Below are 144,179 nucleotides of genomic sequence, written 5' to 3'. Positions count from 1 at the left end.
GTTAAGAGCACATGTTGCTCTTTCAGAAGACCTGGGTTCAATTTCCAGCAATCATGGTGGCTCACAACTGTCGGTAACTCCAGTTTTAGGGGATCTGATGCCCTCATCTGGTCTGTCTGGGCACTGCATATACATGGTGCATAAATAGATATACATGCAAGCAAAGCATCCATACACATGCAATTAAAAATTAAATAGATTCCAAAACATTTCCAGGAAGATGCTGGTTGCCAAGTGACTATTTCGTGGCAGAATGTGATGCTTCATATGGTCTTCACAGTGTATGTTACCTGTTCCCACATTGCTCAGCCCTGTCTGCCATGATGCAGCTAGCTTCACCTTACCACCATGAGGAAAGTAGATGCACAGCACTGGATTTCCTGAGGAAAGAGTCAGGAGAAACATCAGGACTTGCAGTGACCTGTTTGCTAAGATAGTAAGGACACCAAGGTAACTTGTGCAGGACACAAGTTGTGACTCCTTGCTAACTTCCTCTGGATTCTAGAATCTCGAGGAAGAGAGGATTGGATGCAAAGGACATAACCTCTTCAATCAAGCCCACAGGGATTAAATTCCAAATTCATAGTTTAACTGGGAAAGTGACTAAGTGTCTCTAAGCCCCTACTTCTCTCATATAGATAGATAAAGAAGTAGCTTTGCAGAGGCTGGCAAGAACACTTGCTGCTCTGACAGAGGCCCCAGTTTTGTTCCCAGAATGCACATGGTGGCTCACACCTGCCTGCAACCCGCACGATGGCTCGCACCCACCTGTAACCCGCACAATGGCTCACACCTCCAGTTCCAGGAGATCCAACGTCTTCTTCTGGCCCCTGGGGGCACCTGCAGGCATGTAGTGCACATATGTACATTCAGGCCCATATACATAAAATAAAATAATAGAAAAATTATATTTAAGAAGGAGCGATGCAATGACCAATGGGCATCAATAATCTCTTTCTCTCCATCCGTTTCCCTTTACGTTTTGTGACTAGTGAGATTAATTCCCTTCATCACTGATGGAGTTTGAATCGTCAGTGTTCCCACCCAAAACCCAGTGCTACAATCTGAGTCCCCGGGATGGCACGATTGGAAGATTTTTATGAGGTGAAGCCTAATAGAGGCTTTTTGGTTATTGGGATCACGCCACTCCCTCAACGGTAATTGTGGAGCCCTGGCCCCTTCCTTGCTCTCTTTAACTCCCACCATTACATTCTGCCTCACCACAAGCTCAAAGCAATAAGGCCAGCCCGTCATGGACTTCGACGTTCAGTGCTGTAAACCCAATTAACCTTTCTCTTTGCAAATTAGTCCTCTCAGGTACTTATTACTATAATGTTGGAAAGCTGACCAATGTAACCTCCAATAGGAAATCTGTTTCCAGTCAGTGTTTTACAGAGCAAACAGAAGAGTTGCCTGCAGTAAACTAAATCTAAGCTTGTAAAGAAAATAAGGCTTACTGTACATATTTTAAACAAATAGGAAATAGGTCAGGGGTATGCCTATAGTTTCCAATAAAGCATTCTATTTTTAAAATATACCCTGCAGCCTGATGTAGCTGAGGACAATGGCCCTCTGATGGCCCAAAATTTGGCTATTAAACTATATAGAGTCTTCATTTTATTGGTTGGGTTATTACTACACCCAGTTTGCTTCTAAAATAAATATCGCACACTCTCTTCCAGCGCATCCTATGCAAAATTACCTGCAGCAGCCACTGAGGACTGACTTTTATCTCTGTGCTGTGGTGAGGTAAAATAATATAAGCCACTAGGCCTTTGGCAGAAATAAAACAAATCCCAGGCGGATGAGGCTTGAATGGCTTGCCTTCATTCTTAGAGTCCCTTGACACCAAGGCCTGGGGGAGGAATTTGCTTTTTAATTATCTCCGCCCATATACATAGGAGTTATCATGGAACAACTCTGCTTGTAAAACAAATATTTCCCACAGATTTGGTTGTTTTTTAAATTTTATGTTTTCCTTAGAGAAACCCTTGAAAAGAAGATATTTCAAAAGTCAGTCGGGTACCTAATATATATGGAAATTAAACGGCTTGCCTGCAGTGATGGGTCCTGGTTTCCTGACTGCCTAGGTTTCCGGTCTGAATCAATCTGTTGGCAAGGACCATGTTTTATTCAATTTTGTGATCCCTGTGTCAGGTCCACTAGCCCTCCCTACCAATATGAGACCATCAAGTTTCTTGGTTAGTGCGAAACACTCACTAACTGTATTCAGTAAGCATTTATAGAGAGGCAAGCTACAAGGGACTCTTTATATCACCATGCCAAGGGCACTATTGCTTTCTATTGTCCTTAGGACCCCTGCATCACAGAAAAGAAACCCTAAACATGTAATGAAGCGATTACAAGCCCAAAGGGGGCAGGGATAGGGCGAAGAGCAGCGCATTGCCGGCGCAGCATCACACCACCCTTTGCTCCCAGTGAAGCACCCCTGTCCCTGACCACCGCAGAGCTTCTCCGCTGGCACCGGAGCTTAGGGCGCTAGGTCTCTTTTGTTCAAACATTGAGGAAAATGCCTTCCCACTATTCACACCACCTAGCATGTACTGGGGGAGAGGTACGCATAGCTCTAGAGCAATGAAAGACATTAGGAAACACAGACACAGCTTCCGTTGGACACAGTGTGGCGGGAGCCTCCAAGCAGAGTCTGGCTTTCCCTCTGACAGCTACGAGGCCATGTTCATCAGCCCCTCTGGCCAAGAGTGGTCCTGCAGTATCCATAGTAGCAGGCTTTACCAGAGAGACCCGGGATTCTCCAGTTTTCAAAGCAATGTAAAAGGCTCGACAATGCTGAACTCGTCCTTCGCTTTCATTCTTCTCTAGATGGTGAGAAAACATCTTGTGTTGTGACATTGCTTAGACAAATTCAAGCTAATTAGCTCCAGTGCTATTCTTAGTTATATTTGATGTTTTTGACGGGCCTGGCCTCTAATGTCAGATGATACAGGGAGGCTTTCGTGTGGCTCCTGTTTTCTGTGGCATGTGTGGTTCTGATGGAAAACTGTCTGCTGACTTACCAACATCGCTCTAACAGTTCTCGAGGTAAAACTGATTTGAAACAAGGTCTCACTGTGTAGCCCTGGTTGGTCCAGAACTCTCTGCATAGTGAGATCTTGTCGCAAATCAGTTTTATAGCGAGAAATAGGAGAGATGAAAGAATGTTCTTGATCTGCAAATGGGTGCGCTTTTCTTTCAGGCAGGCTTGAACTCACTGTGTAGAGCCGGCTATCTGCTTCTAGCTTCACCGTGCTAGGATTTAAAGATGTGCACCACCACTCCCTGATGAGGCTGGCAAAATATTTCCTAGTCGTCCTCATTCCCAAGTAAGGATCCAGCTGAGGAGCCTTACGAATTCTTCCCACTCCTCTCTAGTCACATTACTGAAAAGGACAGTTATATACAGACACGCTTAGATTCAAAAGAGCTTCCACCCATCCGTCCGTCGCTCATCTGTTCAGCTATCTGTCGACCAAAATACAGAAATCACAGTTTTTAACACTTTTTTTTTGAGGAACCATCTTTGTGTCAATAACAGCTGCTGGGATTTTAGTGATCAATCCTTGTTAGGCTAAATATAGCTACAGTTAATGATCTATTGACAACTGCAGAGAAGCCGCTCAGAATGCATTTTTGCATTTCCACTCAGTTACTTGTGGAAGCCGGAAGAGGTCAAGGAGAACCAGACTGGGGAAACTGTCAATACTTCTCCCCATCTTTCCGAAATTCCAAACTTTTTTTTTTTTTTTTTTTTTTTTTTTTTTTTTTTTTTTTTTTTTTTTTTTTTTTGGTTTTTCGAGACAGGGTTTCTCTGTGGTTTTGGAGCCTGTCCCAGAACTAGCTCTTGTAGACCAGGCTGGTCTCGAACTCACAGAGATCCGCCTGCCTCTGCCTCCCAAGTGCTGGGATTAAAGGCGTGCGCCACCACCGCCCGGCCAATTCCAAACTTTCCAAAGACAGACTTGATGCATCTAATCCTCAGGTCTTTGACATGTCAAAAAGCAAGCTGTACGTTGTCCCATCTTTCCATTTTGTCCACTCTTCGTCCCCCTCGAATTCAGGGTTGGAATTTCATAGACCATTACTGCTATGCTCCATAATTCATTTCTGCATGCAACCCAGCAATAGCTTTTCTCATCAGACCATCAGACCACTCAAAGGGAAGTGATTTTCCTTTTGAAATCATCCCTATTTCATTTTAGCAATTATCATGGAGACTAAAAGCCTTTTATAATCAACAAATCATACATTTTTCACTCCTCAAAACTCTGCCCACTTAAACACTCAAAAATTTCCAGTGAGGGGTCTGTTTTTAAACTTAGCAGATAGCCAGAAACCTGGACTTGACTCACCCCAGATGTGCAGGGCAAACTCCAAGGGTCAAGCAGATCAAGAGCAACGCTTCAGGATAAACAAAGGCCCTGGGGTCAGAATCAGGGAGGATACACCCCTGTTTCCTTTCTGTCACAAATCAGAGTGTTTTGAGGTACATGAAAAATCACCAGGACACAAGGTCTCCAAACCCTACCCCAGAAGCCATATTTTAATATTCTCTTATCCCCTTTGTAATTTAGGCCATGTGCCAATGTTTGCTCCATTAGCACTGTGGGCCCCTTGTGTGCAGACATGATTTCTACATGCTCCACTGGGATGCCTTCTAAAAACCTCAAGATTTTTAGAATCTCAATCAAACATCTATTCCAAGCCAGGCAATCATACTTTTTGGCAAATTTAGAGTAGGCTTCAGTGGAGAAGTCGTACAGAATACTGTTAGATAGAGACAAAATATTAAGTGTGTGACACTGAGCCTTCATTTTCAGATAATGTCACTTCAGTACACAAGGCTTGCATGAGTAGGTGCTTGGCACTCTAACCGGGGCTGAGCATCAGATACAACACAGTGGTTACGAGTCTGTGGCTCTCTGACGAATGAGAGACAACATCTGAACAGGAAGTGTGGTCTAGATGGAGACCAACAAACAGTATACATTTTATTTGCCAAGACATGTAGGAGGTAAATAGAAAAGCACACGCTAGCAAATTTAGCAGTTTGCGTCTCTAAATATAAAGCTGCTGACTGCAGGCCACGAGCAAGCTTTGCACAACTCCCGCAACTAAAGCTGGCCAAGAATGAGATGCACAGTTATTAGCTCCAAGACCCCATCAGACAGACGCCTGTGAGTACGTGGTCGGATAGAGTTCGATTCTGATGGCAAATTAATAAGGTGAGCCAGGCGGTACTGCAGCCTTTTCACAGAATAAAGATCACAGTATTAAGTGCAAGGTTAACCTCCCCGTAGCTGTGAGGCAGGGAGGTGACTATTCTAACAAGGCAGTCAGACGGGTTCACATGCTGCAGGTTCCCCACGTGAAAATGAAAACTCGCATTGACAGTTCTTCCTTACTTCCTTTCATCCTCTCTCTCTCTCTCTCTCTCTCTCTCTCTCTCTCTCTCTCTCTCTGTGTGTGTGTGTGTGTGTGTGTGTGTGTGTGTTGTGAAAGGGTTTCTCTGTATAGCCTTAGATGTCCTGAAACTTACTCTGTAGATCAGACAGACTGATCTAGGACTCAGAGATCCACCTGGCTCTGACTCCCCAGTGCTGGGATTAAACGAGAGTGACATCACCTCCTGACCTTAACTGACACTTTTTTAAAAAGACAAGTCAATCATCTCAAGAACGTGGAATTTAGTCCGCAAAATTAGTGTGCCTTCTAGCATGTGACAGGTCATACAGTTTCTGCTGCAAACGGATTCAAAGAGGGGAGGAAGCAAGTGCAGAAATCCATAGCAGAGATGTCTGGATGTGGTGGAGAGGGTTTATGCAGTGGGCAATGATGGGACTTCTAATGACTGGAGGCTCAGAAAAGACAGGCTTCAGTGAAGGCTGTGACTTGAGGAATGTGTGGACTTTGGAGACAAAGAAAGAGGCATCCAAAGGAAAGGGGCTTAGACTATGAGTGCTGATGGGCCAGAAGGGTTCTACCAGACTTCCCTACCTTTTCCTACAGCCAGAACTACTACTGCTTGAGTGTATACTATGTACCAGGTTCTCCTCGAGGTGTTTATTTCATAAAAGGATTGGTCCTCAAAATACTCCTAGGAGATCTTGCATAAACAAGCCTATCCTATTCTTCAAGTCAAAGCCTCAAGACACAGACTAAGGAACTTGCTGAAAGTTTGCACAGCTCACAAGTGGGACACTGGAATACACTTCTTACAATCAGCATCTGCGAATCTTCTCTTACCTTAAGTAGCAGGAGCCCAACACACTGGGACTCAGCTGCCCACTCTGGCACTGATGCTCAGACAGATCTCTGCCGTCTTTGCATGGACCAGGACCCACGGGGCTATTGTACTTCATATGTTTGTAAAACCAACAATGCATTTCCATTGTTTTCCTCTATTAAAATGAATGCTGAGGGGTTGAGAGATGGCTCAGTGGTTAAGATCACTCACTGCTCTTGCAGAGGAGCTGAGTTCAGTTCCCAGCACCCACGTGGCAACTCACAACATCTACAACTCCAGTTCCAAAAGATCCAACATGCTCTTCTAACCTCTTCAGGCAATGCACAAACATCCATGTAGGCAAAACACCCACCAACATAAAATAAAAATAAAATGGAAAAAAATAAAATAAATACTGGCTCTAGAATAGCAGGATGATAGAGACAAATTTTAGAAAGAGAAAAATATGAAGGTTTGTATGATTCTACTCCCCAGTAAGAACCCTCCCCCCACACAACATGCTGCTGTGTCCTCCCAAGCTGTCTTTGTACATGTAAGACTTGTTTGGCTACAACAGGCCAAGATGATGGAACATTACGATCAGAGAAAGAACAGTGGCAGGGCAGCTGAGAATCCCTGCAGGTTATTAATAGTTTCTGAGGACAGGATGTGCAATTTGCAAGAAGAAAACTCTTGACCAGTTGCATGCCTTTCTCTGGAGGAGGACTGTTGTTTAGAGGAGACTTTTAATGCATAACTCGAGAGGAGGATCCAATCCAGCCCATGTGTTCAGTCAGTGCAGCCTTCACGAGAACAAGATAACTGGAAGAGATCAGTGAGGCTGCAGGGGACCAGGACAAAGGTGTGTGCAGGAAGGAGTGGGGATATGTGTTGTGGTTTCGCTTAAACCATAATTCGAGGCAAATGAGCCTCTGTCATCCATTAGGCCTCCCCTTTCCTGGAAAACTAGGTGGTAGCAGCGTGAGATGCATGCACGCTTTATAACTCCCGTGTATGCTTTCTGGCTAAGTGACCTTCCTTAGGAAATGGCCACAGATGGCAAGGACATTCAGGGGTGATGGTAATAAAAACAATATTGTGCTGGCACAAAATAGATGTGCTGACCAATGGGATAGAATTAAGAATCCAGATAGAAGTCCACGCAACTACAGTTAACTGATATTTTTACAAAGATGCCAAAAATATATACAGAAGAGAAGGCAGAAAGAATCTTCGAGTAGTGCTGGGAAAAGGGTCAACATGTAAGAGGATGAAACTAGCCCCTTATCCCCCAGCCTGCACAAAACTCAAGTCCAGTGGATCAAGGAGCCCAGCAGAGGCCTGATGCCTGGGCCGTGCTAGAGGAAGAGGCAGAGGCTGTGCTTCAGCTTCCAGGCATGAGTGAGGACTCTCTGAGTAAGACTGATAGCACGGGAAAGACCAACAAGTGACATATATGATCTCATAAGACCAAACAGCTTCTGAAGAACTGTGAAACGAGGGATAGCAGCCCACACAGCAGGAGAAAACCTTCAGCAGCAGCTATCAGTCAAGAGAAGATAAGAGTCCATACTGTACCAGAAATTCAATAAACTAAACATTAAGAAAACAAACGACATCTAGAACGTGGGCTGTGGGACAGAACAGAAAATTCTTGAAAGGAAGAATGCAAATGTCTAGGGAATATTTTTAAAATGTGACTGGCAAGCTAGGGGCGGTGGTGCACCCCTCTAATCCCAGAGCTCAGGAGGCAGAGGCAGGTGGATCTCTGTGAGTTCGAAGCCAGCCTGGTCTACAGAGTGACACAGAGAAACCCTACCTCGAAAAATCAAAAGAGAAAAAATAAAAACATTGAGGGAGGGTGGGGGAAGAAATGAAGATCTAGAACGGTGGGGACAGGACTGTGCTGTCGTCGTGGTCCCCTGGGGTGCTCCAGGGCTGTAAGCAGCATGGCTACATGCTCAGAGACTTCAAATGAAAAATGGGAAATGTAGCGTTCATATCCAAGTACACTTTCAAACTTTCACTTTGGCCTAATTTTTAGGATATGGATGCTTTCATTTACAGCTAGCACTTCAAACACATTTGCACCAAGGTGTTAATGGTTCTCAAGTCTCTTCTTTGTGTTAACATCACATCTTGGTGGGGAAGGGAAAAGAGGAGGAACAGAGACAGCGGGACAGAGAGAGAGATTTTGTACTCGTGTTTATAGTAATATCATTCTTGATAACTGAAATGCCAAAGCAAGCCAGTGTATGCAATGAATGGAAACCCATTCACACAATGTGGGCGCTATATACACAATGGAATTTTGATCAGTTCATTCACAAATTTAGACTATACACAACCTGAATCCATCAACAGAAAAATACATTTCAAATCATTTGTAAGGCCGTCTCTATAAAAGTGACATTCTCAGGATGGCCTATCAGATGTGATCCACTTATATCCTCTTTAGCCTGATAGAGATCCAACAGGCTGGAGAGCAATGGAATATTATTCAGCCTTAAAAAGTTGAGCATTCTGATATATGCCATAACATTGGTGACTCCTGTGGATACTAAGTACAGGAAACAAATCAGCCACAGAAAGACAAATATCTCATTGATTCCACTAACAAAGACAGAGTGATACTTGCCAGTACATGGGGGAGAGAGGAAGGAGCCTGTGGTTCTAGTGTTACTGTCTAAATTGGATCCGGGCGGTGATGGCGCACACCTTTAATCCCAGCACTCGGGAGGCAGAGGCAGGCGGATCTCTGTGAGTTCGAGACCAGGCTGGTCTACGAGAGCTAGTTACAGGACAGGCTCCAAAACCACAGAGAAACCCTGTCTCAAAAAACTAAAAAAAATAAAAAATAAAAATAAAAAAATAAATTGGAAACATTCCCTCCAAGGCTCATGAATTTGACCACGTGGTCCCTAAAAGCCGGTGGCACTGTTTTTGAAAGTGGTGGGGTTCAGGAACGCACAGCCTAGTGGGCAGACATGGTCTCTGCTTCAGTTCCTGCCTCCCAGTTCCCCCATTTGAGCTCCTTGCCCTGGCTTCCCTAAATAAGCCCTTTGCCCCCTCAAGTTGCTGTTAGTCATGTTGTTCCTCACAACAACAGAAAAGTAGGCTACAGTGAGGTGCTAAGGACTCTGCCCAGAAAGCACACTGACCCGAGTTTTCTCTGGGCATAGTGGCCAATGAGAATACTTCTGGAAGCCACACAGTTCTTCTCTGCATGAGAGTCCCACACAACCTATTACCATTTCAGAACAGTCACCTGACACAGTGGTTAAGTTCTAGTAGCCCTGTGTCTGCACAGGAACATGAAGGAGAGAATAACACAGAGGCCTGACAGGTTATGTGTACAATCAGAAGCACTTCTCTTTTGTGAAAATGTTCAGACGGAATGTTTGTGAGATTTTGTGAACTTTTCCAACCGTCTACCTCCTAATTGACTGTTAATAGGCCACACATGAGACACAGTTTCTTAGATACAGTCACATCACCATGATTACCATACCCGACAGGTACAATACAGACAAGGAAGGATGGATTTTGGCTCCGTTTCCTTGGGTTCGTGGAAGCAGGAGGGTGTAACTGAGGCTGTTCACATCACAGTTGACCAGGAGGCCAAGCAACAAGCAGGAACAGGTTATAACCTCCAATGGCCTGCTACCAGATTTTACAGGTTCCACAGGCCCCCTCCAAATAGTGGCAGCAGTTGGGGGGCAGCAGTTCAAAGCATGAGCCCACTGAGGACAGTTTAGATTCTAATCCTAATAGTAATCCTTCCTTTAATCTCTCAGAAGCCTTCAATCTCAATGTGGAGACAAGATTTGGAAGACAAGAAGACTTTGGACATGACCTGACTGGGGCCATGAGGAATGAAGAAATGACAGACACACATACAGAAAAGCTGGGATGGGGTGGGCTGTGCACTTGGATGGAGCCATGTGCCTGGGAACACACTTATTATAAACAGCACGGATGGGAGGTGGGTGAACTAATGTTGGTTCAGGTCTCTGTCGAGGAGCAGTTCCAGGCTGCAGTTATCAAGAAGGAGGAAGCTTTTGTGGGTGATGCTCTCAGCATCCGTGCTTGGACCAGAGGAATATGCACTCACTCTGGACTTCCTCCGCTTCCCACACCAAAAACAGCAGTCAGGGAAAAGTGAGTCATCGTTATCAGCAGATGTTTGTGCTTCATGTGGATATGTAGTCTAGCTTGCCTTGTGCTCATCCAGCCTCAGGGCCCCACCCCAGTGCTGGATTACAAGTGGACATTACCATGCATGAATCAATCTTTTCTTCCCACCCCTTCTGTCTTGAGATTATTGTGATAATCTTACAACTCTCAGGTCATACTCTGTCATTGAGAGAAGTCAGGGCAGGAACCCAAGGTAGGAACTGAAGTAGAGGCCATGGAGAAACGCTGCTCACTGACTTGCTCCTTGTGGCTCACTTAGCCAGCATTTTAAATAACTTAGGTCCACCTGCTCAGGTGTGGCACCGCCCAACGATGTAATGGACCCTTCCACATCCCAGTCATTAATCAATCAAATGTCGGGAAGACAGGACTACAGGGCAGTCTCGTGGAGGCTTTCTCAATTGAGGTTTTTTCTTCCCAAATGACTCTAGCTTATGTCAAGCTCACAACAAATGACCAGGACACTCTCCTCTACTTTTCTCCCTTCCTTCCTCCCTCACTCCCTTCGTTCTTCCCTCCCCTTCCCTTTGAATAGCCGACAAATTGCTCATGTAGACCCAAACCTTTCTCTGTTTTTCTCCTGTTGTAAAATCCTGTATTCCTTGTCTAAAACACCCTTGCAGACATCCTCAGAGCAATATTCAGGCAAATCCCTGGTCTTCCTGTGGTGCAGCAAGTGACACCCACATCAGTCCACATGGGAACTGGGAGCTCTTCCTCCTTATTGTGGTGCAGTGATGCATTTTCTGATCCTTGCTGCTTGCTGTCCATGATGTGTGTGACCATGCTGCACAAGCTGGTTGCTTTCCTGGCTTGGCCAGTTTGATAGATCTGCCTTAAGTTCTGGGCACTCACTACCTCCTACTCGTGATTTCTGCTGCAGCCTTCTGGATGCTGCCTTATCTAGGGAAATGCATCTAGTATCTCACAAATTACGAACACCCTGGGAACCTAAATAGCCCTGTGTTAACCTTTTGGTCTCCAGTTCTGTAAAGGTTCCATCCATGGATTAAGAATGATTTTATCTTCCTATATTTTATCCCAGTCCTTGGAGCTGCATGAGCCCCAGGCTCTGTGTTGGCTTGGGAATTCAACTCTTAGCATGTTTGCCCCGACTACTGGAAGGTTTCTCTTTGCAAAGTCCTCAAACTTGAGCTTCAGAAGGAAGAAATGCAGATGATCGCTGGTCCCGTATGCAAATAGTTCTAGCTTCAAATATGTGTATGAGTATAAATATATCCAGGTGTATTCGAAAGAGCTCCTTCCAAATATGTGAACCTCCCACTTGAGTATACACACACACACACACAGAGTTTCTCATATGACCATAAGGGCACCTAGATAATAATTTTTACCATTTGTTCCTTTTAGAGTTTTACTTTTGTTATGATCCAACATATACTTACTAGCATATATAAACCATAGTTTATAATGAATTCTAGGTGGAATATGGTCTTTTAATGTATTTAATGGGCAAAATTTTTCTTGTGTCTTTAACATGACTATTTTTGAAGAAACCTTTCAGTAATCATGTTGGAGTAAAAGGATATCCAAATCCCATGTGATTTTGTGAGCTACACGGAAGGGTTATGTTGAGAATAATAAGGAAGGAGATTTCAAAACTTGATAACTAGCAATGATTGACAGAAAGATGTAGCAGGCATGCTTGGCTTAAATATTTTCACATATCCTGTGTCAACCACATCTTTTTTTAAGTGATGCTAGGGTCAGAGAGATAGCTCAGTGGATTAAGCCACTTGATGTCAAATGACTACCTGAAATTGACTCCCAGAACCCAAATGGTAGGAGGAGAGGACCCACTCCCTTGAATTTTCCTCTGACCTCCAAGTGCATGCGGTGATGTGTACAATCCATTCAATAAATAAATAAGCGGTTTAAATAATAAAGATAGAAATGAGACTCTTGCTTATGCTCCCACTTTTACAGTAATTTTTTTGTCCTTTGATGTGCTATGTGAAATAATGCCTTCTTGGGAACAAATGGAAGGAGTGACAAAAATTCCTACAAACAAAGGCATTTATGTGGCTTCATAGAAAGCCCATTAAATTAATCTCGGTCCTTGGGGTGATGACCTTTGGAAAGTCAGCCCCAAGAACATATGTCGCAAGAAGAATCTGCAATTCAAGACAAAAGAATAAAAGCATAGAACACATTACTTAGTCCGATAAAATGTGAGGGATTCTTCAGGTGTGTGGTGGAGACGTTTGAGCAAATCTGTCCACACCTGCAAATCACATGTCCACATCCCATATGATTTTGTGAGTTACACAGTAGGGTTATGTTGAGAATGATAAGGAAAGATATTTCAAAACTTGATAACTAGCAATGGTTGACAGAAAGATGTAGGAGGGGTGTAGCTACCTACAGCTGGCGCTGACTTGGTTTGTTTAATAATTCTCACACTTGGCAGTGAGAGAGAGGATGCTTAATTACTTTAAAGACCTGGGGAATAGCAGTAAGATCTTTATTAACACAGGCATTTCTGGCTTCCTGTGTTCCTTCCTTTGATAAGCTCATTATTGTTTTATTGGGCGAGCATCCTTTTCAGAACCGTGGACAGCTCTGTCTCAGCAGGTGCGTTATTCCTGTCCTCATTCTTCTGCTTGCAGAATTTTAGAGGAAAATAGACCTGAAAACTTAACTCTTTCACCTCCATTTGCCAGAATTGTTGGCATACACGAACCACACGTTGACATGATAAAAACACAAGTTTTTGTGATGATGTAGTGTAGTCTCAGGAAATAACTATGTAAAACACGTGGGTTTAAAGTCCCTCTCTCTTAATATCTGTGTGGATTAGACTTAACTTTCTTGTTCTGTAAAATGGGTATAAAGGTGACTTCTAGGCACAGTTGTGAGGTCATAGATAAGACAGGTAAAGTGCATAGGTCAACTTAAATAAGCAACTCATGGAGGCTGGGGAGATGCCTATGAGTTTAAGAGCACTGGCTGCTTGCTCTTGCAGAGGACCTGGGTTCCGTTCCCAGACCCATATGGTGGCTCACAACCATCATAACTCTAGTTCCAAGGGATCTGATGTCCTCTTTTGGCTTCATAGACACTGGGCATACCCGTGGTGCACACACACATACATGCAGGCAAAACATCCAAACACGTAAAAGAAAAACAAATAAATTTGTTGTACATTAGCAAAATAAGGGTTTCATAAATGATAGTGCCTGGGTTCATGTTTGATTTTCATGCACCTTGCAGAGAGGCAGCTACTTAGAAGCTGAGTGTGATCTGAACACAAACAAGTTGTGAATTCCACAAGCTCTAGCCCTAACAACAAAGGTATCTCACACACTTACCCTTTGAACAAAAGTAACAAACACAGTAGGAATGCCCTTGGTTTCTCTCTCAGCTCATATGATTTAAATATTAACAAAACTGTTTTTACATAGCTGTGCCGTTTGAACCAAGAGTTGACCACCTTGGTAAGCTAAAGCCTGTGTTCAAACTTTTCTAGGCTCTCTATCAGCTTCTTTCTTTTTATACCCATCTCCCACCTGTATATAACATTAATATCACAGGTGTCCACTTTCCTCCACTCTGGATAGGATGCTGTGTGTCCAGTTCTACATGAGAAAGCAGGCACTTACCTGACTTTTTGAAGCTCCAACCTGAAAGAGAAGATAGGCACGGAACAAGCAGCTGTCGTGAAGTGGGAGTATCAGTTATAACAACTTTCCTGTTTAGAGAAGTGAAAAATGACACTCATAAGTGGAAAGAAGTGGAATCAGAGATCTTGAGTCAGACACGGTGGCACAAATCCTCAACCATAGGTAGGTGAATCTCCGTGAGCTCAAGGCAAACTTGGTCTATGTAGCAAGTTCCAAGTCAGCCAGGGCTACAAAGTGAGACCCTGTCTAAAAAAATTCATCTCCATTATAAAAGCCAGTGGTTACCCCTACACTGGATGCAGAATGACCAAACCATTCCTTCATAAAACGAATTGCTATAATTTTCCTAGTGCTCAGCTATTCATGATTGCTCTGTGTATTAGTGTTCTCTAGAGTAACAGGACTTATAAAATGAATCTCTCTCCATATACATATATACATACACATGTATGTAGGATTTATTAGGATGACTTACGGGCTGTGGTTCAGCTAATCCAATGAAGGTGGTCTGTGAAGGAAGGTCCAAGAATGCGGTAGTTGTTCCATCCACAAGGCTGGATGTCTCAGCTGGACTTCAGTATCGACCGGAATTCTGAAGACGTATTCTCTAATGCAAGCAAAGGAATGGACTTGCTAGTGAGGCAAGAGCAAGCTGGCAGTGAGCAAAAGCTCCTTCTTCCATGCCCTTATATAGGCTGCTAGCAAAAGACATGACCCAGATTAAAGGAGAGTCTTTCCCACCTCAAAAACCCAGATTAGAAGTGGATCTTCCCACTTCAGCTTAAACAAAAATCCATCACAGGTGTGCCTCTCCATTTTGGAATATTAATTAATGCCAAAAGTAGTTAGGTTGACAAGCAAGAAGAACTATCATAGTACATCAGGAATGGACACATGAGAACTCGTCTTCTTTTTTGTTGTTGTTGTTGTTACTAACATTTTCTATTTATTCATTAATAAAAAGTGCATAGTACAGCCCTTTACCCCAATCCAAGTACTCAGTAAAAGATTAACAGCAAATGCTACATGGCACAAACTGATTTGTTTGGCATGATTTAAACATTTAGAAACAGCAAACTACATTTAGTACATCACATGACTACTTTTGCTTTTAACAAATAATCTTTGGACATGTAACGAATACTCAGGATTCTTCACTGAGAAATAGAAGACTGACCCTATTTTCTATTGCAACCACAAAATTTAATCATTTGCTATTAAGTCTCCTCATTTTTCCTTCTTCAAGTTGCTGTTCTGTGATTTAAACTGAGTTGGTCAAATTTGAGCATAAAATCACCGAAAGCAACAAACTTTCAGTTAGAGTGACAGACTGGCACAATCTAAGATATCAGTGAATTTATAAACACTATCACAGATACTAAATGGAGCCACGGGACAGCAATACTCATGGACACTCTGGAGAACCACTGCGCATTGTAAAACATGCCTTCCCAAGCATGGGATAGTGTTTAGATACATGATAGAATCTTTCGCTGGAAACAGTCCTGGTGTTAACCTGTTCCATGTGGAAAAGAGAAATCAAAACTACTAGATTTCGTATAACACAGTATGAAACGACTCAAGCTCTGGACAGCACACGGCCCAGACTGACGGGAATGTAAGATTTCCCCTTTACTTTCTCTGTTTTAAGAGAACTGCAGCTACAGAGCATGCGAAGGTTTGCAAGCCAAATAAATAATGGTATTAGGAGTGTGCTCAATTAAGACATGTAGCCGCTTCAAGAAGAGAGTAATTTAAATTATTAGTGAGGTTCTTAATGACAATATTCTATACAGGATACCACCATTTTAGGAATACAGAAAAATTTCCACAGCAAATAAAATAACAAAGAATAAAAAATAAAAACCCAAGATGAAGTACTTCTCAAAGAAACTCAACTGTTAACAGGCATTGAAATGTCTGGATTGGATTTTTCTATACAATTGTGCTCATATATCCTTCTGGTGAACATGTAACTAAGCCTTTTCTGTGTTGGAAAGCAAAAACTCTGAAGGGCTAAAAAACCAGAGTACACTGTACACTGATGAATATCTTGCATATCACCATAGAACCTTCATCTGGAGATGGATGGAGATAGAGACAGAGACCCACATTGGAGCACTGGACTGAGTTCCCAAGGTCCAAATGAAGAGCAGAAGGAGGGAGAACATGAGCAAGGAAGTCAGGACCGCGAGGGGTGCGTCCACCCATGGAGATGGTGGGGCTGATCTAATGGGACCTCACCAAGGCCAGCTGGACTGGGACTGAAGGAGCATGTGATCAAACCGAACTCTCTGAATGTGGCTGACAATGAGGGCTGACTGAGAAGCCAAGGACAATGGCACTGGGTTTTGATTCTATTGCATGGACTGGCCTTGTGGGAGACTAGTCTGTTTTGGATGCTCACTTTCCTAGACCTGGATGGAGGGGGGAGGACCTTGGACTTCTCACAGGGCAGGAACCCTGACTGCTCTTAGGACTGGAGAGGGAGGGGAAGGGAAAGGGAAATGGGAGGAGGGGAGGAGGTGGAAATTTTTAAGAAAGGGAGAAACCAGGGTTGTGTCTCCAACTCAACAGAGGGGCTCATGTAGGAAAGGTTCAGCTATTTACACAGAGTGTGCACGTGATGGAAATGAACATCTAGAATAAGAACCCACACTTCTAACACTTGTGTTCTCTATCTACATTTTGACCATTTTTTTTAAACCAAGGTCAAGTCTCAACTATTCGTGAGGCAGACTGAGTGAACACATCAGCTCTCCACTGGGTCTTGCTTCAGTGCGTTAGAAAACGGACTGTTGGAACACATGTGCAGGTCTCCAAAGGGTGAGGACAGGAAAGGAAGTTCTACAGAGATTTAGTTCCCTTTGATGTCATTCCAATCTTGTCTAGTCCCTCGCCCCATTTTCCCTTCTGAGGTAAGGTATTCCTACACAGCCCAACCTGACCTGAAATTTACATCTTAGTCCACTTTGACCTCAAGACTGTCGCCATGTCTGGCTTTTGGGTTAAACTGAAATGAAGCAGGGGAAACTAACAGTTGGTCACAGCAAGAGAGAAACCCTTCTTTCACCCTGTGGTCTTCCTTTGTTCAGGATTTAACTTACCTGGGTTAAGTCACCCTTTATAAGCACAAATATTTAAAAGATGGTTCTATTATTTCAAGTGTTGAGCATTGAGTCAGGAGGAATGCCAGCAGCCAGTACCACAGCACAGGCCACAGTGATGCCCTGAACCATGCTTCTGGGCCAGAGCGAACCCACCACACGGGGGAATGAGCAGTGACATGGAGCCGGGCCAGAGATCTGTCAATGGCACAATGACAGACAAGTTTGTTTAGTTTACACAAACAGTTTCTCAGATCTGTACAGTGACAGCCTAGACTGACCTAGGGGAGGAAGTCTTTACATTGATAGCAAAGTATGTTCTGGCCCCAAGAGATCATCTGCAGCTACTTCCTACACAAAACCCCAGGCCGTCCACGTATGCCATTTGAATTCACTGCTTTTTGAGCTGAGGAGAATAAATGCAACCTCTTACTTTTAAATACATTCTAAAATTTCAGTTTCTGATACTCCTTTCCACTCCAATACATCCACTTCCCACTACTAAACAGAATCCATCGAGCCGAGAGGTTCGATGTTTGGGTTTCTTGTTTGGAAATGAAAAACATTGTTCTCCTTTCCCTGGGAATAAACCAATTTTTCTTCAGGTCAGAAGGGCAATAAAAGACTAAAAAATTTTTCAAATAAAAAGATGTGAAAAGAAATGGGCATTAAAATGTCAACCCCACACACAGATGTAGGATGATTCCATTCTAACAGGTAAGTGTTGGAATGGGAGAGAGGCTTGCTGAGAGGCATTCGCTTCAAGAGACAGACAAACAGAGCCCATATGAGCCCGGGGTAGAGTGTATCTGGCAAAGGCAGAACCAACTCCACCTTTCATGAGCCGTATAAGGCTAGTGTACAGTGGCTTCCAACGACACGGAACGGATTCTAAACCAACCGCTGTATTAATCAATCATGTTTATTTAAAGTATTTTTAACATCAGATATTTTTAATGTGAATTTAAAAAAAAATCATTAATCAACCAGTTCACTTTTCCTATTCTAGCCACATGAGCCATCTGTAGCCACCCGGATCGCAGCTGGAGGCTCTAAGGAAAATAGACTAAAAGCTTCCCTGTCCCAAGAACAGCAGAAAACTGCCAAGGTAAAGTAAATACAGTGTGGCTCCGTCATTCACACCAGATAACCCCAAATAAATACCTTATGGAAAAAATTAAAATCTATTAAAACCACTTAAAATACTTAAAGGCAGAAATCTCAATTTTCTTTCAGTTGGGCCAGAAACTACCAAAGATATTATGATCACGGTTCCAGGGACAACGAGTGCAATGTTTAAGCTTAGGTCAACCAACAAAGTCCTGTGAACGTTCTGATAGATCCATTTACTCAAGTATACCGTAAATAAGAACTGAGCAACACAAGAAGCAAAAGTCAGTTTGCATGTGAAATTCCTATAAGCTCATGAAAACAATACCATCCCAAACCACAGATGGAAAAGGAAAAACCGCTAAGAGTACTCTGGTCATCTTCAGTCATTTGGGCATGAGCAGCGTTAACAATCTCTGCTTCCCACATCAACGTTAGTCCACAGGCAGAGCGGGCGGGTCCTGTCCACTTTGAGGACTGGAGGGCTTTTCCGGGGAGGCTGGAGCCTCTCAAATGAGGAGGCCTCAGTAAGAACAGGAGCACTGCAATCACCATCCAGGCCATCAGGATCACAGTAATGCTGACACTGTTGTCACTGGAGGGTCCTGGCAATTCGCGGCGTCACTCTGTGCCTGTGCAGTAGGACGCCGAAGCACGTTGATCAGTCTTCTCATCACATGTTCATGAGAGCGAACACATTCACGGGGATCAAATCCACCTTCAGCCATGGTTACCCAGCTTGATCTTACTCAACTATTTAAACCTTATATTCTTACTTTCTGTTTTATTTTTCAAGACAGGGTTTCTCTGCGTAGTCTTGGTTATCCTAGAACTCACACTGGTGACCAGGCAGGCCTCAAACTCAAAAGTGAGAATTCTTTTTAAAATACTGACATAGAAAAAGGAAATCTTCTAGGAGGGAGATAAAATATACATCATAAAACCCTACGTGATCATGCTGGAATGCATACAATGTTTAAATGCAGAGTTTTTTGGTTTGGTTTTGATATTTGAACTATAAAGGGTGAATAAAGCGTGTTGAGCAGCAAGCAGGCAAACAAAGATGCATGCACTTGTCCCCCTGCCCTGGACTGTGGCCATGATGCTTTCATCCCCCGGGTTAATGAACTGTCCCCTGGAACCTAAAGCCAAGGGAACCTTTCTTTTTGTCAGAGTAATTTTATCACATCAACAAAAATTAATCTAGAGCACAAAGTCATCATATATTAACAGAAGGAAGAATTCATCAAGAAGATCTAATGATTGTACATTGGGGCTTCAAGTTTCATAAAAAACAAACACTAATAGACATGATGGGTTGGATAGATCCGTATACAATAATAATTCCATACCCTGCTCTCATCTCCAGATAGGTCTTTCAAACCAAACACTAACAAAGAAAACATAGAAGTGAACAGAGTATCCACCAGACACGGAAAACACCTTCTCAGAAAGCCAAGGAACCTTCTTAAAATAGATTATACCATAGGCCACAAATGAAGTATTACCAAATGCAAAAGAACCAAAGCAATTTCACATAGTGTGTCAGACCTTAGAGAAATGAAACTAGAAATAAAAACAAACTACAAAAAAATAGAGAGAGACTCAGCACTACACTCATGACTGACCGGTAGACAGTCATTGGGGAAATAAGGAGGGATGGTTCAAAGTTCCTAGAATTAAATAAAAGTTCTTCAGGATAGAGTTAAAGCAGTTCCAAGCAAACCAGATTATAAATTTGAATGCTTACTTTAAAAAATAGTGAAACTTAGATTATCAGCCCAATGAAGCACCTCATGTCTGAGAAAAACAAGAACAATCCAAACCCTAGACATTAGATGCAAGAAATGTTAACAATCATGACAGAAATTAATGAAATTGATACTAAAACAAAAATACACAGAATAAATCAAATAATCGGACATGGAAAAACTAACCAAGCTTGACAAATATGTCTCTAATTAGCTAAGAGGAAAAGGAGACCTAAATTAATAAAATTAAAGATGAAAATGAAGATTTATCACAGGTTCCATTGAAACTCAATAATTGGGGAGTACTTTGAAAATATACTTTAAAAAACTAGAAGACAGACAGAGAGATGATTCAGTGCTAAAAGTACCAGCTGCTAATTCATCAGGTCCTGAATTCAGTTCCCAGCCCCCACGTGGTGGTTCACAGCCATCTATAGTTGAATCTAGTGCCCTCTTGTGGCGTGCAGGCATGCATGCAGATAGAGCACTCATATACATAAATAAATCTTTTTAAAAAACTGTAAAACTCTAGGAAAACTGTCTGAATTCATAGACATGGCCTACTAAAAGTAAGCAAAGGTAATAAGGCAACATAAACAGATCCATGACCGTCACTGAGTTTGAAGCTGTAATAAATCCAAAGAAAAACCCAGGAACAAATAGATTCTCTGATGATCTCTGCCCAATTTTTAAAGAAGAGTTAACAATGCTCCTCAAAATGTCCCATAAAATTGAAAGGTGTTCCAAGCTTTTTCCATGAATGTAGCATTATTCTGATATGGATAGGGACATGACTAAGAAGGAAAACTATAGATCAAATTTCCTGGTGAACACAGAAACAAAAACTTCCCAGTAAAACTCAGATAAATAACACATTTAGAAAATCATACAGGTTGGACGGTGGTGGCACACACCTTTAATCCCAGCACTTAGGAGGCAGAGGCAGATGGATCTCTGTGAGTTTGAGGTCAGCCTATAAAATGAGTGCCAGAACAGACAGGTATGTTACACAGAGAAACCCTGTCTTGGAAAACCAATATATATATATATATATTGATGAAAATTAGTTTCCTTTCAGGAATGCAGATTTGATTGAATATATGCAAGTCAAGAAGGGTAGTACAATCATATTGATCAATGTAGAAAAAGATTTTGACATAATTCTTCATCCATTCATGATAAAAAAAAAGATCTGAGGGAATTAGGAATGAACATAGCTCAACATAATTAGAGCTGCATAGGACAACGTTATGATCAACATGATGCTGAACGGGAAAACTAAACACATGGCCTCTGAAAGACAGAAGGATGAGCCCTCTTCCCACTCTTACTCAGGGTAGTACTTGAAGTCAGATAAAAGAATAATGTAAGAGAAGAAGGGGGAAGGATAGAAATAGAACAAGGAAGAAGTCAAATTTGACATTTTGCAGACATGACCCTCTACTGAAAAGACTACAAATACTCTAAAGACTCCATCGGAATACCCATAGACCTGATAAACACATTCACAAATTATCAATTCCAAGGATGCAAAACCAATAATACATTTTCTGAAAAAGAAATCGGGGGAAAACTCCACTCGCAATAGTTCAAGAACAAAACACAACACACACATACATACACACACACCAAAACCCACCTGGAAATAAATAACCAAAGATGTGAAAGATCTTTAAAATGAAAAATTTTTAAACATTCAGGAAAGGTTTGTTTAAAAGGTGCTAGGTAATAAAAACATTTCCCATGTTCCTGGAGGGGATTAACATTGTGAGAATGGTATAGGACCCAAAGCGACCTACAGATTCAATGCAATCATTATCAAAATTCCAATGAAATGACAACCCTGAAACTCATAGGAAAGTATCACTGGTGAGGAGATGTAGACCCATTGTATACTACCACCTTCAGGGCCTGGAGTGTTCTCCTAAGAACCTAAGTCAAGCTGGCATTCATGGCTCCAAGACTGGAAAGAACTTCAGGACTAGCAGGTATAGTGAAATAAGGTTGGAAATTATGCCCAAGCAGGGGCATTAGAATAAAGAGAGACATTCAGAAGAAAGTACATATCCAAGCAGAGGTCTGGACTCAGTAAAGGAAAGGTAAGAGGTCCCCAAATGTGAGTACAGGCTCCTGATGTGACTGCAAGAAGTTAATTGTCTTAGTATTACCCACAGACACCCTGCTGGTGACTGTCAAATTTCATCTCAAAATGTTGCTAAGACATTTTTTTCTTCTCTCTTTTGACAAGAGAAGCCTGTACAATGGCTCCAGAGATGCCTTTGGTGGAATTATGATCTGATAGACTAAATCCAGAAGCCCCTAGAATTGTGCACGGACTTTTCCCGTAAATGGGGTTTCTGATGAGATTCCTAGAAAACTGCAGTTTTATGGTTGACACAGGAGCAGTTGTCAGTTATACTGGACTCTTGCTCTACTACTGGCAAAGTAGAGCAAGGTAGATTCACGAGTCAGTCATGCAGAATCTTTAACACTGGCAGATTTTGTTTGTTTCTGGAAAGTTCAGCTCACATGTCTTTAATTGACATATTAGAAATTAGGAGTCCTCACCTACTGGGCTGCCCAATAAGTACCTATTGTTCTAAAAGCTTGGGTTTCCCTCTCCAAAATGCATACATTTCCTGACCCAGGAACGTGTCATTATGTCATAGCAGAAAAATACATGTTTTCCTCTGAAATGGCGTTTCATGGTGGGAGAGAAGGACTTTCCCTCACGGGGAGGAAGCAGCATTGCTAAAATGCGTAGAATAGTCCCTCTTTTCTTTGCTTGCTGTGCTCTCATTTTCTGTTTGGAGCTTCCAGAAAGAGGGTCTCATACTGTAGCCCAGGCCAAATTCCATGTCACTGTGACATCTGGGCAATTCTCCTGCCTCAGCCTCACCAGTACTGGGGTTACAGGTTTGAGCCACCATCCCCATTTTCTCTTTCCTTGCAGAAATCCTTTTCTGCCAATAGTGACCAGTACTGGGGTTACAGGTTTGAGCCACCATCCCCATTTTCTCTTTCCTTGCAGAAATCCTTTTCTGCCAATAGTGAGATTTGTTTGAACAGATGTGGGATTTGCAGAAAGACGTGATCAGCTGAGGTCTACTCAGCCACTTTAATACACATCTGTGCTACCCTGGGGCTGCCCAAGAACAGAGAACAAGGGAGTAACAATTGTCGCAAGGGAGACAATTGCTCCTTTGCTGTGTTCACAGGGCCTGAAGCTACCAAATGCAGCTCTGGATGGTGATCAGAGCTCATTGCCAAGGTCAACATCAAATATGACTGGATTTCTATTTTATTTGCTTGAAATTTGGTAGGAACTACTATGTTCCTTGCCATCCAGAGTCACCCCAAACTGGTTCAGGCTCCTGGGAGAGAAAACATTGTCTCTCCATTGGCTTAGGGCAGAGGAGACGATGTGCTGGAGTGAGCGATCCGTGGCCAGGGACTAAGGATCTGGAAGGCAGAAAGGTTGAATCAACCACTTTCTAATTCTACTGCATGAAGGTAACTCAGAAAACAGATCGCAGAGTCTGTCTCAAGAACTGGTTACAGCTGCATGCTTACCAACCCTGGAAGACAGCACGGACGAAACTAGAGGGTTGTGTCCAGATTCTCAGCATCAGAGACTCCAAGGGCCGTGTCTCCCCTAGCCCTTACCATGGAGAGTACAGATGACAACGATACGCAACACTGTTATCGTTCCATCAACTCACTGGCCTCCTGGTACCCATCACCTCACTTCAAGGTAAGTGATCATGCCTATTTTGGAGAGAAAAAGTCAAAGCATAGAACGTTTAAACAGTTTCTCGTGCTCTCACAACAGTAAATCTGGAGTTTAAATTATTTGAAATAAAAAATTCCATAACCTGCATTCTTTCCTAGCCCAAGTTTTCATACTAAATTAAACCAAGAAAAATCAATATGAGGAAAAGGAAATGACCTTTAACAACTGTCAAGTCATAAAGTGGAATCGTGTACTTAGCCTGTCAAGAGCAGAATTTTCAAAGTAAGGCCATGCACTTCACAATCTTTGTTTATACTACTTTATTATTTGACAAGCTCAAGGTTGCCTGGAAACAACTAGGAGGAGAAAAATGAAAAATGAATATCACATCTTTTTAAAAATACAGAACCTTAATTGAATGTATTACTTGGATAGGAATTCTAGTGTCAAAAATTCTAGTTTTATGTGACCCTAAGAAAGTTAGCTTATCTTTGTACTGACCAATTGTATTTGAAATGACTTTGTAGGAAGCAAGAAAGATGGCTCAGTAGTTAAGAGTACTGGCTACTCTTCCTGAAGATCTGGGTTCAATTCCCAATACCCACATGGTGGTTTACAACCATCTGTAACTCTAGTTCCAGGAAGTTCAATGCTGTTTTCTGGCATCCTTGGATATTAAGAATACAAGTGGTGCACACAGACACACAAGAAGGCAACAGACACACAAGAAGACAACACACACACACACATAAAACAAAATAAAGTTTTTGAATTGGCACTGAAATTGGACAAAGTACCCCCAAGGTTTCAATAATGCTGATAAACCTTTCTGTTAGATAGCATAGGCGTGTTGCTATCTAACCTCCTACCCTATGTGCTCACTACCTGGTTAGCTAAAGGTGTGCATGCTGCTTGGTTTAGGGTTGGGCACATCCCAACAAGACCCATCATGAATTGAATGTACTGTGATTTGAAAATGGAGTTAAGGCCCCTAGCATACTGAAAGTTCTAATAGGGCAACACTGTAGGCTTGTTAGCATGGCTTTCTTCTACTCTGCTCATCTGGATAGCTGGGATCCTCCTAGCATCAAGGGAAAGGGCCAGCATGCACACTTTTAGCCAGTTGCTTGACCCTATTGTTTGAGCCTTGGCTAGCATGACTGAAGTCCCAAATGAAACTGTGTGCTTCATAAGGTCAGAAAGTGAAAGGGGAGGTCCCCCAATGGCCTAACGTATCTCCATTAGGTCCCACCTCCTAAAGGTCCCAGACATTCCTAGTGGCACCAACAGCTGATGACCAAGCCTTTCATACATGGTCTTTTGAAGGAATGCTTAAATTTCAAACTACTGCAACAGCCAATATGTACTGCTCTTACATATGTACACATTATATATACATATCTTTTAATATGGAATGCTTTATGAATTTGCGAGTCATCCTTGTGCAGGGGCCATGCTAATCTCTGTATCATTCCAATTTTAGTATATGTGCTGCTGAAGCGAGCACTATACATTATATATTTATACATCAGTATAAAACCAAAAAAAATCATGTCACACCACAATAAGCCAGAGGCCAGCCATCTAACGGTCGAAAGACCGTTAATTAATTAAATCCACAGAAGACATGAGGAGAAATTTAAGGTGAAAGCTTAAAGCACTTGAAGGCTAGTGGGAAACTTAAGGTGGATGAATAGACCAAGAACATTGCAAACAAAGGAAACGCACAGGCATGGGTGAGCTGCAGAGAACCGAGGGCTTAGGATCAGCCATGTCAATGGAGAGCAGAGGACATGCCTGGAAAGTTGCACGAGAGCAAACCATGGTATACCAGACAGAGCATCTGAGATCCTGACTCCTACACAAGACAACTCTGGAAAGCTTTGGAAATGAGTGCTCATGGGACTTGTGATGCTACATAAGGACTTGCAGAAAGACTCAGTAGGACGCTGTTGTGTCAGGGGGTAGAGAATGCAACTTGACTAAGGAAGAGGCCATGCGAACACAAAGAGAAAGAGAGATTGAACAAGACATAGTGACTACGGTGATGACGTAGCAAAGGCTCCTGGGTGGAGCCAGTGAAGAAATGTCTGGGCCTTACTTGCATTTGGGGACACCTGAGACAGACAGTATAAGAGGTGAGGAATTAAAAGTTAACCAGAGGGGGCTGGGAAGACGACTCAATGAATGTCATAGTTTGCTTCAGTTGTAAACTTGACATACCTGGGAAGAGGGAAGCTCCACTGGGGATTTGCCTCTCTCTGATTGGACCTTAGGCATGTCTGTGGGGGTATTTTCTTGATTGTTAGCAGTTGTAGCAGGGCTCTGTCCACTGAGGGTGGCACTATACAGAGGCAACTTGGCCTAGGCTTTATAGAAGAGGTAAGTAAACCTGAGCAGTAAAACAAACTATAGGCTATGCTCCTCCACAGTCCCTGCTTGAGTTCCTGCCTCCAGGTTCCTGCCTTGAGTTCCTGCCCAAGCTTCCCTGGGTGATGGACTATAATCTGTGAGCTAAACAAAACTCAGTCTTCTCCAAGCTGATTCCAGTCGGCGTTGTACCAAAACAATAGAAAGCATATCAGAACAGTAGGTGAAGCATGTGTCATCACGAGCTCCTGAGTTTGGTTCCCAGAACCCACATGAAGATGAATCTACATTCATCATGCATGTTAATCCCAGCACTCCTACAGAGAGCTGGTGGCAGAGACAGACACACTCACCTGAGCTCTCCCAATACCCAAAGGGAAATTGTCCCAGGAAGAAAAAATTTTACTTTTGTAAGAAACATTTTATCTGTGTGTCCTCTGAAAAATACTGAAACATAAAAATAAAAATTGAAGTTGTCATGAGCTGACCTGAGGAGGACTGAAGATGCTATTCTCGCCCCAGCCTGTGGGATAATGTAACCCAGAAAGTCATTGGGAGAGCACCGATTTTCAAGCAGCACTCTGGCGTCTTTCTCTCACACTCCAATATTAACACCTCCCACTTGATTGTGGTAGTGGAGGAAGTCATTTCCTGAGAGCAGAAGCTGCCACCTAACAGTACAGGCTGATGCAGATGAGCGTGGGTCCCCAGAAACCCATGCTCACGACCTATCAGTCTAGCACTGAGGTAAGTGGGCCAGGGCCAGGGACACCTCCAGTCTGCCCCTACGGACAGACACTTAACATCTTATTCATCTCAACTTCTTAACCTCTGCAAGGAAGTGGATATAGTACTGGCCAATAGCTTCTGTAAGAGTGCCAAATAAATCAGCCCAGGTCAGTAACGTTAACTCCTCCTGGACCACGGGAGTAGAAGCATCCAGACAGCAAAGATGTTGTTTTGCGTTCTAACCTAGTGGGACAGATGCGCTGTCACTGGGCTGGGTGGGAAACTGTGCTACCCCATGTGTGCTGACAGCAGATGGTGACTGAGAAGTCACACTTTCCTTCGTGCCGCCTAGAGTTCGGTGTTAGGGTGAGCTCAACAGTTCATCCTGCATCACTCTTGAGTAGCTCACACTGAGCTCACCAACCCGCCATCACCTTCCTCCAACCTATCGTATAGCATCTGTGGAATTATTTTACATCTGTATGTGTATTTTCCACTATAAAAATGTACCTGGGCCTCTGTGTGAGATGGGAGATAGGAATATCTTCTCTGAGGTCCTTGAACATATTTGTAAGAGATGTTTTGAGTTGATTTTCTTGGATGTCATCTCACTTGTCTTCCTAGGGACATCATTACTGAAGGAGTGCTAACTTTTGGAGGAGACACACTGTTTTGGTTTTTTTTTTTCATTTTTTTTATTCTTTTTTAATTAATATTTCCACCTGCTCCCCGTTTCCCATTTCTCTCCCCTCCTCCCAAATATTGCCCTCCCCCCACTCCCCTCCCCCTATCCCCACTCCTCTTCTCCACCCCCCACACCATTCCCCCTCCCTTTCGATACTGAAGAGCAGTCCAAATTCTCTGCCCTGTGGGAAGACAAAGGTCTTCTATCTACGTCCAGGAAGGTGAGCGTCTAAACAGGCTAAGCTCCCACAAAGCCAGTTCATGTATTGGGATAGAAACCTAGTGCCATTGTCCTTGGCTTCTCATCAGCCTTCATTGTCCGCCATGCTCAGAGAGTCCAGTTTCAACCCATGCTTATTCAGTCCCAGACGAGCTGGCCTTGGTGGGCTCCCAATAAATCAGATCCACTGTCACAGTGGGTGGGTGCATAACCTCGTGGTCCTACGGTTTAAGTTTTTTGTGTCACTTGTGTTTCTGCTATGGGACTTGGGTGCCTAGAGTTGGTGTGTTGGTTGGTGTCAGGTCCAAAGGAAACTCCAGTTCCCCAAACTCCAAAAGGCAGTCTGTGTACCCAGAAATGAGCTCAACCTGGATTAAAGGAGGATTTTGGGGGGTTAAGCAAAAGCCAGCATTCCTCAGGAACTTGTGACACCAGTTTCCATCTGTGTAATTTCCTACACCTCTGGCAGGAGCGACAAATGGCTCCATTGACATATACCTATGGCTGCAGATCAAAACCCATGCCGGCCTCCAGGCTCCCTCAGTTCCTACATACAAGTACTTGTTATGTGTTTCAAAGCCTGACATCCTTGGCTCTGATCACTTCTCTAGACTTCTCTTCTCCCGGGTACCCACTGGTTCTCTTTGTAGCAACTAGATTTTCCTGTAACCCAGCTCTCCTCATTATTCACTCTGTCACTTACTCTCTCTTATTCTCTTACTCTCTCCTGATGAGTCAGGGTGCTCTAGAGAAACAGAACTTAGAGGGGATTTATTGGAATGACTTACAGGCTGTAGTCCAGTGTAATCCAATGACAGCTGCCTATAAATGGGAGGTCCAAGAGTCCAGCAGTTGTTCAGTCCACATGAATGAATGTCTCAGCTAGTCTTCAGTATATACCGAAATTGGGAAGAAATAGGTTTTAATGCCAGCAAAGGAAAGGACTTACTACAAGAGTGAAAGCAAGCTGGTGAAGAGCAAAAGTTTCCTTCTTCCATGTCCTTATATTGGAATCCAGAAAAAAGTGTGGTAAAAATTAAAGGTTGATTTTTCCACCTCAAAGATGCAGATTAGAAGTGGGTCTTCCCACTTCAAATGATTTAATTAAGAAAATAAATCCCATGCAGGTATGCCCAATCATTTGGGGTTTAGTTAATCCCAGATATAGTTAAGGTGACAACCAAGACTAGCCATCACAAGTCCACCCCGTGTCAACTTGACATATAATCATATCTCCTTATGTCATGATTAATTTCCAAGTAAAGCTGGGTAGTAGTGGTACATACCTTTAATCCCAGCACTCAGGAGGAAGAGGCAGGAAGATCTCTGTGAGGCCAACCTGGTCTACAGAGAAAGGTCCAGGACAGGCTTCAAACTACACAGAGAAACCTATCTCAAAAAAAATTCCTAATGAAAACAATAACATGTCATAATTTTGATTCACACAATATAACTGTTTTCATAGAGAGATCCTTTACTAATCAGGGAAGAAAAGTTAAAGTGGCTGCTTTCTGACTCATGATGTGGGATGTCCTTCTGTATATGTGTTTTTATTGGTTGATGAATAAAGTTTTTTCAGCCAATGGCTTAGCAGAGTAAAGCCAAGTGGGAAATTTGAACAGAGATATAGAGAGAGAGTAGAAGGAATCAGGGAGACACCATGTAGCTGCCGAAGGAGAAGGACATGCCAGAACCTTACCAGCAGGCCACAGCTACATGGCAATACACAGATTAATAGAAATGGGTTAATTCAAGATGCAAGGGCTAACATAATAATCAAAACACTAAACATACACAAAAAAGAAAGAATACTAAGAGCCACAAAGGAAAAAGGCCAAGTAACATATAAAGGTAGACCTATCAGAATTACACCTGACTTCTCATTGGAGACAATGAAAGCCAGAAGGTCATGCTTAAGTGTTATGCAGACATTAAGAGACCACAGATGCCAGTCCAGACTACTGTACCCAGCAAAACTGTCAATCACCATAAAAGGACAAAACAAGATATTCCATGACAAATCTAGACTTCACCAATACCTATCCACAAACCGAGCCCTATACAAAATACTAGAAGGAAAACTCCAACCCAAGGAAGATGGCTACACCAACAAAAACACTGACAATTGATGATCTCATAACAGCAAATCCCAAAGAAGAAAAAAACGCACAAATTAACATCACCAACAATGAAAACTAAATTAACAGGAGATAGCAATCACTGGTCATTAATATCGCTTAATGTAAATGGACTCAACTCACCTATTAAAAGGCACAAGCTAACAGATTCACTATGAAAACAGAATCCATCCTTCTACTGCATACAAGAAACACATCTCAACCTCAAAGACAGACATTACCTCAGAGTAAAGGGTTGGGAAAAAATATACCAATCAAATGGACCTAAGAAACAAGCGGGTGTAGCTATCCTAATATCTAACAAAATAGACTTCAAGCTAAAATCAGTCAAAAGAGACAAAGAAGGTCATTTCATATTAGTCACAGGAAAACTCCATCAAGAGGAAATCTCAATATGAACATCTACGCCCCAAATACAAGGGCACCCTCATATGTGAAAAAAAAAACACTTCTAAAGCTTAAATCATACATTAAACCCCACACACTAATAGTGGGAGACTTCAACACTCCTCTCTCACCACTGGACAGGTCAATCAGACAAAAAATGAACAGAGAAATAAGAGAACTAACATGTTATGACTCAAATGGACTTAATAGACATCTATAGAATATTCCATCCAAACAAAAAAGAATATACCTTATTCTCAGCACCTCATGGAACCTTCTCAAAAATTGACCACATACTCGGTAACAAAACAAACCTCAACAAATACACAAAAAAAATTGGAATAACCCAATGTACCTTATCAGATCACCATGGTATAAAACTAGAAGTCAACAGCAATACAAATTCCAGAAAACCCACAAACATATGGAAATTAAACAATGCTCACCTAGATTATCACTGGGTCAAGGGATAAATTAAAGACTTCCTAAAATTCAATGAATGACCACACAATGTACCCAAATTTATAGGACACAATGAAAGCAGTGTTAAGAGGAAAGTTCATAGCACTAAACACCTACACAAAGAAGCTGGAAAAAATCCCACACTAGTGAGTTAACAGAACATTTGAAAACTTTAGAACAAAAATAAAAAAGCAAACTCACTGAAGAGAACTAGATGGCAGGAAATAATCAAAGTGAGAGCTGAAATCAACAAAATAGAAACAAAAAAAATAATACAAAGAATCAATGAGACAAAGAGCTGGTTCTTCGAGAAAATCAACAAAATAGACAAACCGTATCCAAACTAACCAAAAGGCAGAGAGAGAATATCCAAATTAACAAAATCAGAAATGAAAAGGGGACATAACAACAGACATGGAGGAAATACAGAGAATAATCAGGTCATATTTTGAAAACCTCTACTCCACAAAATTGGAAAACTTAAAGGAAATGGACAACTTTTTGGATAAATATCACTTACCAAAATTACATCAAGACCAGACAAGCAAATTAAACAGACCTATAACTGCTGAAAAAATAGAATCAGGGGCTGGAGGAATGGCTCAGAGGTTAAGAGCACTGACTGCTTTTCCAGAGGTCCTGAGTTCAATTCCCAGCAACCACATGGTGGCTCATAACCATCTGTAATGAGATCTGATGCCCTCTTCTGGTGTATAGGAAAACATGTTATATATAACCAATAAATAAATCTATTAAAGAAACAGAATCTGTCATCAAAAATCTCCCAAACAAAAAAAAAGCCCAGGACCAAATGGTTTAAGCTCAGAATTCTACAAGACTTTCAAAGAGGAACTAATACCAATACTCCTCAAATTATTCCACACAATAGAAACAGAAGGAACATTGCCAAACTCTTTTTATAAGACTACAATTACCCTGATACCCAAACCACAGAAAGACATTACTAAGAAAGAGAATTACAGCCCAGTCTCACTCATGAACATTGATGCAAAAATACTAAATAAAATACTAGCAAATCGAATCCAAGAACACATCAGAACCATCATCCACCATGATCAAGTTGGCGTCATCCCAGAGATGCAGTAATGGTTCAACATATGAAAATCTGTCAACATAATCCACCATATAAACAAGCTGAAAAATAAAAACCACATGATCATCTCATTAGATGCCAAAAAAGCTTCTGACAAAATACAACATCTCTTCATGATAAAGGTCTTGGAAAGAGCAGGGTTACAAGGAACATACCTAAACATAATTAAGGCAATATATAGCAAGCCAACAGCCAACATCAAATAAATGGAGAAAAACTCCCAGTGATCCCACTGAAATCAGGAACAAGACAAGGTTGTCCACTCCTTCCATAGCTATTCAATATAGTTCTTGAGGTCCTAGCTAGAGCAATAAGATACCAGAAGGAGATCGAGGGGATACAAATTAGAAAAAAAGAAGTCATACTCAAAGTGTTGGCTGATGATATGATAGTTTACATGAGTGATCTCAAAAATTCTACCAAGGAACTTCTACAACTCATAACACTTTCAATAATGTAGCAGGAGACAAGATTAACTAAAAAAAAATCAGTAGCCCTCCTGTACACAGATGATAAAAGGGCTGGGGAAGAAATCAGAGAATCAGCATCCTTCACAATAGCCACAAATAGCATAAAATATCTCAGAGTAACTCTAACCAAACAAGTGGAAGACTTGTATGACAAGAACTTTAAATCTTTGAAGAAAGAAATTGAAGAAGACACCAGAAAGTGGAAAGATCTCCCATGCTCTTGTATAGGCAGAATTAACATAGTAAAAATGACAATCTTACCAAAAGCAATCTACAGATTCAACGTGATGGCCAGCAAAATTCTTCAAAGACCTCAAAAAAACGGTACTCAACTTCATATGAAAAAGCAAACCCAGGATAGACAAAATAATCCTGTACAATAAAAGAACTTCTGGAGGCATCATAATCCCTGACTTCAAACTCTTCTACAGAGCTACAGTACCATAAACAGCCTGGTATTGGCATAAAAACAGACAGGAATACCAATAGAACCAAATAGAATACCTGGATATCAATCCACACATCTTTGAACACCTGATTTTTGATAAAGAAGCAAAAAATATCAAATGGAAAAAAGAAACAATATTTAAGAAGTAGTGCCATCATAACTGGATATCAACATGTAGAAAAATGAAAATAGATCCATATTTATCACCATGCACAAAACTCAAATCCAAATGGATCAAAGACCTCAACATAAAGCCAGCCACACTGAACCTTATAGAAGAGAAAGTGGGAAGTACCCTTGAACACATTGGCACATGGAACCACTTCCAAAATAGATCCCCAGCAGCACAGACACTGAGAGAAACAACTAATAAATGGGACCTCCTGAAAGTGAAAAGCTTCTGTAAAGCAACGGACATGGTCAACAAGACAACCACAGCCTACAGAATGGGAAAAGATCTTCACTAACCCCCCATCAGACAGACATTTGATCTCCAAAATATGCAAAGAAATCAAGAAATTGGGCACCAAAAGAACACATATAAAAAAATTTAAAAAGATGGAGTACAAACCTAAACAGAGAACTCTCAACAGAGGAATCTAAAATGGCAGAAAGACACTTAAGGAAATGTTCAACATTTGTAGTCATCAGAGAAATGCAAATCAAAACAACTCTCAGATTCCGTCTTACACCTGTAAGAATGACCAAGATCAAAAACACTGATGACAACTTATGCTGGAGAGCTTGTGGGGAAAAGGGAACACTTCTGCATTGCTGGTGGGAATGCAAGCTGGCACAGTCCCTTTGGATGTCAGTGTGGCAATTTCTCAGAAAATTAGGAAACAACTTTCCTCAAGACCCAGTAATACCACTTTTGGGTATATATCTAAAGGATGCTCAATCATACCACAAGGACATGTGCTCAGCTATGTTTATAACAGCTTTGTTTGTCATAGCCAGAATCTGGAAACAACCTAAATGCCCCGCGACCGAAGAATAGATAAGGAAAATATGGTACATTTACACAATGGAGTACTACACAGCAGAAAAAAATAATGACATCTTGAATTTTGCAGGCAAATGGATGGAGCTAGAAAACACTATTTTGAATGAGGTAACCCAGACACAGAAAGACAATTATCACATGTACTCACTCATAGGTGCTTTGTAAACATAAAGCAAAGAAAGGCAGCTTACAAACCACAATCCCAGAGAATTTAGGCAACAATGAGGACACTAAGAGAGACTTACATAGATCTAATCTACATGGGAAGTAGAAAAAGACAAGATATCCTGAGTAAATTGGGAGCATGGGGACCTTGGGGAAGGGCTGAAGGAGGAGGGGAGAGGCAGGGAGGGGAGCAGAAAAAAATGTAGAGCTCAATCAATATCAATAAAAAAACTGAAAAAAAGAAAATCCAAAAAATAATTAATTAATTAATTAAAAATAAATTTAAAAATATGTAAGGGCTAGCTAGGAATACACCTAAGCAATTGAACAAACAATGTTATAATTCATATAGTTTCTATGTGATTATTTGGGTCTGAGCAGCCGAGAAATGAAAAAGTAGTCTCCTTCTACAGCCTCAGGCAGAAAAAGATCAATAAATGACCTTGCAGGTATAATTTGTAAGAAGAGAAAATGGGGAGGTCTTTGTTAGAATGGGCTAAGATACAGTGGTATATTTTGATTGGGCATGTTAGTTAGGTGACCCAAAGGGGGCTTTTGATTGCAGGACCTCAATACTTTGATAGTTGGACCTTGGTAGTCAGCCTAAGGAGGAAGAAGTGGCCAAATAAGGGAACAGACTTTGATGGCTAGCTTTAGGAATGTAATCTAATGGGTTTTTGCAAAGCAGAGGGAATGGGGAAAAAGACAAGGCCTCCCTGAGCCATGTTTGCCACGTTCAAGCTGGCCAGAGTCCCTTCACAAATACTCAAAACTATGAGGGTCATTCTCATTCAAACCACCACACCCATATTCCTGTAAGTAACCCTGATAAAACTAATTGGACTTTGGAACCTATACTTTGGTCTATCATAGTCCCAATCTGGGGTGAGTAGTCATATGTATTGGGTCTTCCCAGGAAAAGTTTGGTCACACAACATGCTGCTAGGATGTGCATGGATGTAGGACCATCTACTTGATCATGGGTAGCCTCCTGGGGTAGGATTCTTGACAGAAGCTGACCATCCTCTCCTAGCAGCCACCAGTCACTCGTCAGCTAGTGGTGGAGCTTGGTGACTACCTCCTACCTCCATGTTGGAATTTTGTGTAGCTTGAACTGCCCAGGTCTTACAACTTGCTGTCCCAACTGCTGTGAATTCAAATGTGCACCTGTCCTGTTGTGTCTTAAAAACAGCTTCACTACAGTCACCACCACCTCTGGCTCTTAGTCTTTCATCCCTCTCTTCTGAGATGATGCCCAACCTTTGCAAGGGGTTATGTGCACTCCAGATGTCCCATTTATGACTGAGCACTCCTCAGTCTCCTATCCCATGCTTGTTGACCAGTTGTGGTCTCCATGTCAATCACCGTCTACTGCAAAGAGAAGCTTCTCTGACAAGGTTCGAGAGGTGCACATATCTGTAGTATTAGAAAGCAGCTTGGCATAGCTTGACATACTCCACCAGGTCACTATGCAAAGCCTTTCCCTTTGTTTCTCGGGGTCCCACTAATACATAGTCCATCCATTCAGGAAGATTCTGTAACTGAATTTGCAAAGCACAACTTGAGCTTGTTAGCTTTGAACTTGGCCCTTCTTCTCTTGACTTGGATTCCTCCCAGAAGGCACTCTTAGAGGACTACATTCACAATAATGGTGTTTTTGTCTTCCTTCTACATGTCACATAATGAAGATAGTTAACTTTGAATATGAATGAGACGGTAACAGCAGGCCCACCAGGATCTCAATATGAGAACTAATACCGTGAGCCTGTTAGAGAATAAAGGAATGAGCATCAACTTACAGGCACAGGCAAGGACTTCCTGAGAAGAAACGCCGTAGAACAGACATTAAGGCCAACAACTAACTCACCAATGGGACCTCACAAGACTAAAAGGCTCTGTGCAGCCAGGGACACCGTGGTTTGAGTGAAGAAACCGCTTACAGAATGGGAGAAATCTTGACCATCTACATCTGAAAGAGCATTAGTCTCTGGAACATGGGAAGAACTCAAAAGCTAAATATCAATAGAACAACCCAATTAAAAATGGGAGCATGGAATAAAACATAAATTCTCAAAAGAAGACATACAAATGGTTCTCAACATCCCTAGCCATCAGAGAACTGCAAATTAAAACTAATTCATCTTGCCCTAGTCAGAATGGCTAAGATTAAAAATAGGATGAAATAAAATCAAATAAAAAGACAACTGGTCTAGATGTGGGGAAAAGGAGCCACTACTCACTGTTGGTGGGAGTGCAGCCACTATGGGAATTGATGTGGAGATCCATCAAAAAAGCTGAAAATCGATTTACTACACAACCCAGTTACAAAACCCCAATACAAAGATTCCTACTTGACTATGCTCATTGCTGCCCTATTTACACTAGCCAGGAAATGGAAACAGCCTAGATGTCCATCAACTTATGAATGAATAATGAATATGTAGTGCATTACACAATGGAATATTATCTAACTGTAAAGAAAAATTGAATTATGACATCTGTAGGTAAGTGGATGAAACTGGAAACTGTTATCCTATACCCAGAAAGACAAACATCACATGCTCTTTCTCATCTATGACGTAGCTTTGAATCTTTATATCTGTATGTTTAAATTGGAGTGCCCCCAGAAGTCAGGAGAGCAACAAGGCCCCAAGGGGGAATTTTGGGGCAAGGGGAGGTAGGACAGGAGGTCTGAAAGGGGATAGGAAATAATAGAGCAAGAAAGATTAAGGGGGTGGGGCATGAGCGCACAGAGGAGAGAAGTCAGCATGGAAAGAAATAAAGACCTTTGTATGCTGAGCAGTGGTGGCACACACATTTAATTCCAGCACTTGAGAGATAAAGACAGGCAGATCCCTGTGAGTTCGAGGCCAGCCTGATCTACAGAGTGAGTTCCGGGACAGCCAGGGCTACACAGAGAAATCCTGTCTCAAAAAAAAAAACAAAAACAAACAAACAAACAAACAAACAAACAAAAACAGCAGAAGACCTCTGTAAACCCATATGGAGAGCTACTTCCGCAGAAGCATCTTAAAGTATATTACACAGTTTAAGTGGAATTAACCTGTAATGGGAATGGGGGAACAATACTGCAGGCTATCAAATAAGAGGCCTAAGGCTAGGTGTGGGTTACCTCTTTTGGATTTGTTGTTTGGTGGGGTCTCAGAGACCCTAAACATTACAGGTTTTTCTTAGTTTTTCTCTTAGTTACCCACTAGAAGGTAAGGCTATTGCTGAAAACACTGCACACTTGAGTCATGGAGTACTGAGAAATCAAGCTGGTACCAACCAGGAATGTTGTCCCTCCTGGCAAGCTTCTTTCATAGTGCTGGGAAGATCTATGTACACTGCCACCTAGGTGTGAGCCCTGCAGGTTACAATAACAACTGGTCCAGAAAGATATACCCATCACGCAGTGACCGCATGAATGTTATGGGAACAATTAACCCCTTTCTGATTGAATGTAAGGCCCTCTCCAGAGAATAGGGCTTATGCTTGGCACAAGCCAAGAATCCATGGCTTGGCAGACACGGGCCCTAGGGAAGAGCCTATACTGTTATTCTGCTAAATGGACATGGTGTATCTATTCACAGATTCACTTACCCCTTGCCGTGCTTACTGAGTATTTAGTATGTGTCAGATGGTGAATCTCATGAGACCACCGAGTTCTCAGCCTGCTGCAGGTCATGTGAGTGTCCGGCATTTGTGTTTTGACAACAGCTGCAGACGGTCGGATGGGCCCTCCAAAGAAGTATTAGAAGTCAATGGAAGAGGGGAGCCGTGTCACTTTGACTAGACTCTGAGGTACAATCAAATCATCCCCAAGGACGGTGATTGAGGCCCATCCAGAGGCTAAACTCATTTGTCCCCTGGCTTCTCCGTGCATTCCTGGCCCGGCAAACGCAGTGAGCTAGGCATGATGTCACCATGGTCTGCCCATCAAGGAGCACACAGCTTAGCCGCAAGCCAACCCCACACTTCAGTTAGTGACTGGATTCCCACGTCAAACATTTAGGAGAAAATCAAGTATAACCAAAGTCGCCCTTGAGGGACAGGGGAATCCCTTGGGGAGGTGGGGAGTTGAGCTGAAAAGCAGCGCGCCTGTAAATATCACACAGCCAGCCTCCCTCCGTGTAAGAACAGATGGCAGTGTGTGGCAGAGCACCCACGGAAACACTCGACTTGGCTTGTGTTTTGAGGTCAGGTCCTCCCAGAAAGACAGATTGTGGCTTTAAACACTAGTGTGCAGGATGCTCACAGTATGGCGGCTCGGGAGAGACTGCTGCAAGACTCTGTTGCCGGCAGATGCTCACTGTGGGGCAATGCCTGGCACTTGCTGTGTTTACATTGTTCTTAATCTTGATTTTCTTTGAATTCTTAACAGCTGAATTCATTGAAGTTGCTGAGTCTCTATAGAAGATTTGACTGAATAAAAAAAAAAGGACCACCATGACACCAGCTGGAAGCGTGATGCTCCTCTGAGGATTGAGTTGCTGTGTGAACACCTCAAGGCACCCAATTTTCCAAAGAATCCGGGAGAAGGGTTCAGGTTTAGTCTGTGCCAATGAGACGGCAAAGGGTGAGTCCCAATTTGTTTCTCCCTGGACCTCATCAGAAGACCCTGCAAAAAGATGGACCTCCTTACCTGCCTTGCAAAGAAGAGAGAATCCTAACCATCGCAGGGCACTGCATCTTTCCTCTTCCCTCTTCCCATAAGGACCTCTAGGAAGACTAAGCCTCAGATTCCTCCTCAAGCCAGGTCTGGTGCAAGGGCTCCCCATTACCCCAGTTTTGTTGTAAACCCTGAGAAGGGTTGGGTCACCCTCTGTTGTTTAGTGCCCCTCCCCAAACTTGTATGTGCTGGGTGATTCCAATTTTGGCCCCCACTGGTCTGCCTTTCCTCCTCCTGGGCCCTCTCTGACATGTGCACACACACACACACACACACTCCAGCCCCATCCATTCACCTGCTATTATTTCAGGTGCCATGCTTTGCCCATGGGAGCACCAAACATGCCACTTCTCACTCCCATTTTCAGCAGAAATAACTGGGCAGCCAGTCTCAGCTTTACCAAAAAAGACACTTCGAGATCCCAGGGACCAATCAGCTCTCACTCTGATGACTTCACCCACGGAGGTGACCGGATAGCCATTCTGTTGGGGACCAGGGATCTGGAGACACTCTGTAGCTGTTTGCTGATCAACAGGGGACATCAGTACATGCAAGAAAGCTGGGGTGGCCTGCATGGGAGGCGAGCTACAGGACAAACAGGTGTGCCCACTGTTCCAAGGAGTTTGCTGCCTAGTGGAGACGCTGGTATTCACTTCCAGGACGATTCTGCTACCACTCCAGAGAGGAATGGCTTGAGTTTTTATACTGTTTCCTGCCCAGGCAGATTTCCTGTCCTTCCCCATAGGAGAGGCCAATAGAGAATGCCCCTTGGCCCTCCCCCATGAACAACCTGCCCCAAGGCCCACTGGCTACAGGAGGCTAAGACCATTTCTCTTGTTATTTGTATGCAACTTTGATTTATCAATGTCTCATGAGACGACGTGGTTATCATTTAAGGGGCACTTCAACACCAGTCTGGTAATGCTTTCTGAGCTGAATTCTCCAATCATTCTCTTTCTGGAAACCCCAATAGTCAAAACAAAAACAAAACTCAGAACAAGAACACATATGTATGCAAGACACGAGCATGTGCATGCGCACACACACACATACAACCACAGGTACATACAAAGACAACGCAGAGAGGAGAGAAAGATACCTACACATATACAGACATACACATATAAAGACAGACACTCACATGTACACAGACACACATTAGTCATACACAGAAAACAAACATGAGTGGAGGAGATTTAAGGGTGCATCAGGGTATTCAAAGCTCTTGGAAAAGTTCTGGAGGCTCCCTGCCCCTCAATTCACCCAGCTGACCAGAGGAGACTCAACCTTTTCTTTGATTTTTCGAGACAGGGTTTCTCCGTAGCTTTTGGTTCCTGTCCTGGAACTAGTTCTTGTAGACCAGGCTGGCCTCGAACTCACAGAGATCCGCCTGCCTCTGCCTCCCGAGTGCTGGGATTAAAGGCATGCGCCACCACCACCCGGCTAACCTTTTCTTAAGAAACAAGAAAGATCCAGGGTTTGTAGCCTCTAATTAAGTTCCCAGCCTCCTCTTCTGCTTCACTGAACCCACACCTTCAGCCTTTGTTAAGCTTCCTTTGTGGTTTCTATGACCACCAGCAGCTTCCTTTTGTCTGCTGGACAGGTAGGAATCATGTCACCACAGCAGGTGACCCTGGAAGCAGATGGTACTTAAGAGATACACGGTCCACGAATGCATCAATGTTCTACTTGTCCTGGGTATGACAAGTATGTGAGAGTCTGCCAGGGGCCTTCCTGTAAACACTTGGTCTCCAGGGACATAAGGGGGTGCTGGGCACTTTAAGTGGTGAGTGTGCCCTAAAATGACGTAATGCAGCCTCAGTCCATTTGTTCTGTCTTTTGGCATCCTGGCCATGAGACGAGGGATTTTCCCTCACAGGAGGAAGCATGGGCTGGAGAAAGCAGTATCAAGATGGAAGTGAAAGAAGCCAAGTGACATAAAATGACTAAAACCGTTCTCTCCTGTAGCTACATAGGAAAGACCTCGATACACAAGGACACAGAGCTCTGGAACCCTTAGCAGATGCCCCCAGGACTTGAAAGCAATGGAGCCAAATGATCACGGACTGAGAATTCCCAAACAAACTGATCCCAAACACTCCTTCTCTCTCTGGAAGTCGGTTATCTCAGGCATTTGCAACAGCGGCAGAAAGCTGATTGTATTGTATTAGTTATTTTTCTCATTGCTACAACAAAATACCAGAAAGAAAGATTTATTTAGACTCAGAGTTTGGGGCATAAAATCCATCACAGCAGGGAAGGCATGGTGGTGACAGTGTCTCTAACTGAAGAAGGAGAGAAACATTTTGCTCACAGTCTGTACGAAGAACGCTGGTTCTCTGTTCGCTTTTCCTTTCCACTCAGTCCTGAACCCCAGTTCATGGGATGGAGCCATCCACATTCAGGGTGAGTCTTTCCGCATCAGTTAAATCTCTGGAAACGTCCTCACAGCACACCTCACGGCTCATCCCAAAACTGATTCTGCATCCTCTCAAGCTGACAGTCATGATACACACACTGTGCACTCCACTTGAGAAGGAATCCAAGTGCAGGTGCTTCAGGCAGAGTGGGTGGAGACTGGCCAAGTTAACTCTAAAGGGTAGAAGATGCTTTCTTCAGGCGGTTAGATTCAACCCGAGATGACGTTCCTTCCAGCGCCTCTCTCCCAGCATGCATTGTCTCCACAGCTCCTTCCCCGCAAATACATCCAGCTCATCGTGCCCATCACATACAAGCCGGAGCTAGAAAATAAAGCAGCTCTTCCCTACAGGTAAGAAGTGAATGGAACAGCAATGAGAGTGGGAGGGAGGGAGAGAGGAAGGGAGAGAGGAAGTAAGAGAGAAAAATTATGAATGAAATTTAAAAGCCTGTATGTTAGCCAGGCAGTGATGGCACACACCTTTAATCCCAGTACAAGGCAGGCAGAGGCGGTGGATCTCTGTGAGTTTGAGGCAGACCGTGTGGTCTACAGAGCTGGTTCCAGGACAGCTAGGACTGTTACACAGAGAAACCCTGTCCCAAAAATATAAAAAAATAAAAATTAAAAAACCTGATATGTTGGGATGAAAATGAGCTAAGATAGGGAAAACTTTAAGGTGGATAATAAAAGGGCATACGCTTTGAGAAGCTGAAGCGATTTGCAGGTCCTACTAAATGGAATGAAAAAAGGAAAGGATGACAGTAAAGATAAAAACTTCCAAGAGAGCCAGGGAGATGGTACACGCTGCTGCACACGCCTGGTGATCTGAGCCGGGTCCCTGGAACACACTTTAACAGCTGGATGCATCAGTCTCCATCTGTGACCCCAGGTGCTCCTGCAGGAGGATGGGAGACAGAGGAGTGCGCCAAAAGCTCAAAGGCCAGCAGGCCTTGAACATGATGCCAAATAGCAGAGACAACAGAGACCCTGCTGCAGCATGCAGGATGGACGGCAAGACTTGGTTCCTGACTACCACACGTGCACACACAGACTCACATGTTCACATAAACACACACGGACAGACACATTCTCATACACACACGTGCACACAGACTCACATGTTCACATAAACACACACACAGAGACACACATTCTCATACACACTAGTGTACACACATACATACAGCGATTAAGTATAATTCTTTTTTAGTGTGTGTGTGTGTGTGTGTGTGTGTGTGTGTTCATATTCATGGGCATGTCCCCATGAGGACAGTGGCCAAGAGGGCAGAGAGGGTGTGGGATCTCATGGAGCTGAATTACAGGGAGTTAGGAGCTGCCTGACCTGGGCTCTGGGAACTGAACTGGGGTCCTCTGGAAGAGTGGTATGCTCTTAACTGCTGAGCCTCCTCTCTACCCTCCACATAATTTTTTTAAATGTTTTATTTTATTTTTTTATTAAAAATTTCCACCCCCTCCCCGCCTCCCTTTTCCCTCCCCCTCTCCCCACTCCCCAAGCCTCACTCCCCACTCCCCTCCCCCTCCCACTTCAGTCTGAAGAGCAGTCAGGGTTCCCTGCCCTGTGGGCAGTTCAAGGTCCTCCCCCCTCCATCCAGGTCTAGGAAGGTGAGCATCCAAACAGCCTAGGCTCCCACAAAGCCAGTACGTGCAGTAGGATCAAAACCCAGTGCCATTGTCCTTGGCTTCTCAGCACCCCTCATTGTCCACATATTCAGAGAGTCCGGTTGTAGCCCATGCTTTTTCAGTCTCAGTCCAGCTGGCCTTGGTGAGCTCCCAATAGATCAGCCTCAGCATCTCAGTGGGTGGGTGCCCCCCTTCCGCTCTTGACTTCCTTGCTCATGTTCTCCCTCCTTCTGTTCCTCATTTGGACCTTGGGAGCTCAGTCCAGTGCTCCAATGTGGGTCTCTGTCTCTATCTCCATCCATCGCCAGATGAAGGTTCTGTGGTGATATGCAAGATATTCATCAGTGTGGCTATAGGATCGGGCCATTTCAGGTTCCTTCTCATCAGTTGCCCAAGGACCTAGTTGGGGACATCTCTCTGAACCCCTGGGAACCCCTCTAGAGTCAAGGCTCTTGCCAACACTAAAATGGCTCCCTTAATTAAGATATCTTCTTCCCTGCTCCCATATCCAACCTTCCATTATCCCAACCATCCCATTCCCCCAAGCTCTCCCCATCCTCCCCTTCTCACTTGTCTCTCCCCATCTCCCTTTCCCCCATCCCACCCCACCCCCCAGTTCCCAATTTTTGCCCAGCAATCTTGTCTACTTCCAATATCCAGGAGGATAACTATATGTTTTTCTTTGGGTTCACCTTCTTATTTAGCTTCTCTAGGATCGTGAATTATAGGCTCACTGTCCTATACTTATGGCTAAAAACCAATTATGAGTGAGTACATCCCATGTTCATCTTTTTGGGTCTGGGTTACCTCACTCGGGATAGTGTTTTCTATTTCCATCCATTTGCATGCAAAATTCAAGAAGTCATTGTTTTTTACTGCTGAGTAGTACTCTAATATGTATATATTCCACACTTTCTTCATCGATTCTTCCATGGAAGGGCATCTAGGTTGTTTCCAGGTTCTGGCTATTACAAATAATGCTGCTATGAACATAGTTGAACAAATACTTTTGTAGTATGATAGGGCATCTCTTGGGTATATTCCCAAGGGTGGAATTGCTGGGTCCTGGGGTAGGTTGATCCCAAATTTCCTGAGAAACCGCCACACTGCTTTCCATAGTGGTTGCACAAGTTTGCATTCCCACCAGCAATGGATGAGTGTACCCCTTTCTCCACAACCTCTCCAGCAAAGGCTATAATTGGTGTTTTTGATCCATATCTATCACCATGCACAAAACTCAAGTCCAAATGGATTAAAGACCTCAATATCAGTCCGAACACACTGAACCTGATAGAAGAGAAAGTGGGAAGTACTCTACAACACATGGGCACAGGAGAACACTTCCTACGTATAACCCCAGCAGCACAGACATTAAGGGCAACATTGAATAAATGGGACCTCCATATAATTTTTAATAATTTTTTTAAATAGAAGAGAATTTGCATTTTTGAACAACAGCAGGAGGGAAGTTTAAGCAGTTCAGATGAATGCAGTTATGAAACAATGACCAGAAGCTTTACAGAACTAGGAAACTTTAAGGAATTTAAAGACGACAGGCAAACTAACAACAGTTTCTATATAAACTGATGTGCTAACTAGTTCAAACAGTACAGTAAAAATGAAGTTTCTCAGGCTTCAGTGATTGACTATAAAGAGGCCAGTCAATTAAAAGCTGGGAGGTAGGATTCCTGCTAAGGGTAACTGAGGTCATCCTGCGCTGAAGGGTCCCTGGCAAGCATTAATGGGGACCTTGCCTTGGGTGGCTTGCCCAGCTCTTTCCACTCCTTTGAGGTGCTGGTGTTGGTGGGGTCTGGGGGAGGGGAAAGCCAGTTGTCATCAAGTGTCAGCTCCCCTCATTTTGGTTCATGCCACAGAGCTGGAGAGAACCCGTACTGGGAGCGAGAGTCTCCTGGTAATGCCTGTGGCCCCAAATGTAGTTAGAAGATCCTCCTTTGCTCAAGGAAGGAGAAAAAAAGGCAAGCACTACGATAATGGACTCATCAGTCTTATGTGCTGTCCACACAGGCTGGTTCCCACAGACACGCCACAGTCGCCCTGCTAGGTGCCGAGTTAGAGTGTGTCCCCATACACTTGGAAACTGGAGGCCTGTAAGCTGTTTTTATCTCCTTTTAGGTTCCATTACACAGATGCATCTTGCTGGCCTGGGAGTGACCACCTCTGATGCTCAGCACTCCTGTTTCCATGGAAACCACATTGGGTTTCTTCTGATTTCTGGCCTATTGTCAATTCTGAAACGGCACTCAGCTTTCCTTGGCGCATCCTATGTACCCTGTATGTCAAATAAGGAAAAGATGAACTCACCGGCAAAGGGTTTTAAATGAGGCACCTATACCACCTCTTGAACAAGAACCCTCTGCAGTACCTGTGCAGGTAAAGATTTCTCTGTGGAGCAAACACAATGACTACCCCACTTACTAATGTTTTCCAGAAGATGTACAGCCCTGCTAAGAGGAGAGAAGATGCTGCCTCTGCCTGGTGGAGTCTGCCAGTGAGTTAGGGAAATGTACAAAGCAGTCAATTAGGGGAGATGTACTTATAATGTAGAGAGATGACACTGTGGGTTAAGGGTGGCTCAGGACCACCTGTCACCTTGCCAAAGATTTCTGAAGTCCATGTTCCTCGTTCATATATCGGAGTCCACTATGACTAACCAGCAATGTTTGCTGTGCTGTCTTCTATCACACAGAAATGACACACAAGGTCACTCAGGAAGGGCAGCTGTGGAAGTCTGAGGGAGAATGGCCCATAGGCTAGTCTATTTGAATACTTTGTCCCCAGTTGGTAGAACTGTTTGGGAAGGATTGGGAGGTATGGTCTTGTTGGAGGAGGTGTGTCACTGGAGATGGGCTCTGGGGATTCAAAAGCCCCCATCGTTCCCAGTTAGCTCTCTCTGTCTTGTGTTTGTGCTCAGATGTGAGCTCCTAGCTACTGCCCCAGAACCACCATGTCTGCCTGTCTGCTATCACCCCCCCCACCATGACAGTTATGGGCTCACTGTAAGCACCCGGAAACGTTTACTTCTATAAGTTGCCTTGATCATGGTGTTTTGTCACGGCAATAGAAAAGTAAGACAGCAGCTTTTGACCCACGTGAGTTGAAAGGGGACTGGACAGTGTAGACCAGTGGGAATGACTAGAGGGAAGGCATTGGGCCCAGGAGAAAGGGGTAGGACTAGGATCGTGGCTCTCCTGGAGGACAGCCCAGTGACAGGTTTCATCAGCTCAGGAGTCCTCAGTCAGGAAAGAGGGAGATGCTGTCCCCCACTGGACAGCTGATACTGTCTGGAGACATTTTTGTTGCTGTGACAGGGGGAAAGAGTACATTGTGAGCATTTAACAGGGCCCTCAAGAAAAGGGATGAAGCATAATTAATAAAAACTCAGAAACAGAAATTGAGATTCAACCTGAAGACAAGAAAAGCAAAGCAGCCAGTCACTGGCTACTACCTCGGCCTCAGTTCGAAATGGTGATCCTGCTTCCAGGAATCTCAGAATGAGACTGTGTCTGAGAGCTGTCTCCTCCCATTTTATAATCCTCTCTAGGGCTGGGATTAAGGTGTGTGTTACCACTGCCTGTTCTATAAGATTGACCAGTGAGGCTGTTTTACTCTCTGATCTTCTGGCAAGCTTTATTTATTAAAATACAAATGAAATGCCACTCCATTTCCCCTTTTTATCTAAAATTAAAAGGCAGCTATAACTAATATAAGAAAAACTCTATACAATAAGTACAATAACTATATGCACTATATACAGGCAATAAATACATCAACAATGTCTATTCCATTTGCATTTGGCATGTTCAGAGAAAATACTCCATAAGAGGTGGAAGCAGGAGGATCAAGAGTTTGAGGATATAAATATGATAAGATAAAAAGCTAGATTATTGAAGGGGAGTCTCTTAACATCTCATAATGCACAGGGAAGCCCCCCCTTTTTTGAGAGTTCTAGTTTTTCTTTAATAACCAAATCTGTGTTTACAAACAACCATGGGAGAATTTAGGTGACAAAGGGTTTTTCGGGACAGTTCTTGCACATGAAAGACAATTACGTGCTCCATTTTTTCCCGTGTAACTATTAAGAGACATTGCCACAGAAACAAAAACTGAAACGTCAAAGCAATAGCTTGCTGCACTTATATTTACAAAAAGTCACGAGCAGACATGCATTTCTTCTTCAGTCGGAGCGCTTAATAGATGCTTGAACATTAAGGCAGTGATGATTCCAAAACACAACAGAAAATCTAAGTTAAGGTTTTAATGTCTTTTCTGAACTCACATTCACAGGCAACTGTGACCCAAACCACTGTTTAGATCCTGGGGTGCACGGACTGAAATCTCAAGGTTCAAATCAGGAGCAAAAGGAGAGAGAGCATGAACAAGGAACTCAGGACCACGAGGGGTGCACCCACACACTGAGGCAATGGGGATGTTCTATCAGGAACTCACCAAGGCCAGCTGGCCTGGGTCTGAAAAAGCATGGGATAAAACCGGACTCGCTGAACATAGCGGACAATGAGGACTACTGAGAACTCAAGAACAATGGCAATGGGTTTTTGATCCTACTGCACGTACTGGCTTTGTGGGAGCCTAGGCAGTTTGGATGCTCACCTTACTAGACCGGAATGGAGGTGGGTGGTCCTTGGACTTCCCACAGGGCAGGGAACCCTGATTGCTCTTCGGGCTGACGATGGAGGGGGACTTGATTGGGGGAGGGAAATGGGAGGTGGTGGCGGGGAGGAGGCAGAAATCTTTAATAAATAAATTAATTAATTAAAAAAAAGATACTGGGGTGCACGCATCTGCCAGGTCTGTTATTAGCCCATTACCAAGGCCTTCCATCAGGCGGGCGGGACACAACAGCAGCAACGCCACCGATTTACTTAAGGAATCGTCGGTCCCCTTAGGTTTTAAGGGTTCCACTTTTGACAGCACAAGTATATGCTACAGAAAGAACAGGGCTTCCCAGGGTGGACTGGATGGTTCCCCAGGCTGTATGTACTTGGATTTGCCTAAGAATCCATGATCTACTCAGCACAGAGAGTCCACAAGGCATGTTTGACCACATTCACCCCTTAAAACGCAGAAATTACTCTTGATTATTGAAGCAAATGGTCTCCAACCTTTCCTCTTTAAAGAATGTCTCAGCAGAATCTAGACTAGCATACCTTCGATGGATCTGTTTTACAATTGCTAGGGAAGCCCCTTTTTAAGGGAACTCAAATGTCAGCAGTGCACTACATGAAGCACATGCCTTAGCTGGTGGATATTTTACAGGCGTTTTCCAGGATGAAAACATTTTAATCCAATACTGAAAATGATTTCCCTAGGACCTTGAACCCACAAAGAAAATGACCAGTTCTTATATGAATGGATAATAAGCATGCCAATAAACATCACAGGTGCCATTTCTAACGGTTTTTTTTTATTAGAACGAAATAGTAAAGATTGAGGTTTGCATAAACAGTCCTCCTGAGCTCAAAGATTTCACGGAAGCACTTTAGACGACTGCCCTCTGGTGGACAGAGGGAGAAATGCAAACAATATCAGAATACCAGATGATGTAAGGCAGAAAGCCTAATAAGAAGCATTCCTCACTCCAAAAACAAGAAAGCCACTATTATGAGTGGATTTGCTTTCTTCTAAAGTGCACATGTTGAAGCCCTAGCACCCTATATTCAGTTACATAGCCTTTGATAAGGGATCAAGGTAGACGGGGCCCCAATACGATCTGACTGTACTCTCTTTCTAAAGCTATCTGGACACTAAGAAGTATGCTAAGGGCGTGCCTACAGAGGATGCAGCAAGGAGACCACCTGTAGTGGGTGAGGCCCACCACAGAACATTTCATTAAAAATATGCATTTCAATCCAGCCCCCCATGAATCAGCGTTACTTGCTTAAATTATAAAGTACTCCTTCAACAGTTAAGTGGAGACAGAACATGAAAGATACACACATATAATGGAGTATTATTCAGCCCTAATGATGAAGAGAATTTTCATATATACCGTGCTTACATGGAAGTCCAGGGGAATCATCCTAACTGGAAAAAAGCAAGATGCACAGTAGCAAAAATGTATGACTTCACTTATGAGCTGGTTCACAGGAGCAGAACGAAGGATGGTGGGGGCTGTATACTGGGTATGGGGTTTCTGTTTAGAAAAGTGAGAGTAGCCAGACAGTGCTGACTCATGCCTTTAATCCCAGTACTGGGGAGGCAGAGGTGGGTGGATCTCTGTGAGTTCGAAGCCAGCCTGGTCTACAGAGCTAGTTCCAGGACAGCCAGAGCTACACAGAGAGACCTTGGTCTTGTAACACCAAGATGAAGAAGAAAGCAGAAAGAAAACAAAGTGAAAGTGTTGAATGATGGCTGGGGAGATGGTTGCAGAATGGAACTGATACCATTGGATCGTCACTGGATTTCACAGTGAATTGTATTCTCTGCTGGATTTATACATCGCACTACAGTAAATACAACACAGTGTGCTTGTGAGTCTCTCAGCAGACCCTGACAATCTCCACCCCTGAAGTGAGTGAGGCTGATGCAGGTGGTCCCTAAGTCCAGAATCATCGCCACCCCCCACCCTGAGACATCTGGCTCCATCGTCCAGCCGCAGCCATGCACTGTGTTGGCAGCTCCCGGAAGACAGCCTCTCAGCTAGCTCTATCTGGACAACAAATGCCTCTGCAGCCCCTCTGTGTTTGAGGAATGACCTCTCTTCTTTAAAGGTCCTGTCATTAGCCCCACCTCCATCACTTCATTTACTGGGTGTTTCTCTAAAACAGCCTGAGAAATACTCCCTGGGTGCAGGTTAATGTCTGAGCTTTTCATAGACAGGAAGTTTAAATAACTCAATATACAATAAGAAACACCCTATCAGGAAAATGACCCAGAGCAATAACAAAAAAAAATCAGTTAATAAAATAAGAAATACAGGGGCTAGAGAGATGGCCTGACAGTTTGGAGCACTGGCTGCTCTTGGAGAGGACGAGGGTTTGATTTCCAGAAGTCACACAGTGGCTCACAATCACCTGTTACTCCAGTTCCTGGGGATCTGATGCCTTCTTCTGGACTCCTTAGGTACCAGGCACACATGTGGTACACAGACACATATACAGGCAAAACACCCACCCACATAAAAATAAATAATTTTTTTTTAAAAACCACCCATTTAGAAAATTTAAAAAGACACCGCCCAAGTTAGTGTTGACTTGAGTATAAGGAGAATGTCCCTTATTTTTTTTTCAGGTTAGAGAGATTATAGATTAATAGCTTTTTTGAGGACATGGGCAATGTGTATCAGAAGTCATACAGATACATACCATTCGTGTAATTCTCTCCAGCAGGTGGTTCTCAGGAAACACCAAGTAAGTTTACCAGGCACTCCTGCCACAACCCTAACAGCAGCAAGGATGCCCCACACGTCCTAAGGAACGGCTACACAGATTATGTGCTTGCGCTCTGGAGAGCCACTGTGCAGAACGCTGTAGATCAGAACTCTTCGTACTTATTCAGATAGATGTTTGGCATGAAGGAACACAAAAGCAGTGTAATAGGAATCACCTGTTTCAAATGCACAGGTGTGCATATGCAGAAAGACGAGGGGGCGTCTAGTGCGTTGTTTTTGTGGTTATACCTGGGTGGAACTGTTTGCGGTTTTTCTTAAGTATAATCATTGCTTATTGCTTATCTGTATTACTTTCTTTCTACAGTCATTCCTAGAGGATTTGGTATTAGATTTCTGTGTTGCTTTCTGAAGAAGAATGCTTTAAAGGGACCACAGTGATAACAATTGCTATGTCTGCCAGCCTGACCACGGGCGCAGTATGGGATTGCTGGTGTGGCTGGGGTGGGAAGTAAGCTCCAAAGGCAGAAAATGGGTTCAATGTCAAGGCATAAACCCTTCAGAGAAGCAGAGATCCACGGAGAAGAAATGGGGGATTCATGTGTATCAAGTTTTCAGGCACCAAATTCAAATGAATTCACAAGTGGCAAGATGCTATCGCAGAAACAGCTTCCCTGATGTTTCTTGTTGTCTGCCATTGAATGGGCAGCAGTGGTGTGTTAGATACACCCTCGACTGTATGTATCTGCTCATCAGGGATAACTCTATGAGATGGGGTCATGTGACGACAAGATGATGACCACAAGGTGCAGAAACCAGAATTTCTTGGGTTTTTAAATTGTATTTTCGTAACAGCATTTTCATTATTGCAAAGATATATATAATGTATAATATAAACACATATAACTGCATTTCCAGAATTGTGCAAAGATATATAATATTTAATATAAACACATTATATAATATATATACCATAAACGCATTGTTTTGAAATACATATTTGTCTGGAATGGCTAAATTGACCTAATTACCTCACGCCTACCTCATTTTTTGTGATTGAAAGCCTTTATAAACCTGTTCCTATTCTTTTCAGGAAAACACTAGATTGTTCTTAATTCCAGCCACTGTGTTACATGACAACTCCTTGAATTTCTTGATCCTAGCCAAGATGTGACATTGTTACTGATATCTGACTTTCTTCCTTCCTCCCCAGGCCCTGGCAACCATCCTCCTCTCCGCTTCAGAGTGTAAACGTTCCGGTTTCCGTGTGTTGATGCGGCCATGCAGCATCTGCCTTCCAGGTGTGGCTCTTGTTTGCACTGCTGCATTGCCCCCTCCTAGGTTCATCCATGCTGTCTCAAATGACAGGATGCCCTTGGTTTCAACGACAAAGGCAGGGAGGGTCACAAACAATCTGGCAACAGCAAAGGTTCTGAACACCCAGTTGTCAAAACTGAATTCAAGGGGCTGAAGAAATGTTTAGTGGGTTAAGTGCGCTGGCTGCTCCTTGCTGAGAACTCAGGTTTTATTGCCAACACCTAAATGTTAGCTTACAACCCTATAAAATTCCACTTCCTGGAGATCCAATATCCTCTTGTGGCTTCTTCAGGTACCAGACACACACATGGTACACAAAGATACATGTAGGCAAAACACTCAGACATGTAAAAATAAAATCCAAAAGAAAAAGAATTTAAAATCAGACCACATAGCACATCTGAGGTGTTTCTCACCACATTCATTCCTGTTGCATCACGGGACTTGGTCCTGAACATGCAGCACTGAGCGGCCCTGGCTCCATGACTCACCGACAGACACTAGCCTGGAGCCGTTGGCTCTGGCTTGAGACTACTGCACGTCATGAGTTGCAGTGCTTCCTGCTCTTATAGACACATGATGACTTAATGACAGAAGGAACAAACAACTTCTGACATTTTCTTATCATCATTGCAGAGCAGGTATCAAATTGGTATACCTTTAGGCTGTATCACACTAGAATGTTTGGTTTTTAAATTGCTGACATCAAGAGACTTGGGAGGTGGCTGAGTACTTAAAAGTTGAGCCTGAGTGTGGATCCTTGGAACCCACTAAGGGCTGAGTGGCTGTGGTCATTCACATGAAATTCTAGCACTCAGAGGTGGAAATGGGGTTCTCTGAATAATCTGGCCAACCAGAACATCCATTGGACAAGGTCTAGGTTCAACTGAGAGACCCTGCCTCAGTGAATCATCAGAGGTTGGCAAGATGGCTCAGTGGTTAAGAGCTCACACTGCTCTTCCAGAGGATCCAAGTTCACCTCCCGGCACCCATATCAGGTGGTTCACCTGTTACTCCAGCTCCAGAGTATCTAGACGCCCTCTTTCAAGCTCTACAGATAAATAAATGCACTCATGCACACATACCCATCACACACTCCGTATCACTCATACCCAGAGGGCTTTGATCTGCTGTTAGAAATAAATCAGGGCAAGGTGAGTAAGCATTTCTCTGTGGCCATTTTCGGCCTGGTTAGACAGATGCAGTCTCTTTGGTTTAGGAATATTACAAACAGGCTTACTATGTTCATTGGGGCTAGGCCAGTGTCCCCAATTTTGCCTGTACATCAGCTTGTTTCAATGCAGATTTCAGGGTCCACCTCTGACAATTTAGAGTCAAAGATAGGACTCTGAACTCTTAGGCAGTTGACAAACTTGTTCGGTGTGGCTGTCCAGAACCTGGGCCCTGAGAAGTACTGGGTTAAATGATTTTGTCTCCCAAGGGAAAACCCATCCATGCTTTCATAATGGATCTTCTGATAAGACGATGCAGCTTTTTCAAAGTGTTGTGGAGTTTATAAGGCCAAACTTCAGAATTCCTCATTCTTCAGTCCAAAGCCAAGACTGTTCCTTTGATTTGAGGATGCTCATCTCTGGGGGTTACTTCCTGTTCCTGAAGCAGCTGGAAGGTCAAATGCACCAGCCAGGCTTTTCAAAGGCTGCATTCTTGGCATGTTTTGGGATGAACTCCCTGGGACATGACTTTGCCTCGTGAGCATAACCTTGGTCCAGCCTGTCTCTGCAGATGCCTGGAAACAGCTGTGAACATCTGCTTGCCTCTACGACCTGGGGAAACCTAAGATGAATCCATTGTGACAGGCCAGAAGCCAGCACATGACTCAAGAGCTATTGTGTCTGTCCGTGCAAGGGATCTCCTTGGGGAGGTCAGGCTGTTCTTTGTCTGGCTTGATATCTGGCCTTGGTTTCCTTCTTAGAGAAAACAATTTGAACTCTTTGGCTAAGTAATCAAGGTAAGCACTGCTCTACATTTACACATGTACTATGCAAGCATATTCCATATATAAAATTATACATAATATATATGTCTATCTGCTTCCGGTGTCTCTGTGTGTAGTCCCTGGCATTTACTCATAATTCTAGTTTCCATTGGGATCATGGCCCTCTTTTTCAGTACATGATCTGGATATAATTGAACTACTTCCCACACTCAGACAGAGGCCTGTGGCAATCAGCATTAGAAGTCATGGTAAGACTATTTCACTTAGTGGAAATTTCGTCTCATGACACATTTATGAGATACGGAGAAATATATTTGACTGACCAGAATGCATCCCATTTACGTGGAGTTCAAAGGGATAGCCTTTTTCAGGTTGAGCCCAGGACAGTTGAAGCAATGTTTGTGACAACCTAGATGGAGCAGAAAGAAGGCAGGGGACGAACTTAAATGCCCTTGGAGCCCTTCGTGGGAACTAACATGTAGTCAGAATTCAGAAATCCTTCAACAGCTGCTGCGACTCCCCTGCCCCAGAAATCCACTCCCTCGTACAGCTGAGCCTTTGCTGAGTTTCATGCATGAATCTAGAAGCAAAGGCAAGGATTTCCTGTGCACACAGATGGAGCCAGAGACTCTCTGTTGTTTTATAAGGGCAAAACACATGCAAGGGCCTGTGAGAATGTGGACCCCAAGGAACACAGAGCTCTGCTGGGCCTTGCAGGGGCCTCACTGTCATTATTGTCATTGTCATTGTACATGTCAGTACACAATATTGACATGGCCCTAGCTTCTGAAAAAATGTGGCAGTCAAGAGAGACAGAACATTCTGGCATCCCATCAAAGGTGTCTCAACCAGAAGAGGAATATCATTGTCCCAGCTTGTCTCAGGCCCCTGATGTGGAGGACAGTCTCTCCCTTAGCCAGAGCACTCCTCAGCCTGGGAAGCATGTCACCCTTTGGGAGAACCATGCACATAATTGGTATCAATTTCATCAGTCCTATCTATGAGTCGTGTTGTGCATCAGAGTTATTGGTATCTGCAAATTAAGTGTGGAGTGTTGGTGTGTGTGGGTGTGCGTGTGTAAAAAATTCTGTGCCATCTGTGACCACGTGGTGGTTTCTCCAGTTCCAGGGAATTCAGTGCTCTCTTTTAGCCTCTGGATATCAGGCACATATGATATATATATGCAAAAGATTCATACACATAAAATTAAAGTAAATCTTCAAGAAAAAAGGCATAAGAAAGATCTACATATACCCTGTTGGAATTCACAAGCTCCCCATGCTTTCTATGAAAACCATGTTTGTTTGAGAATCTGATTAGGGGTGTGTATGTGTGCCTAGAATGGGCCAATCATACAGGTCAGTGGCTTAGGCCACCCACATCAAATGTTTCCTCCTTAAATAACTCTCAATGGGACACAATGGTACCCGAGTTCCCTCTACTGTGGTTGTGTGTGTGTGTGTGTGTGTGTTTTTTCCCAATTAATTTACTCCTACATCTACTGCTCACCTGCAAGTAACAAAGGACGAGCACAAGAAAGCTGGCAGTTTGGAAGCCCTGGTGACTATGTTAGATTTATTAGCTGCCTCCAGTACAAGACCTACAACATGGCTTGCAGGGAGGCTGATGAAAAATGAAAGTCCTGCACAGTTGCTTTTCAGAGCAGGTGCTGGTGAGGTTTCCATAACATGCCGAGCTACTGAAACAAAGTGAATGCAGATGCAATTGGTCTAAAAAGCAGTCAAACCTGTTCTGGGACACAATTTGTTTTTGCCACCACAAATCATTTGTGGATTTTCTGTTTAAGATCTAGACAAAAGAAGGGTGTACATTCAATCTCTGCTCACTCCATAACTTGTCAAGAGAGGCAGAAGTAGGACACAGAGAACAGGAAAAAAACACAGAAATACAAATCAGTGAGATATTTATAGTACAGTTGGGGACCAACAATGGCCTATTAGTCAGTCACTCACTGCAGCTGACAATACCCCAATTGTCAGCTGTGTGGGAGTTTCAAAGGGTCTCAAGATGAGAAATGAGTTCCTTACTCCCAAAGAGACCTCTGCCCCACCTAGAGCGAGTTAAGACATAATCAGACAGATTGTCATCAGAATCAGCTTCATGGCCCTCTCTGAGATGCTGTTCTTTCTTCTGTGTTAAGGAGAGACCTCGTTCACCATTCAGAGAAACACCTAAGACTAATTAAGGCCCTAGATTACCAAGAGGAAAAGGAGACAATGGTGTGCCATGGGAAAACGTTCTGAGTTTACAGTTCATAAAAGAATCTGTGGGAGAGATGGATCTGACCTTAGCTTTGGAGAAGGGCTGATTGAAACAGGCAGAAAGGAGGAGACAAGACAACTCAAGCCAAGTAACAAGGATACATTAAAGGTAGAAGGGATAGGCAAAGCTGGAAGTGGTAAGAATCAAGTCATCGAGAGCCCTAAGCTAGAAAAAAGATAAGCTTCAGTTGTAACCAAAGGTGAGATGGGTCAAGCTACATCCATACATAGGAACCTTCTTGCTTGGTTTCTGATCAATTGGGGGAGATTCTGAGCAATTCTGGAGACCAGAAAGCATGACAATGGCTAATGATACTCTAAACTAAGGGAAGGTAGTGACAATGGAATAAAAGGGAGCCAGGAGTTGCAGTCAAGTAGAATGTGTGGATCCTGAGCTCAGAGGAAGCCGTGTCCACATTACTGGTGGCGGCTCCTATAACATTACAGGAAAGAAAAAGGCAAATGAGAGCAGGTGACAGTGGCGCTGGTGAGGTCTCTTCTGTGTTGACAGGAAAGAATACCAAAGACAATTAACTCATAACAAACAGAGATGCATTTGGCTCCCAGTTCCAGTAAGTTCAAGGTTGCAGGACATATGTGGTGCACACACAAGATACAGGCCCAATACCTGATCACATGGAACTGTAAGCTAGGAAGGGTGGCACATGTCTTTAATCACAGCACTGAAGAGGCAGAGGCAGGCAGATCTCTGTGTATTCAGGGCCAGCCTGGTCTATGTAACAAATTATGGACCAGCTGGTGCTACACAGTGAGATCCTCTCAAAAGAAAACGAAATCTTAAAAACAAGATTTGGCTTTCCATCTGTCTTAGGGCTTCTATTGCTGTAAAGAGACATTGTGAGATATCGTAACCACAGTAATTCTTTTTTTATTTTATTTTATTTATTTATTTTTTTTTTTTTTTTTTGGTTTTTCAAGACAGGGTTTCTCTGTAGCTTTGGTGCCTGTCCCGGAACTAGCTCTTGTAGACCAGGCTGGCCTCGAACTCCTAGAGATCCGCCTGCCTCTGCCTCCCGAGTGCTGGGATTAAAGGCGTGCGCCACCACTGCCCGGCAACCACAGTAATTCTTATAAAAGAAAATATTTAATTGGTGTGACTTACAGTTCAGAGGTTTAGACCATTACCATCTTGGTGGGACATGGTGGCATGCAGGCAAACATGGTATTGGAGGAGTTGAGAGTGGAGAAAGACCTTCATATTGATCTGCAGACAACAGGAAGTGAACTGTCTACTGGGTATTTAGCTTGAGCATAGGAGACCTCAAAGTTCACCACCACAATGATACACTTCTTCCAATAAAGTCACACCTCCTAATAGTGCCACTTCCTTTGGGGGGCCATTTTCTTTCAAACCACCATACTATCCTAGGATTTTTTTTTTTCAGCCTTCATCCAGCTCCATCCAGTCTGGTGATAACTGCCTTTCTGGGTAAACACCCACTGACCTTTCTCTGCAGAACCCAGTCAATGCAAATGACACACTTCTTCCTGTAAAGTTGGACTGCTTTGTCCATTGACAGCTAGTGACCTCCGACAATGTGAACCTCATCACGCTTTCAGGTGAGCATCGACCTAACACTGTATCTGTCTCATCTCTTTGGACAAAAGAGAAGACAACACCTGTGATACTTCCTGCTTCCCGGTGACCAGGGCCACAGAGTACTTTATCATTTATCAGTTGGTACCTTCTTCATAGAACGGTCTTCATAGAATGGTCTTCATAGAACGGCCTCTCTGGTCCTTTGCTAGATCTGGATATTTGTTTTGCAGTTTTAATTCCTGCTGCATTCTGTGTGGTCACCCCACATCAGCTATTGGCAGAAAGTATTCCCACTTTTCCAAAAGTTGCCTTCTAATTTTGTTAGGTTCTTTCTCTTACCGTGCAGAAGCCTTTCAGCTTGGATAAAACCTCACCTGTCCGGGTCGGGCGGTGGTGGCGCACGCCTTTAATCCCAACACTCAGGAGGCAGAGGCAGGTGGATCTCTGTGAGTTTGAGTCCAGCCTGGTCTACAAGAGCTAGTTCCAGGACAGGAACCAAAAGCTACGGAGAAACCCTGTCTCGAAAAATCAAAAAAAAAAAAAAAAAACTCACCTGTCTGTGGCCCCGAATACAACATGGTATCTTTTCTTACATAGGAGAAAATTAATTATCCAGCGAGACATGGTCACAATCATCAGATATGAAATTTGGTTCAAGGGAGAGCATGACCCTAAAACATATTAACTTTTCTTTTCTCAGAGATGTTCAAGATGTGCTCTTTCCTAATTCCTGATATAGTCCCTGCCTTTCAAGATGATGATTTAGTATTAGAAGCCTTCACAATAAAACCGCAAGAACAATAAAACATCACCATGTTATTAATGTGTCCTGCGTAGGTTCACAGACACACAAGAAAGTACAAAGGTTGACAAAAGAAGAAGGGCAGGCACATCGACGGAAGACTAGAGAAACAGGATGTTCAACCAATTCCAGGCCCAAGAGTTTGATTGCAGAGCATTCCATAATGACCTGCTCACATCTCTAAGGGGCCGGGCTGTTGAAAGCAAGGAATTTCATAGCATTTAGGGATGAGGAGGAGACAGCCACCAGCTAACTGGTCCTAGACCTCAGACTCAAACCCTTTGCAAATGTCATGAATGTAAAAATCTACTGCCAGATAGATATGTCAGCAAAGATAGTCAAAGGGCAGCTGGTGATGCTTGGTCCGGCCTCTGGGCCTCAGTAGAGTTGACTAACATACTTGGACCTCTGTTGCTGAGATTCAGGGTGAATTCTCTGAAACTCTCCTTAAGACATCATCTGCAAAACCCATATTAAAAACCCGTTTTCCTTTCTTTTGAGCATAGTGTTGTCAGTGGTTATAATGGTCCCCAAAGGCAGACAGAAACCAGTTATCTTGGCCTCAAAGGTCAGCGAAGGGTTACTCTGACTAAAGACTTGTGTGAGGACTATTTTCACTACCATAGATCAGTGTAAGTTAGCACGAAACTTTAACAGACTTAGATGATATTTCAAATAAGTCACAGGAGAATCTAAAAATTGTGATGGGAATAATGACAATTTCTCAGTATGCCCCTCATTCCCAGGGAGAAGGTAGGGGAGGTCATACGGTATCTGGTGGCACTGGCTATCTTGTTGGGAACTATTAATTTGGTGTTCCTATTTCTAAGGCTCTGTGATTTGAAGAGATGTAGGTTGTGAGAGAGCCTGTCTCTGAATCTCTTGGGAGAAAAACAGCAACAAATGTCATGGTTAATATATGCTGAAGTGGGTCGGGTGGTGGTGGCGCACCCCTTTAATCCCAGCACTCTGGAGGCAGAGGCAGGCAGATCTCTGTGAGTTCGAGGCCAGCCTGGTCTACAGAGTGAGTCCAGGAGAGCCAGGACTATTAAATAGAGAAACCTTGTCTTAGGAGGGAGGGAAGGGAGGGAGGGAGGGAGGGAGGGAAGAAGGGAGGGAAGGAGGGAGGGGAAGGGAGAGAGAGAGAGACAGAGACAGAGAGAGAGAGAGAGAGAGAGAGAGAGAGAGAGAGAGAGAAAGACATGTGCCAGGCATTGCACAAAGAACCTTAGAGACCCACTCTCATTATTCACTGAACAGAACTTTTATTTGAACAATCATCTCTAGCATCTAGCCTGGGTTGGTGAAATGGCTGAGTGGGTAAAGGCATTCGTTGCCAGGCCTGACGATCTTGAGTTTAATACCCAGGACCAACCCACAAGGAGGAAAGTGGACTCCTGAAAGTTGTCCCTTGTCTCTTCAAGGTCCCTGTTAGCGACCATCAAAGTGATTACAAATGTTCACTTGTAAAAATCTTCAGGTCCTGTGAAAGCAGGCAGTGGTTGAGCGTGGCCCTAGGAGCAGCTCACAATCGCTTGACCCAGGTGCTCAGGCAGGAACTATTGAGTAAGTGAGCTGAAATCCAAGCACTGCCTTCTTTAACACACTTGATCCTCTTGGATTCTTGGTGACAACTTCAGCTTCTCAGAAATCAGATTTAGATAGAAAAGGACCCGTGATTGAGTAAAAGATTACCAGGTTCTGCAGAACCTTTGCCTCCCTCTGTCTCTGACGAGCCACGAGAAGAAGAGGTGGAGTGGGAAGATTCTGAAACCACTGGCTATGGCTTCCACTTTCTTCACACAGCCTCTGTCACTGCACCAGCGGGTGCTCACCTTACCACCACTCAGAGCACCAAGAGCTGTGCTAAAGAGGACACCCAACCCACGGGGAGGTGAAACAGCGGTACGTTCTCAACAAGCTTAGGCTTCTGTGGGCTTGTTTGTGCCCATCTTGCATTTTCTACAGTGCTACATCTTGAACTCTCAAAGTTGAAAGGTCAACTGTCATACACCAGGGCTTGTGTACCTTGAACAAAAAGGTAGGAGATGTGGCTGCACTTATCGCCCCTACTTTGAGAAGATCCTTCCAGGCAACTTGACAGTCAGGCTGAGCAGGCCCTCTCTGAGGCACCGTTCTTTGGTTTTAATCATCCAATATATTAAAAAGTGAAGATCTTCCAAAAACCAATTAAGAAAAACAATGGTATAGTTAAATGTACAATTTTGCAAGCCGACATACCATACCTTGACAGACACCATGCAGAATAATTATGCCCCTCACAAAATATCACTACATTTGGGAAAACAACTGCATTTCTAGAGGATGGTTGGGGTGTGTCCTGAGTCTGGCACACAGTGGCTTTAGGTGAATTGGCCTTCCTGAAGAGTGGTCACTCCTAAAGTGACTGACAGGCCCAGTTACATTAACTCCTTTTTAAAAAAAATTATTTTTAATTATGTATATGGGGCGTACCTGTGGGAGTGACCAGAAGAGGATATCAGATTCCTTGGATCTTGAGTTACAGGTGATTGTGCGCTACCTGATGTGGGTACTGGGAACTCAACCTGGGTCCTCTGCAGGAGCAAGCCCTCTTAACCCCTAAACCATGTCTGCAGCCCCTGGGTTCACTCTTAAGAGAGGCAATGAACTGTCCACCCAGGGCCAGAAGCAGATTCTGGTTAGATTTCAAGGAGGAAATGGCTTACTTTTCATGGGCTTTAAGAGAGCCCTGATATACCCCAAGGCTACTTTAATATTCCTCCCTCAGGAGTGGAGACTGGGGGCAAGGCCAGTCCCCTTAGATACAAATCTCTCCGCCGGTCCTGGGTTGCGTTGAGTCTCAGTTGGCTCTGGCGTGGAGGTGTCAATGTCCCCTTAGTCCAGAGAGCTTCCCATCCCTGCTGACCAGGGCTGTCTCCCTTCTTGGGAGAGACTCAGGCTTTCTTTAAAACACCTGCTGTTCTCACCTTATTTATTGGCTGTTCTTGACCCACAACGAACCAAAGCCATTAAGAATGGAAAGCAATCTTCTGTGGACCCTAGAGGCCTGGTTTCTGCCTCTGAGCTCGGAGAGCCAGGGATGTAAATGCTGGCGTTTGCTAGACTGCCTCCTCTTTAGACCCCACACACCCTGAGCATTGCATTCCCCATTTCCCAGGAAAGCTGAGCAGGGAAAAGGTTGGCTCAGCACCAAATCTTCTGAGCATTTAAAACCATTTTGCTCTCAAGTCACTGCTCAATGAAGGTCACCTGGCTGCGTAATTAGCCTTTAGATTCCTGCTTCCTCCAGTCCCTGGGGCTGGTGGCTCGATCAAGGGCTTCCAGGTGGAGGGAGACAGTGGTTTCTGTTTAAGAATAAGAGTGTCATTGAGACTTCAGCCAGGACTGAAACAAGACATTTCTAAGTGGGTCAGTGCCAAGTGAACACGGTAGGCTCTTTTCCCAACAGAGAGACAAGGCTGGGATTGTGCAGCTCCTAAATAAATAAATGAGCTGAGAAATGAGTGCTGAGAGGGCTCGGAACTGGAGAGTAAGTCTGTAACGCGTCGCCAGGAAATAAATGTCACCTTTGTTTCCATGTGAGTGAGACTTTCATAAACTCTCAGAGGCAAAGAATAAACGCAGAAGCCCAAAGAGGAAGCAAAGTCCATGAAAGCTAAAGCAACAAGATACATTTTTAAGCATCAGAAAGTCCATTTAGGGGCATGGCTTAATTTTCAACTGGTATATAATACCAACTGAACCTGCATTAAAGGACGAACAAAACACATTTGTAGGGAGTGAGCCAAAGAGGTACCCATAGTAAAACCTCGTCAGCCCCGGTCTGCCTGCTGCTTTCTTTTGAAAATGGCAGAAGTTGGTTAAAACACCTCAGAAAGTAGAACATTTACTTGCTTATGGAACTTGAAAATCCAGTTTCTAGGATGTAGGATGTGGGTCCATATCGACGCCCCTGGGATTTTAGGGTCTGTCTGCTCAGCTCTCTGGCCTACAGTATTAGCTTTATTTATCCCAAGATAAGCAGGGGAGACAGCGAGAGGAAGACAATGCCTCCAGCATTGCTCAAAGTCTGTGCGATTTTCATTATAAAACATCAGTTTGGCCTTCAGCTTCATTTGCTTTGAAACCAAGCACCACGGATGTATAAGAGGATATTGTATCTACACATGTGGCACACAGCTATGGAAGGGACAGGAACAGAAAATGTCATCTTCCTATTTCTCTCTGGCTGCCATTAAGGCAGACAGCTCAGTGTGCTTACTAGAAATGCTCAATGTTTGGAATTGAGGTCAGAATCGAAACAGCCACAAGCTTTCCTCTAGGGAGAGAAAAAAAAAGAACCATGAAAATATACTTAAAATCATCACAAGCTTCAAATATTCTCCTTCCTGCCTGTCATTTTTCCTCTTCACTTCAGTTCACTCTTTGGGGAAACACCTCTTTAAAACCGCTAGCTTTACACATTATCTTCCTCGATCAATTTATTTCACTGGTTTTGTTTAATGATCAAGCTACCCCTTCGTTCCTGTGGGCCATGCCTGGTGCCACTGGAGATGTGTGTAAAGCTGAGGCAAGTCCCAGAGTGGCAGGGGATGCCATGGGTGTCACCCCAGGTCCGCTTAAAAGGTCTGTTCACCCATGCAGATAAATCCAGGGCTCTGTAGAGACAGAAACTCCCCCTGTGCAAGTGCAGCTCAGCCCCTGCACCTTGCATTCCCCACCCACCCACTTCGGCAAGGCAAAAATCTGAGAACAGGGCTAAACTGCAGAAACTGCATCAGGTGAGAAAAATACAAGCTTGCTCCCCAGGGTTTTTTCTGCCTGCTCAGAGAGCTAAAAGCCCGGGGACCATCTTAGTCAAACTGCGGTCTAAAATCCTCGGAAAGGCGGCAAGCATCTTTCCCAAGCTGGTTTGGCAGCCCAAGGAGAGAGGATGCTGTAAACAGCTTGGTTCCAGAAGCATCTGCCTCTGGAAACAGAAAGCAAGCAAGCAAAAGAGTCCCAAGGAAGTTTCCTTTATGAGATTCAGCTTTTAAAACTCCTTGGCTCAACACGCAGTAAATGTCCTTGCCTATGAAGATGAATGCCTGATGTGGGAGGGCAGGTCACAGGAGTCCATGACGTTCTGGTTCCTGTCAGTGCTGGGCCATCTGTTCTTGAAGGCCCCACTGGAGAGGAAAGCTGGGGTGTTCTTCAGGGATGGGAATGCGATGGAGGAAATCCTCTTAAGCCAGGGTATGCATGAAGCTGCAGGCCCTCGCCACTGCATGAGCCAAGAGTTCCATGTTCCTTGTAACCAACGGGGTCAGCAGCCCAGAAAAGCAGCTGTTTTTCTGACAAATAAAAATTTCATGGGCTGGAGAGACGACTCAGGGCTAAAGAACACACACTGCTCTTGTAGAGGACCTGAGTTTGGTTCCCAGGACACACATGGGGAGGGAGGCTCCCCACCACCTGTAACTCCCCCTGCAGAGGATCGGATACCCTCCGCTGGTCTCCAGACACACACATTACGACAAATATTTTAAAAATATAAAAGCAGAAAATAAAGCCCTCTGAATTAAAGAAGAGACTGGGAATTTTTACTACATGTAAAGGCCCTTTCAACCCATCTGGGCAGATGAATGTGCCAACTCCTTGACCTGGTTATACTCTCGTGGGTCCCTGGAGGTTTTCTGGCATTACTTCCACTCTACTCCTTAGGGGTAGAACAAAGACATCTGTGGGCCGTGGGAAGTGATTCAGGCTGAGTGCGACCTGATATTAACTGAGGACTCCTCCTTTGAGCCACTGAGGAATTTAAGACTTGAAGTGGCAAATGGTTCCGATCTGAAAGGCTGCGGTGCGCACGGATCCTGTGTGGTCCCACCACACCATCTCTGCTGACTTCAAATACCAAGAACAATGTAAACATTATGTAAATGCTTATATTTCTCAGAAAATAAGGACAAGAAAAGTCTGTACACATTCAGTCCAGACACAATAAATACACAGCCAGTACAGCAAGACAAATGTTCAATCCCCAGGACCCACATAAAGTGTGAAAGAGAAAGCTGACTCCCACCAATGTCCTCTGAAGACCTCCCCGCATGAAGGAAAATGAAAAGAATTTTCATCTGGAATGTTTTCTTTTATTCCTTTGTTCCATTAATCTGATGCAATAACATTAATTGGTTTGGAATCCACAGCCATACTAACTCAGACTAGACAGACTTTAAATGCAAAGCATTATAAACAGTATTTTAACAAAAGGTTCAAGGCAGCAAGAGGATCTAAGTTATTAACGTGTACACTAAACAACAGACCCTGAAGTAGTATGTGCCTTGCCTATGCACCCTTTCGAATCCATTGAAGTGGTTCAGTTTAAGAAACCAATCATTGGTATTGCAAATCAGTGGATACTCAAGTTCCTTATCTGCAAATCAACATAAACCTTTTCTGTGCAAGGTGCCTACTGTGTTACAGCCAGAGAAAATGAGCAAAGCCAAAGTCTAGGTTACTAGAAACCAGAGAAAATAGCTGCTTGTCTCCTTTTAGCACATTTATGCCAATGAAGAAACTGGATTGGGAGAATTATTGGACATTAATCAAACTGATTTTAGAGCCTATTCAGCTAGTGCATTTTTGTTTTTTGTTTTTGAAGACAGGGTGTCTCTGTATAACAGCCCTGAATGCCCTGGAACTCACTTTGTAGACCAGGCTGGCCTCGAACTCACAGAAATCTGCTTCCCAACTGCTGGGATTAAAAGCATGCAATGCAGCTAGCACACCTTTAAATCCATAGAGTTAAATGGTATTTTGGACAGGTATATATAGCAACCAGCGAAATACAAATGCATTTTGTACTCTGGCAATAACAGGTCAACATTCCTAACAAACTTTGTAAATAAAACAGTCCTCATTGGCCCCCATGCTCATCATTTTTTTATCTACGGCAATTAGTGCCCAGGCTACATGTTGCCCTCTACTGAGTGGTCACTTGCCGGAGTATGACCACCCAGGCTCAGGACATCCTCTGGGGCTGGGCAGCTGGATCAGGGCTCAAACTGGGGCTAAATTCATATTTATGCATGCACAACTTCTCTGAAGACCATATTCCTCATCTACAAAAAAAAACACTTTCATCATAAGTTATGAGAGAATCGTGTGGGCACTGCTCTGCATAGCGCCTAGTTAGCAATTAGAGTTAGTTTATGAAACTGTGTCCAGTGACCCCAAATGCATGAGTTCTCAGAATTCTGTACAGCTCAGCCAGGGCCTTATTTACAGTCACTGGCATGGCCAGTGCTGCTGGCACTGCTGAACTCAAGGCCCACGCCAATTTTAACCTGTCCCCAGAAACATTCTGGACATGCTTAGGAGGGAACGCCCCTATCAAGGAGGTGACAGCACAAACCTAAGTGAACAGAAAGTCAAAGTCAGGGCACAGGAACTCCAGGAAGGCTGCACAAATGAGCGCCCGGAGACAGGAATGTGCTAGATCAACATTTACTAGGAGTCTGAAGTACTTGGACTGGAGGAAGGAAACAAACTGGGCTGTTCTAGAAAGCATCAGGTAATGCTGACTTTATTTTCAGTGTGATTAAAGACCACTGAATGATTAAAAACATAAAGTGACATTCTTCCAGACCTCTGTGTCTGTTAGGGTTGGGGCCTTGCTATGGCCCTGGTTAGCCTGGAACCTTCTCTGCACAACAAGCAGACTAACTTGCTGTGCTGCCTGTCTCAAGCACTGGGATCACAGGGGTACATCACAGCTCTTCTCATTTACTCTCAGGAACCATCACTAGATGGTGAAATGGCGAGGGAAGGAGTCAGAAAGCTACACGCTATAGAGATGTCAATGGGCAGGGAGGACAGATTTTTGTTGTTGTTTTGTTTTTGTGACAGCGTTTCTTTACGCAACAACAGCCCTTGCTGTTCTGGAATTTGCTTTTTAGACCATGCTAGTCTTGAACTTACAGAAATCTGCCTGCCTCTGCCTCCCAAGTACTGGGATTCAAGGCATGTGCCATCATGCCTGGCTTGGGAAGGCAGATTTTTAAAAGTTACTTTATTTGGGAAGTTTGGAGACAGCTAATGAAGAATTTCATAGCTGAAGATATTCGTCCTCTGGCCTCGACCATCTTGTCACCTACATCTGAGTCAGATGTCCTGTGTCACTGGTGTGGCCACCTCTCCAACCTACCAGCATATATTCTTAATGATGCCTTTTCCCCCAAGATAGTCAGGATGTACACAATGTAGGATAATTTCCTATTCTTTTCATTCTTTGGTAAGTGAAATTGTTTTATATTCCTTTTCTTTAATGGCACCTCCACCACACTACACAGACTTAGTCCTTTCAGAAATTGACAATAGGGTGGTCTGTGTGCAGCAATCTTAAAGGAGTATCTAAGTTTTATATGACCTCACTTTGCTGTTGCAAAGTCCAAACATTCAATACTTCAGTCCCTAAATGCACAACCACCTTTATGTTTTCCATAGTTAATAAGAATGAGGGATTTCAAAATAAATTTGGCTAAACACCATGATTTTCAAGAAATCCACTTGTGGAGTTCAAAGAGGCAGGGACACTGAATTTAGGCCTTACAGTTGAACAGTTTAAACTGAATTAAAAAAAAAAAAAAAAAAAAAAAAAAAACAGTTCAGAAACACAAAAGTGGTACCAGTGATGAGTGTCTCAGGAAATGGGGACATGACTTACTTATGTATTTGAGAAAGTATTCTATCCCCATTCCATAAAAACAAACTAAAATGTCCATGGTCAATAAAGTTATTTGAATAGCTTCAGTTGTTAGGTTAACTGTTTAAAGGTACATTCTATCAGTGGGAAGGCATAATGGTAGGAGAAGCTCCTGGCTGTGTCCTCGGAGTAAGAGGTGGCCCATTATATTCTGTCGGTAGCTGACAGCTCAGGCCTGAAACAGAGCCAACTACCCTCAATGCTTGCCTCCCAGAGACCCATGCCCTCCATGTAGCCCCCACATCCTCAAGGTTCCGACCACCACCAAGGCAGTACCACCTAGAAATCAAGTGGGACTCCAACTCTTGGGACGTTTCACTTATACTCTGGCATCGTCTTTTAGCTGCTAGTATTAAGAATATCCTCCGAAACTTCTCTTCTGTTGCAGAAGAGAAAGAACTACAGGGTGTGCCTGTTATTGCGATACAGAGCAGGCACAGGGAAGAGGATGCTGGTGTGCAGAGGTAGGACGCCGGTGCCCATGTGATCGAAACAGAAAGGAATACTTTCACTGAGGGCAGTAGAGAAGAAGCAACAAGGAAATGCCTGGCGGTCCTAAGAATTGCACGGTGCAGTGGGACTGGAGGATCAGAAGACAAATTTCACAAGAAGGCACCCAGATATGTAGGTACTTGTTGGGTACAGCAAGGTCTTTGCTTTTACCGACATGTGTTGGAGGGATATGAGCAGAGGACAGACATGACCTCAGCATTAAAATGCTCATGTGGTCCATTGTGTTGAGAAGACTGTGGGAGATGAGGAAAGTAACGTGTAGGTTAATGAAGTAACTGTCAAGCAGCTACATGGTCACAAGAGACACAAAAACCTTCAGTGTGGTCCTCGCTAAGCTAGACTGGTCAGTAACTATAGTGTATTGAATGTAATTTCCATGTGTGTACTACTCAGGATAGCTTTATCAGCATGAATTCGATCTGAGGTCTAGAGGAATCTTTGTTCACACATGTACCTTTACCACTTTACTGTGCCAAGCTACAATCACTGCGTTTCTAGATTATTCCCACTGTGCTGCCCAGTGCCCCAGGAGAGGGCTGTACTGTGAAGCCTTGGAGAAGATCCAAACTTGAAATTCAGAGCTTTATTGAATGGTATCATAAAGTTAAACTACAGGTCATATTTACATTTTAAAGAGAGCCAACAAGACACATATCCGAAAAAGACATATGAGCATGTGAGAAAGGATAACACTGGATTTTGCCTGGCCCTCTGATGGGGTAGGCAGCTACCCTGGGACATGGTTGGGTCTGAAGGAGGCAGAGAGTAGACATTGGTCTGAGATAGCTGCACTCAATATCACCAATAGCAACAGGTCAGTCAGGACAGGTGGATCTGGACTGGAAATGTGGGGATCACCAGCCTAACAGAGTCACGTGCCTGCATGACATTATCCAGGAGCAATATGGATACAGATGGGACAGGTCCTGCTCTCAAGAAGCTTCCATACTATGGGAAACAGACATGTGATAAATGCTACACAGCAAAATAAAACTGAGGTATGGGATAGAGAGCTGTCAGGTATGATCATATGAGTCCTCTGTAAGAGACGCAATAAATGGAAGCTCTGGAAGCAAGCAGACTAGGTATGTCATCTGTTAGACATCACATTTTAACACAAGATTGGACAGGCTCACTGAGGGAGTGAAATTCAGGAAACATGAGAACATAGCTCCTAGGCATTTCTGACAGCAGTGTGGAGCTTGTTATAATGGGTTTTGGTTCTGGAACTCCAAGGAGGAAAAGGAGATGGGCTGTCAGTATATCAAGGCCCTCCCTCAAGTCACTTAAGTGCTGCTGTGGCTCAATTTCTTGCTCACTGTCAACCTGAGTAACTTTGGAATAGTCATTTGTTTTATTTTGTTATTTTTTTAAGACAGGGTTTCTCTGTAGCTTTGGAGCCTATCCTGGAACTATCTCTTGTAGACCAGGCTGGCCTCCAACTCACAGAGATCCGCCTGCCTCTGCCTCCCGAGTGCTGGGATTAAAGAGGTGCGCCACCACCACCAGGTGGAATAGTCTTTTTTTTTTTTTAATATTTATTTATTATGTATACAATGTTCTGTCTGTATGCCTGCAGGCCAGAAGAGGGCACCTCACTGCAGATGGTTGTGAGCCACCATGTGGTTGCTGGGAATTGAACTCAGGACCTTTGGAAGAGCAGGCAATGCTCTTAACCACTGAGCCATCTCTCCAGCTCCTGGAATAGTCTTTTGTAAAGTTTTCTTTCCTCAGTGCTTTGCCTCAGTGTACACATCTATCACATGTGTGCAGTACCCATAGAGGCCAAAAGGGGGCATCTGGGACTGCAGTTAGAAATGGCTGTGATCTGACATATGGGTGCTTGGCACTGAACCTGGGTCCTCTATCATCTCTTCGGGCCCTGAGAATGGTCTTTCTTAAAACATTTCTCAGACCAATGTCTCAGAACTAGAAGAGTTTGTTAAAAGGGGAGCCACATTTCCAATCCACCCAAGTTCTACTGAATCAAACTCTGGAACTAGATCCTGAGGGGGAATGTACAGAGAGCCTTCACAGTCACTGAGCTTCTAGGCCACTTAGCAAAGGATAGAGAAACACTAGAAGACCAAGAGGAAGGGACATAAGAAGCACGGTGAGAGGTAAGGTTGACAGAGCCAAGCCACAACCACAGGAGGCTTTAACTCCACTGTGCACTCGCGGTGGCACAGGGGGGTTTGGGAGGGGAGCTAAGTAATCAAAGGCATGCAGTGTAGGAGTGACCTAGGGTAAGAAAACTCAAATGTCACTCCTAAAAATTACCCTACTGTTAGGGTCAAACCCATCAATGTAGTGATTCCTCAGTTCCTGAATTGTTCTAGAATGTTTTTACAGGAATGGGCAGGAACAAAGGGTAACTGACTGGAGCAGGATCTCCCCACACTACAGGCCTCAGCAGCCGCCCAGAATCCATACCTTTGCCTAAGTCTCACTAGTCCACAGCACAGCTGGAAGACATCACCAATAAATGACAGGGAAGAGCTATACAAAGGCACATTTTTAAATCACGAAAGGCCCTTTGTGAGTGCGAAAAATATAGCTGACTCCATACATTGATTTATGAAAAATAAATTTATTACATAACACCTTGTTTTTAACAATGTTCAATTTTTTATTCAGAATACTTGTGTCATTCATGTAAAATAGTTTGATACAGTACGTTGTATGTTATAGCTTTTTATTTTCCCCTCAAAAATTCTAAGGCTCTCCTACTCCTTCTCCTTTGTTGAAGTAAGGGCACCCTAAAAAAATGTGCGAACAACTTTTTAAAAAGAAAGTCAACTGAATAAAATCTTAATAGCACTACACTAACCAGCTTTAAAATCAGGACAAAGAATGTGAATTGGATGCCGTGCCTTTTTAAGGAGGTTACCGTCATTCATGCTTTTTTCATTTGAAAGCATGCTCACAAATCAGCAACACCAACGAGAAAAATAAAACACTGTCTGTGACAATCATTTTAGTTTGTTTGCTGAACCAAACAGGTTTATATCAATGACAACATATTTAATTACTATCAAATAGCAGCTTTAAGACCAGTCAAGTCATAGGTTGAAAATAAAAACAAACCTCTAAGTTGGAAATTAATCTTTGGGAGTTCTGAAACCTGTCAGTAGAAACTATGTCGTTCTTTTGTACTTTCAAAACAATCCAAGCAATATTCTTGGTCATAAAACACTGATTTCTGTAGAAGATGAATCAACCCATTGATAAGACACTGAAAAGAAAGGTGTACCAAAATAATCTTTTAAGTCTCAGTTATTTTTTTAACATAATCTGTGTTTCAAGTACCAGTTAAACCTTACATCTCTGTGTACTATTGGTCAGATAACGCTGTTACACTGAAAGTCACCACACACGAGGACAAATGCTTGCCCTAGCACATTTCACAGCTTCAACTGCTACAGACTGTCACTGAAAACTATGCTTGGTCAGTCTGAACCCTGTCAAGTAAACTATGGAAGTAGCAAACCCACGACACAACTGTGCTAGCACTTTTCTTTTCAAGTCTAACTCCAAACTTAGGTACAACCTGGAAGCTACCACCCCAATCTGTGACAACTGGTGGAACTTGGCTACTGGACATTGTGAAGATGTGGTTGTACAGTACATTCTCATGACCCACACCAGGTTCCCGCAGAGGGCTGCAGCCAGCCCTGCAGCATGAGCAACAGTGCACTGACAGACTCCAGCACGGCTCAGTACCGATGTGTCTGATGTGAGTACTGTGGAGGCTGCTGGGAGGTAGCTGAGTATCCCATGCTGCTCTGGGGCTGTGATGTGCTTGGTCCAGGGTTGGGATAAGCAGCATGTGGATTGGAACGCTGGAAAGAAGACGAGGGAAAAACGTGATTCAGGAACTTCTCGAAGTAGCTTGGCCCCATGCCAGCATGGCCAACAGGGGATTGAAGTGTTGTTCCAAAAAAGCAAAGATGTAAAAGTTTCTGCAAGGTACTAGCTTTAGAATTAAAACAATAAAAACAAATAAACAACAACAAAAACCTTACAACTGGCCCATATAAAACAAAACAGAACAAAAGCAAATAAAACTCCAAGGTTTCCATTATTAGCTTCTCTTTAGGAATGTCAAATATGGGATATAAAAGACACCAATTTACATGCTGGAGAGATTTTATCATATTTTGATACATGGGCATTAGGACCTTAGTCTGGATATCCAGAACCCATGTAAAAGCCATCAGTCATGGCACCTATCTGTAATTCCAGCACTTCGGAGACAGAAACAGATCTCCAGGGGAAGCAGCTAGCTAGACTAGTCAACATGTGTAAGCTCCTAGTTCAGTGTGAGACACTGCCTCAGTAAATAAAGGAAATAAAGAAAAAAAAAAAATCAAGGAAGACACCTGATGTCAATTTAGGGCCTCCACACGTCCATACACATGCATACTCATGCCCTCACGTCCACACATGTGTCCAAGTATATAAACACATATATAAACACATAAAGTACAAAGCCAAAACACAGTTAAATATTTAATGAGCTGTACCCAACCGTGTAAGGCCACTTACTACTCTGTGAATGACACTAAGATTGTCAATGATAATAACAAAATAAAAATAACTGGCACTGTCTACACCGTGTTTCTTTCTTATATATAAGCAGGCCAACACATTCAGCACTCACAGCCAGTTCAATCTTCCCAAACTTCACATTCTAAGCATTGTACCTACTCTGCAACTGAGGATGCTGTCTAGAGGGAATATTCATCTTACCTTCCTTCTCAATTTATCTAGATCCCTTCTGATTCAAGGCTAAAAGAAGTGATAAGGTTGGGGGTGAAAAGCAGCCACCCGAGTTCAGATGACTTGCTAAATGCTAGACACACCATGTCTAAGAGAATTTTCCAATTTCATTTTACAGGCAAAAAAAAAAAAAAACAAAACAAAAAAAACAAAACAAAACAAAAAAACACTGAAGCCAAGTATTTTCAGTGTGTGTGTGTAGGCCAGGTTGATACTGATTGCTTTGCACTTTTTTATACTAAAGCAAGGTCTCTCATTTGAACCCAGAGCTCACTGACTTGACTAGAATCCTGCCTTTGCCTTTGAAATGATGGAACAAAAGGGTACAGATGGGCCACCAAGCTATCCAGCACTTACATGGGTGCTGGGGTGGGAATGTTTTCCTGGCTGCATTGTCTCCCAGCCACCGCAGATGTTCTGTAATGTGCACAGAGGTCTCAAGTTACTGGATTGCCGACCTTAGACTTTCTACTCAAAGTCTATTCACAAGTCTGATCCCTTTCTACTTTCCATGTCTGTGATCTTCCATACCTGTAACATTCTATGCTGACATATCTTTCCAGGTACACCAAGGCTACTTTGGACCACACTTTGCAACAGAAACCCCAGAAGAACAGATCACTATCATTTGTAGTACCTGATAGTCGGAGGTCATGATGAGTCCACCTGAGGTAGTGGTAGGAGGGACAACTCTCACTTTTTTCAAGGGTGGCCCCTGTGTGTGGCCGCTGTCCTGGTTCCCTGGATGGCCAGTTCCATTAGTGTGGTTATTGCCCTGCTGCTGCTGCTGGTTCTTCTCAATTGGTTAAACAGAAAACATAGTTCAACTCAGAAGGAGAACTAAAGATGGCGACAATCCAAAGGCCAAAGAAGAAGTCATAAGTAAGGCACTACCAACTGTAATTTAATACTTACTTTGTCTCCTTTGTCATCAGGTTCTTCTTCTGTTAAAAATTCTCGTTTGGGGTAAGGGATCTGACAACCGGCAAAAACACTATTCACAAGAGAAAAGAAAGAGCTGACTCACACACTGCCTAGTATTTCCAGTGCTTCACTTACGTAATTCACTGTCACATACTAAGGAGAAGACTTTGTCTCCACAGTTACAGATATAAGCATCTTTCATGCAAACCTGATACAAATAAACATTTAACCAATGACACTGCAGCAGGTGGTCAGAAGGTCCTTCCCTGTGTAACCATAATTAATAATCATCCAATAGGACAGCTCTCATTAGTGCAAACAAAGCATCTACCTCTGCTCATTGTTTTATCTGCCCTTCTTTCAGTTGAAACAAAGACAGTAAAGAGAATGTAAGTTTATTTAGGAACACCAGAGCCCCAATCCTACACAATACCAGTGAGCAGAAGGAGCCACAGAAGAGTCAATCCATCACTAGTAAATGGATGACTATTGAAAGGAATTCATTTCAGTATTGCTTCTTAACCACAAAGACCCAAACCGACATACTAGGGTAGCAAAGCTCAATTTCTTCAGGTTCTTCAGAGGCATGGCAACTTTGTGTGACAACTAAGAGGAAGAGTGCTCAGGGATGCCAACCAACATTCAGGGAGTCAGCACACCCACCACTTACTCTGACGTGGGAAGTGGGTCTTCTAGGAAGTAGGGGTCCTGCATGGCCTGCTCTGAGGTAATTCGCTTTATTGGGTCCATAGTGAGCAACTTCTGAAGCTGAAATCACAAGTCACAGGGTTATCAGCACATGCCCCCACATTAGTATACTGTCCCTAAAGTTTTATGTCAGTACTTATGGGGGTAACATGCTTCTGAAAACCAATACAATATCATTTATTCTCCCAAATTATCAGTAACAATGCACAATTATTAATGTAGCAGCACACACAATCATCTTGTGTTGACTACATTCACACCGCCTAACCTTCCCCAGTGCTTTTCCCTTCATCAGCCACACAATTTAGAATGACTAAACTTGCATTTCCTACTCCTTTTAAGAGGAGAAAATGTTGTAATGTAAACAACACACAAGCCACATGCAGTTAGATTTGTACCTAATTCAGCATAGCTGCATTATAATTTAAAAAATAATTCTCGCAGCCATACCAGGTAATCAAGTGCTCAAGAGGCTGCCCTACTTCACTGCTCAGTCCAAACCCTGACTCAGAATTTATTGGCTGAAGGCACCGGGAAGGTCAGTTCACCTCTCTGTAACCATATCTGTCCAGATGGAAAATAAAAATAGTACCATGGTAATTGGTTTCATTAATTAGTTCCCAGTATTCCTAGACCCGAGAGATAAAAGAGCTGAGCCCTTGCTCCTAGAGCCTGAGAGATAAGAGAGCTTAATGCTGTGCCCAGAGCACACCACACATCCAGGAAGTGTTGCTTTTTAATTGGGGGCTTTTGGTTTTTCCTTTTTGACAGTGTCTCCTATAGGCTGATCTTAAACTTTCTAGTCTGGCTGTGAGCCCCTGCTCTTCCTGCTCTGGTAGACAAATGTGAACAGGAACCTAATGACCTGCATTTCTAACAAATTCCCAGCTGTTCCCACCTGGACCTGGTTTGAAAAGTAATGAATTGCTGGGCAGTGGTAGCACACACTTTTAATCCCAGCACTCGGGAGGCAGAGGCAGGCAGATCTCTATGAGTTTGAGGCCAGTCTGATCTACAGAGTGAGTTCCAGGACAGGAAAAGCAAACCCTGTCTCGAAAAACAAAAAAAGAAAAAGAAAAGTAATAAACTAATAGATACATTGAGACTTAGGAGTGATGATTCATAAAGAATAAAAGGCCACAAAAATATCTTTAAAATGCAGGGACAGGAAGCCTCAATTATTTAATGACCTTTTATAATTTTCATGGAAGTATCTTACAGGGGGAAAAAATTTGGGTTTGTTCTTTAAGATACCAACACCTGGCCAAACAGGAGTGGCACATACCTTTAATCCCAGCACCTGGGAGGTAGAGGCAGGCAGATCTCTGTGAGTTTGAGGCCAGCCTGGTCTATAGCATGAGTTCCAGGACAGCCAGGCTACACAGAGAAACCCTGTCTTGAAAGACAAAAACAAACAAACAAACAAAAAACCAACACTTTTGGTGGAATTAAAGCTTTCTGGATGAAACTGAGATTATCTATAATTAAGACAGCTCACCCCAATAAAATCAGACAGAGCTGGGGTGCAGCCTGGAAGTAAAGCACACACAGGCACAAATGAAGTGCTGGGGTTAAAATCGAGAATTACAACAAACGAATTTTTAAAACATTAAACATTAAGCTAAAAGGATAGTCTCTCAGATTCCACAAGTCTTAGACTGCAAGCAAGGCATGGGACTTGGGGATAGACATGGCATGTCTTTGTACCTGCCAATATTTTGTTAGGATCAATAAGTCTTGGATCTTGAAGGATTTGACCTAATTTCCCAATTTGGGTTCTGTGACAAATACATTTGAATAAATCATTATCATACATTTTGGATGTAGTAACATGGCAAAGTTAAGCACTACCTTGTAAAATACAATATAACAGCCAGGATGACAGAGAAGCAGAGACAGTTGAGGGAAAAGGAAACACACAGGCAGATCAGAAAGAGTTGCTTGCCCAGTGGTTTAGCTGCTGTGAAGCAAAGTCAAGGGATTCCCATCTAAGACTACATTGGAACACATTGTAAAAGAATCTTAGGCCAAGTGAAAAAATGCATGCTTCCCTAAACCTTTTATATATCATAAACCTTTTGTGGAAAACCCAAAACTGAAAAACATTTTCAGTTATAGCATCATAATGGACATTCTATTACAAACAAAGTCAACAACAGCTGAATCTGACCACCCTGCAGGTGCACTGGCTCTTTTAGAGTCTAGCCTATGTTCGTTTATACAACATGCATGCCCTCTCTCCAGAAAATGGAGCACGACTATCACCAAAGGGATTTCAAGACATAATCTGATGAGGTTAACTTAGAAGTTAAAATTTTGTAAACCATCTTTAAGTAGTTGTCAGTACAAAACTGTAAGTATTGCTCAAGGTGAGTATCTAAGGACAAGGACGTGGCTTTCATTTCCAGAAATGAAACGACAAGAGCTCAAGTGCAGGAAATGAGTCAGTGTGACCTCTGAGTGGCAGGAGGCTTCTCTTGGTACTTTTTGGAAATCACTCTGAGAGCGCTAAGTGACCACACGGATTCATTTGTGCTGCTGTCCCAGGCTTACCAAGTGGAATGCTTTACTATCAGGTTTAACTTTATGCTTTTCCATATACTTGATAAGGCTGCAGTTGGTGTACCTGAAAGAGAAACACCGTGAAACATCCACATTAGATCAGAGGTGAATTCTACATTGGCCGATAGCTTTCCACACACAACTATTTTGATCATAACCAACAGGGAATACACATCAAAGATGCTTTGAGCAGCATAAAATAGCAGCATTAAGCCAATTTTATACTTTCTTTAAAGTCCACACTAGTCTTTGAGTGTTTTTGTTTTTTGAGATAGGGTCTCATGTAGCTCAAGCTGGCCTCCAGCACTATGTAGTATGACCTTGAACTTTTGACCCTCCTGCCTCCATTTCAAGTGCTGAAACTATAGGTATGTATGCACCACCACACCCAGCCTTAATAATGACTTGTTTTTTCTTTCTTTTTCTCTTGAGACAGGGTGTATTGTATCCCAGGCTGGTTTCAAACTCACTACAATGCTGAGCATTACCTTGAACATCTGATGCTACTGTTGGGATTGCAGGCATGCGCCACCAAGCCCAGTGCTGGAATCAAACCCAGGGCTTCATGCATGCTAGGCAAGCACTGTAATACCAATTGAGCCACACTAATCGCTTCATAGTGGGTACTGATGGTGGAATTCAAGACAATTTCATGAATACATCCTGGATAGTATTTTCCTCACATGAATTATATCTTAAAAATTATTTTATTTGTGCTAAAGGTTAACTCAGGCTTACCAGTATAAGATTAAAATTTACTTGTTATGTGTAAGTACTGGATTTTGCCTACCCCTGGTCTTTAAACACTTGCTTTTCCCTAATTAATACTTGCTTTCAATTTTATACACTTTAAATGGGTAGACAAGTGGCCACCAGCAAGGCTTGCATAATTGTACTGTTTTGGTTACAGTACTTCCCACTATTGTCTGTCTGGCTTCCAGAAAGTAGTAAATATGAAAAGAAATGAGTTGATTTTCCCTCATCTCCAAATCAGATGCTGATTAGAGTCACCTCTGTCAATTTATTATCTCACAAAATGAGAACTAAGATCATAACAGTATTTATGAGCAAGTAAAATTCTTCGGTAAACTTAGGTGAGTGCTGTGGCATGCTGACCATTTAATTTTATCATGACTATTCTGGAAAAGTTAAAATCAACAAAGGGTCCATTTTCTTTCCAACTTACGTATTTCTTCTGAAATCTTTCATTAATGTTGAATGTTCGGGCATCTTTTTTATATCTTCCCAATCTTTATCTGTGAAATACATTGATAAATGTTTATGTTGCCTAGGCTCCTAGTCTCAAGAATGCTAACAAAGGTTACCTTACTTTGAGAGCTTTCTAAGAGCCTGGCTCTCACAGAAGTGCTCAGCTGCAACTACATCCTGAGCTGTAAGGAAAACCCATGGCTGCAGCTCCGCCTCTGCTCAAGTGTCAGTCTACACTTGCTCTGTTCCACTAGAGCCTGCCAGTATCACGCTATTGCTAAAAGGAAATTAATCACAGAAATATTTGTTACTATACAGTCCTATTTCTCTATTAGTAAACCTACTTATTTTTCCTCGTGCAGTAAATTTTTTGGTTCCATCTGCAAGCAGTATCTTTAACTGAGAAATCTAAGATCTTTTCTCTGACTGGCTCACCACACTTTTCTAAACCACAACCCTCCTTTCACACCTTTAAAGCTGCTCCTCACATCAAGCCAAACGGTGAGATACCGGTACCTTGGCTACTCTTACTATCATTGTTCTATACAGTGTGAGCTCTGGAGACAATGCTGCGGTTAGTCTGGGGCAGCAGAAGTGCTGTGGATATATGCTAGCTGCGCTGCCCTTTCTGAAGCTGTCAGTGGCTGTTATCAAGGATCTGTTAGGTACACAGACTGTGCACTAGGCAGCTGGGAACACTGGCTATGTATCTCCCACAGTCATCATCCAGTGTAAACTAAAGATATACTTGAACTTTAAAATGGAAGTTTCTTCTCAACTACTTATTTGTTCCAATTTCTCTACTTTGCCAACTTCTCAAGCTAAAAATTTTAGGGCAACCATTTAGTTTTCCCTCAATTATATATTTCTTTTAAAAAGTTATCTATTTGTCCTTACTATGTCTTTACAGCTGTGGTACGTATCGCTGGTTTCCTGACCTCAGCTCACTATCACTGAAAATTTTAGTGTTCCACAGTCACACTGACCTTTCTGAAACTCTGTCTACGATTCAAGTGTCTATATGGATCCTAGCTCGCTGCTGCTTGCTTTTCCTGGCTTCTCATTAACTGAGTCATCCTAACTATTAAACCCATAGCAAGAGTCATCTCTGAGTATGGTCCTCATTATTCCCAATCAGTTCCATATCTCCTTCCCATGGGCCTCAGAAACAGTGAACTAACCTGGATATAAGAAGGAAGAAGCAATTCTTCTCTAGTCATTCAAGTCATGTCTACTTTTACAACATCCTAACAATGTTAATGCTTAAGACGGCAAGAATCAATGTCTATTATGTCTCTATCACAATACATAATGCCTGTCTATCTATCTGTTTGTCTAATTTGTTTTTTTTTTTTTTTGTCTGTTTGTTTTTTGAGACAGGGTCCCTCCATTATGTTGTTCTGTCCTACAACTGGCTATGTATACCAGGCTGGCTTGAACTCCTTGGGAGCCACATGCTGCTGCCTCTGAAGTACTGGGGTTAAAGGTGTATACCACCATGTTAATACATTTTATTCAAGATAGTAACTGGGTCACACTAGCACCCCAATGTGCAATGAGTAAATGAAATTCTTATCCCAATGAGGTCTTCACAAAACTACTGGGTGGTGCTGAAGAAGGTAAGTCTGTGTAGCTGTTCTGCATTTGTTGATACTTAACAATCCTATAAGGAACCGCGGATGCAAGCTCCCAGCTACCTTTATCAGTCTTAAGCTGTAGTGACCTAAGGAGCAGTTCCCATAAAACATGATTTCAGTCACATGCCTGACCAGCCAACATTATTTAGGTGTTCTCCAAACATTTTTATTATTCTGGACCCATGGGTAGTTTTTAGTGGCTGGTGAATTACTGTTCTGTGGTATAACTAGGATCTGGGATACACCCAGAAAGATGTTAACTCTAAAGAGGGGAACACCCATACATTTTCTCTCTGCTGTAAAATCCACGCCTATGACTTTCATTCACATCCTGGCTGTTTCACAAAACATTAAAAAATATTAATATTAGATAATGACAAGAGTGATGGAGCAGAAGTGCCGTTGTTCCACAGGATTTGGTTCTGCACAACACTCTACATAAACACAACCTTCAGTCTTTGTATTCAACCAGCAGCTATGAAGTATGCTGCCAGAAGAAAAAAAAAAATTCTATTGCTTATTTTAGTTTACACTGGCAGGAATAAAAGGTATCAAGTTAACTGTTAACCCTGCTATTGTAAATATCTCATCATTTCAAATACCAAACAACAAACCAAAACAACAAACCAAAATGAAACAAACAAAAACCTCATCAAATTCAGAAAACCCCTAAGTATTTTAATGCTGATATTTGAATCCTATGAATTTTGCTATTTCTGTGATTCTTTGAAAAATGAAAGTCATAAAAACTAAGAATCATGTAATTCAAGCTTTCATAAGCCAAAAATACAACCTTTCCAAAGAAGATACCAAACAACAACGATTGAGAACAAAAGCAAGTGTGTACCTGCAGGGAATCCCATTACATTGAATATTCTGTCCAGCTGGTCATGGTGATAAGGATTACTAGTTTTGATGTCCTCTTGTCGACAGTGAAATATTGGTTCTGACGTTAGTAGTTCTGCAAATATACACCCTATAGCCCAAATATCTTTAAAAGAAAAAGAAAACAAAAACAAAAACAAAAAACAGGAAAGAGAAAATAAAAAGGAAAAAGGAAAGGAAAAAAGAAAAAGGAGGAAAATAAAGTGCTTCTTTCCAAAAGAAAATGCATTTTTAATTTAATGGGGAGTGTTCTTTATCTGTTTCTTGCACATTAATAGTAATCCCTGGGCAAATATAACCACTAAATACAGGACCCTGTAAATACAACCCCCACCCACCAAGCTTTCATTCCTGTGATATCTCATCCACCCAGTGACTTCATAGAAGCCTCTGTTTAGTTGTTCAATCTGGGTGAGTTCTAAATGCTTCAAACATTATCATAGCTACACAGTCTGCAAATGGAACATGGGACCCACAAACAAATGAAACTAAAACAAAACAAACAGAAAATCCACATAACCCTTGAAACTGGACACTGCCAGAATACAGGAACATTTGTCATGATGAAATAACTTCATCTTGTTTATTTTCAAAGTCTATTCAGTATCATCTGTGCTAACACTAACAAGAAAGACATGTATTCTATTTCACTTCTTCCTGCTACAGCAGCAGCATCACCTTTGCAAAGTTAATTAGAACACAGGAAGAAAAAAAACACAAACCTATCTTTAAAATGGGCATGCAGGCTAAAAATTAGTAACAGTTATTTACAGTAGACAAATTGCAAAGTAAGTCATGAGACATAAAATCACTTTCATCCATACCAAGTTTGTACTCAAAATAACTATTAACAGAGACAAAAACTATCCACCTTCTTAGAGCACAAAGTTGAAAACATCCTGCTGTTTGACACATAGCTTGTCTGAAGGTGCTGTCTAACGTATATTTAATAGTTTGTGTACAGAGCAGATGCTCAACAAGTGGTTTCTGAATGACCTACACAAAACCTGGGGCAAATGTGCATATCACAGGGACAAATTACAAAACTCATGCTTATACTGAAGCTGATTACTCAGGTACCTGAGAAACTATTATTTAAGAGAAAATGAGAAAAATGCTAATTATGAGGATTTCTAAACTTTACTGGAATGTATTTATTACAATTATGATGCTTTTATTTTCATACATAAAATTCTCATTGTATAAGTTATCACATTTACATTCTGGAGTGACAAATTAATCTACTTGCATAAGGATTCATAATTTGACAATGTTTTTTAATCACATAATTTTTTTCATATCAGAAAGCTGGTCAATACTATCACATTGAGAAAGTTTTATAAAGAATCAGATGGAGCTATTTTGTTTTAATATCAGAGGGAACACAGTAAAGGTATTCTGAGATTAATATAGATACATATCTACCTAATACAAACCTAACCTCTGACCATCTTTAATTGCTGCATGGATAGATGAGCTAAGGAGGATTAAAAAATGGGAAATGAATCATTGTGCACACTTAAAACTCAACTCATACCCAAAAGACACTGTAATGATTCATCTGGTTAGTTACTAAGATCCTGAAGACGAATGGAGTCGTTTTCCAGGGAAACTGAAGGAAAAGCACGGTGGATGGGACAACAGCTAGTGAATCTTGACTGACTGAACCCTAGTCATGTCTAAGTCCACTATTTTCATCCGTCTCTTGTCTGTACCAATTTTCTACCTTTCACTTTCACAATCTTGATTTAATCACCAATCAAACTCTGGTCAGATGACTGCGTATTTATTCCCTAAAACTCCCTAATTCTTTCCAAGAAGGTCTCTCTTTTCCTTGCTCATGTTTTAAAATAAGCCGAATCTACAAGAAGGCTCTTTTTTCCTTTTACCCACCTGCATAACTCCTTCCCTGGGAAAAGTGCACCAACTCTTCAAAACCTACAGCAGCTACAATGTAACTGTCACCCATAAACAAATGGGGTAGAAGGACCTGCTGAACACTGCAGTCAATAGAGCTTCCTTCCTTTCCCCGTTTCCTCCCCTCTCCACTCACAGAGTCACACAATCAGCTCACACTCAGCACCTGGAGGAGCAGCCCTCGGGCTCAAGTCTACACTTCAGAAAAACTTTCATAACAACTCTGGCGATAGTTCACTGGTGACTGATCATACCTTTCCTTCAATTTCCTCCCTAACACCAAACAAGCAAGACTAAAAACCAAACACTCAAGTCTTTGTCTTCTAGATAACATGCTCACTGGCCCACTATTTCCTCTCTGGTTTAATGATTCCACTTCCAGTGCTGTGCAAATGGATGAATATCCACACTCAAGTCTGTGTAGTGGAGTGTGTGGAAGTGGCAGTTTTTCAGCATCCAAGGCAGATGTGCTTTCTGTGCACTCTCCTCTTCAGTCTACAGAACCTGGGATTCCAGCAGCGGACTCCTTCTGAATAACACTATGAAGATGGACACGAGCATAAGCTCTCAGTGCTGTGATGTGTAACTCCAAAGGCAGTGTAGCTGCTTACACTTCAGCTACCAGACAGCAAAGTCCAAATGCTACTAGAGTTCTTCCAGGAATCTTTAAATGATGTGGGGAATTTGAGTACTTCACCGAACAAGCCTTGAAGGCTACCAATGGAGGTAAGGGGTAGAAATGAAAACTGTGAAGTAGAAACTACAACTGAAAGTTTCCTCTTATACCACCTCACTCTTATTTTAAAATGTTAAAAATGGCAAGTATATGACCTCTCAGATTCAAACAACATCTAAGGAAGACACTTATGTTATAGCTCTTTGAAGCAATGTATTTATAGAAATGAAGTAATCTCCAAAAGGCACTGTGGTCAAATCAGGTGCACATGGCTAGTGATCACCACTGCTGAAGAAATGGCAATGGCCTTGATTCCAGCCATTTGTAACCAAGTCAGTTCCCTTTCTGACTCCTACTGCATAAGGCAAACGTTTCTAAATAAAGCCATAGACCTTGCAGTTCATGGTACTTCATGTAAGTTCATGCAGTCCATGTAAGCATTTGACTCTAGCTGGATTCTCATTTTCAGAAATAACACTGAAGGATTAGATGGCATGTCTGACTGAACATACTCTCCAGGGGTCAGTAATAAATCCACAACTGCTATAGAGAGCCACTGCTACTCTCTTTGCTCAGTTGAAACTGCTGAACTACAGTATGGGAGAAACAGATGAAGTCTCAGGTGCTCAGTGCATAAGGGCTAAACTTTGGTAATCACATCACTATTTGTATAGTGTAAGAGCCTACCAAAAGTAACAATGCTCTGAAATATCAAATTCTTTGATAAGAAAAAATAACTGTCATATTAACTGAGAAAGTCATCTTCAATTTGTTCTAAGAGTATTTTCACAAAAGATTCAAATGTGTTTAGTTAACAGCACATATTCAAAAACAGTTAATAGCTTAAATATTTTTTTTCCTAATTTTTAAAAAGTAAATATTTTGGAACAATTTTAGATTTATACAAAGCTGCATGTAGAGAGATATTTTTCATATCTGACTTATCTTTATAATTGTTTTTCTATAAAATAAAATGTGACCTCAAAGCAGATTAAGAGCATAAGTGAACTTAATAGAGTATCTGCCAAGAAAAGGGACATGATAGATTCAAGATTAACTCAGAGGAGGGTGACAAGCAGCCCCCTTTTCCATCTAGAGACTACATAGAAATATGAACAAAAGCTTAATAGATATAGATATAGTTTTAGACAAGATAGGTTCACCAGTCAAGAGACAAGGTACTAACAAGTGAGCTCAGTTTGGTGGATTCTAGATACTGTTTGGAGCAAGGCTGACAAGGTGAGAATATGGCCTGGTGGTGGTGGCACACACTTTTTAAACCCTGCACTCAGAAGGCTGAGGCAGGTGGATCTCTTTGAGTTGGAGACCAGCCTGATCTACAGAGTGAGGGCCAGCTCTGCCAGAGCTGCAACAAACAAACAAACAAAATCAAACAAAGAAAGAAAGCTGCGAATGTGATAGGGATGAGGGATCAAGGTTACCAGACATCATGATTTCAGAAGCTCTTTGTGATAAGACAGAATTTCGACCAAAGCTAACAGATGCAGCAGACATTTCTGGACCATGGAAAGCAGATGAAAGAAAAAAGACCTCAGTCTACAGCATAGTACCTGAGCAGCAGATTGTCCTTCAAAACTATACAGACTTGTCAAAGTGGGAAGAACTGTTTTAACACAGATGGCCCTTCTCTCCACTGACTACCAATGTCCTCAGCCATTTGATAATCAGCAATTGTGCCAAAAGCCAGGAGATTCTTAAGTCTGACTGGCCTCAGAACACAGACTCTTCCATCCTGGCATCGGGGTCTCTGGGGGTGATAGCTGACTGTTGTAGAACTTGCAAAGCATAATCACAACCTATGTGCCCCATGATCTAACAGAGTACACAAGGAGTTTTTGTAACGTAAGTACAAATAAGAGAAACTTGGAATCATCTAAGTAATTAAGGGACACTTAGAACCAGAAGAGAAATGAAGACACAAATGGAAAACAGAGCCCAGAAAGAAAACACAGGTTCTTTCCTCAGGTTGCTGGGAAAACGGCTGACATTCAGACTGAGCATGTTTACTAATAACAGCCCAAACTTTCAAAGCAAGAGGGGCCTGCAGGAAGAAACTGGCAAGAAGAACTTTCCTCGCTACTACAGGAACATGGGTTTAGGCTTTAAGACATTCAACGAAGCCATGGAGGGCACCTACACAGACAAGAAATGTCTTTTACTGGTGTGGTGACCAAGAAGATGCCGGACTTCCTGCTACATCCGCAAGAAAATTGCTTCAAGAAGCACCACAATAACATGTCTCTATACCTATAGTCTGTCCCTCAGTCTGCCCTTGCTCCATCCCCCCAAATGGACACGCAGACAGGAAAGACAAATGCATGGCTTTGAGCAAACAGTGAGCTTCAGTGTGCTAAAGATTTCAGGGTTACAGGCACTAAAGCAGTTCCAGAAGCTCTGAAAGGACAATAGCCAACTCCCCAGAACACAGAACAATTATCTTCCAACTCAATAAATTAAAAATCAGACCAGGCAGGTAATAACTTAGGGTGCACTGCAAACCACAAACAAGTGCTGTGATCCTTTCAAAAACACTAACAAAGCTTTTCTTCTCATAAACCAATACAAGATGCCACGAAGAGTCACCATCAGAAAAGGAGCACCCAAGAAAGGCAGAAAAGCATCAGGAGAAAAAGCACAGTGGAAACCACCAAGAGGCAGCATCTCCTAAGTGTACATTCAGGAAGAGAGAGACAGAAATCTCCGAGGGGAAATCAAAGGACCATATACCTTAAGAATTGTCCAGAGACACCAGATATGAGCTCAATGACTGTGTCCAGAAAATCGCTGTCAAATGTGGAAATGAGAAATGGCATTTGTCTTCAGAAAGGGACAAGCCTAGGTGATCCACAGTAATCTGAGAAGACTGGCCTGAGACTGGATTAGCCACACTGCTACCTATGACTCTAAACCATCAAGTAAATAAAGGTCTTTTCCAGAAATGCTATGAATTAGACAATTTACCTAAAATATTCTCCCAAGGAAAGTCACAGGAGAAGAAAATAAAAGAAACAATCATGGATGCAGAAAGCACAACAGCCTAGAGGAATAAAAAGGAAAATGTCTTGGGGAGGTGGTAGAGTAGGCCTAGGTTATACGTCACAGAAGCGGCTGCAAGCCACCCTGTACAACAGAACAAGCCAAAGACCATCAACATAAACGGAGAGAGCAGAGCACTTCACCATAACACTCACTCTGGGAAAACAAAGAGAAAAAGACATCAGTCATGGGGAAGCAGCGGGTCTTCCACTCACTGGATCGTGTAAGCTAGCTATCAACAATTTGCAATGGTAGCTAGCAGAGGAACCGAGGAAGAGCTGCTGGTGCCGTGACACCACTAACACGGCTGATAAATGGAGACATGAGAAAGCAAGACTATCAGGCTCCTAACTTTGAAAAGGTCCTAACTTAAGTTTGCCTACTTTGTTTAATTTTGGAGGATCTTTTAGAAGTTAGCAGAAAGAACATTTGTATGAAGTTCCAGAACTTAAAATTCTTAGTTTGCTCTTTTCATATAAAATTAAAATTTTTACTCAAAACATTCTGAACCTTTTTTGAAAAGAGATGTGTGCAATTCTAAGCTCCTGGATGCTAATGCATATATATGGGTGGTAGAATTCTGGGGTTTTGTTTTTATAATTTAGTCTGTTATTTAATTTAAACATGTACAAAAATATGTCTTTCACAGAAAAAAATTAAAGTTCTATAATTTTAATTAGACCTACTCACCAATTGCTTTGGTATAATGTCGTGCTCCAAGGAGTAATTCTGGAGCTCGATACCAGAATGTTACAACCACTGGATCCAAATCTGCTAAAGGCTTCAAAGGTGAATTAAATAATCGGGCAAAGCCCATGTCAGCTGCAACAACAACAAGAAAACCACATAAGTAAACAGACAGGTCAACTTTACTTACACAGCCCCACTTGCCAGTGTTGTTTATTAAGAGTGTGCTCAGGCCTGGGGCAGCAAATGAAGCACCTTACTGCTTTTATCAACAGAAATGTAAAAAAGCGTGAGAGCACAGTCTTTTTGAAGAAACTGTCACTCAGTTCTTGACCGAGGTTATGACAAGCTCTGTGGATAAGGCTGCTCCTCTGGCAGATTTCTTTCAGAGGGTCACAGCTGGGGGTGGGGGGGACATCAAGCTGTACTTCAGTTCTCAGAGCACGGGCACAGCAGAGTGGCGCTGTCCACTGTTGGCGTCAACACGCCTACTCACAGCTGCCCTCAGGGCTGACCACATTGTACTTTAATACTATTTTCCTCATCGATTTGGCCAGAGTTTCACTAATTTAATTTTAAAACTCATGGCACTTAAGTTGGAAAAGACTTTTTCTCAGTCTTACACTTCTTCACATGAGACAGAAGTTCAAAAGATCACAAACCCAAGCCCCCAAGTTGGCCCTGAAGAGAGTTCATGGCAATAGTACCATGCCATCAAGCTACTAGGACTTTGCCCTGCTAATCCATGATCTGAGGCTTTGCCTCTGTATGACACCACATACAGGGTCACTAAACACAAAGACAGGATGGTCCCTATTTACCACCCACTGGGAGACGTCAAGATTCACAACCATCTGGACAGGTTTAGTTCTGTTCTAACATAATTTTAATGAAGTAGATTCTCCTTTAACTAACGATTACGGATGGGGAAAACCAAATTTTTGTCAAAGAGTAAAAACCTTGAATCAGATTATCAAATGTTTTCTTTGAAATGTCAATGCTCGAAGACACAGTATCACCCAAATCTCCCATCACTGTGCACAATTACATAAGAATGTAATTTGAAAGGAGGTCTTAAAGGTGCCATGCAAAATCTTTCTAAACCAGACAGTAAAAGACAAATTTAAGGGGCTGAAGAGATGGCTCAGAGATTAAGAGCACTGACTGCTCTTCCAGAGTCCTGAGTTCAATTTCCAGCAACCACATGATAGCTCACAACCATCTGTAATGAGATCTAGTGCCCTCTTCCCGCCTGCAGAATACATGCAGGCAGAACACTGTATATATAATAAATAAATCTTTAAAAAAAAAACACACACACACACACATTTAAAATTGTTCTTTGGCTGGGTCTAGTCTATTCTGCATACCCTGAACTGGCATTTGAATCTAACATTGTGGCGTCGGACTGAAGAGATCCCCTCAGAAGCTTATCTAAGGCCAAAAGCATTTGGTAGCTCCAAGATAAGCACAGACAGGGTCTGACATCAATGACAGCCAATGGGTCAGAGTACACCAAGTACATCACATGTTCTCACAGCTAAGAATTTGCCAAGTCTGCATCATAAGAGAGCATTTAAAAAGCTTATTGAAAAGTGGAAAGTGAATTTGGGGGACTAATAAAGTAGGATGGGGGAGGTGAAGAGCTGAGTTTTACTGGGCTGGTGAGGAGGAGACACAGCTTCAGGTGCCTCTATTCAGCTGTTCTTATCCTGTGGGTTCTGACCCCTTTGTGGGTCGAACCCTTTTTCACAGGGGTCACCTAAGACAACTGGAAAACACAGATATTTACATCACAATTCATAACAGTCGCAAAATTACAGTTACAAAATAACAACGAAAATAATTTCATGGTTGGGGTCACCACAACAAGAGGAAGTGTATTAAAGGGCCCTAGCATCAGGACCACTGAGAACCACTGTTCTGCTTTATATCAAACATTGTAGCAGAAGCCACTGTTAATTGTGTTCTTACAATTCTGTATCGGAATTACACTAATTTATAACTTAATTACATGTCTTCCACCCCTAAACCAAACAAATCAAATGCAAGTGACAAACACTGCTTGGCAAAATGACAATGGAAGAAGCAACCAGGTTAGGATAGATTTAATTGTCCTTACAGAGTGTCACCGTGGAGAGATCTGATATAGAGGATGCAGAGTGCCATGAATGCCTTTGCCCTTAGACTAGGCCAGGCACAGTCCTGCAGGTCAAGAGCTGTGCATGTGCAGTCTCAGCTGGAACATCAACACAAGAGCTTATTCTCATTAACCTGACTAAGGAGACTGATCAAAGAATCAGAGTGGCTGGGGACAGAAGCTGCCCGCTCTACGGGCTGTCTAACTAAGGCAGAGGGATGGAGGAAGCCTGTGTGGCTTACTTTACAGCTACAGAAGTTGGTTCTCTAAGGATTGTCTGACACCTGGAGGTTTTCCCTTTTCTGTACACTTGTGAAATGTTTCTGACGGTTGGAACTATGAATATGTATGTGTATATCGATACAGAAAACAGTGATACAGCTACCTACAACAATTTTAAAAGTGTACTGAACTGTGACTTATCAAAAATATAACATACCAATTTTTACTCTTCCTCGCTCAGGACCTTCACCCATAACTAAAATATTAGCAGGTTTCTGTGGAAACAAAAAAAATTCTTTTCAATAGACAGTAGTTTTCCTTTAAATAGACAAATATGTCAATATACATAAATCTACTTAAATAAAAATTTTTACTAAAAAATTAAAGTTAAATGCAGGAAGCCATGGCAGAAACTGAACGTGTATACAGTAAAGCCATACGCAGGCCCCGGTGCAGCAGTAGCAGACAGCTGAGGCCCTTAATCAGTAACAGTCTTCACAGTGGAGCACTGGAAATCAATCTCTCCCTCTCCCCCACACCCCTCCCTCCCCTCTCTGTTTTGTTTTTCCAGAAAGGGTTTCTCTATAGCTTTGGAGCCTGTCCTGGAACTCACTTTGTAGACCAGGCTGGCCTCAAACTCACAGAGATCTGTCTGCCTCTGCCTCCCGAGTGCTGGGATTAAAGATGTGTGCCACCACTGGCCGGCTTCTTTTTCTTTCTTATTTCAGAGTCTCATGATGTAGCCCTGATTAGCCTGAGTCTAACTATGTAGACCACAGTGGCAGCCTTCAACTCCCAGAGATCTACTGGTCTCCGTCTCCCACTTTTGGTTTTATTTTTGAGAATCTTATTCTGAAGTCCTGGCTGGCCTAGAATTTGAGATGTACACAGGATGGCTTTGAACTTATGATGATTAACACCCTGTCCTCCTGAGTACTGGGATTCTGGCAAAAGCCACCGGATCTGATGCATGCTTTCAATTATATAAAATGCTCTAAGAGTATAAGAAAAAAATTAATCTCCACAGATCATTTAATACAAAGTAGCAAATTAATTTCAGGCAAAAATTCCATCTGATACTCCTTTTTGGAAGCCACAAAATACAAACCTATGTTTAATATAAAAAAAAATCTAATATAGTCTTTTTCTAAACAAGTTGGCACAGTAATAGTAATTTTTCATCTACAACAGTTTTGAGGGGTTTTTGTTTTTAAATAAAGGGGAAGATAATGTTTAACCGTGAGATTTTGCCAAGGTGGAATTTTAGTTTTAAATCCTAAAACCACACCAGACTGTCACCTACAACCTGTTAAAAGTGGCACACGAGCCTCTGGAATTTGAGGACTGCCTTCTCCAGGAAGATGAAGGAAGTGGCATTTGGCCTCTCTCTCAAACCTTACCCTGCTACCCTTCCTACTACTGGCACAGCTTTAGTTTTACCATCCAATAAAGAAAAGTGACACTAGATTAGGCTGCCACTCAAATATTAATCTAAACAACTTTAAAAATCAAATTAGAGAAGCTGAAGAGATGGCTCAGTGATTAAAAGCACTGGGTGCTCTTCCAAAGGATCTGGGTTCAAATCCCAGCACCAACATGATAGCTCACAACTGTTTATAACTCCAGTTCCAGGGGATCCAACACCTTCATACAGGCAAAACTCCAATGCAAATGAAATATAAATGAACAAATATTAGAAAAATCAAATTACAAGTCAAAAGAAAACAAATGCTGCTGTTAAAATGGCAGGCTATGGCATCAGAGGTTACAAATCCCTAGTTTCTAAGAGGAGGCAACTCAGCACCAGAAAACAAGTGCCTGGAAGACAGATGTAGTGCAGAGACTACTGTCAACACTCTGATCCCTCCTAACAGCATTCTTTTCTGAACAGTCTAAGGCAGAGAGTTCTTTGGATCAGTGTGTCTTGCTATCATCATCACCACAATCTTCACCTGGGGCATCTAGCAAAGTGCCAAAAATCACATTACTTTTAAAGTGGCTTAGACTTATTTGGACATGCTATATTTATGCCTGTTCTCCCTCTCTCCCTCCCTCCGTGTGTGTGTGTGTGTGTGTGTAGGGAGGGAGGAAGAGAGAAAGAGCGAGAGTGTGCAGTTGTGTTGTTTGACTAGCCTTGTCAAACACTTGATATTATTGTTTAGTCAGAACTGAGGAAGCCTCCAAAAGACTGGATAGGTAATTTTACTTCATTACTCAATGCCATATTAAGATAATAACCTGGTTTCCTGTAAAACTAGATTTTTCCCTTCCTGTTGTCAGTAGAAGAATCTGGAAGGAATTTAGTTTCCAAAGCCAGGACCTGCCTCCAAACAGTCCTAGATGGAACCAAAATCTGTGATAAATATTTTTCATGGTGTGCCCCAGTCACCTTAAAAGAAGATGCAGAACATTGCTGGGTGACACTGTGAGGGGCGCATACTCCATGGAAATCAGATGTCCGATGAGACTTAAGATATTCTCACATCATAGTAATAGAACAGAATGAGCATCACCGCCCAGTAGGTACTGACAAAGACTAAAGATGCGATACTTTTTGAAGTTACAGTACCTTTCCCTTAAAAGCACTAACAATTCTCTTTTACAACTGGACGGTTTTTCTGTTTTCTACCCTGTGCCTAACCTCCCAAACCCTAACCAGCATCTCCCACGGCAGATACCTGCACTGCAGACATCACCATTCTTGTGCATACATCTCGGGGCAAAGTGATAATGGAGGTGAAACACATCCTGAACATCATGAGCCTTTCCTAATGCTTCCTATGAATCTTTACTACAGTGTCTGCACGTGTGTGTGTGTACACATGCCTAGCTTGTTTTACAGATAAGAAGAATCCAGCTCATTTGGGTGGGGAGTGGAGATCAATGGTGGGACTTGTGCCTACCAAGTATAAAGTTATGGGTTTGACAGCACATGAAAGCCAACAACAATGCCATTAGTGGCTAATCCTTCCCATGGCTACAAAGGTGGAACCGAGATTCAAACAAACCTCAAGCTCAACACAACCAGGGCTTAATTTGGGGGCTTATTTTTTTTCCTCTGATGACAGAAAAATCAATTATTTTCTAATGCATCCTTCTATTTTCCTTAATTTCTTTTTTATACCCTTTGTCTCTCCCCAGTTTTTACCGATTTCTTTAGTCTCAGTTTTCCCCTCTCTTTAGCATTTGATTTCACAAAGATCAAAGTTCAAAGTGCTGTAAACTGCAATCCTCACCTAACAGGTGACAGTCCTATAACCATGTCTATGTTGAGGAGAGAAAACCAAGCTCACTGGGGCTATGTAAGGAGATAACATGGTCATCCCTCAAAAGGTTTCACCAAGAATTAACCAAGCAGGCAAGAGACTTGGGTGCTTATACAGATGATACCTTTCAACAGGAAGCTGGGGAGTACAATAAACAGACAAGCAAATAAATGGTTTTTATTTCAAATTATCTGCTTCTATGAAGAGATATTTAGGCAGAATCAAGACAAACTAGTCTGTCTTTCATACCCCTTATTTTTGTTAAATATGCATGCTAAATGGTATTGATTGAAATTACAAGCTTATCTATAATTTAGAAAGACTGAAAATTAAAAACTATGAGCTTAGAACTTAAAATAGGCAGAGCACACACACACACACACACGCATGTCCTGTCGTCATCTCCCCTACACACACACACACACACTGACACATAAAAGCCCATTCAGTTACACATGAGTTAAAACCAGAGCTGATGCAGGAGCAGCATGATCACTGTGCAAAGGGAAAACAAAGCCCAGTACATGCACTGGGGGGAGGCCAGAAAGCAATAAGCATCCTTTCAGTACCACTAAGTGTCACTGATTTTGCATCTAATTGTACCCAACATACTTTCAGTTATCAACTCAAAAAAAAAAAAAAAAAAAAACCTTGTGTGTTGACTCAAACAACATTTACAAAAATTTACACGAGGTTAGGGGAAATCTGCAATTTTGCAATATGGCTAGCTTCACAAGCTTGCTTCTATGGGAACACTCACTCACCTTTGCCCTCTATTTGATTATTTCCCATGGACAAACTGGAAAAGACATTATCAAAGATTTCTGTGGCTCTGAGCTTTAAAATAGATTCAGAAATAGTAACAAGGTTCGGGTGCTGTCCTCCTTGTTTTTAAAGACAGGATCTCTCATTGGCCCAGAACTCACCGAGTAGGCTAGAAACCTAGTGACCCACCCATCTCCACTTCCCTAGGGCTGAGATTACAGGTCTGTAACTACAGTCCTGGCTTCTGTATTTGAGTGCTGGGGGATGGAGCTCTGATCCTCATGCCTTAAGACAGGCACTTTACCCTGGCCTGAGAAAAGTTTAAAAAACTACAACGTATCTTTGGAAATCAGGTTTTCTTTTATAAGTCTTTAGAAATCTGGACTATAACAAAAATCTAAGGTCTAACAATTGCTAAAAAGTTAGACTGGGTGGTCTACTTTTTATGCTTTTTAAGTAGCACAATTAAGACCGTTTTTATATGCTTTTCAACAAGATAATTCAGAAAAATTTTAAATCCTATTCAGAAAAACTATTTTATGTTTTGTCTATAAATACGGTATTTCTCTTTTGTAATGTGAGAAGCCTAAAAGTCAAAAGAAAAAGGCCTGGAAGCCCACCATGTATCTCAACAGGTAACACACAGTTTATATCAGGTAAGCTGAGTCCTGGAAAATTATCCTGTCTAGTAACAAGAAGCCTAAGAAACATACACATACTGGTCCTGTTTTTTGGAAACATTACTGCTATCTACTTTGTTCAAAAAATAGGAGCAGTCACCTATCTTAAAATATAACAATGTATTTCCATAGGTCATATGGAAAATGGAGAAAACATGTCTAACTCAAACAATCCTCTATATTTCATCAGCTTCAAGAGTCATTCAACATCATCTTCAAGTCTACTTCAAGAAAATCTTTAAGACATCATTTAAAATAAGCATTTTCGAAAGAAGATTCTAACACTGTGTTAGGACAGTGGTCTCTAAGCTGTAGAGCAGCCACCTCTCCTGTAAAGGTCCATGTACACATACACACCCACAGTCTGCAGCTCTAACTCTGAGGAAAACATTACAAAGGACAGAATGCAGCTCACTATGCATTTTCAATATCAATGTTAAGTTAATGGAAAATACTGATCTAGATATCAAAATGTTCTTCACAATTGATCACAGATACTTAGAGAAGGAAACTGTCTACCTAGCTAGTCATTTAAGCAAAATCCTGTTGGCATAAGCACAATATTCATAAACTATAACCAATGCAAACCTCATATTAAGTTTGCCTTCACTGTTAGCATGTCTGTTTTACCCTTTTCTAAATTGTATAGAAGAACTCATGTTTTACTTGCTACCTAATTAAACAAACTAGAAATTCATAAAATAAATCTATGGAGTACCAAATAAATTCCCAAAAATGATTATAACTAACAACTACAAAGTCTCTTTCTTCCAAAAAGCTGTTTAAAGAAAAATGTTTAATACACTTCTGATAATCTCATCTGTAATAAAGGTCCTCAAGCCTCATCAGTATTATATATTTATATATCAGAATTCCCTTCCCCTCTAAGGCTGAGTAATATTCCACTATATGTACATGCTATACTTTTTTTTTTTTTTTTTTTTTTTTGGTTTTTCGAGACAGGGTTTCTCTGTGGTTTTGGAGCCTGTCCTGGAACTAGCTCTTGTAGACCAGGCTGGTCTCGAACTCACAAAGATCCGCCTCTCTCTGCCTCCCAAGTGCTGGGATTAAAGGTGTGCGCCACCACCGCCCGGCTCATGCTACACTTTTTTATGTGCTCATCTATCAATGGATATTCATGCTGCTTCTACCTTTTTGCTATTGTGGATAAATGGTTCTAAGGAAAAGAATTCACAGGGCTGAGGAAAAATCTGTCAGAACTCACATGTGGTGATATGTGTTATTAATTCCAGCTCTGACGAGGTAGAGACAGACCTTGGGCTAGCCAACCAACCCAGGCTAATGAAACCCTGTTTCAAGTAACGAAGTGGAGGCTGGCCCAAGGCAGAGCTGAGGTTGAGTTCTGGCCTCCATGAGCACCTGTACACATAAACACACACACAGAGAAGCTGAACTCTGTCCTCCATGAGTGCCTGGACACATAAACAGATATACACACAGGCTGAACTCTGGTCAACATGAGTGCCTACTGAGACAGACAGACAGACAGACAGACAGACACGTACACGCACATGGTTTTAAAAAGGTATTCACAGACCACTTTCTGAGACCTTTCCTTGAGTTCTTCTGAGCACATATCCAGAAGTGGAGGAATTGCTGTGTTGTGGTGACTCCATATTTAACTGTGGGAAGAACTGCCACTCTTTTCCACAGCGGTTACATCATTTTACATTCCCACCAGAAGAACAAAAGGGCTAAACATCCTCACTGATATCTGCATGAAAAGTTCCCATGAACTCCTCTTCACAGTCAAAAGTCATGTGGAACGCCTTCTATGGATAACCAGATAGTAGGAGAGAAACATGGAAGTAACTTATCCCAACTACTTGAGCTAGAACCTCTAGGGATTTGTTTGTATAGAAAGATTAACATTTCAGCTTGGCTGGGCCACAGTGCCCAGGTGTTTGAGTCAAACATTATTCTAGATATCTCTATGAACTACAGACCTGAAACCAATTCTGGGAGGTAGCAGACCTTTCAGAAGGGTAGGCCTGGTGGTGGAACCCTTGTCATGGCTCACTAGAAACTCACTCTTCATGGGCGTGGGAGCCTAGCCTCACCGCTTCCTCTTCTACTTCCTGGCAAAGGTTTTATTCCATCTCTCATTCCCCATCATCGTCACCTAACCAACCAAAGGCCCAAAGCAATAAGGTCTGTCTACTATGAACTGAGAGATCCAAAATACATCTTTTCTTTTTGTAAGTTAATCATGTCAAGTATTTTATTACAGTGCTGCAAAGCCAATGCCCTCCTTCCTGTGAGAAGGTATCTAATCAAACGACGGCTCTCATAGAAAGACTGACTGCGAGCAACAAAGAATGCACCAGCAGGGGTTTCCATGTCCAACTTAATTCTACATCTTCCTGGATCTCCACTTTGCAGTTTATCCTGCAGATTCAGAATAACTAGACCTCTAAAATGCACAAACCAATTTCCCAAAATAAACTGCTTTCTATATGTCTCTATGCCCACACCATGTGCGTTCTGCTGCTCTGGAAAAGCCTAACACGAACAGTAGCAGCAGAGACAAAATTGTAACTGCTACAAACATTCTCACTGCCTAGAAGCGGGGAAAGGATGAGAGGGAGCCACCAGCACAGGGAGAAGCAAGGTGTAAGACATGTACCTTTGCTTTAATTTCTCTCTACTTCAAAGTGACTGGGGAACTTAATGTTGTAATATGAAAAGGTTTCATTCAGATCCATAAATTACTATCTGTGCTTCCTTCCTATCAGACCGTTTTCCTTCAATTCCCAGCACTATGACAAGAAACTAACAAAGCACATCCATGCAAATGTCCTTTTCTTGCCCTGAGCCCAGACAGGGCTCTACTTGAATGACTCTACATTCCCTACCAAAAACAAGCCTGAACCATTAGCCTCTGCTGTGTGGTCATTAATGATGACAATATAAATCTTCACTTACCAAACAGGAGTATTAATGGTAAAAGCTCAATATTTGTCTCTATCATCTCAACAAAAGAATGCTTCCACGTTTATTTTTTGAGAGCAAATATAGCCAGGATGGACTCAAAACTGTGATCCTCCTGCCTCTCTCTGCCTCTTGCGTGCTGGGATCACAGGTAGCTCAAACCAGTATTTGTATTAATAATAAGCCTGATTTAATTACACAGAAAGTTCAATAAATCCTTGGTTATTATCCAAAGGGTATTTTCAGGGTATGTGCATCAGTTATCCACCTTACCATGTAGTTTCTTGTGACAAGGCAGAACATTCCACCAACTAACTGGTCGAAGTCATAACATCAGAAATCACATACACGTGTTTCAGGCATCACTGTGACCATTTATCAACCATACTTCAAAGGCACAGAAACTATAATGGACTATTACAGTATTTGTTCTGATAAGTGTTTCATCTGCATTAATACTTGAGAATATGATGCTAAAAGCTGCATAGCTTCTGAACAGAGTCTGAGAGTAAATATTTTAAATATCTTATTACCACATATCAGCATCATATGTAGCTACTTTGAAAAATTATAGACCCCAAATTAAATCTAAAATTTAAGTTTTAGCTGATGGCAAGTGCTTACACTTTTAAAAATGTAGTCTTTCACTCCAAAGGCAAGGTTTAAGAGGTTGGCACCTGAACAGTGGCCAACTTTAAGGGAGCCAGCTGTGCGAAGTGTCCAGACAACAGCTCTAAGGCCTGTGTGCCTGGGAGACACAGGACAGCTAGATGCTTAAAAAGAGCAAGGATGCCACAAGAAAACCCAGAGAATCAACTAACCTGGGTCCATAGAAGCTCAAAGACACTGAACCAACAACCAGGGAGCCTGTATGGGACCGACCTAGGTCCTCTGCACACGTTACAGTGGCGTATCTTGACCTTCTTGTGTGACACTGAACAGTGGGAGCAGGAACTGTCTCTGACTCTTGTTGTTTTTTAGAACCCTACCTCATACTGGGTTGCCTTGGTCAGCCTGAATACAAGGGGAGGTGCTTTAGTCTTACTGAAACTTGGTATGCCATGTTTTGTTGACATTCATGGGAGGCCTGCCCTTTTCTGAAAAGATATGGAGGAGGAGTGGATTGGGGGAAGGAAGCAGAAGAGCAGTGGTAGGGAGGGACTAGGAGAAGAGGAGGGAGGGGAAACTGCAGTTGGGATGCAAAATAAATAAAATTTATTTTTTTAAAAAGAGCACTGATACTCCCAGCAGAGAACATCAGGGACATCTCATTTTAAGGAAGGAAGTCACAAGAGGAGGTGCTGCCATATGAAGAACATTGTGGATACTAGTCAGGTAGTGCTGTATATAGAAGGATAATGGAGTGGAGCACAGTGCCTCACTGTAGAGAGGGCTACATTAAGACTGCTCAGCATTGCTAGCACGCAATGACAACACCATTAACTTTTGGTATTCGTCATTATTATTTGGACAGCATCTACAGACAATAGATTTTTTTGTTGCCTTCTGTTAAGGTGCTCTGGTCTCCCAAACCCTTTATGCTTGAGATGGTTTTACCAGAGCCTTCTAAAAGAACCTATTCTTCACTAGCCCATGTCACAGAGAGTATTTCTACACTGTATAAGAGCTTCACCAAAAGAGAGAGGGGAAACTGGACCTCTAGCTACTTTGTTACTGTTTTTAGTTCATTCTACTCAAGCAGTCAAATGACAAACTTAGGAAAGCCACTCAAAATTTCCTGAGTAAACATCTATTTTTATGTGAATTACTAAAAAGAACAAACAAAACTAAATTAAATGTAGAGCTATTCTAGCTTAATTGGTTTTATGAGAAAAATGTCCTTCCACTGGAATTTTCATTCTTTTACAAGTCACGAAGAAAGCTGGTAGTACAAAGCAGACAGAAAAAACAGAAATGTTTCTGTTATTAAGATTTATCTTTAACGTCATAAAAAACTGAAAGATTTATCTATTTTTGTCCTATAAACCCACTGTGTCTACGTACAATATTTCAATTCCATTAGGAAGGGAGTTTGCATAAAGAAAAGGACTCAAGCAAACTTCTTTGTTACTGGTCCTGAAAGCACTGTGGTGTGAAGGCCAGGACAAAATGACTCATGCTCAACGCTCTTGACAGGACTACCTCAGGCTCTGGGAAAGCAGCTCACTGGAATCACTCATGCAAGACTAGAGACTGAAAGAACCACAGCACAGTGGCCCTGTGGCTCCATTTCAGTCTGTGAATTTGTTCTTATGTACACATGTGATAAGAGACAAAATTCCTGTACTGTGCATTAAAACAAGAGTGCCGCTCTAAAGCTGACTTAACACCTTTACAAAGAAAAGAACTAAAAAACAAAACCCCACATTTACTTATATAACAAGAAAGCAATCCAAGTAATTTAAACCTATGGAGACTTAATGAATTAATGAATAATAATACTTTAGATTTTTTTTTTTTTTTAAAGCAAACAAGGGCTGGGGAAACAGCTCAATAGGTAAAGTCCATGCTGCACATGTGTGAGGCCCTGGACTCCCGGCACTCATTCAACAGCCAAGTGTGGCTGTAACTATACAAATGGTGGAGACAGTGGATGTCTGGGCTTCTCAGAGCTCGGATTCACTAGCCAGCTAGTCTAGTGGAAAGGGCCAGAACTTAGTCCAGTAAGCAGCACTGTCTAAGCTAACAATGAAGAAAGCAAGAGGACATAGCTGATGACCACCTCCTGTGTGTCCTATCAACAAACAGCACAAGGACAAGACTAGTGCATGCTCACACACCACCAGGCCCAAGAGCTGCCCGCCTACTTACCTATGGCAAGATTTTCTACAGACAATGGGGAAAGTACCCACTATAAACATATTTCCTGGTTGAACCCAACTGTGACTCACCAAATCCCTGTGTAACACCCAGTTGGCATGAAGATAATGAATCCCATCTAGGATCTGGTACAACAGTGACTTCACCATTCCCCGAGGTAACTGAACTGGCTTCTTGTTGGCTTTTGAAGCTCTGTGAAACTTAATTATATGCTGAAAGAAAGAAAATACCACAAGAAGCTTTACGAGTAAGAAAAGGCAATGCCGAGATCACCCAAGACGCTAACAACAAAAATGGTCAGCTCCATTTTTAAAGCTAGTGATGGCATCTCAGGAAACAAAGACGTCAGGAACTAGGGTGCTCTACACTTTAAAATATAACTAGAGTTGATTATACTGGGGGCGCTATGGGCCTGTTTATCTCACAGGAATTTTCATGAACAAAACCATTTTTATTCTGTAAAGATTCAATAAAAAAGGGAAAGACAAAATTCTGACAGACAGAACAGCACAATTTCTGACACACGATATGAAATGGGGATTTCAGTAAAACACACCCAACATACAGAAACTAAAACAATGATAACAAGTACACAGCCAGTTAAACTAAATATACTTAGAAACATAAAGGATCCAGATGAGGAAAAAGCCTGCCACCCTGCAAAGCTTCTCTGTACACGTGACTAGACAACTAGAGAGAATATAAAGTACAACTTTTCATCAATTAAAACACTTTGCAAATAAATGTGCATGAAAAGGTTTTTCCTCTCCAATGTTTCAAGCTCGCGATGAGTTTCTCTATTTTCTATAGAACACCTGTAAATTTCAGGACACTTCAAGTCAGCTCTGCATGTTAACCACTGCACACTCATGTCTAGCACATACTGCACAGGGATTCTTCATCATTAAGCTGATTCTTGTAGTTAAAGAAAAAAAGAGTAGAAGTGTGATGCTTAACACTGCAGGCTAACATCAGGTCTTCTACCTGATGTTATACAGAATAACATACAGAAGGAATAACTAGTAAGCTGTGAGCCAAAGAGCTGTATTTCCAAAGGGGGAAATGTAGCAGAGCATTTGCAGTGAGAACAGAATCTCACTCGTTGGTACATGCCTGTCTATATTTAAATAACAGCATCAGGCTACCTTAAGTTTCTTCTCAGTTTTTTACCTCAGGCATTACTTAATAATTTAGAATATGTATCATCTATCTTAAAATGTGCTACCGAGTTTGTGCCAGTAAGAAGAAAATCCGCTGACTCTCCAAATGTAATAAAAATAGGTTTAAGTAGAGTACATTAAAGAACTTAAAAGCTTCAAGTTTCCCAGAATAAAAACCAAGTAGCAGAGGTAAGAGAATTGAAAGTGTATTTCTTCAGGTCACATGCCAAATACTACAGTGATTAAAAAAAAAACAAACAAACAAAAAAACTAACATTTTAAAAACAATAACTAAATGAAATCCTATAGCATGGGAATCTCTTGCCTCATATTCTTCATATTCCAAGGCTAAAAAATCAAATACACAGTAAACAGGCTATAAATCTCACCAATGCCTAAATGATTTTCAAAACAACTCTTAATTATAACTTTTGCTACCTTATGTCAGTCAATCCACATATAATATTCCAATTAAAGTAGGGGAAAGAGTAAAGTTTTAGGGAAATGAACTATCCTGATTTTATTAAAATATTCATTTGCCTTCATGGGTATTAGTAAAATGAAAAAGGCAATTATGAATTACTTATATATATCAAATTGTATGCAATATAACATATATAAAATACTTGTTACAGGGGCTGGAGTGATGGCTCAGTGGTTAAGAGCATTGCCTGCTCTTCCAAAGGTACTGAGTTCAATTCCCAGCAACCACATGGAGGCTGACAAGCATCTGTAATGGGGTCTGGTACCCTCTTCTGGCCTGCAGGCATACACACAGACAGAATATTGTATACATAATAAATAAATAAATAAATAAACAAACAAACAAATAAATAAAATGCTTGTTACATCACACTAAATAACAATATATAACTACCGTATATATCCTTAGACATCCCCTCTGCTTTCATGTCCTATACTATGTGTGTGACTCACTAACTTTAATTAAAGTTGGTTGCATGAACATGGGTGACAGGGAAATGTTTTTATTTTGTCTATTTAAGTAAGATGCATTTACATTCTTATCAATATAGTATGAGTCTTTTATGGATTTGACTAAAGCGGTAAACTGTAATCACCCATTTGAGAAATCTGCAATACACAATTTGGGTCTAAATATGTAAAAATGCCATAGGCCACACAAACTTAAGAAACAAACCCACAAGAGATGCTGCAACCCACTTCTGCACAAATCTTGTTTTGTAGTGTGGCTCTCATCAGCAATGATTTTTTTCCCCTAAACAAAAGCATGCCTATTTAAACAATACAGCATATTATTGCCAATGAAAATGGAATACATTAAATTAACATCTGCTGTGAAGAACTAAAAAAGTGATTAGTAAGTTTTCCACACTTAGCTTATACAGCTTGTAACAGCTTCAGGACTATTAGGAGACTTTCCCAGTGTCACAGTACAGGGGCAGGGACAGTAACTAGACCCGTTTATCCTTTTATAGCATGCTTACCCAACAAGTACTGCTTCATTTTAAAGTCCTTCACATTACATAATAAAAGAAAATAAGTTCTTTCAAAACCTTATAGTAAACAAGCTCACCTTTTAAAAATCAACTCTGTAATTAGAAAATAACGCTCTGAAATGTTCATTCACACTCCTCTTACTTTACTGTCTGTTACAAAGGCCAACACGCCACGACCAAAAAGAAAAGTCTCCCTAGTCTGAAGACTCAAAATGCTTCAACATCCAGAACTTTGTGAGAGCTAACATGATTCCACACCATGAAACACTGTTTCACATTCAAAATTGTTATAAACACTGTATTAAAATCCTTCAGGCTATATGTATAAGGTAAACATAAAACTGAAACACGAGTGAATTTCAAGTTTAGACGTGAGGTCAGCCTCTAAGATGTCTCATTAAACATATGCAAATACCCACCCCACATCTGAAACCCTTCTGTTTCCTTGCATCTTAGTAAGGCAACTCGACCCACTGAACAAAGCAAAAGCTTCCAGTGAGGAGATTTCTAGTGCAGTGGAAGCTGACTGAACACAACAGTCCTGGCTACCAGCAGTCCACCTTACCCAGAGGTCATGTTCAGCATAGTCAAAGAGAAGCCATACTTTCCGATCAGCATGAGACAGAAACACCTTCTGAAGAGAGATGACGTTTGGGTGCTTAAGCTCTCGAAGTAACTATAAAAGAAAGGAGATTCATTCAAAATTTAACACAAACATAATTCCTTTAAAAAAAAAAAAGATTCACACCAAATTAGGTGTGGTAGCATATATATCTATTCAAGGGTTATGAACATTCCCTGCTACCGCCATGGGAGGCATTTCTACCTTGCTGCTACGAACTGAACGAAGGTCTCCAAAGATAAATTCTGAAGCAGAAAGACCACAGCCAGCCTGAGCAACAAAGCAGAGCTCCACCTCAGACCTCACCCATCCCCCGTCCCAGTTGCAATTTAAAGGCAACACAAAGCCAATGCTTACTGATATTAAGCACATACTGTAATGTGACAGAAAAACCTGCAGGGAAAAAGATACTGAAAGGGGGTAAACAGTAAATCTGTCATTTGTTGCTTGACTGGTAATTTTAACTTTTTATCAAAATTACAATTTTAGCCATGTTTAAGTCCACAGATTGGTGGCATTATTCAATGCTGTTGAACCATCACTACTATAAAATGTTTTCAACATTCCAAGCAGAAATGCTGTATCTGTCAACAACCCAGTTCTAGGTAAACTCTAGTACCTGTCCCTAAGGGTTTCTACGGCAAACACCTAGTGTTTCTTATTTATGTTGACAGGTGTACCTGTACTATTGGTACTGAGGAGCTGGCAGGAGGAAGGACAACTTTGGGTATCACTTTTGAAGTGCCATCCATGTGATTGTTTTTTATGTGTATCTGTGCGTCTGCTACATGTGCAGGGCCCACACAAATGAAAATCGGGAGCCAGATACCCAAGAGCTGAAGCTATAATAAACGGTTGTGAGCCACCCGATGTGGGTGCTGGTGACCAAATTTTTATCCTCTAGAACAGCAAGTGCTTAACCAATGAGCCATCTCCCCAACCCATTTATTTAGTCATCCATCTATCCATGCATCCATCTATTTATTTTTGAGATAGAATCTCTCACTGGCCTGGGTTTGGCACATAGGCCAGGGATCCATTCATCCCCACCTCCTCTGCACTGGGATTACAAGCACTGGCATGTACCACCACACCTACTTTTTTTTGGTAGATCCTAGGGATTAAACTCAGTACCTTGAAAGCACTTTACCCACCAGCTTGACACTTATCCTTGTTGTCTGGCTCATCCACTCAGTATTATCTTCAAGGTTACCCTTGTTGTAGCATGTAGCAGTTGTCCCTCCCTCTTTTATATAGAGAGACATTCCTCAGCTTACGATAGATTCACATTCTGATAAAGCCATCCTAAGTTAAAAACATCATCATCAATAATTTATTAAGTCAGACATGGCAGTACATGCCTGTATTCCCAGAGCTGGTCAGTGGAAACAGGTGGATCCCAGGGACTAAAAATTTTTAAATTTTCTGAATATTTGCATGCTTTGAATATATCATTCACTATAAACCTGATTTACTGCAGTTATATTTAATTTAAACTAGTAAAGTATAAAAAAAATAGTAATATTTAGAAACATACAATGCCAATATATGTCTCTCAGAATGAAGAGGAAGAAACTAGGTAAGAAAACTTGTAATATTTTCAAAATGACAGTGTTTTTTTTTTCTTAAAAAATTATGGATTTGTACGTGTGTGTGTGTGTATGTGTGTATGTATATATATGTGTATGCATGGATGCGTGTGTACAGGCCAGAGGACAACCTCTGGTGTCTTCCTCAGACATGCTGCCCACCTCCTTTGAGACACAGTCTTCCACTGCTTGGAGCTCTCCAATTACAGTACACTGGACAGCCAACAAGCCCAGGGTGCTTCCCGCCTTTACTTCCTGGGCACAGGGATTACAAGCATGCCCTGTTATGACCATGGCAGGCATTTCTACTTGGATGCTAAAAAGTAAATAAAGGTCTTTGTGATTGCAAGGTAAGTACTTTGCCAGCTAAACTATCTCCACAACCTTGACACTGTATTCTAACAGCTTCTAAAAGCATTACCAGGTTTTAAATGTATACCTTAATCATGTTAATAGTTAAACTGAACCTTAATTATGCCAAATTATTTTTTTTTAATTAATTTGAAAATCTTTCTTCAACCAAACTCTTAAAAACTGATTAAAAACAAAACAGAAATGCTGAGGTTGATGTGCAAGTACATTGTGAAAGCCGTCTAAATATGGACCCACCCCATCTATCAGATACTCTCCCATATACTGGTGGTGGGCAACTGATACCTGCTGTACAGTTAGCCAGTACACTAAGTTAAAGGGATTCCAGCCCACAAGAATTCTGGAAATGAATGTAGCAAACAGCTCACAACAAAATGAGAGCTTTGGAAGAATCTCTCAAAATTCTCTCCTAGGCCATGCTGATGATATGTGTCACAGGCTAGCCCCTAAAGGGGTGGCAATAGTTCAAAGTGACCAACAGAAATCCTAAGGTTTTTATTTGTAATAAATATTACTAAAGAACCAAACTGAGCCGGGAGATGGTGGTGCACGTCTTTCCAGCACTTAGGAGGCAGAGGCAGGCAGATCTCTGTGAATTCAAGGCCAGCCTAGTCTAGAGTGAGTTTCAGAATAACCAGCACTACACAGAGAAACTCTGTTTTGAAAAAACAAAGCAAAACAACAATAACAATGACAAAAACAAACCACAGAAAACCCCAAACAAACAAAACACAATAACAACAACAAAAAAAGAACCAGACTGAATGTGAGCAAGTTGCTAAAAGGGGGGAGTCGGGGAGGAACTAAAGGGTTTAATAGAAGGCAGAAGGCAGTAAAACAAAGATGGAATTCTTTTCCTTCCTTACCTTTTATTAAGCCTGCCACTCAGAGTCATTTTATCCACATTCAAGTTCATTCTTCTCTCCACCTCTTGACTTATTTTGAATTAAATTCCAGATATTATACTATTTCGCCAATAAGTATTTCAGTATATACCTCTAAAACAGTCTTTCTCTCTCAACACACACAAAAAAAAAATAGCAATCAACAATAACAACATATCCAGAAAAGCTTCACATTAAATTTTACACTTACTGTGTAGCTTTGCCTGTCTAAGACGCCTGACTGGTCTAACTAAAAAGCTGAACAGCCAAAGGCTAGGAAGTAGAGGGTTAAGTGGGCAAAGAGAGAGAAAGAGAGAGAGATAGAGAGACAAAGAGAGAGAGAGAAAAAAAAAGAGAACAAGGGAGAAAGGGGCCAGCCAACCAGACACGGAGTGGGACATACAGAATGAAAGAAAGATAAAAAGGCCCAAGGCAAAACGCAGATGAAGAGAAACGTGTCAAAATAAATTGTAAGAGCTAATGGGTGTGAAGGCTCAAAATGTGAGCCTATTCCACCTTGTCTGAATGTCAGAGTTTTGGCTTGCTCAAAGTTGTTGACACAACTATGACTACACACCCTGATCTAGGGTGTGGTTACTTGGTATTTTGAACATTAAGATGACCCATAGAGGTGTATCCTCTCCACCCTAACCAAAGAATACTTCTGCCCCTTCTTTTGATATAGAAAATCTGACCTAGGACTAGCTGCCTTCGGGGTACTTGGTCTACGGTGGGTTCACTTCTTAAACAACAGAATGTTTTTCTCAAGAATTAATAACTTGATGTGAAGCTTTGGGACAAGTAACTGAGCTGGTTGTTCTCTGTATAATGTTAAAGCAGTCTTTTGCCTTCTTTCCCCTTTTGTATTGGGGTATAAAAATGTATAGAAAAATAAACAAGGGTGTACTCAGAACTCAGAAAAGGATTTCAGCATTCAGTATTCACAGAGTTGCCCTCCCAATACTATCCTAAGTGTCTGTGTTTCTTTCTTATCTCTGTTCTTCCTACCTAACTTTTCTAAGCCCCACGCCCCTACCCTGAACCGTATGAACAGAACCCACATGGCTAGGAGCCTGGCACAAGTCATGCCAAAAAGGTGGCACCTCACGTATGACAGCCCAACGTGGTGCAACTTGCAACAAGTGGGACAAGCCTAAACTAAGGCTGAGCATTCATAACTCATAAGTTTCCATGTCTTTATTTGGGAACTGGTTGGTGGTCCCAAAAGAAAGCCTGCTACAAGAGAAATGGTTAAGTCCTATTGCTGAAGAAACCATGGAGATAGATCCATTGCCAACTCTCTACTCAACAAGCATTCTTTCCTTTCCCCATATATTTCTATCATAACACCAGGCTTACTTATTTGTACTGTTAAGATTTATGAGTATCTTTTCCCAGCAGTGTAGAAATACTCAGAAACAGAGACCCAAATTTGTGTATCTTAATTTTTCCTACTTTAAAATGTTCTGTCAACAAATGGCCGGCTTTGAAGATTCATTAACAAGAATCTGTTAAATGAGTGTGATTATTTAAACAAGTATTCCTAGATTAGAGAAGCCACATTTATGTACAGACAGGAAAACTAAAACAATAACACAGGCAAACACTGTGACTCATGGTATGAAGGTCTGATTAGAGTCAGGAAATATGCATTTGGAATCACAATTTTTTAAAAATTTATTGTCATTGTGTGTGTGTTTGCATCACTGTGCGTGTGTGTTTGAAGGTCAGAGGAAAATTAGTGGGAACTGGTCCTCTAATTCTACCACTCAGGTTTGGGAACTAAACTTAAGTCATATAGCTTGGGAGTAAGAACCTTTATCTACAGAGCCATCTCAATAGCTCAGAGCCAGAGTTTTACAGAAGAAAAATCTCAAGTCAATCTCAAGGATGCAATGTTTAGTTTAAATATATGCACGATTATTAACCGTATTTATATGAGAACACTTCCTTTGAAGTAAGGAGATTCTAATTACCACATGGAAAGCTTGTGCTTCCAAAAGAAAAATGGACATGGTGATAATAAAACAACAGAATCTCGATTTTAACAGGTGCTCATGAAGACATCAATCCCACCCTAGCCTCAGAAAACTGTTAGCTTGATGTAACAACTGTCATTGACCAGAACTAAGTAACAACAGTAAGTTTAACTGGCGATATTTATTGGAGGAGGGTGTTCACATCAACAACCAAAATTAATTTTACCCCAAATAAATAAATGTATACATTGCAAGAATTGCATGCACCTTTACTTCTCCTTAATTTTTTTTCTGTAAATACTTGTCTAGAAAAATATTTAACAGCTTTCAACTCATATGATGGCAAATACAACAGAGATCTGCACAGCTGACATTCATAAGTCAACTGATGTGGTAATAACGAAAACTTCACTTACTGCTATCTCTCTGCATGCCGACATAGAGATTCCAGTTCCTTCTATTTGTTTTAAAGCGTAGTCTTTATCGTCCTTCCTGTAAAAACAAAATCATTTTAATATACAGGTAGCTCTATGTTTGCATGCATTGTAAAGTACTACACAGAAACAAAACACGTGTTTAACACCAACGTCAGACAGGAAATCCATCTTAGATATGTAGGTCAAGGCAATTACTTGTGGAGGTGTTAACACCAGAATGTAAAGCCCTTCTCTGGGACTCTAGTTATGTGTGCTTGATAAACTCAGATATCGTGCTCTGGACTTCTAGAGACAAGTTTCCTTCTAATTATGAAATAAAGCCAGTTTACGTGTCAAAGTATCAGAAAAGTCAAAATACATCACTAATGCAAAAAACGTTGTAACTTTAAAAACAAAGCACATTATAATCATACTCTCATAACTTAGGTCACATCCAAGTACCTTCAAGAGATACTCTCTTAGCACCTATTTCTAAGTATCATATATATCAAAAACTGGGGATACATCAGGGTTCCACCAATTACAGAGTTTCAAGTATCTACTATATTGTATAACTACTCCGCTATAACACAATTTGAGTGCTACAACAGGCCAAGTGTAAATCGACTCTGTCAAAGACGCAAATAAAAACTTCTCAGAAGTATCATCTAAATGGGGAATGGCTCAGCATTGGGGACTCTGATACCCATTACTTTCCTGGATATTACTGAGGACCCTGAAGAAGGTCAAGAAAGAGAAAAGCTAAACACGATTTCACTTTGATGACTTTTATTTAAGTATCAAGTCACACCTTAACAGGAAATGCAGGGAGAGTGCAGTGAGGGACTGCTTGCATCAACCCTTTCAAAACCAGTTAAGGTCACTTAATGCTTTATTCTTTAAGTTATTATTAAAACTTACAGCTGGGTGGTGCACGCCTTTAATCCCAGCACTCAGGAGGCCGAGCCAGGCGGATCTCTGTGAGTTCGAGGTCAGCCTGGTCTACAAAGTGAGTTCCAGTACAGGCTCCAAAACAACACAGAGAAACGCTGTCTCCAAAAAAAATAAAATAAAAAATAACTTACATTATTTTTTTCTTTACAACATTTCTAACAAATCTCAATTACTCAATTATGACGGTATTCACCATGGGGAAATTGTTTTATAATAGTGGATTTTACAACATACTTCATAGTAAAAGCTCCACAGGCTTCATAATGTAAGAAAGATATTAAGGATAACTGTAATTTAATACTCACTAAGTCTAAATGATTTTTCAAAGTCCGAAATAAGACATAAACACACTAGGACCAGGATGAGTCTACTAGACACATTTATATGCAGGGTATTAACTGATTAAGTATTGTACAATATATTTTGCAATGTCCTAAACTTTAACCCTCTGGGGACAAACAAATAGTGTGACAGGCATGGAAATACTAAACTCAACCAAAGATTCGCTCATTCGTCTTAACATCCTGTTGGTGGCGGTGAAAAATTTCATGACCAAGAACAACTAAAAGGGAGGAAAAGGTTTATTATTCCAGCTTCAGGATACAGTCCATCATTGAAGGAAGTCAGGGCAAAAACTCAAGCAGGGATTCAAAGCAGAAACCATGGAGTCACTGCTTGCTGGCTTACTCACAGGTTCATGCTTAGCTCATGCTTTTCTTTCTTTCTGTGAAGATTTTTACGTCTGTGTCTGTGAGTATGAGAACATGCACCCCGGTGCCCACAGAGGCCAGAGTGGAAATTATAAGAGCTCCATGAGTGCCGTGAACTGAGCTACGGTACTCTGTAGGAGCAGCAGTGCTTTTATCTGCTGAGCCATCTCTCCAGACATTTAGCTTTCTCATACAGCAAAAGACCATCCCCAGTGGCTGGGTCCCTATGTTACTAATTAAAACAGCCTGCTGAAAACATGTCCACAATCAACCTGATCTTGCACTCCTCAACAGTGATTCCCTTTTCTTTTTTTGACTTACCTTTTTTTGAAACAGGATTTCATTTGGTAGTCCTGGCTGATCTGAACTCAACTTATAGACTAATCTGGCCTCAAACTCACAGAAATCTACCTGCCTCTGACACCTGAGTGCTGAGATTAAAAAGGGTGTGCCATCCTGCCTCACTATCCATTTTTAAAGTAAAAGATAGACAGGAGATTAAAAATATTTACTCACTGGTGTCAATAATGATCCAAAGCAAGCAGTCAAATTATAAATATGTAGTGTTTTAAGTATAGCCTGGTCTACAGAGTGAGTTCCAGAACAGCCAAGGCTACATGGAAAAACCGTGTCTCCAAAAAAAACCAAAACAACAACAAAAAAACCCGAGGGCTCTCCTCAGATGTGGTATGGAACTGAAGTTCTGTGTACAAATAAAGAACCACCAACTATAATGACAGACAACAGAATATTCCTTACACACATACCTGCACAACTCCACACACAGCTTTTTTCATTCTCTTGATCCCAATTTCCTTATCTGTTCCCTTCCAAAGGAATTAAAAAGTGTTAGAAATATATAATCTAGAGCTGGAGAGATGGCTCAGCAGTTAAGAGCACTGACTACTCTTCCAGAGGTCCTGAGTTCAATTCCCAGCAACCACATGGTGGCTTACAACCACCTATAATGAGATCTGGTGCCCTCTTCTGGCCTACAGGCAGGATATTGTATAAATAAATAAATAAATCTAAAAAAATAAAAAAGAAATATATAATCTATATGTGTCCCATCTATAGTAATTAGTTCATATACAGAAAATTCAAATACAAAAAATCAATTAGAAAATAGGAAAAGTCCACAGGTTACCTGAAAAATGATGATTTTTCTATAAAATCAAAGAGGTTTAGAAAAGCTATAGATGCCAGAAAGTGGTGGCGCACGTCTTTAATCCCAGCACTCGGGAGGCAAAGGCAGGTGGATCTCTGTGAGTTCGAGGCCAGCCTGGTCTACAAGAGCTAGTTCCAGGACAGGTCCAAAGTTACAGAGAAAAAGATAGCATTCCACATGCAAGGAAAATCCAGACAGGAAACTGGCTGCCAACAGAGCCTCCTCACTGAGAAGAATAACCCATACAATTGTCTACCCACAATTCCTCACCTCAATGATTGAACAGAGTAATAGTCTCTCATATTTTGTGATGTAATAATTGGGTAATTTTATTTTGGAAGGGGGATCTACACTGCAAAATAAATCAGCCCCTTAAATGTTCTTCTAGTTTTCCTCTTCTTAAAATTTCCAAGGTCACCCTTATTCAATAAGTAGGCCATACCTAATTTGGACATTGTTTATGGATTCTATATTTAAATAAAATCTGACTTTTTGTAAACAAAAGGGACATGGAGGTAAAAACACAACTCTCACCTCAAAAAGGGCAAGAGACAGTTTATTCTGGAACCAAACATGAGTGACTGTATCCTAGGAACACAGACTCATGTTACTCTGAGTGTCAATCCAACTCCAAACTAGTTCCATGAAGTTTAATATGACAGAACAAATTAAACCATAAATCAAGGCACTTTTAAAATACATTGATGGAAACATCAGGGAGGTAGTTACCACAAAGTTGGGAAATCTATAGACACCTGATTCTGCCTGAAGACATTCTTAGGTTTGGAGAAGCCAGGGGTCAGTGAGGTTACATACAGAGGTGGGCAATAAATGGCTGGGGGCAGAGGACTAAAGGTAGCCTAAGATAACTTTGGCTTTGAAATTGCAATATTTCAACCTCTTCACATCACTGAAGTTCTAATCAAGTCAGTATCTGTAGCTGCAGCTTCTTTTCTACAACTTTGTCTAAAGGGGAAAAGATCTTCTGATATTGCACATTTGTGAAGACTCAATCCAAGTACCTGCCCAGCTTCAGGCTGTACCTTCTGAAAGTAGAAGCTAACAGGAAGACTGCACAGACAAGGGAAAGGGGATAGACTCAGATCTCAGGGTTGTAAACAGACTATATTTCTGTCTCTGCACCCCGGATATCCTGTAAACCCCAATCCCGACATTTCTGTTTATTATTTGTGGAGACATACTGTCCTAAACTCACTATGGAGCTCACACTAGCCTCCATCTCTGAAGCAATCCTCCTGTCCCAGTCTCTTAATTATGGAAATTACAGGTTATAAACCACCATGCCTGACCTGCACACATTCTATCTTTAGCACGCTGAAGGCTGAATGTATTTTCCCAATTATCTTCTTTGATGCAATAGATCTCCCGTGGGGAGAGTGAGTAGTTCCTCAGGACACCTCTACTCTTGAGATTTTCTACAAGTACCCTTCATGTTTTAAGCAAGTCCTAGAGCAGAACCATATTCTGGCATCTATTCTGGCAGGACCATCAGATGATGCTGTCTGAACATAGGAATAGGCAGACCCTCACACTCACTTTCCTATCTAGGCTCAAAGACATAAGGCAAGCTGAGAAGGTATACACCCAGTACACATACTAAGAGATAATCACAAAGATTCACTGACCATCAGGCAGAAGGTTGCCATCATCCCATATCAGGTTGGTATTAAAAGGCTGAACCAAGTCCTTAATACCCAAGTCTCTTTCCTGGGAACAGACCTTTTCCAATTTAAAATGAAAATTTAGCAGCTTCCTCCTCTGAACATTATTAATCACTGTTAAGAATTTCCAGCTACTCATACATGAGATCTGAAAGTTTTGGTATTGCTTCCAGGAAATCAAGAAATCAAAAGCCTCATGACACACAGGCCAATAACCACTACCCATTTCTTCTGAGAAAGTCAGAGTCCACGCAACTAATGAAGCTTCACTGACTTGGTTTCAAGGTCCTTTTTTAAAGTTCTATTTTATTTTTAGTTACATGTATGTGTGCATATATGTCACATGAGGACAGGTGCCAGCAGCCCAGAAAAAAGCATCAGATCCCCTGGAAGTGGGGTTACAGGCAGATGTAAGCTGCCTGATGTAGGTTCTGGAAACTGAATTCAGGTCCTCTAAAAAAACAGTAAACACTCTTAACCAATGAGGATTCTCTGCAGTCTAGTTTAAATTCCAAGGTCAGTCATATTGTACAATCTTTGGTGCTCACTGAAGAAAACACTCAGCAAGAAAGCATCCCTCATATAATATCCTATGACTTTATCTCTCCTGTATTTCCATTCATGTTATAATGTGGAATGGGTGATTTTATTTTATTTTTTTTTTATTTTTTATTCTTTTTTAATTAAAATTTCCACCTGCTCCCCGTTTCCCATTTCCCTCCCCTCCTCCCAAATATTGCCCCCTCCCTCCACTCCCCTCCCCCTATCCCCACTCCTCTTCTCCTCCCCCCACACCATTCCCCCTCCCTCTCGATACTGAAGAGCAGTCCAAATTCTCTGCCCTGCGGGAAGACGAAGGTCTTCTATCTACGTCCAGGAAGGTGAGCGTCTAAACAGGCTAAGCTCCCACGAAGCCAGTTCATGTATTAGGATCGAAACCTAGTGCCATTGTCCTTGGGTTCTCATTTTAAAATCCACTTGCCACAAATCAGCATCGTCTGTGTTGGAGCCTCAACTGAAGAACTGTCCTGATTGCCTTAAATGATGTGGAAAGACCCACCCCAGTGTGAGCAGCACCTTCTTAGAGCAGCCCACATAAAGAAGGACCATGGCAGAGGGAAGATCATCAGACTTGCCTTTTCCAGGCTTGGCCCTCCCTGCCATAGTGTTGGTTCACCCTGTGGCGGCTGCTGCTGCTCTCGCTGATTTCAGAACCAGTATTCCCACTGTTGAATAAAGACCTGGGACTCTCCAGGAACATTCTGAGGCCAAAGTGGGGCTTCTGAGGCACCCAGCTTGTAAATTAAGCCAACTACTGGGTTGCTGGCCTTCCCAGTGAGACAGCCACCAAGACACCAAGCCTCAAGGACCAAAAACTACTGGGTTCTAAGACTCAGGTATGAGACACTTATTGCTGATATTTTAAGCTGACTTAATAAAGTCTGTATTTTTTCATCCTATCACTTTTGTTCCTGGAGAGAATGCTAGTATAGTGAACTAGTATTCAAGAATTAAGTTCAGTCTATGGCCCATTGTAGCTGTCTACAAGCTATGCAGGTTTTTTATATTCTTAAACAATGGCTTAAAATATACCCCACTATTCACCCCCACATCTCCACAAAAAAGGAGACTACATGTGACCCATCAAATCTAAACGTTTATTCTCTGGCTTTCTTCAGGGAAAGTCTGTTGATCCATGCTACTCTTCTACTTCCTAAAAAGGGAGAAACTAGTGCTGATAAACTATGCCCTAAATAGACACCAGAAACACTAGAAAATTCACACTGGGTTGGTTGTTGATGGGTCATAATTTAAAAACCAAGTAAGAGGGCTAAGTGTATAGCTCAGTGGCAAAGCACTTGTTTAGGACAGCCCAGAGTCTGGTCCCTAGTATTACAAAAAACAGCTTCTGGTGATCTCAGGGTAGGCCCTTTTATAGTGCCAGTGGTTTAGAAGTTTAATCTGGAAAAAAAAAGTGTTAAAGTTATATACTCTGGTACGGAGAGAGTAATAGATGACTTCATCTATTCAAGCTTTTTATTAAAACTGCTGAGCACATGAAGGTCCAGATCTCATCTCTCATAAACATAATCCATGATTAAGATAATAAAAGTCTCCAGGTGGTGGGGTAGCACACACCTTAATCCCAGCACTCAGGAGGCAGAGGCTGGGTGGGGGGGGGGGATCTCTGTGAGTTCAAGGCCAGCCTGGTCTACAGAGTGAGTTCCAGGACAGCCAGAGTAGCAGAAAAACCCTGTCTTGAAAACCAAAACCACAAAAAGATAATAAAGTCACTCTGACAAGAGTCCAAACGTCAGGGTTTCCCGAGAGAACTTAATGACCATGTGTTTTTAGTGTGTCCTGTTAGACTTCAGTTTTTTGTTGCTGGAAATCTACAGCTCACCAGGAAAGTGTTAAAAACAAAAGGCCGGGCGGTGGTGGCGCACGCCTTTAATCCCAGCACTCGGGAGGCAGAGGCAGGCGGATCTCTGTGAGGCCAGCCTGATCTACAAGAGCTAGTTCCAGGACAGGAACCAAAAAGCTACAGAGAAACCCTGTCTCGAAAATCCAAAAAACAAACAAACAAACAAACCTACTGACCTACTAGCTAGGGTGTAGAGTGCAAGTCCAGAACTGAAGAGTTTGGGCAGGGAAATTCAGAGTTTGAGACTGGTCTATGTGGCACATGAGACTTTGCCTAAACAAAAAGGGGAGAAGGGGAGAGCGGAAGGAGAAGGAACCCTTACCCAATTTTGTGTTCCCAGCCTAAAAGGTGATATTATCCACTCATTTTGCAAAGTGACTGTAATATTCAATGTGGGCCCATATTTCATACAAAATATTTACAGGCAGGCTCACTGGCAGCTGTAATCCTGTCAAACAAGCAAGATGGCCACCTAACAAAGGCCAGGATGTACGTACGGTTCCTTCTCCTTTGTTAAAAATGTAGATCGCCTGGGGAGAGGCATTGTTTCCAAAGCTGGAGACTAAGTTGCAGGTGTTTCGCTAGCCCCGCATGCCCGGAAAGAGAATATTAATGAGCATCCACCTTGGTTTACCTGGGGGATAAAAGGTGTTTTGTATAATAAACGCGGGTAGACCCTCAGGAATGGATGAAGCCTGAGATACCCTTCTGATATGGCTGTGTGAACTGTGTCATTATTTCTTGCGTCTCCATACGGGTCAAGTTAGTGAAAAATAATTTCTATGTTGAGGCCTATGGGCCCTGACAATTCAAGAAAAGTTGAAAGAACAAAGGGAATTCTGGATTCTGAGACTACTATTTATCGAGTATGCAGAGAGTCTTATAAGTATACAGAGGGCATTGAACCCCTGTAGTCTAAAAATCAAGACTTTCTGGGGCTCAGTCACAACCCAATTAAGAGTTAGTACAAGGTAGTCACATTAGAAATGTTATCTTCAATTATGGACTCTAAGCAAAGAAGGAGGCCTGGCCAAATACTGTCTACCAAAAATGCATGCTGTTAGTCTAATGTCTGTATCACCAGTATTACTCAGTTCTGTAGTTCTGCGTTACACAGTAGGATATTGGAGCCTGGGAAACTTGATGAAGACCAAAGTTTAGCTTAGGACAAAGTTCCAGAGGATGGTGGTTTAGTTCACACTTCTGAGCTTCCAGGGTTTACATCTGGTCATAGCTTCTGGCTAGCAGTCTTTCAGATATCACAAAGCTTTATAGGAAAGAAGCAGAAGTTGTCCTTGTGTTCTAGTCTCTTTCTCTTGTTTTATAAAGCCACTTATGTTATGGTTTTGATCCCTGGTCCCTTTAAGAGGAAAGCCACGCCCACTCCCGGCGACCCCTGACCTCTCATCGCCATCTTGGATTCCTCTCTGTCCCCTCTTGGCCTGTGTGGACTTGTCTCTCTGTCTCTCTTTCTCTCTCCCTCTCGTTCTCTCTGCCTCCCCTCCTCTCTTTCCCCTCCATAACCCCCTGAATAAATATTCAACATGTTGTGTCTATCCATGGCTCTGTCTCCTGCCCGCCCGCCATATGTCTGCCTGCCGCCACATGGCCCACTCTGGAGCCCCCGCAGCTGTCTCTGCCTGGGACTAGCTGCTCTGTCGGGGACCCTCCAGCATTTTTAAAAAATCATAAAAACTTATATTCCGTGGCGGTGATTATCTCCAATCTTAAACATACTCCGTGAATTTCTACCTTTTTACAGCCTCACAATAAAATTCACTAACAGAACCTTGGGAATGATTGCAAAGCACACACTGGACGTAGTGCACACATTTTCCCTTTGGGAGCTACACAGTTCCTTTTGTAATGAACCTGTTTTCCAGAGAGCCAAACTCAACTATAAAGTGGTTTTTATAAATGGCAAATCTCTGTTGGTCATACAAAAGGTGATTCCCATCTTCATCAAGGCAATAGTAATGGATCCTTCATGGAAGTAAGCTTTGTAACATAACATACAAGAGCAGACCTTAGCTGAGGTATTATCTAGGTGATTTCTTACTCTTGCTGATACTGAAGACACTATCAGCAGCTCCTGCTACTCTACTCCCTGCCATGACGATCTGTAACCTCAAAGTAAACAAACACTTCCTCCTTTCTCTCTTAAGATGCTTTTGGCAGTCTATTAAAGCAACAGGAAAGTAATATACTGAGTTTATGTGTTACCCATATGTACTTATCATTTCATATTATGTATATGATACCAAAGTGGATTATAAATGCTCATATATTAAAATTGTTATAGTCCAAATCCCTTTTAAATCACAGTGGAACCGGGTTTTAAGGAGGAAAGCCCCAGCTCCAGCAGCCCTACAGGCTCAGGTTGGTCACCTGTCCCACCATACTAATTAAAATGACAAAGGAGAGAAACAAAGTGAAGAGATTGAATGAATGCAGCCATACTGAGGGAGCAGATAGAAAGATCAAATAACCCCGAGTTCTTTAGAATAAAGAGACAGGCTTTGGACTTAATTTAAAACTGGGACAAAACGGCAAGAGACATACACTACTAAGTGGCTAAGCCGAAGTGTGATCTCTTTTTATCTTTTTCTCAGTTTGGTTCCACAACATGGTCCAAATAAGTCCCCCGAAGGGACAGACTAGCTCCCAGGAGATGACTGTTGCTACAATGGGCAATCTATGCCCGCATAGAGAAACTCGAGTAGACATATAAACAAATAAAGTGATAAATGTAAAACAGCACACATCACAGGTCCGGGCTCATCAGTGTTCAAAGGCAAATCATCTACCTACAAGTTTGGCAGAACTTCTTGTGCTTATTCTGTATTTATAGCTCGTTAAGGTCAAATTGGTTCTAGATATAATGAAGGTTCCTGATATTTTATTATAAAATTGAGTAGGTAGGACCACACAAGTTACCCTCATACACACAACTCACAAAAGAAAAGGTAATTTTAAAAAATTTGAATCCGTACTTCAAGATTTGAAGGACTGTTAGAAGTACTTCCTGCATCCTCCCAACTACAAAAGTATTTATCTTGCAAACAGTTACAGAGATGATTGAGCAGTAGTTGGCTAGAGAGAAGTCAGGTGAATATGGTAGAGGCTTTTCTTCATAGCTCAATTCATTTGCCTTCTGAAGTACTGGCTGTGCAAGGTGCAGCCTCCTGGGCACTGTCATGGAGAAGGCTCAGTCCTTTTTGTGGACAATACAGGCTGCACGGTGCCATTCTCAGTGCATCTTACTGATACACTGACGAATATTCTTGTCCAATAATGCTGGGTGGGATTCAGAAATTTGGATCAGATCTACAGCAGTCCACCAAACCATGACTCAGAGGGTGTCAATTTAGCTCTGGGATATGTTTTGCTGTTTCTTCACAGTCTAGTCACTAAGCGGTCACTGGTGGTTGTATATAATCCACTTTTTGTCACACATCACAATCCAAGAGAACAGGTTCATTTTTGTGTGTAGAGTAAGAAAGGACAACAGTTCAAAATGACAATGGTTTTGATTTTCACTCAGCTCATGGGCACCCACTTACTAAACTTTTCCACTTCCCAATTTGCTTCAAACAGAACTGACCGTTGGATGGCACATGCTGAATTCTCTGGCTACTTTTGTAGTGGTAAGAGGATCCGGCACTGGTGGCCGCTCTCAGTTGGTCACTGTCAGCTTGTGACAGCTGCAAGTGCTCTTATCTTCAGGACACTCTGACCCCTGTGACCTCTTCACCCAGCACTGCACTGTGCATTCCTTAGCAGTTCCTGGGCCAGATGAACTGCTCATGTTGTCAGTGGTCTCTGCTGCCTTATGACCCATTTTAAATTCAGATGGAAAATCAGTTGAACTGGGCAGTAAAGGTGCATACCTTTAATTCCAGCACTCAGAAGGCAGAGGCAGGAGGCAGAGTTCGAGACCAGCCTGGTCTGCAGATCAAGTTCTAGGACAGTCAAGGCTACAAGAGAGACTCTGTCTCGAAAAATCAAAATGAAAGGAAAAAGAAAATCAGTTGAATTTATATTTTGTCTAATATCAGGTCCATAGTATAAAAGAAATATAAACACTGAATAAAGTCATTAGCAAAAGAACAAAGTGAGAAACATACATTCAAATGACACATGAGATAATCACATTTATTAAGAATGTACTCCAGAATCAAATAACAAATTTAATACGCAAAATCTGCAATAAGTTTGGCACAAGACAAATGGGTAAGCATCCTGTTTTGGACTGATGTCAGGAACTCAGGCACTGGTATACCAAAGTCCATCACAGCCACAGCATCCACAAAAGCAAAAGAGGAGAAACAAGTGAAAGAGTGGACAAAATGTAACACACGCTACCCTACAGAAAGGCCTCGAAAGCATTACACAGAACAAGAAATCGTCAGCCAAGTCACCACATCAGGTACTGTTTATATGAAGTGGTCCAGAAGAAGAATTCTAAAACCAAAAAAGTAGACTGAAAGCCACCTAAGCTCTAGGAATGGAGAAAATAGGAGTAACTCAGCCCAGGGTTTCCTTTTTGGAGCAGAGGGGAGCGGAGGGACAACACTCTAAAATTAGATCACAGTGCAGTTTCATGACTACATGAAAAGGCATCAAACTGCATATTCTAGGGGCATTATTGACTTAAATTTAAATCTCAATAAAGCTCTAAAGAAGCTTCATGAACAATGTATCTGTACACAGCTTCTTTGCAGCATTTCTACAGGTGACATTTTCTCCATGAAAATAACTAAGATTTAGATTCCTACTTAGTACAATGTGACAAAAGCAAAACTATGTTTAAAATACTTAAGTAAACTAGCAGTCAATGTCATGTTACATTCCAAAAGATGTCGCCCATAAGTGTAGTACACCTTTCATTAAAGAACTACAAGTAGTTGTACATTCTACTGTAAGACTGGCAAGCATACTGAACTCAGTGAATAGTCACTAGTATAACGCAACCCGGTGGCACGTGCTTATTTAATGTGGTAGCAATGAAACATCAAATTCTTAAGAGCACCAAACTGAGTGTTTACACTGAAAGACCCATCCAAAGGGCAATATCAAGAGATGAGGTGAGCCAGGTGGTGGTGGCACACACCTTTAATCCCAGCACTTGGGAAGCAGAGGCTCTCTGTGAGTTCAAGGCCAGCCTGGTCTACAGCTAGAGTTCTAGGGCAGGCTCCAAAGCTACAAGGAGAAACCCTACCTCAAAAAAACAGAGAGAGAGAGGAGGCGAGGCTTAGGTGTCCATCAACAAGTACGGGTAAAGAAAATTTACAATTGAATTTATTGGTAGAAAAATGAAATTACTACATCTGCACTAAAACAGACAGAACTAGAGTTTGTTATGCTAAGTGAATATACCAGACTCAGAAAGACAAATATCCAAATGCCTCATGTTTTCTCCTATGTAGAAAGTAAACGAGGGATGGGGGAGATTAAATTAAGAGAATGTGTGAGAGGGAAGAGATCGAAAGGAAGAGGGTATCCACATATGTGACAGAAATGAACTAAAGGTAGCAACAGTGTGAAGTCAGAATCAGATGTGATGAAATTAATAAAATGATAGTAAATTTAGATACCAATATGGCTCTTTATCCTAAATAGTCATCTAAAATATACAGATCCATCCACAGTAGCGTGGGAAAATAAAGCTCAGTACAAAATCTCCACAAGAACCATCTCAACAGTACAACTTCATGACCCAAACAGTATTTTGTGCACATCCCTTTCTTAGGTGCTTATTCTTGGGGTTCTAGTATGACCGAAACTATGCCAAGTTTTCAGAAAACACAGACTGTAGATCCACTGGTTTGAGTGCTTACTCAGCATGCACTAAATACTGGTTTTATCCCCAGTGACACAGAACTTGTCATGGTGGTTTAATATTGTAATTCTGACAGGGGTCAGAATGTGTAGGTGACCAGAAATTCAAGGTCACCAGACTCTCTGGAAGTGTGGACAAAAGATAAAAGAAGTCTTTTAACTTTGTAAATACAACAGAGGGAGGTTTTTTCTTTGATGGATGAAATCTTCGCAGCCTGCCAAAAATATCACCCACACCAACAACCTTCTGGGATGCTTTGAACACCTCTGGAGCTCCACCTCCACATCAAAGTGTGCTATATGCAGACAGGTGAGGCTGATACATTCAGTACAGTTTTAGTAGAGAATAAAAACCCAAATGCATTTGATCAGGCCAGTACATTAGCATTTTATCCATGAAACAGCTGGCTCACATAGATGGACGGATAAGCCTACCAATGGGACAAGCCTAGACATGCAATACCATTCATTAACAAACGCATGCATTATCTGTTTAAAAAAAGAAAATACTAAGTTTTCCAGTCTACCATTGCATATATATGCTTCTACACACAAACACACAAGGAGTCATGGGCAATGGTTAGAGGGGAATTAAACCCAAGATAGAAGGGGGTGGGGAGATTTTCCTGAGTATCTTTCTATCCAATTTGAATATTTTATTAAAAGAATACATTAATTTTTAAAAATCCAATTGCATTCAATAATAAAAATATACTGTATAGCCACTAACAAAAATATACTGTTTACAGTATATAGCCTTTGATCTGAAATTTCACCTTGACAATATGACACCACACTGGAGAACTACATGGTTATTTATTGACATCAACTGCCAATTGAAAGAGCAAAATTCTGAGGACCACTTAAATGTCTATCATCAGAGAAATAGTTAAGTACATATTTATGTGCATGCATAGAAATTTTCTGCAATAATAATAATGACTGAAAACTATATGCTTATGGAAATGGATAATTTTTATATGTTTTTTTTTACATTATGTGTGAATTTGTGTTGTGTGTTATAAGTGCACATGAATGCCCTAAAATGTGCATGGAGGTCAGAGGACAATTAGGAGTCAATCCTCTTTACCACCTGAGCCATCTTCCCAGGCAAAGGAAATAATTTTAATGAAAGGACATAGGGCTATATATATAGATTTTACTAATCTACACACTCATGGGGGGGATAGAGGGGAGAGAGAGTGAGTGATAATTTGGAAAGACAACCAAAATTAACTATCCAATAGTGGAATTTAAAGGCTATTCTATTTGAAAAACTAGGTTGGTTTTAAATAGTATGTAATAAATATACATAAATAAGAGGAATCTACAAGTTTAGCTTCCTTCAGTAACAACCAAAACTGTTCTTTCTTTCCATTGTTTGGCTCTGAATTCAGAGCTAACTATGTACTGTACGACTTTTCCTGCGAAGTTTCTATTCACCAAAGACAATGGACAAAAGAAATAATTCCACCCAAGTTCAGCAAGGCAAACAAATGAGTGTAACTGGGGTTACTTACAGGAGCATGAGCAACTTACATGCAACTACACCAACACAAGTACCTCCCACAGCAATTGTTCTGTCTAGGTTTGGTTAGTTTGCTTTTTGAGACAGGGTCTCTCTATGTAGCTGTGGTTGTCCTGAACTCACTATGTAAACTAGGCTGGCCTCTGCCTGTTGAATGGACGGAATTAAAGGCATGTACCACTGTAGTGGCACCCACAGCAATTGTAAGTAATTTATAGCTACTCAGAGAGGGGAGAGTCTCATGAGTTCCCTGACCCCTTTCACAAGGGAAAGATCTTGTGCAGGATCTGATTTCAAGACTGTAATGGCTGATCTCACACCTGGAAGACATAGTTCTGCACTAGCATCTCTTCCTTTAGTTCCTGTGGGGTTTTTTTTTTTCTTTCTGTTCTCCTGCACAATGTCTCCTGGACCTTGGTGAGATGACATTATCTTAACCTACACATTGGGCCGCTATGCCACACCAATAGTCCGTTATTCTTGGCACTCTGACCTCTGGCCACTGTACCTCTCTCCACACTGGATAGGCTCCTAAGGCTGGCTAGGCTCCTACATGGCCTGGCCTAGAACCTACGAGAAAATGGAGCCATGTTCTCTTCTATCGTACCTGCCACTAGAGTCAGCTCCCTGAGTCTGACTCCCTGTGGTATGAAGCCACAAACTGGCATAATACCCAACACCCTAACAACCTCTCTATGACCACACCTGGCTGATATCTGGGGAAACAATTTCCACTCCTCGTATACTTTTTGCAAGCAAGAAATGTACATAGCACACTCCACCCTTTCCATTCTTAGGACAAGTGCAATCATTTTCACCTGCATACTGCTCTAGCCTAGCACCATATCTATCTTCTAGTACACATAATGCTCCTGGGACTACCTGAGACCAAGGTGCACCTGCTTCTGTATCCACCCAAGCCTAAATGTTCTGTGCTTTAGTAGGGGACCAATAACTCCCTACCTGAACAGTATATACCTGCACAAACCTTGACCACCCCACTGGGGGAGTAAGAGGGCCAGTTTGTGATTGCAGATCTTCCTCCTCAGCAGGAGACAGGGTGTGGATAATAAGTATGTATCTCTTTCTCTCCCAGAAGTCCAGAAGCACAGCATTGGACTTTCTGTCAATTTACCCCTAGGAACTCCAGCTACTCACAAATCTTTCCAAATCTGCTGAGTGACCCAAGCAGGACCTTTTACCTCCTTTCTTTTTCTCCTCTCTGCTTGACAGTTTTATCATTTTACTAACCCAATTCACATGCCAGGCTAAGTCATACAGACCCTTCCAGAACCTTTCCTTCTTTGTAAAATCATGACCCACCATGGGTCTCATCAAAGCCACAAAAGTCCCCTTATGTTTACTGAGGTTTCTGCACAATTAGCTTCCTTCTTAACCCACAGGTGAATAGTCTTCTTAGTGGGTCCAGAGAACTAGCACCACATACAGTCTCTTTCACGCTCAGTTCCTCACAACCATTTTTACCTCGTTTTCTTTCTCTTCACTGCTTATTCCCACTCAGGCAAGAAAGAAACACAGTGAAATTAATAGGAACATTAAGAGGAAAAGACCATGTCATCCCACAGTCTAATTAAAGTTCCCTCTCTCCTCTCCTTCCAGTCCTCCCTCATCTCTCTCCTAGATCCAACACCTCCTCCCCTTCAGAAAAGAACAAGCTTCCCGGGATATCAACCAAACATAGCATATCAAGTTATAATAAATATAGGCACATCCCCTCAAATGTAAGCTGAATGAGGCAACCCAGTAGGAGGAAAAGGACCCTAAAAGCAGACAAAGGAGTACGAAACAGTCCTGGCTCCCACTGTTAGGAGTTCCACAAGAACATCAAGCTACACAACCATAAACATATATGCAGAGAGCCTAGAACAGACCCACACAGGCTCCCTGATTGTCGGTTCAGTCTCTGTGAGTCTCTGTGAACCCAGGTTAGTTGAATCTATGGGCCATTTTCTTTTGTGCTCTTGACCCCCTCTGGCTCTTACAATCCCTCCTCCCCTCCTCAGCAGGATTCCTTGAGCTTTACCTAATGTTTGACTATGGGTCTCTGTATCTATTGTCAGTTGCTGGATGAATCCTCTCTGGTGACAATTATGCTAGGCTCTGGTCTATGAATATAGCAGAGAATGAATAGAAATTTCATTGACTTTTTTTGGGGGGGGTCTGGTCCTGTTTGGTTCTATCCTAGATCTCCAGGCTATTCAGATTCTCACAGAACCTAATTTTCAAAAACACACTTATGTCTCCAACAACAACAACAGAGAAAAAACACAAATTCATTTATTTCAATTTTAAGTGCACTGGTGTTAGGCCTGCACATATGTCTGTGTGGGGGAGTCAGATCACTGGAACCTGCTGAGTTACAGACAGTTGTGAGTTGCCCTGTTGAGTGCTGGAAATTGAAACAGTGTCTGTTCTCTGGAAGAGGTGCCATCTCTCCAGCATCTCCAACTTTTTTTTGAATGCCCATCTTCCCGCCCCTCACTCCTCTGTAAGACTGGCATTGGGATTCCATCCATTGCTTCATTTCACCAAGGCTTTCCTTCATACCTCTGCACAGGCTATTTAGTGGCTCCAAAGGTAGGAGCTTTAGCCTTCTCCCTCATAACTCACGAGATCTCAAAATTACCTCAAAAAAAAAGTAACAACTACTTGACTAGTACACTAATACATATGACTGTGCTCCTTTAGAAGCAGACTGCAGTTCCCTCATGTGAAAAAATTCTGAGTGGAGCATCGTGGCACATTCCTATAATCCCAGTACTTGGGACACTGAGGCTGATAACTGGGATACTTTGGAGGACTGAGAGACTAAGGCCAGCCTGGGCTATGTGGCAAGACCTTGTCAGAAAGCAAAGAGGAGCCGGGCAGTGGTGGCGCAAGCCTTTAATCCCAGCACTTGGGAGGCAGAGGCAGGCGGATCTCTGTGAGTTCGAGACCAGCCTGGTCTACAAGAGCTAGTTCCAGGACAGGCTCCAAAAACCACAGAGAAACCCTGTCTCGAAAAAACCAAAAAAAACAAAAACAAACAAACAAACAAACAAACAAAAAACAAGTTCTGTTACACAGAGAAACACTATCTCTAATTCTCCATCCCCCCCAAAGAAGCATAGAGAAAATAAGAGAGGAAAGGGTTAGCTAGAAATAGAGAAACCATAAGAAGAGAGAATGAGGGGAAGATATAATTCTGGGGCTACAACTGATGCCATCTGTCTAGCTACACTGTAACTTTTCCGACCCCTAGTCCCAAACAGTCACTACCGATCCACAGCTGATGCCACCTGTCTACTCCAGGAGCCACTGCACACTCATTAGCATAACTTCTAATTACCTTCCCGGGAAGTTACACCTGAAATGTCACCCTGAGTCCTTCAAGAGTAGATTGGGTACCTCTATGGCAACCTGTAAGTTTACTATTTTGCAGTCTTACCCTAGTGTAATTGCCTGCAATCCTCAGAAGTCTCTAAGTTTCCTAAAGAGTTAAATCACTGGCTGTTCAACAATGAATCACCTGTATCTGACACATGAACAGAACTCAGGGCATAATTGATTTCCTTTAACTAGTTACCAAATACATTATAGGAATCAAATTTATAGAAAGAACTATTGCCAAAGAGAAACCAAAATGAAATGCCAAATAATTAACTGATGTAATTTTACATTTAAAATAAATGTCAGTGAGCAAAGTGTATCTGGCTCTGTTTGACGTCTTCCTTGGAATCAGGTAGAAAATCAATTTTTGGAAACAGAGTCATATTTAAACCACCCCAGAGAAAACAAGCATTAGCAAGTGTATCCGTCCTGTGACCTGAAACCTCCATGATTCACCTACTTCCTTGTTGCATGGAGGCCGCTCGTTGGTTCCCGGCTGCTCAGCCTCTCTGACTCTGCCTTTCTCCCAGCATTCAGTTTTCCCCGCCTAAGTTCTGTCCTGCTATAGGTCCAAAGCAGTATTAACCAATGGTATTCCCAGCATACAGAAGGGAATCCCACATCACCTCCCCTTTTCTGTTTAAATAAAAAGGAAGGTTTTAACTTTAACATAGTAAAATTACATATAACGGGGCTGGTAAGATAGCTCAGGTTAAGAGCACTGGCTGTTATTCTAGATAGTCCTGAGTTCGATTCCCAGCAACCACATGGTGGCTCACAGCCATCTACAATAAGATCGAGTGCCAACTCTGTATACACAATAAATAAGTAAGTCTTTAAAAAAAAAAGTAAAATTACATATAACAAAACAGGTATCAAACAAGAATTATAGTTACAATATTTATATCTTCTTTATATTTTATTATAACTAAGGAAAACTATAACTATAAATTCTTCAACTCCATCAAAGACTCTAGAAGGATATAATATTACCTAATTAAACAGGAGGTGCACTGCAAGCAATGTAAAAAGCTCTAGAATTGACAGAGACATCTCACTGCCTGGACTGTCACCCAAAGTTCATCTGTACTATTGGGGCATCCAATCTTCAGCCCACAGGCCCGTATTATCCAGCAGACTTTTCCATGAAGCAGGAAATTTCAAAGACAGTTCCACCTACATTGGCAGTTTGTCAGTCACATTTTTCTTTGTCCTGCAGAATGTCTAGCAGACTCTTTCATAAAGCAGGAACCCTGAAAAATGGTCTCACCTTTAGGCAAGTTCAGCAGTCATTTCTCTGTGGGTCCTGCATTTCCAGTCCATCAAGCAGTCCAGGCAAGAGCAGTGTCTTGTCCAAATGGCTAACAAACTCCATAAGGAGCCTCTTCAATATCCATCTTCCTCTTCAAGCTATTGGTGCTGCCAGGAGCAGATGTGTCTCATTGTCATGAAAAATCCTAAACCGGGTGGTGGTGGCGCACGCCTTTAATCCCAGCACTTGGGAGACAGAGGCAGGCAGATCTCTGTGAGTTCGAGGCCAGCCTGGTCTACAAGAGCTAGTTCCAGGACAGGCTCCAAAAGCTACAGAGAAACCCTGTCTCGAAAAACCAAAAGAAAAAGAAAAAGAGAAGAAAAAAAAAGAAAAATCCTAAGTTCTTAAAACATTTTAGATGCGATATGCCATATTCAGAAGGTCTTTGAAAGGTCTGAAGAATGCCTATATATCTCTGTACATCTAGAAAATCTAACATGACTACAAGCTTGACTATTAAAGATTATCTATTAATCTATATTTCTTAATTATACATTATATTTTCAAATGAGCTGTACAAACACAATACCTTAATTAAGAGCAGAAATATACATATACACAGTATAACAAAATTGACCTTAAATTTATATCAATAGAGCAAGATCCATACCAAAGCAAAGTATTCATCTCTATGCTTATCCCCCTTTAAATGTAAAAGAGCATTTATAATCAGTATTTGGGAATATAGGCATAGTTATTCTCCAAACTGCTTCCTGCTGTTTATTGGGCGAAATAATTTTTTTGAGGGGTGTTCAAGGCAACTTTTCAGGGGTTTTGGTCCATCAAACCATATTAGTCTGGAGTATTCCACAAGTTCTCATCTTCTGTGAAAACAAAAGCAGAACTTCTTTTCCAAAGCAAGATATCCTTAGACCCATATTTTGAATTCGAGATACCTTTAAAATATTTATGTTGGTTTAGCTTAGCAATTCCCAGAATCAAATGTCTCTCTCTCTGCAGTCAAAAAATTGAAAGAAAACACAATAATATTCATAATCCAGACTCTCTGTGTATATTCCATCTTTACATGGCTTATTATTTTTTTACTCCCTATATGACTGTCTATACTGTCTCCCTAAAGACTTTGTTTTAATTTTAACGATTTACTTGTTTTCCAACTATCTATACTTTTTTCTTCTCTCTCCCAAGCCTATGTACAACACTGTGACCCATTTAGAGGTCTTTTATGTCTGAATCTGTCCTATTGCGTATCTGTAATTCTTTACTGTCCTAAAGAGTAAAGAATTTTTTTTTTTTTTTTTTAATTTTCGAGACAGGGTTTCTCCGTAGCTTTTTTGGTTCCTGTCCTGGAACTAGCTTTGAAGAGCTTTTCAAACAGTGGGCAGCTTGGTTGCAGCTGCTCTGGATGCTGGCTCCGCCTCTCTCCACTTTTAAAATGGTGGAGGTACCATTACTGCCAGCTCTGGGACTGCCAGGTAGGAGCCACGCTCAGCACTTTAACTCTGAGAATGAGCATGCAACACATAAACCCTTTTCATCTGAGTAATAGCTAAATCTGCCATGCAGAGCACTGCGCAGCCTGGAAATATCTCTGTGTATGGTGGTGGGAATCCACCAGGCTCTCCTGCCTGTGCAAGCCTAGTAGACATGATACCGCCTCCTGCCCAGGTGGGGAGCACTGAGCAATGGGGCATGGTCTCAGCTACTTTCCTCCCAACCAAGTGGACACACAAACACCCAGGCCCACAAATGCCATTCAAATGCTCCATAGCCAGAGTTTGCGCTCACAGCACAGTCCAGGGAGCCACATTTTAAAATCACGTGGCTTTTTTTCTGCTATGGCTAAATCAGGAAAACCTCTCTTAAAGAAGCCATGCCTCTGTTTGCGTCTAGCAAACAGCCCACCCAAGAAAATGCCACTACCAAACCATGCTTAACTATTCTTTTGTGTCTAGAATTACTTTTTAAGCTTTCTCAGGTTTTTATGTGGATGTAGTTACCCACGATGGCACACCAATCTGTTGGAGGAAGCCGCTTGTTGGTTCCTGCCCCCCACTGCTTAGACCCAAAATAATCAAACAGAAACTGTATTAATTAAATCACTGCTTGGCCCATTAGCTCTAGCTTCTTATTGGCTAATTCTTACATATAAATTTAATCCATTTCTATTAATTTGTATAGTACCATGTGGCTGTGGCATACCAGCTAAAACTCTGGTTTCTGTCTCCGGCGGGGCTACATGGCTTTTCTCTGACTCTGCCTCCTTTCTCCCAGCATTCAGTTTAGTTTTCCCTGCCTATCTAAGTTCTGCTCTGCTATAGGGCCAAATCAGTCCTTTATTAACCAATGGTATTCCTAGCATACAGAGGGGAATCCCACATCACTTCCTTTAGAACAGAAGCCTTCAAACCATAAATGCTTCACTACCTACTCCCTAGCTTCCTCGACTCAATGTATTTAATGGAGACCACAGCACTAACAAGTTTCCTTTCTATTAAACTCCTTTAGTGCTCTAAAAGCCTATGAATTCAGGTGTACACAACAATGGGCGGAGGCCCCAGAGTTCCTCTTTATAAGAATATTTGTTAATTTCAGGGCTATAACGATGTTACGGATTTTAGAGAAATGGGAAACTGAGTAGTAGGTAACCTAAATAATCATTTACATCAAAAAAGTAAACCACAAACTCCATGCCAACATTGGTTCAGAGATCAGTTATAGCTTTCTTAATTTCAGAAGTATGGGTTCAATCCTCATTTACATAGACTTATTTGTAAAGTGTATTTCAAAAGCACTAAAGTTTTCAGTGGCTGAACAACATACTTGGATTCCACAGTCTGCCTTTGCTTTTGTTTCTTCAAGCTCTACTCAGGTTATTATTGATCCAGTAACCTTTGCTTCTCATGCTATTTTTAGAAGGCACTGCATTTCTACTCTCCTATAATATGCCTCAAGTTCTTAATTGCAGCAACATTTAACAACTTGCAAGCATGAATTTCAGGTGCACACACGTGTACCTGTCACCATTTGGCAATGTGCCAGTAGCTGAGAGCAACTGCTGCCCTAGAAGAAATCTATACCTTCTCACCCATAAATATTCACTGGAAAAACCCAAATGACATACAAACAGTAAGTACAGATACACTAAAGTAGCTACATAATAAACCAATCCAGGGCAAACTACATTTTGTGGGGTGATGAATGGACTTTCACTTGAATGGATTTAGTATTTCTGAGTCACCGTGACAGACTATGGTGTGTGTACTACCCTAGACTAAGCCAATCTAATACAGCCTTGCACACAAAAACATACACTGGTCTGAAACAAGTTTCTACAGATACTTTAAAACCAGTGTTCAGCTGCTTTGGATGACTCGGAAATTCTATTCCCAGGTTTATACCTAAGAGAATTGAAAACACAGCCACAGTAACTCATACCTGAAAGTTTATAATAGCATCATCTGTAACAGCCCCAAAGAGGAAACAATTTAAATATCCAACTGATGAATGTGGTATACTCACACAATGCACTATAACTTAACCCCAAGAAAGGCAATAGAAGCTGCAAGAGAAGATATGGAGTAACTGGTAATGGGCACTTAGCTTCTTTATGGATGAAATGCTCTGGAATGGGACAATGTCAATGGCTACACAGCCTGTAAATACAGTGAGATTGAATTTTATAGCTTACATCAAGGCAACTTACAACAGTAGAAACTCATTTGGAGACCTTAAAAGAGTGTGTGTGTGTGTGTGTGTGTGTGTGTGTGTGTGTGTGTGTGTACATACATGCGTACATGCCTCAGGTGGAAGTGAAGGGACAACTTTAAGGAGTTAAGGTATTTCCTTCCACTATGGCTCTATGGGTTCTGGAGATGGAACTTAGGTCAGGTTTACACAGCAAGTACTCTTACCATCTCTCTGGCCCAGTTTGGAACTTCTGATAACTGTTTTGAAGAATACTGAAAAATCATTGACACCAAAGTCTTCAAGTATTAAGGTTAAAATAGCAGGTGAGTGGGGCTGGAGAGATGAGAAGGCTCAGCAGCTAAGAGCAAGTACTGCTCCTGCAGAAGACTCAGGTTCATTCCCAGCACCATATGGTAGCTCACAACCACCTGTAATCCAGATGCCCTATTCTGATCTCTGAGGGTACCAGCATTCACGTTTACATACTCAACCACACAGATACATATACTTTAAAAAACAATAAAAATAAATTACAACAATAAGTGAATGCCATCAACTAGACATACCAGACACTCCTTAAGGTGACAAAGAGAGTATTGTAGTAACTTCTAATTAATAAAGAGATGGCCAACATCTATCTCAGCTAGTACAAAGGAAAGGGCAATAGTATATTTAATTTCTAGCAGGAGCTAAGGACAGAAAAAAGTAAAGCAATGAGAACTGGATTCATTAATAAAAAGACAATGCAAAGAAAAGGTCAGCACCAAGCACAGGGAAAAAAATGTCACAAATCTGGCATATATCCTTCCCACTAACAAATATATCACATTTCAAATGTTTGTAAATCAGAATTCATAACTAAAAATAATTTACGAATGGTCAATAATAGTTTATTTTTTATTATTTTTATTTTCCTAGTTGAAATCCAGTATAGGAGAAATCCCACCCCTACCTTTTGTCTCTCTACACATCAGAGTGCCAACCAGAGAAATTCCACTATTTCCTAAACCTTTAACTAGAGAAAGACTCTCAGCCACCTCAATCTATAGTCACTGCTGCTTCCACAGAACCCTAGCTCCAGCTCTCTGTGAGGTCAAGCCAAGGTGGAAGTGTAGCCAGAGCTACAGGCAAAGCTGAGTTCTACATGGTAGCTCCATGCATCTGAGAGGCCACCTGGACTGCATGATCAACAGTGCTGATGGAAAGCTGCTACAAACACACAAATAAGCTGTTTGGTACATGTAGATAAATACAGCCCAACTGACAAAACAGAGACCTTATTACAGTCAGTGGGAGAAGAGAACATTTATGAGGCTTAAACTACTACACACACAGCAAGGCACAAAAGAAACTGGAAAAGAAAATAAGTCAGAAAAGCATGGCAGAGAAAAACCTCCACCCACGGATGAGGTTTTACAGGAACAATAAAAAGCATATTTTTCCTATTCCTCAGAATGACCTGGCGAGCTCTTCTCATTTTCCAACAATCAAATACTGTCATCTTGAAGACTTTTTCCAAAAAATCCCAAAGTAATCCAGAGCTTCCTTCCCTGCATTACAATAACATTATTATAGTGCTTATTAAAATTGCTATAATTTTTGACAAGTTTATTTTTCCAGGAGATTCTTCCTCAAAAAATGCAATGTTTCATCCACCTTTGCCTTCCCAATGCTTCAGACTGTGGCACAGAGAAAGGCCCAATAGATAGCTCAGTGAATTGAGTTTTTCTAATCTTGGAAGACTCAATCGAACTAACAGCTCACACGAACAAGTTCCAATTGAATTAATTTGCCAACCCTATAACTAAGAAGCAAACAAACAGAAAATAAAAAAAAAAAGATGGATTCTAAGCATCAAACCTGAAAATGACCTAAAAAAGGAGCTAAAAATGTACTACTCAATGCCACATATATGCACTGTAAATATTATTCTTGTCCCTTTCCATCACTCTCCCCTGCTCCAACGAGAAAGGGTTTCTCTGTGTAGCTTTGGAGACTGTCCTGAAACTTACTTTGTAGACCAGGCTAACCTTGAAATCACAGAGATCTGCCTGCCTCTGCCACCACTGCCTGGCTCCCATTACATTTTTAAAAGGTTGTAAGAAACACTTATTAATGTATATCCAAAGAATCAAGACTACAATAAACACTGAATCAAGAGTCCCTTGTGCACCAGAAAGGTGGTGTACACCTTTAATCCCAGCACTTGAGGCAGGAGAATCTCTGTGAGTTCAAGGACAGCATGGTCCAAAAGAGATAGTTCCAGGACAGGCTCCCAAGATACAGAGAGACCCTGTCGTGGGGGCAAGGGGAGTCCCTCGTGCTGGCTCCCCAACAACAAGACAACTATAGGAGCAGGTATTAACCCAAAGTCAAGGTGGCAAAGTGAATGTTGGGTAGCTTTTGCATTTTTGGGAGTTGCCCAATTTTTAATCTTTAATTTTGACAACTTATGAGAATCAATGCTAAACTTGAGTGGGATGGAGAGACAGCTCAGTAATTAAGTTGTTGGTCTTGCAGAGGACCTGGATATCCCCCACACACACAATCCCCCCAAGACAGAGTTTCCTAGTAGCTATGGAGCCAGTCCGGGAACTCACTCTGTATATCAGGCTGGTCTCGAACTCACAGAGATCGCCTGTCTCTGCCTCCCAAGTACTGGGATTAAAGACAAGTGCCACCACAAATAGGCAGGACCTGGGCTTGATTCCCAGCATCCACATTATGGCTCACAACCATCCATAACTTCAAGCAATCATGTATGGGGTACACATTCATACATACAAAATAAAATTAAAAAACACAAGATGCTGAAGTAGGGTTGTTTAAGTTCAAGACCAGCCTGAGTCACAGAGTGGCTGCAAGTCATCTTGGACTATATGAGCCAGCAGATCGATGGTATCTGAGGTATCAATGGAGATAGGGATGCTGTCTGGAGTCTTCATTTTAACAATATGAAGCAAAGAGGTTAAGAGCATGGGCTCCATTGCAGCCAGGTGTGGAAGCACACTCCTTTAATTCTAGCACTCAGAAGGCAAAGGTAGGCAAACCTCTGTGAGTTCCAAGCCAGCATGGTTTACAAAGCAAGGGGGTGGGGACACACGGGCTCCAGAATACACATATTGCAAAGATGTTCTCAAGTCCTAACTGACATGGCTACTCACAGGACAAATCTGCCTATCTTTTAATGGCTTAGTTTCCTTTTATGTGAACTGACCATAATAGGATTGATAGTTCTTATGAAATTAAATAAATAAATGTAGGGTGCTTCAGTCAGGACCTAGGACTGGCACCATTACCTCTATCAACTAATTTCTTGAGTTTTCCACAAACATGGTCCAAAGTTTCCTGCTTCTCTCTCCCTCCCCTACCTCCTCTTTGGCCTACTGAACATAACTTTGGTGGGACCAAGTCCCAAGAAGCAGAGGCAAGATCTTTGAGTTCAAGGCTAGCCTGTTCTGTGGTCTATATTCAAAGCTCCACAGTGAGACTTTTATCTCAAAACAAACAAAATAAACCACTTCTGTGCTTCCCCCCAGGAAACTCTTGCTCCAAGTTGATTTTTTTAATTCTTCTCTCTCTCTCTCTCTCTCTCTCTCTCTCTCTCTCTCTCTCTCTCTCTCTCTCTCGTGTGTGAGCGCACACACACACAATCTCTCACACAACCTACCTCAGGTTGTTGCTCAGCAGCCCAGGCTAGTCTAAAACTCAGTTTTCCTGCCTTAGCCACACAAAAGCTGAGAATACAAGCACACAGCACCACTCTGGACAAATTAAATTTTTTAATTCTATAAACGTCCAGTGATTATATGAAGAAAATCTTAAAAACAAACTTTATATCTTAAATTTCTTCCATTCTGCCAGGCTGTGGTGGTGCACGCCCTTTAATTTCAGGCAGGTAGATCTCTGAGTTCAAGGCCAGTCTGGTCTACAAGAGCTAGTTCCAGGACAACTAGGGCTACATAAAGAAACCCTGTCTCAAAAAAACCAAAAAAAAAAAAAAAAAAAAAAAAAAAATTCCATTCTTTCAAACATATATTTGGTTGCCCCCTAAGGAGTACTCTTCGGATATTAAGGAATGAAAGATGCTATCTCATTTATTGCACATTAAAGAATGAATTAATTTCAAGATGTACTTCATGAACTTATTTTTAACTCTATTAAAAAGCTGAAATTAGCAGGATTATAAAAGATCCTTTATCTCTGTATATAGTCATGCTTAAAGTACTTCCCCATGCCCTGCATTCCTTAGGATGCTGATTTTTATCTGGCAAGTGGTATACAAGAAGGGTAGTGTTACTAACTCATTAGGTCAAAGTTATTTCCTAAATTTTAATAATTTAACAAGCTAATTCCTCTACTCTAAATTATTTTACTAATTGCTCATATTCTGTTTACTGTACAGCTGAAAGAAATGTTTTCATGTATTTATTTTAATATCTAAGTATGTCCAAGCAAAGTTAATCTTCATTATTTAATTTTACTGAAGGGCTCTAGAATCTCTGCAAAGTGTTATTGCCTGCCCAGGTTCCTTGAGGAACTACATCTTGATGACATCTCAGTGGCAGAATATATCATTAACTTGAAAGCAAATCACTACCAAAAGCAAATAACTTGACCATCTTATTATAAAAGATTAAAACAGCCACAAATTTTATTATATACCAAGTCTAAAAATACATAAACTTATGCTTCAATGACATAAGCTCAAAAACTTCTAAAATATAACATAGCACTTTACTAGTCTGGCCTTATGAACAAGCCAAACAGAAAAGTATTCCCCATGGAAAACAAAACTGTTCTCATTCAAAACTCTCTTGACATTTGATTCACTACGAAAAATACATCACAATAAACAGGATCATTAAAGGTTGCTGGAAAACCAACCCAACGGATTACAGCTTTAAACAAATTCCACCAAATGCAAATATTCACTAACACCAGCTACTTTTAAGATAGGTAATTTCTTCTGAAATTATTCTTAACAGCCCAGATGGAACCTATCATCAAGATGTAAAAGGTATTTAAAGTACCTGCCTCCATATACATTATATACTTAAAAAGCCCACAATCAAGCACATTTGGATATTTTATTAGCGTAACTTGGCAATTTATGAAACCAGAACTGTCTCCTTTCATAAGAATAAAATATAAAAATCACTAGCACTCTGAAAAATACAACAAATTGGCCAAATGTACCACAATATCAAATGTCTTGGGAGTGGAGATTTTATGACCATGTCCCAAACTGGGTGATACCGAGAAATGAAAGATGCTTTAACCCTTTTGAAAAATATTATGCTGCAAATTCAGATGATTTCTTTAAATATAATTCTTAGGTAAAATGCTGACAAACAAATCTAGTTAGACAGGAATCAACAAGGGCTCTGGATGTCACTCACTGCTTTATCCATTCTGCTAAAAAGTACATGTAAAGCCACACGGCACCCAGAGCATGAAGTTCTCCACCCCTGCCTATATCTGCATGGTTTCACTGCTGCACAAAAGCACTGAAATACATTATAAGACGGTTTGATAAATCTAAGAGTTTAATAAGCAGACACTTCCTTCTCCATTACCCAGACTACTGAAATATTTATAAATAAGATCCCTCGAAAAGAATGCTGCAGCTTTAACGGTGTCACTTTGTAGTGCTAATGCGGTTCTGACTATGCACTTCAGTGAATAGGAAAAACGTCTTCTCTAAACAGCGAACTAGCAACTAGCCAAACAAGGGATGCTCAAGGAAAGCCATTTCTAATAAATCCAAAAATATAAGCTACGGCAATAATTACTGTTCCAATAATTTCCTAGTGTCAAAGGCTACAGAGATAATACCTACGTGTACAAGAGAAAGATGGGAAATTAATAAATATTTTCTCCCCAACTAAGAATTACTTTCCCTTTTGTTAATATTACAATGCAGTCATTTACTGACAAAGGAAAACTGAGGGCCTCAATTCGCTGTTAAGAAGCAAAACTGAGAGCATTACCAGTCATAGGTTTTTTTTCTTGTTTCTAGGGGAGACTATTTAGAGCTAAAAGATTACTTAAAGTTCACTGACAGCTGATAAATTCTGGTTAAAAAGCTTGCACAACACAGCCCCTATCTGTCACTTGTTTTTTTTTTCCCCACACCATCCACTCTGCACCAAATCCCCATTGTTCTATATAAAAACTCACAGCTAATGATACCTGAAGAGCAACTGCTGAATTTACATTGCAGATGATCCTACATGGAACTCTCCAGACCCCACATTCACTCTTCTTCGCCCCCCCACAATCAAATCCAAATTTGGTCATCAACTGTTCACAATTGATAAGGGAAAAAAGATCTTTGCTTCTCTTCCAGACGGATGGATGTCATTCCAGAGGCGGGTGAGTTAGTCCCCAAAAGGTTACCGCGATAAATCGACCAAAGAAAAGCATGTATTTTATAACGACTCAAACAAAACTGTACTGTGCTGAAATTCACAAAAAAAGGTACACTGCCCATGAGACACACGGTCCTTCTCCCTCTCGAACGCAGGTTTCTTGTGGGTTTAGATTTCTGGGACGGACACCACTTCCTCCCCAAAGCAGACTGGCCGGGACAGAGGCAGAGGTAGTGGGGACCACGGCCGGCCACCTGCCTCTCAGCCTCGGGGACACCCGCAGCGACACCCACACTCACCCATCTTTCCTCTTCGCCTTGTAGACGTGCCCATAAGTGCCTCGACCAACTTTGCAGCCCTCGTATTCAAACAGGTCCTCGACCCGCTCCCGTTCGCTGCTCAGCTTCACTTTAAAGTCATAGTCCATTGTCACAGCCTCCGAGGCCGGGGTGCTGGGGTGGGGGGCCGAGGGCAGCGGTGAGACCGGGCCGCGCGGCAGCGCCAGCCGCAGCCCCCGAGCTACACTCGCCCGCCGCAGCACCAGCCCGCCTCACGCGGCGACGGCAGGAGGCCCCGCGCGGGCGTCGGGGACATGCAGGGGAGAGCCGGGCGGTCCCCGCGGGCGCGCGACAGCCGAGGGACGTGCTGGGGGCGGGGAGCGGCGTCCGCCCTTGTCCCCGCGCTCCCGGGGCGCCGGCTCGCGCGCGGTTGGCCGCGCGTGCTGCTGTGGGCGCGGGGCGGCCACGGCTGGCTCTGCTCGTCGCCCACGCGCGTCCGCGCCTCACCTTCTCCCACACGCACTCACGCACACTCAGGCTGCCATCAGCCCCGACAGACCAGCGACGCCACACAACAGCCGGTAGCTCCCTTCGAGAGAGGAGGAGGGCGGGCAGGCGGGCGCCGAACACGGCAGCCGCTGTCGTAAAAACGTCGCGAAGCCTCACGTTGACTCCGCCCCACCTGCGAGCGGCTCTGGAGGTGGCAGCCACCCCTTCTGACGCCGGTACGCAAAAGGGCCTCGCTCAGCAGCGGTGCGGAGCTGCAGACAGACTCACCACGTGGACCAACCCGGTCAACCGCGCGGCCAGAAACTACAAGACTCAGAATGCACGGTGGCTGCTGTAGCCGCCTCCTCCACGACGTCGCGAATTGAGAGCGTTGCATGATGGGATTGGTAGTCCATCTCGCAACCAGTGGCGGCTGCATGAGGATTATTTTTTTCCCCAAAACCATAGCTTCACAATCTAAATTAACCCATATAAGCTTAGCAAAAGACACTCGTTAATGAAGGGGTATTTTATATTGGAGTCACTTCTGAACTACAGAATTTAAACAACATTATTGCTGCCTCCCTCCAAGCCTCTACCTGTCTCTAAATACAATAAATTACGCAATTGTATTTATGGCTTGATTTCCTTCATCTGACTGTGTATTTCATTGAAGTTCTCGGGACTTGTACGTGCTAGGGAAGCGTACCATTATACTTCAAGTCAGGTAAAGCTATTTTCACTTCAGTGAAAATTGAACTCTAATTTTAAGTCTGTTGACACAAAAATACAATTATCACCTCGAAGAGAATAAGAGTTTATTCTAGAGCCAAATATGAGTGGTCATGGCTTAGGAACATAGATTTATTATCACAAATTCCAACTTGGAAATAGTTTACTGAAATCTTTATACCAAGAGAATAAACTTAACGGAGGGGGCTGGGGTGATTGATGGCTAGATTGATAAATTAATTGCTTGGCACGTGTTGTAGTTTGATTTCCGTTACTGTAATAAACACCATGTCCACACACAACTTAGGGAGGAAAGGATTTATATCAACTTACCGGTTAGTCTATCATCAAGAAGTCAAAGCACCTTTTGGGGGGGGCGGGTGTTTTTAAGCCACACATATTTATGTGTGCCCATAATACTACTGCTAGGGATGCATAAGAGGCAGGATCTCTGTAGCAGGATCACCAGCTAGTCTTACTGAAATGGTATGCTCAAGGTTCCATGACAGACATCAACCTTTAGCCTCCAGACACAGGCATACACACACATGCTTACACCTGCACACCTATGTGCATACACAAGAGCACTTACACACACACTGGTGGAAACATCAAGTAGGTTGGTGAAAGAAAAGCAAGAACGTATCTGCTATGGGCCGTACATGTCCTCTACTGGCCAATTCTTAGGTTTTGGGTTGGTGGAAGTTACTGATCTGTTTATGTATCCCCTAAAGACTTAACTAATATGAAGATGTTAGGTCACTGAGATGAGCAATACATAGACTTTTAGGTGGCTAAAAATAGCCCAAGATAATTTGTCTTCCAACCGGTAACATCCCAGTTCTCCCTAATTGTGGAAGTTTTAATCAATCTTGCTTGTAAAATAGTTTTGTTAATTTTTAATTATTTATTTATATTTCATAGATGAGTACTCTGCATATATATCTGCAAACCAGAAGACGACATCAGATCCTATTATAGATGGTTGTGAGGCACCATGTGGTTACTGGGAATTGAACCCAGGACTCTTAACTGCTGAGCCATCTCTTGCCCCCGCCACACACATACACATAAAGTATTTTGAGATGCAGATCTTTTGTGGGGGGGAACTTCAGTTCAAAGCTCCCCCTGTTGGCCAAGCATCACACCTTTGTGTGTGTGGAGGTCTAATGTGTGATGTCCCACACTGTGAGGTGTTTGTCTCTAGAATCTGATAACAGATGAGGATAACTAAGCAAGAAAGTCAGGGTTCAGGAGAGAGAAGTAACTAGTAAAGTAACTAGAGTAACTAGTAAGGACACAACCAATAACAAAAACCACCTGGATAAAATCAAGTCACATCTATTAGTTATAATGATCCAAGTTTGATTTATACCTACAATTGAAATAATCCAGAACAAGACTGGGTCGATGACTCAGAGGTTGGGGCACTTACTGCTCTCACAGAGGACCCATGTTTAGCTCCCAGCACCCACATGGTGTATCACAACTGCTTGTACTGCAGTACGACCGATCCAGTACCCTCTTCTGACTGACAAACAGAGAACATTTACATACATGCAGGAAAAACACCAATATAAAATAATGAAAATAAAATATTTTAAAACAATAATCAAGAATGTAGTATGAGCTAGGGGGTGGTAGCAGATGCCTTCAATCCCAGAAGGCCGAGACAGGTGGATCTCTGTGAGTTCAATGCCAGTCTGGTCTATAGAATGAGTTCCAGGACAGTCAGGGCTGTTACACAGAGAAATCCTGTCTCAAAAACCAAAGAAAAACAAAAAACAAAAAACAAAAAAAAAACAAAAAAGAATTCAGTATGTCCCAAAGAAGTAAATGCAACAGAGAAACACAGAGAAAACCAAGCAGATCCACTATTTTTTTCTCTCTATTGTGTCTACAGTGATTTTCACTCTGAAATATTTCACTGAATGTTTAGAAAATTTTAAAGTATTATCTTCTAATTTTAGTGGATTTTTAAAGTCAATTTTATTTATAAATATAACCTCATAAAGAGTGGTGAGTTTGCTGGATAATGGTGGCACACATCTTTAATCCCAGCACTCGGGAGGCAGAGACTGGAGATCTCCAAGAGGTTCGAGGCCAGCCTGGTCTACAGAGCAAGTTGGGTACAACCAGGACTACACGGAGAAAACCTGTCTCAAAAAAACCAATAAATGGCCGGGCGGTGGTGGCGCACACCTTTAATCCCAGCACTCGGGAGGCAGAGGCAGGCGGATCTCTGTGAGTTCGAGGTCAGCCTGGTCTACAAGAGCTAGTTCCAGGACAGGAACCAAAAGCTATGGAGAAACCCTGTCTCGAAAATCCAATAAATAGCAGGCGGATCTCTGTGAGTTCGAGACCAGCCTGGTCTACAGAGCTAGTTCCAGGACAGGCTCCAAAGCCACAAAGAAACCCTGTCTCGAAAAACCAAAAAAAAAAAAAAAAAAAAAAAAAAAAATCCAATAAATAAATATTTATTATGTACACAATATTCTGTTTGTATGTATGCCTGAAGGCCAGAAGAGGGCACCAGACCCCATTACAGATGGTTGTGAGACACAATGTGGTTGCTGGGAATTGAACTCAGGACCTTTGGACGAGCAGTCAGTGCTCTTAACCTCTGAGCCATCTCTCCAGCCCTCAAGTGGTTCTTTAAAGGATAAAATAAAACATGAAAATCTTGTTCTCTAAGTCATTTTTCTGTAAATGTTACTAAGAATAGATTAATAATTTTAAAAAAGTATCTTGCTGTAAATAGAGAACCAGGAGCCAGTTTTATACTGGAATACTGAATTTTGACCTTAAATTTATTTTGAGAAATGGTCTCACTATTTTATGTGTATGGGTGTTTTGCCTGGTTGTATGTTTTATAGCACATGCCTGCCTGGTGCCCACAGAGGACAGAAGAGGGCATCAGATCCCTGGAACTGGAGTTACAGTTGGTTGTAAGGAACACTGTGGATGCTGGGAAGACAGCAAGTGACCTTAACTGCTGAGCCATCTCTCCAGCCCTGGACAGTATTTTTAGGGAAACAAAGACAAAGGTTGGTGCCTTTATACATTCCAGGTATAATAAAGGCCTAGAAAAAGGAAAAGTACCAAAGGTGAAGCTTGTGGGTAGGATTTCATTCCCATCTGCAATGCAATGGTTAATATTGACTGATAACTTGATAAGCGTCTAGGAGATCTAAGGGAGACAAGCCTCTGCGCCTGTAAAACAGAGAATCTAGGTGAGGTTAACTGAGGAGAGAAGACCCACCCTAAGTGTGGGTCACACCATTCCATAAGGTGGGACCTGGGACGGGTGTGACAGCGTCTAGTTACACAGTCCTGGCTGGCCTTGAACTCAGACACTCTGCCTCAAACTTCTTCTTTTTATTTATTTATTTATTTATTTATTTATTTATTTATTTATTTTTGGTTTTTCGAGACAGGGTTTCTCTGTGGCTTTGGAGCCTGTCCTGGAACTAGCTCTGTAGACCAGGCTGGTCTCGAACTCACAGAGATCCGCCTGCCTCTGCCTCCCGAGTGCTGGGATTAAAGGCGTGCGCCACCATTGCCCGGCTTGCCTCAAACTTCTGCCACCACAATCTTCCCACCGAACAGAGGAATTGTGAATCAAATCAGACTGTCAGGATAATGATTACAACAACAAGACAAGTAACTAAGACAGATTGGTACCTAGAGTGGGGGAGGCGAGATTATCAACCTGACCATGCAGTTCCTAGACCTTGACAATTGCTTTTTTTTCTTTGTAGCTTGTAGACCAGACTGGCCTCACAGAGATCCACCTGCCTCTGCCTCCCAAGTGCTGGGATTAAAGGCCACCACCGCCCAGCCGACAACTGGTTTGTAAGAGGAATGGAGAAGAGGTTGGGATTCCAACTTCTTGGAGAGAAGACCTTGGATACGGTAAACAGAGTTAAAGGGGGATCTTGGTGGAAATCTGGAAAACAGAAATAGTGAGAGGAACAAGGACATAAGACCTGTTTGTGAGGCTTCAGGTGGGAACAAGGACTAGGAGGAACTGGGATAGGTTCATCTATCTGATTCCAGCTAAGGCTTGGGCTGCATTCCACCCAGGTCCCGAGAACACAAGAAGGCTGATGGCAAAGGTAAGAGACTAATTCACATGGTGGAGGAAACGTCAAGACAGAATAGTGTTTGGTCTGTGTCATGGTTACTGCTTACTGTTCATCCAGGAAGACAGTGAGAAGAAGCAGCAAGTGGAGCACAACAGTAAGAAAAATGTGAAGCTTGGCTAGGAAAATTGGGTGAATGGGTTTTAAATTGTGAAAAAAGCATCTGTAACTGTTAATGAGAAGCCTCTCTCTCTTCATTGGGGCAATAGAAAACACGACCTGAAGGGGAAAACTCACCCATCAAAGGCTACACATAAGACCCACCCCAAACTGGGCTATGGTGGCACACACCTTTAATCCCAGGACTTGGGAGGTAGAGGCAGATTGGTGTCTGTGACCACACGAACCCCAAACTCAGAGATCAGCCTCTGCCTCCCTAGTGGGGTATTAAAGACACTCACCAGTATGTAGGGTTTTTTTTTTTTTGGTTGTTTGAGACAGGGTTTCTCTGTGTAACAGCCCTAGCTGTCCTGGAACTCGCTCTGTAGACCAGCCTGGCCTCGAACTCACAGAGATCCGCCTGCCACTGCCTCCCCAATGCTGTGATTAAAGGCATGTGCCACCACTGCCTGGCTGGGATCAAATGTTTTTCATGAAGAGAAGCATAAATCTAAGTTGTCTTTAGATTTCCTCATTTTTCAAATACATATAAGTTAAACTAACACAATTATCAAACATGAAGCCAGCTGGAGAGTCAAATAGCAGCTTTTCTCCAAACATTTCCTCCTTCCTTGAATTAGACATGGGAGGAGTGGCAGGAGAAGCAAATGAACGAACCAAATGTCCTGAAAGCAAACAAATCAAAAAGCAAGCTGAACAGTCAGAGACCAAACAAAAGGGATGACTTAAAACAAACAAAACGCTCTCTAAGCAAAGTAAAAAAAATAATATAATAGCTAGACAAATAGGATCCTTACAACCAGCTCAGAATAAACCAAACCAAGGGAAAGAACTCACCAGCATTCAGGTGTGGAGTCAGTTCTAGACAGTTGACACAAACAAGTGGCCATCCTGACACCAGTCCAGTGACCCCTCCAACCAAAGTGAGTCATCCTTGGGGCTCCACAGTCAACCACCAAAACCTCCTAATGCAGAAACAGCTCTTGCCTCAAAAAGCATAAGAGATAGTTTGTCCTGGAGCCAAACATCAGTGACCATGGTTTGAAAGACAGATTTCTGTTACTCCAAACTCCATGTTCCATGGTAGTAGCCGTTTCATGAAGTTTTTATAGTAACAGAACAAATAAAACAAAATCAAGACACTTAAAAAAAAAATACCTTGGTGGAACTGGTTGGTGATGGCACAGGCCTTTAATCCCAGCACCTGGGAGGCAGAGGCAGGTGCATCTCCAAGTTCAAGGCCAATCTGGTTTACAGAGCAAGTGCCAGGACAGGCTCCTAAGCTACGTAGAGAAACCCTGTCTCTAAAAACAAAAAACCAAAAACCTTGGTAGATAGGCAGGTGTGGTGGTGCATGCTTTTAATCTCAGCACTGGAGGCAGGGGCAGGCAGGGAGTTCCAGCACATCCAGGATTATTACACAGAGAAACCCTATTATGAACCAAAAGAGAGAAAGAGAGGGAGGAAAGGAGGAAATATGTTGGTGGAAACAGGCAGGTAGATTACAAAAAAGCAAGGAAGGGTCTGCAACAGCCCACAGAGGCTATCTGTTGGCATTATTCACCTTCGAGTTGGTGGAAGCTAGGGGACTATTTGTACATTGCAAAAGCCCTAACCTACTAGTCACAGGGAAGTTAGGTCACACAAAGAAATGAGCAATGGGTGGCTATTGGGGGTGGGAGGAGATAGCCAGGATAATTTGGTTTCAACCTGTAACATAATTATGCAAGTTTTAA

At 42.0% G+C, this 144,179-nt stretch overlaps 1 protein-coding gene, 1 non-coding gene and 1 pseudogene across 6 annotated transcripts; all 3 read right to left on the bottom strand.

The window, feature by feature from the left end:
- Positions 1 to 18,733: 18,733 nt before the first annotated feature.
- Positions 18,734 to 19,027, bottom strand: LOC130872262 (small integral membrane protein 14-like; annotated as a pseudogene).
- A 6,159-nt stretch (positions 19,028 to 25,186) lies between these two features.
- On the bottom strand, positions 25,187 to 25,290 carry LOC130872348 (U6 spliceosomal RNA). Its single transcript, XR_009056949.1, has one exon. It is a non-coding gene; the product is annotated as a U6 spliceosomal RNA (small nuclear RNA).
- A 44,550-nt stretch (positions 25,291 to 69,840) lies between these two features.
- Cdk8 (cyclin dependent kinase 8) lies at positions 69,841 to 137,576 on the bottom strand. Of its 5 annotated transcripts, none has more exons than XM_057764276.1 (13): positions 136,979 to 137,576; positions 107,645 to 107,720; positions 102,348 to 102,458; positions 99,216 to 99,356; positions 88,879 to 88,936; positions 86,303 to 86,434; positions 79,925 to 80,068; positions 77,418 to 77,487; positions 76,223 to 76,295; positions 73,632 to 73,729; positions 72,953 to 73,031; positions 72,675 to 72,833; positions 69,841 to 71,097 (listed from the first exon to the last, which is right to left on the bottom strand). In XM_057764276.1, exons 1-13 carry the CDS (start codon positions 137,104 to 137,106, stop codon positions 70,972 to 70,974), a joined length of 1,395 nt encoding a protein of 464 aa, XP_057620259.1. In that variant the 5' UTR covers positions 137,107 to 137,576; the 3' UTR covers positions 69,841 to 70,971. The 5 variants fall into 5 exon arrangements, with proteins under 5 accessions (XP_057620259.1, XP_057620260.1, XP_057620261.1 ...); XM_057764277.1 differs by having other exon boundaries at positions 72,675 to 72,830; XM_057764278.1 differs by having other exon boundaries at positions 79,925 to 80,053.
- Between the last annotated feature and the right edge of the window lie 6,603 nt (positions 137,577 to 144,179).

Source organism: Chionomys nivalis, chromosome 3 (genome assembly GCF_950005125.1).
Source record: "Chionomys nivalis chromosome 3, mChiNiv1.1, whole genome shotgun sequence".
In the NCBI taxonomy this organism is placed as follows: Eukaryota; Metazoa; Chordata; class Mammalia; order Rodentia; family Cricetidae; genus Chionomys; species Chionomys nivalis.
This window is presented reverse-complemented; position numbering and strand designations above follow the sequence as displayed.

Bases quoted from the DNA above. Each gene is read 5' to 3' on its own strand.
- Cdk8 (XM_057764276.1), bottom strand. From the start codon at position 137,106: ATGGACTATGACTTTAAAGTGAAGCTGAGCAGCGAACGGGAGCGGGTC. The intron at 99,357-102,347 runs GTAAGGTGGACT...TCTTTCTTTCAG, and splicing joins ATGCTGAACATGACCTCTGG to CATATAATTAAGTTTCACAG. The intron at 73,032-73,631 runs GTAAGTGGTGGG...TCTTGTGAATAG, and splicing joins GACCCACTTCCCACGTCAGA to TGTTTTTGCCGGTTGTCAGA.